Consider the following 135,859-nt stretch of genomic DNA (forward strand, 5'->3'; position numbering starts at 1 on the left):
TCTGAATTCTTTTTAAGTTTTTTTCTTTTCCTATGTGTTTTTTTGTGACAAACTTAGGATAACGCTGGACTTCAGTTTACAGTGCAAGTTCTAGAATTGGCCAGAGGCAGAGCTGAGCCACTTCTCTCAGCCACTCATTCCCAGCTATTCTGTTCAAATACATTCCTTTTTCAAGATTTATTTTACTAGTTTTTCTTTTCCTTAAGATTTATATATTTTATGTATGTGAGTACACTGTTGCTGTCTTCAGACACACCAGAAGAGGACATCAGATCACATTACATATGGTTGTGAGCCACCATGTGGTTGCTGGGAATTGAACTCAGGACTTCTGGGAGAGCAGTCAGTGCTCTTAACCACTGAGCCATCTCTCCAGCCCAACACTTTCCTTTTTATTCTTTTACTTGTTTAATTTCTGGTGTATGGATATGTGCCTGTATTTAGTGGTGTGTGTGTGTGTGTGTGTGTGTGTGAGAGAGAGAGAGAGAGAGAGAGAGAGAGAGAGAGAATGTATTCCTGTTTATGTGCATGCCTGAGCATGTGTATGTATGTGCGTGTGTCAAAAGACAATTTATTTGTGGGACAACTTGTTAGTTCTCCCTTCCCATCACTCGGGTCCCAGGGATTGAACTCACATCTTTGGGCTCAGCAGCAAACACCCTTACCCACTGAAACACCTCACCAGCGGTCTTCTGACAAATTTAGGGTCCATTTAATTACCTCGTTAGAGTCAGAGTGTAACCAATTCTAATGAAGCCAAGTAAGAGATACTGACCACCCACGTGGGTTCCTTGTTCGGACAGGTTATCCTGCTCAGAGAGCCAGGTACCAGTGGGTCCGCTGCAAACCGGATGGCACCTTTGCAAACTGCGTTGAGGAGAAGGGACCACGGTTCGACCTAATAGCAGATGAATCCAACAACGTCGGCCCTCCGATGACCGATCCTGTTTGGTAAGTGGACTTTTGTTTGATCTCACAGGAGCTCTGAGTGTTTGGTTTCTGGTTCTTGCTGAGGTAAGTTCTTTTCTACTTCACAGAAAGCAAAAGTGGTCCACGTGTGCTGAAGCATGAGAAGTGCCAGCATACGTGGGCTCATCCATGTTTTGATAAGGGTTTCTTGTGGGTGGCAGTGATAAACATTGGGAGCTATGTTTTTCCAACATATGTTGGAAAGGATTGAATAGAATTTTATTTAGGCAAATACGGTGTTTATATATTAAAATTGAGCTGAGTTAGATTTTTGTTTTTTGTTTTTTTTTTTTTTTTTGAGAAAAGATTTTTACTATGCTTTCCTGGCTAGCCTAGATCTTGCTATGTAGACCAGGCTTGACTTGAACCCACAAAGCTCATCCTCGCTCTGCCTCTGAGTACTGGGATTAAAGTTGTACACCACACCACCACAGCTGTTTCTGTTTTGGTTATTTTTTTGTCGTTATTTTGTGTGTGTGTGTGTGTGTGTGTGTGTGTGTGTGTGTGTGTTCGTGCTTAATTGGAACAGCTAGGCATGGTGACACACTACTCTAAATGGATAAACCAAGGTGGTTGTGAGTTCAAGTCTGGGCTACATATCTTGTCCCAAGTCATCCTCTCCTACACAGAAGCATACTTTGGTTTTTCACTTGGGTGCATGTCGTCAGTGTATGTGTGGAGGAGGACAGCTTACAGGAGTGAGTTGTTGTCTGGGGAATTGTCAGGCTTGGCAGCAGGTACATTTGTGTCATGAGCCATCTTGCTGGCTAGTGTGAGAAGATGCCCATTGGTCATTGTCTTAGTTAGGGTTTTACTGATGTGATTAGACACCATGACCAAGACAAGTCTTATAAAGGACACCATTTAATTGAGACTGGCTTACAGGTTCAGAGATTCAGTCCACTATCATCAAGGCAGATGGAGAAGATGAGGGTTCTACATCTTCATCCAGAGGAAGCCAGGAACAGAATGGGTATCCTCGGGCAGCTAGGAGGAGGGTCTCCAAATTCACCCCCACAGTGACACACTTCCTCCAATGAAGTCACACCTTCTAATAGTGCCATTCTCTGGGCATATGCAAACTATCAGTTTTGCATATGCAAACCATCAGTTATCTTTGCTATCTCTTGTTGATTTCACTTCTCTATTGCGCCATGTTTAAGCAGTTTCCTTGTGTTGAATATTCAGAGTTTTCTCATACCCCTGAACCTACCAGTTGTCTCAGACTTTGGTTCTACAGGTGCCTCTCTGGATCCATCCCCTTTCATCAGTATGCAGACATATTCTAGAGCTTCCTGACATTGAACAGACTTCCTCCCTGGGCTCTGTACCTCTGTAGCTATTTTCCCACCCTTCTCTTTATTGAATCAGATTGATTTGTTTGTTTGAGACAGAGTCTCATCTCACTATATGGCCTTCCTGGCTGTCCTGGAACTTGCTATGTAGGCCAGGCTGGCCTTGAGTTCATAGAGATTGAACTGCCTATGCCTGTATTAGAGACATGTCACATACTTGTCACATCAGCACTTCATAGAAGAGATGTTTATGTTTGCTTCTGCCCCACCCCCACCCCGCCCATCAACACACACAGCTGGATCTCTGCTCCTGCCCTCAATCCTGAGTATGTCTGTCTGTCTGGTGATTGACACATCTGTTGATTACATCTCCAATGTTTAGGTTTCTTTACCTCCTCCCTGCCTTTCAAGGTGATTGACCCACCATTTCCTTTGAAACGGTTCCTTCTGTGGCTTCTACCATCCATAGCTGCTTTCCCTTTTGGTCATTTCTGGTTTTTGTTTTTAATTTTATTTACAGTGCTGTTCTGCATCCATGTATGTCTCTGTGAGGGAGTCAGATTCCTCGTGAACTGCAGTTAGAGACAGATCTAAACTGCCATTGTCGGTGCAGCGCTCTTAACCACTGAGCCATCTCTCCAGCCCCCACTCAGTCCTGCAGGCCTCCTGTTTCCTCAAGGTGATGTCTTCTGGTTTCACACCTTTCCATCCCATCTGTATGTTAATAATAACATGTCATCGGCAGCCAGTGCTCTCTGCTCTGGTGGGCTGAAGCAGCCGCCTGGGCGCACTTGATGACTTTTGTTTCCTGACTGCACTACCCACTATTTTCCTGATCGATTTTTTTTATCGCTACGTTATTAGCTTCTTGAGCAGGGACCTCAACTTTCTGACTCTGCTGGAGCTCAGGAAATGACGAAAGGGCTCAACACACGTATTTATCGACAGTAAGCACAAGTGGCTTTAACTCTGATCAGTTTTACAGTCTATGGTTTGTGATTTCTTGGCGAAAGTGACCTGCAGGCTATATAACATTCAACCCTTTTATCCCCTGTGTTTTGAGACAGGGCATTGATATGTAGACCAGGTTAGCCAGAAATCTGTGGTCTCCCCTTGCCTCTGTCTCCCATGTGTTGAGAGGATTCATTTGTGCCACCATTCTAGGCTTTACTGTCCAGATTTGCCAAGGATGGGTAGCCTGCCTCATTTCCCTGCTCTGGTTTGTGTGTGCTCTTTAGAACGAGTACTGTGTCCAACCAACTAACTCGCTTAACTCAGTCCCGGCAGCTTCACTTGTTAGCTCTTGAATACAGATTCAAGCTTTATATCGTGGGAGAGGAAATCTAATGTTCCTAGCCTGGTAAGGTTAATAACCTTTTCCGGGGTGGTGATGCGCACCTTTAATCCTGGCACTGTGAGGCAGAGGCAAGAGGGTCTCTGTGAGTTGGAGGCCAGCCTGGTCTACGTATCGAGTTTTAGGACAGCCAGGGCTACACAGAGAAACACTATCTTGAAAACAACAACAGCAAAACAAACAAAACCAAAAAAACCAACAGCAAACCCAGACAAAAAAGGAACACTGTTCACATGAATATGCCTTGGGTACGTGTGGTGTCAGCAAGTGTGAGCAGACTTGTTTTATTTTTAATATACATATTAAATTTATATATATATTAATATATATTATATATATATTAATATGATATATAAACAACATATTATTTTATGTGCTTCCCTGCATGTATATGCTTGTACCACATGCATGCCTGGAGCTGGTAGAGGCCAGAAGATGTCAGAGTCTCTGCAACTGGAGTCACAAATGACTATGAGCCTCCATGTGGATTCTGGGACTCGAACCCAGCTCCTTGGGAACAGGAGCAACTCTGCAATGGTTCTGAACCCCGGAGTTGTCTCCAGCCCTGCCTCTTTGTTTTGAAGCACTGGAGCAGAGCTGGGTGCCTGAATTTATTTCTATGTTGTCCCCCACTTCCCCTGATCCGACCCCCCCACACACCATTTTTGTTTTCTTTTTGGGGAAAGGGTGCGGGGAACCCGTGCTAGCTGCAATTTACTATGGATCGAAGGATGACTCTAAGCTCTTACCCGACCACCCCCACCCAGAAGCTGAGATACCTCATGTGTACTCCACACTAGCTTATTTCTTTATATTAAAATATTGAAGTTACGTTATAAGTGGAACTTTACTCTTTTTTTCCTTTGTATTTCAGGATAAGAGGATTCCCGAAAAATTTCTTCCCCATTTCTGATGACTATTCTGGGTCAGGTTCGAGCTCCGGTTCTGGCTCGGGCTCGGGCTCCGGTTCTGGCTCAGGCTCTGGTTCAGGCTCCGGCTCCGGCTCGGGAAGCGGCTTCCTAGCTGACATGGAATGGGAATACCAACCAACAGATGAAAACGATATCGTCTATTTCAACTATAGGCCTTTTGATAGGATGCTCACCGAGCAACACCAAGAACAACCAGAAGATTTTATTATATGAAAGTGGCCGTCTTTGTTTCCCCACCCCCACACAGAACAATGTATTCAGTATACTTTGTGTACCACGTTTAAACGATCAGTCTCAGGATAAAGAGTTTTACAGAAAATTTAAAATGCCTGGGAAAGACTCTTGAATCCTGTTACCCTTTTTCTCATTAATTCACAAGGAATTATGCTTTAATGCTATCTTAATGTTCTGGAAAATATCTGTAGTTTTGTGTATATGGAATTAACATTATGAAATTAACGTATACTCCCATTATTATACAATAACTTTAAAAGTCATACTGGTTTTGAAGTTTTTAATTTGATAGCAAGTTAATGAACAATACTTCATACCCAAAGTGTTCAGGGCCCTGACTCCTGTTGTAAATTAAAGATATGTTCTTTTATGTGATTAAAAAGAAAATAAAATGAAGCACAGTGGCTTCCTACCATGGCTATGTGACACGGTTTCCATGGTAGGGGTATATATTGTGCTGTAGTCATCGATGTGACAGGGAAGACCCAATGTTGTTTATCGGAAAATGGTGTGGGTTGTATAGTTAGGAACTTAACACCTCAAATAGCATAGAGTTGTGGTCTCAATGCCTCATAATGCTTTGCCTTTTCCTAGATGCCTGTTCAGGTTCAAATGCTACTCCATTAAAGCAAACATATAACCAAAGGGGGCAACTGTCTGGGATTTCTTGTTCTAATCCAGGGAATAATTCCTTTAAAAATATATATTCAGGGCTGGAGAGATGGCTCAGTGGTTAAGAGCACCGACTGCTCTTCCAGAGGTCCTGAGTTCAATTCCCAGTAACCACATGGTGGCTCACAACCATCTGTAATGGGATCTGATGCCCTCTTCTGGTGTGTCTGAAGACAGCTACAGTGTACTTATATATAATAAATAAATTTTTAAAATATATATATATTCATATTAATTATATATAACATATAGATATATCATACATATTAATATAGTATATAATATTGATATAGGTGATATATAATATAAACAATACTAAATAATATATAAATATAACATACAATATAAATTGATACAATATAAAAATGAATATATATGTGTGTGTGTGTGTGATGACTCAGTGGTTAAGAACACTGGCTGCTTTTGCAAGGAACGCAGGTCTATTTCTCAGAACTCATATGGCAGCTCACACAGAAGATCTGATGGCCCTTTCTAGCTTCTATGGGCACCAGATATGCACATGATGCACATATATACATATAGGCAAAGACATTTGTATACATAAAATAATAAATCTTAGAAAATCTTTGTAAAAAAGCAAATAAGAAAACACTTCCCAAACAGAATCAGTAGCCATCTATGATTTTGTGCTCTTAATAAGCAGAATGCATAGCCCAAGAATGGAGGAGCAGAAATAGACTTATTCACATCATATGTAACTTAGGGAATTTGTGTTTTCTATTTCCTGAAACTGTTTTTTTCAGATTTACTTGTTATCATAGTTAATTCCACAAAGCCTAGGGTCATCTGAGAAGAAAATCTCCACTGAGAAATTGCCCAGATCAGATTGCCTTGCGGGAGACTGTCTTGCTTGTTCACTGATATGGGATGTCTTAGCCCACTGTGGGCGGCACCATTACTAGGCAGGTTGTCCAGGACTGTAAGAGAGCTGGCCAGTGAGAGAGGCCGCAGTCAGCAATCCTTCATGGTTCCTGCTTCGGACTCCTGCCATGAGTTCCTGTCCCGACTTCTCTCCATGATAGACTGTGACCCGGAATGGAGACCACTTCCTTTCCTCCTGTTGCTTCAGTCAGAATATTTTATTACAGCAACAGAAAGGAAACTAGAGCAGATGTTATGGCTCCCTGGGGAACTACTTCCACTGAACTTTAGGCATGGCATTTAAAGCCATCTGTGCCTAGGGAGGAGAGCCAAAAATAGGACTCACATTGGGAGTAATGGAACTAATCACAAGATGGGGCTGCTGCACAGCTGAGAAAAAGGACATGTGACACTCGGGTGAGCTACGGAGGTTCCTCTTAATAGTTTTACCACGTTTAGCCAAGGATCAAACTGTCAGGAATAATATTTGTGTCCATTCACTATTCAGTGGTGAAAACACAAATAACTATAATACATTTTATTATATGTTTTTCCCAAATCCATGTCAATTATAGCAGAATGTTAAGACAGTGGAGAGAAGGGGTGAGGGATGCTTTGTGTCGCTCTTCTCTTCACACATTGTCTTAGTGTTTCCATCACAGTTCCTTAATATTGGGTCTGGACAGACAGCTCAGTGGCTAAGACCACTGATTGATCTTCCAGAGGTCCCAAGTTCAATTCCCAGTAACCACATGGCGGCTCACAACCAAGATTAATATTCTTACACAGACACACATGTTGGCAAAAACACCAATGCACATAAAATAAAGGTAAATGAATTTAAAAGATATTAATATAACTATATCTTTTGGTATTCTGCCTTCTTTCATCTAGTTGAACTAGGGCTTCCCATTGTCATTACTGACCCTTTGAGGAGAATCTGTGTTTCTCTATCTCAAGCCTACTGGTCACTATGCTATACCCCAAACCTCTGGACAGGATTTGTTATTTCTTTGTTGCAGGGGGATGCCCTGGTGTGTGTGTGTGTGTGTGTGTGTGTGTGTGTGTGTGGTGTATAATGTTTACTGTGGAATGGCCCCAATCCCTCTCCATGAGATGCCCAGTTGTTCCATTCCCCTAGCTGTCAGAGAAATACCTCCAAACATTTCTCAAACACTTCCAAAAATATTCACTGGGGAGAAAAGTCTTTTCCTCTTTAGAACTGCTGTGTGGAATTAATGATCCCTTAGAGCTTAATAGCTCATCAATAACATTGCTACCTTTAAATGTGTTACCTATTGCATGAGTCATAAATGGTTTACAGAAGCTGGGCTTGGTGGCACAGGCCTTTAACCCCAGCACTTCAGAAGCAGAGACAGGCGAGTGCAAGGCCACCTGGTCTAAATAGTGAGTTCCAGGCCAGGCAGGGATACACAATGAGACTGCGTTTCAATAATCAATCAATAAATAAATAACAAAACAATAGTCTATAGAAAAAAAGACATTGGTAATAATCATTCATCTCATGATATAAAGTTTCTTTTAAAAATATTTTTTTAATGTTTATGATGTTTTGCCTGCAAACATGTACCTAGTATCCACAGAGGCCAGGGAATATGTTAGGTCCTTTGAAACTGGAGTTACACACAGTTCTGAGCCACCATTTGGATAGTGGAACCAAAGTTGGGTCCTCTTTGAGAGCAACAAATGCTCTTAACTGTTGAGCCATTGCTGTAGCCCCTGATATAAAAAATTTTATGGGGGAAATTACCTCACTTATTGATATAAAATGCGTTCCTTTTTGTTATTTGGATAGTTGTGATTACTTCGTGTTTTGTGTTTACAAGGACAGAATACTAATTAAATAAGAATAAGAGCTCCAACATTAATTATTTTGAATATACTGTTGCTGTATTCAGACACACTAGAAGAGGGCATCTACAGATGGTTGTGAGCCACCATGTGGTTGCTGGGAATTGAACTCAGGACCTCTGGAAGAGCAGTCAGTGCTCTTAACTGCCAAGCCATCTCTCCAGCCCAAGAATAAGAGCTCTTGGGAACTGAAACTATGTTTCATGCATTTATTACTTTTTTAGGGGGTTGGGGGTGTTGGTTTTGAGACAGGGTTTGTCTGTGTTACTATCCCTGACTATCCTGGACTTGCTATGTAGACCAGGCTGGCCTGGTCAGAGGTCCACCTGCCTTCGCCTCCTGATTGCTGTGATTAAAGGTGTGTGCCACCACATCCAGCCTTATTATTTATTACTACATAATTAATCACCTTAAAACTCTGTGTCATATATATATATATATATACATATATATATATATATACACACATATATATATACATATATATATACATATATATATACATATATATATATATATACATATATATATATATATATATATATATATATATATCTTTAATACCAGGATTTGGCAGATGAATATGTGAATTCAAGATTAATAAATTCCAGGTCAGCCAGGGCTACATAGTGAGACCCTCCAAAAACAACAACAACAACAACAAAAAAACAGAATAAAACAAAAATGCTGAGCAAAACCAAAACCTTGGTGGCTTAAAGCAATAACATTTAAACATTTTACAGTTTATGCTGGTCAGAAATTGAGTACATTATGGAGTACACAATGGAAATTCTATTCAGAAGGTCTTTGTAGAGAGATGGCTCAGTGGTTAAGAGCACTCACTGCTCTTCCAGAGGTCCTGAGTTCAAATCCCAGCAACCATGTGGTGGCTCACAACTCTCTGTAACTCCAGTTCTAGTGGATATGGCATCCTCAGCCAGACATACATACAGGCAAAACACCAATGCACATAAAAATAAAAAATTTAAAAATACAGTTAGGATGTTCACCATACCTAGAGTCATCTGAAGACTTGACCAGGGATGAAAAAGAGTTTTCACATTGGTATTCTCAAGGTACTAGCATCTGTTTTTAGAAGAGACAGATGACCTCTCTGTGGGGTTTTGTGGCATGGGAGCTGATGTCTATAGAAGGAAGTAATCCAGGAGAAACCAAGTCAGGAGCAGCTTGTGACATCCACACCACATTATTCTGTTGGTCACACAAACCAATTTTGATACAATTAGAGGATAGATTACACCTGGGTTTGAATACCAAAAGAGAAGGTTCATTGAGAGCTATGTCAGATATTGGCTACCACTGCACAGTCATACACACACACACACACACACACACACACACACACACACACACACTATCATCATCATGAGAATTGGAACATAAGCAAACATGGTGACTCATGATGTAATCTTTGCATTCAGGGACTGAGGCAGGAGGATCACGAGTCTAAGGTCAGCCTGAATTATGTACTAAGACCATTTCTGGGACAAAAGGAAAAACAAGGACTGTTGAGATGGCTCATCAGATAAAGGTGTTTGTGGACAAGCCTGAGGACCTGGGCTCAGTTCCCAGAAGTGACATCTACAAAATCTGTTCTCCATGCACACAGTGTAGCACACACCTCCCAGAATGAAGAAACAGGAAAAGGAAAATAGACAGATAATTGGAACACAGGAAGGAAAGTAAAAATCCATTTAGAATGCTCAATCTGGGATTTCAAGAAATTCCAGGAAGAGGGCTGAGAATGTGGCTTAGTGGTAGGCTGATTGATTGAGATCCATGAGGCTCTGGTCTGATCCTCAGCTCCACAAGGGGAAAAAGAAACCCAGGTAAAGAGAGGATGAAGTGGGCTGGAGAGACAGCTCAGCGGTTAGGAGCACTGACTGCTCTTCCAGAGGTCCTGAGTTCAATTCCAAGCAAGCACATGATGGCTCACAACCATCTGTAATGGAATCTGATGCCCTCTTCTGGTGTGTCTGAAGACTGATACAGTGTACTCATATAAATAAAAAGAAAAAAGAAAAAGAAAGGCGAGAGAAAAACTCCTGGAGCAAAAATCAAAGAAATTTAGAAAGATTTCAAGGTTCACAGTAAATACAGGAAAGTTACACACATTATGGATACATGAAAATTGAAAAATGTAAAGTTCCACTCATTCTCTTACCCTCTTCCTCTCTCTGCTCCTTCTCTCCCCATTCCCCTTCCCCCTCTCGGCTGGCCTCTCATTTCTCTGCCTTCTCTCTCTCTGACCACTTCCTCAATTCCCCTCCCCATGCCCTAAATAAACTCTATAATTATATATATATGTGTGTATATGTATGCATATATATATAATTTAAAGTTCCATTTACAATAATGTAAAATACATGCACTTAGAAATAAGTTAAATAAAAACGTGTGCCACTAGAAACTATAAACATTGGTGAAGAACATTAAAACAATCTAAAAATTAGGAAAACACACAATGTGTTCATGAATGGAAGACCCAATATTGTTTTTATTCTACCTCCTTGAATCAACACTTACTGTAATTTTTTAGAAGTCAAGACAGTGTGATAGTGTGTGTAGATACAGAAGTCTAGAAAGGAATCAATCATTATACAGATAGTTGATTTAAAAAAAAAAAAAAGAATCGGGGGCTGGAGAGACGACTCAGCGGTTAAGATCACAGACTGCTTTTTCAGAGGTCCTGAGTTCAATTCCCAGCAAACCCATGTTGGCTCACAATAATCTGTAATGGGATCTTGTGGTCTGTCTGAAAATAGCCACGATAGACTCACATAAAATAAATACATAAATCTTTTTTAAAAAGGGAATCTTCTATGTGTATGAATGTTTTGCAGAATGTCTGTGTCCATGTTGTGCCCATGGAGATCAGAAGAGGGCATCACATCCCCCAGTAGAGAGCCACTATTTGCTGGAAATCAAATCTCATTCCTCTCTAAGTGTAGCCAGCAAGTGCTCTTGACTTAGCTCAGCCATCTCTCCAACCCCAATCGATAGATTTTTGACAAGCATACCACAGCAGTTTAGAGGAGAAAGTATTTTGACCAAATGATGTTAGAACCAACGAGCACAGTTAAGCTTTCAGATCCTAGACTGTGTGTAATTGTTTCTCTCTTTTGTTTCTTTGTAACAGGATCTCACACTGGAGTGCAGGCCAACCAGCGGACTATGTAATCTCCCAGGTTTTTAAATTAATGACAATTTTTCTACTTTTGTTTTCAGAGTGCTGGGATTACAGCTATGAACTTGTCCAAGCCATCTGCATCACAGATTTTTAACCAATAGCATTTTGAGCTCTAAACTCCGGCTCTGTCCCAATACTATTTCACCCTTTTCTAAATTTGGCAGGTAATCCCCAGTGCTGGGAGGGCTGAAGGTAGGACAGATGTGTTTCTTGACAGCCAGGGCTACATCGCATATTCCAGATAAGCCTGAGACACCTAGTGGACCCTCTCTCAACGTTAAATATATACACAAACATCCATCTGTTCCAAAGCTCCCTGGCAGAGCAATCTTTAAGCTTTGTTTTCAAATTATACCACTTTAGGCTAGAGATTTCCCCTTTATGCACGCAGGAAGTGCATTGTTCCAACAGCAGCAACGCATAAAACCAGAAGTGACTCCTGTAATTTCAGCATTGGGAAGGCACTTTGGAGATACTCTCCACTTGAGGCTAGCCTAGTTTACCAGAGACCCTGTTTTACAAACAAAAGACCCATTTTCAGTGCTTGAATTCTGTTGCAATTAGAGACTACAGCTTCCTTTTAACCTTTAAATATTTTAGACTTACAGACTTGACACCCTGCTTCCCAAGTTGTTTTGTTATGATGGGGCTGATGACCGCACCCCTTCCGCCCCCCCCCCCAAGAATCTGAATGAACGGTTCAGCTCCGAAGCCTTCCTACGTAGTATTTCATCCATCCTCAGGTCTTCTAGGCCTCCACTACAATGACTGGGTCAGAGTTGTTGTAGAGACGCGTTTTGCACGTTGCGAAACTTTTAGGAAGGGCTGTTACCAGAGAAGAAGGGAGGAACAGATTTGCTAGTCCTGCCTCTCCGGTTTGGAGGGATGGGTCACGAGCTATCCCTGGACTGCGAAGGATGTGCTCTAGAGATTATTTTTCTCCCTATTGGTCTCTTGGAGGCCAATAATTCTCAGGGCTGAGGCGGGAAAGCGCTTCAGGTGAGATCAGGTGTGAATGTCGGAAATGCAGCAAGCTGGCAAAGACACAGGTCCGGCACAAACCCTTGCTTTCTCCCCGGAGTGTCTCGAACTTCCCTAGGGAAGAGGAGATGGGCGGGCCGGGGGAGGAGTTCCATAGATTTAGTGTTGAAGGACTGGGTAGAGAGATTTCTGACTCCTCCCACCTGATGTCACCCACACAGACCACGCCCTCAACCAAAGGGCGGGGCAGAGAGGCACCGCCTCCAAACGGCCTTCCTGTCGGGCGGGGCCTCTAGTGGGGCGGGGCTGGAGGGGGGGGAGAATAGGAAAAGGAGTGGTCACGTGCGGCTGGTGGCCTACGGTCACGTGACGGGCGGCGGGGCGCAGGCACCCAGGCTGGGAGTTCTCCTGAGGGAAAGCCGAGTGAAGTGGGGAACCCAGCGGCGGTGACAATGGTGAGTGCGCGGCGGCCTGCGAAGTCGGTTCCCGCGGGGACGCGGGGCGCGCGGCGGGACTCCCAACGGCGGGCGCGGCGCCCAGCCTGCCGGGAAGGGGCTCGGAGCGGTGAGGCCTGACGGCTGCCGGGTCCGGGCCAGGCCTGAGCACCTGCGGCCGGTGGCACTGTCCTGGCCATGTCGGAGCCTCTGCCCGCCTTCTTCGACCGGCTGTGGGGACCCTGGCTGGGCACCCGCAGCCCGCCCAGCCGGAGGCCCGCGGCCTCGCCTTCCAAGGTAGCCGAGGACAGTCAGTGCCCTGTCAGTGCCCTGTCAGTTCCGGACTCTGGCGAGACCTGCTCACCTTCCTCGTCCGGAGCTCGATAGAGTCCGCTTATTTTCTTTAAGCTAGATGTGGAGACATTCTGCGATTTCGTGACCCGAGTGGAGGCTTTTGGCACTTGTAGAATAAGTGGGGTGGGGAGAGAAAAGGGTGTCGGAACCGAGACCCTCATTTATCTCCAGGACACCGATTTAAGCACTTGGTTTCACTTCCTTCCCTAAGCGGTTTCTACAACTTAGCGCTTTGGGATGTTGCAGTGTCTTGGGAGTCCTGGGAGGGATGAAAATCAGAGCACTTAACCACACTTAATGGAAAGCACCGTTGGGCACGCTAGTGTTTAACTACGTGCCCGCAGTCTTCAGAGTGGAGCTCATTTAGCTCGTGTTATATAGCATATACTCCTTGAGAGCCTACCTGCCCTTCCCAAGCTCACCACTTTTGATAAACTGCTTGAGACTTTTTGGCTCAAGCCAGCCAGCCAGCTGGTCTATTTTTAAAACGTTGCTTTGATTAAATAACTTTTAAGTCAGAAATCGTGTTGCTTTCTCCAGAGTTTGGGGGATGGGAGAAGTTCCTTCTGGGAGCGTTTACTTAAACACCTATTTTGGGTGAGTTCAGGGACATATAAACAAGGCAAGCTGCTTGTTCCCTTGCAGCTTACAGACTCAGGAGAGTTAAGCATTTGTTTAGATAAATTAATTTAAGGTAGAAATAACTAAGAAGGAATTATTTGGCTATCAGGGAGCCCTCCCTTCATTGTTTATAATTTGAAAAGAAAACTTAAACCGTTTTCTTACTCTTTGGTTACATTTGTAATTTATCCTTGGTTACATTTGTAATTAGTCCTTCTAGTTACGTTCAAGAGCAACTTTTTTATTTTTAAGGTATTTACCAAACGAAATAGTAAAGCTTTAAACCCTTTGTATGGGCACACATGTATGTATGAGAATTTGCTGTTTCATTGTGTGTGGGCTCAGTGAATACATTGTGGAAGTCTTGCTTCCTTGGGGCTCGTCTCTCTCTCTCTCTTTTTTTTAAACTGTAAAAAAATTTTCATATATATTTTGCTTGTTTTTCCTTTTCCTTAAGTTCTGTTTCTTTACATCAAGCAGTCTTAATACATTTTCTTAAGTGGAGGTCAAAAATTTTGTTACATTTTTATGTATCCATGTGTAATTTTGCTAGATGGTAATGCTAAACAGTGTGTGTCTTGGCACCATGCGCTTGTTGGGTCCCTGAGAGGGCTTCAAGAAGGCCTCAGATCTCCTGGAACTGTAGTTAAAGTCAGTTATGAGCTGCCATGTGGATGAGGGGAATTGGAACCTGGGTCCTCTGGAAGAGCAGCCAGTGCTTTTAACCATTGAGCCATCTCTCTTGCCCTATTATTGAAACGTATTGCAGAACTGTGTTTTGTGTGTTTTGGCAGCTTAAGTGGCAATTTAATTTTGCTTAAATAGTACTTAATTTGAGTCCTTAAACGTCAAATTTCAAATAAGAAAAGACTGTTCTGTGTGTTACATAGAGAATATATGTAGAAAAAAGTTGCCACATATAATTTTATGTGTAAAACATCTGTCATAGTTTCCAAGTCTAAGTGCTTTGGGAAGTATCCAATTAGGGGAGAAAATTAATTTAATTTTCTTGCCTTTGGTTTGTAACTCAAATGAACTAATGCTGACATTATGGGATGGGGAGTCTGCCAGTTGCCTTTGTTGAATGTATCTGACTTAATTTCCCTGTTTAAAATAGGCATCTACTTGAGTACATTGTCTTCCTCCTCTTGCCAGTTTTTCTTCCTTCCTTCCTCCCTTGCTGCCTCAGTGAGTTGCACATAGTGGAAATTACTAAATATCAAGTAATCAATTTTGAGCTGCACATACAATTTTTGGGTGAAATACACTATTTCACAATTTACTGCTTTTAGGAGTTTCAACTTTTAAGACTTGGGGACACAGGGCATAGTGTTGAATGTTGCTGGGAGTTTAGATAAGAGAGATCTCAAATTTAAGGCTCAAGCTGCAGGGAAGGGGGCAGAGAGAGTATTAATAGCTCAGTAGTAGAATACAGGCTCAGGCCCTGGGCTCAGTCCTCACTGCCTCCCAAAAGCAGACCCACAGCTGAGAGCGGATTCAAAAAAGATAGAAAATATTTTTGCAGAAAGAAAATTGTTGTAGTTGTCTTTGGAGCATGTTAAACGTACTAGTTTCTAGTTATTTGAAATTGTCCCTTTTATGGTGGCTGGAGAGGTGGCTCAGCAGTTAAGAGCACTGGCTGCTTTCTTAGAGAGGACCTGGGATTCAATTCCCAGCACTGTCGCAGTGGCTCACAGCCACCTGTGACTTCTGTTGCCAAGGATCTGCTACCCTTTTTTTGACCCCTGCAAGGACCTAGCACACACATGGTAAACAAATATACACTTAGGCAAAACATTCATACAATAAAGACATACATAAACTTAAAAGGGGGATTTATGTGGGCTGATGATATAGGGGCTCAGCAGGTAAGAATACTAGCTGCTCTTCCCAGTGTCCCGAATTCAATTCTCAGCACCCACATATCACAACCATCTATAAAGGGATCTGATACCCTCTTCTGGCATGTAGGTGTATATGCAGACAGAGAACATGTACATTAAAAAGAAATGCATAAATAGATTTTAAAATATTTTTTAAAAAGAAATTGTCTCTTTTGTTAATATATAAATAGTGAAAACAATTTGGTCATTGTGTCACATGTGACCTACATAACCTTAGGAGGTTCCTTGGCTTGTTTACTGTCGTTATCTGTCCTCCCTAGGACTGGACTGATGCTTAATGAGTTCCAGACTTAGACTTTGCCCCAACTCATTCTGGTTTTCTGAGGAAGGGCTTGTTTCACCAACAGTTATGGATTTCAGTCCGTTTTCTGGTGTGTAGTCACTTATTTTCTGTTATTAGAGTGGCATGTGTCTACTGAAAAGTAGCACTCCACAGGTATTTGAGAGCCTATATAAACTGTAAAATAGTTCAGGCTCTTGTTTCCAGTGATGAGCAAAGATGAAATGTCTGTCCTTAGAGTGTACAGCTCGGAGGGAAAGTCATATTCTTCCTCAGTCTGTGAGAACAAAGTGGGGAGAATTTAGTTTGCATTAGGCTATCAGGTCAATCCCTTACAGAGGTGAGTCAGTCATCAAGGGGTGAGTGAGTCAGGTGACTCTAAGACAAGGGAGGACAGCCATATCTGATGAACTTCTGCACAAATTACTTTCATTATTAAGGTTATTATATCTGGGGAGCTGGTAGGTCTATCTGTAAGCCACATTAAATAATACATTGTACATGTATTTAAAATAGCATGTTTGAAGTCAGCGTACCCAAGATTTTACATATTGGGGCTGGAGCAGTGGCTCAGTGTTTAAAAGCACTGACTACTTTCCCAGAAAACACAGGTTCAATTCTCAGCACTCACATGACGGCTAGCAACTGCTTATATAACTATAGTCCCGAGGGATCTGATGTCTTCTGTGGGCTCTGCAGACATGAGGCATGCCACATGGTGCACAGACTTACATGTAGGCCAAAACACTCATTTATACACAACTAAATAAGTGAAAAAATGTGTATATTAATGAGCTCTACAAAATGAATGTCAAGCACTCATATAAAGTGTTATTATTATATTAACACATGGATTGGACATAATGGTGCTTGCCTTTAACCCCAGCACTCATGAAGCAGTGGTAGGCTAGGTCCCTGTGATTTTGAGGCCAGTCTGGATTATATGGTGAGACCCTGTCTCAAAAGACCAGTCTATATATCCCATGTAATAGTACCTCAACCTCATAAGTTCTTTGTTGTGTGCTTGCTTCTGTTTTTAGACATGGTCTTATTCTGTAGCCTAGGCTGTCTTGAAACTCACTGAATAGCCTAGGCTGCCTTGAGCTTTTGGTGAGCCTCATGCCTCGGCTTCCTAAGTGCTGAAATTATAGTCATTTACCACCATTTATTGTGTGTGGGTGCTTGCCACACTGTATGTGTGGAGGTCAAAGGACAAATTGTGGGTGTTGGTTTTCTTCTTCTGTCATATGGATTCTAGGGATTGATCTCAGGCTAGGAAGTCTTGGTTCTAGGCATATAACTTAATGGGGCCTTTATTCTGGTCCCAAACTACTCTAAAGTAGTCCAGTTTACAAGCTTTCAAACCAGTTGGAATATTTAAAAGTAGTCTGATCAGGTAGGTGTGTGTGTACATGCACATGTGTGTATGTTTTCTATGTGTAGTTAAGTATAGATTCTATAAGAATTGTGGTATTTATCTTTTGAGATTATTTTATTTAACGTGATGATCAGATGTGTGCTTTTAAGCTGTCACTTTGTTTTTTGTGCAGAACAGATTAGGAAGAGGGATGGTATAGGCGCTGGCATGGAGGGGTGTGGCTGTGGGGCTAGCTGCTTGGAAGGTTGGTGTTAGAGGACTGCTCGAGCTCTCTTAGTAGAGACTAAATGGAGCAGCAGAAGGACCCCCATCTAAAAGCACAGACACCAGAAAGGATAAAGGTCAGTGTGATGAGAAGTTACCATCTTTACAGTTTAAAGAATAGAATATCTTCATTAGTGCTCATAGCACATCTTAGCTGTGTCTAAATGTCAGAACCATGACTGGGATCTGCTCACTGTTGCTACACTGCCAACTAAGTGTGCTTTGCCATTGGGAGGTTCTTATCTGAAATTACAGTGTGCATCTATTTTCTTTGGAAATATTAATGGGAATTTTATTAGCTTCTAATGTGAGTACCAGGTTTACTTAAAAGTCTTACGTGGTGAGACACATTCTGTCCAGACCTGATAGAGCAGAGTAATTAGTTCACTGTGATAACACTGAGCTTGAAGGGAGTAGTTTGGACTGTGAAAGTTTTTCTCTGATGGAAGAGCCTCAAAGGGATGTAATAAGATGCAGCTTTTCAAACTTGGATGCAAGGAATTGAGTTCCTACATTTTGGATGTTAATGTTAGATTCTGATTATCATGTAGGTTACTTGTAGAAATGGTTGAAGTTAGAGCATGTTCAAGTTTTTGGTTTTGGTAGTAAAAATTGTAACATGAAATCTATTCTCTGGATTGTGTGGGCCTCAGAGTTAACTCGGTGTGTGCTGTGCTCATTGGGATTGTTGCTTTGGTTTGAGTCATGCTGATTGAATGCATGTGTGTGTGAGGCACATGCCTCCATTCAGTTTGGATGTAGAATTTGATAACTTTTTTTATTTCTTGCAAACTCAAATTAGTAATCTGGTTGGCTTTATGTTAAAAGTAATTGAGTTTGAATTTCAAAGTGTAGTGACTGTCTAAATATGATAATCATGAGCATTTTTATTTTATTGCAGAGTTTTCTTGGAGGCTTTTTTGGTCCCATCTGTGAGATTGACGTTGCCCTTAATGATGGAGAGACCAGGAAGTTGGCAGAAATGAAAACGGAAGATGGCAAAGTAGAGAAACATTATCTCTTCTATGATGGAGAATCTGTCTCAGGAAAGGTAAGCTTTTATTTGAGAGTTGGTTTGACAGTTACCTAATTTTAGGATATTAGAATTAGTTATCAAAATAGTCTGTGCTGTCTCTAAATTTGAATGGTTGTATTAGAAACAGAATTTTTTTCTGAAGCTCAACTAAAATCCTTGATGATTTAAAAACAACAGTAATGGAAGATTCTGTGGAACAATGTTAGGAGCAGAGTCTTTGAATTTCACTACATTTTTTGCTAGTAACTGTATCTTAAACTTTGGAGAGTTTCTTCTTTAACAGAGTTGGAGAACTGTGGAGTGGCTGTCTGGTGTGGCCTAGGAAGGGTTCTTTCTGACTCTTGGGATATGGCTTTCTCTTCTGTGCTATCATTACATGTCATTTGCTCTCTTCTCTTCATCCTGGGGCCTCAGCTCTTCTGGAATGTGTGTGTATGGCTAGATACATTTAAGATACCTTATTCTGTAATATTCATATCTCTTGCTCTTTCTTTACTCAATAATGCGTAAAATTCTTCTGCTTTCTTCTTGTATCACATAGCCCAGGTTGGTCTCAAACTCCTGTGTTAAATTTGTGGTCCCTCTGCCTTCCACCTCTGAAATACCAGGTAACAGGGGTGCACTACCTTACCTGGCTAACCCTTAATTGTTTTAGAGCAGTTTCAGATTTTTAGAAAAAAATATGGGTAAAATACAAAGTTCTTTATGTTGCCTCTTCTTCACCATGCCCTCATATAAAACATAACAATATAACATTTGCTTATTATTATTATTATATATTGAGTTAGGGTCTTGTAACACAGGCTGACCTTAGACTACAGTGATTTAGTCTTCCTGTGTCAGCCTCTCAAGTTCTGGAATTGAAAGCATGAACCACTATGTCCAGTTTAATTTGGTAGATTATAAAAAATTAATGAATTAAAGTCAGCCATGGTGGTATGTGTCTGTAATCCTAGCGCTTGGGCAGTAGAGGCAGTAGATGAGGAGTTTAGGGTCACCTTTAGCTACATAGGGAGCTCAAGGCCAACCTGGGTTACTGAAGACCCTTTCTTTAAAAAGGAAGAAGCAAAGAATTGATGAACCAGTATTGGTAGATTGGTTCATAGCTTTAGATCAGGTTCACTCTCATTGATATATGTTGTATGGATTTTGACAAACATATACTGTTGTTATGTACCCATCATTTGAACATCATGCAGAAAGGCTAAATCATCCTGCAAAGTGCCCTCTGCTTCAACTGTTCATGCCTCCCTGCATCTGTGCCCATACCTATCTCCAGAGCCTGTGGCCACTGCTGATCATTTTACTCTCTATGATTTACCTTTTCTAGAATGTCATGTAGTTGGAATCATGCATTATGTAGGCTTTTTAGGTTAATTTCTGTTACCAGTATCTTTTAGTGACTTGGTAGCTCATTTGTTTTTAACATTAAATAATATTTTTTTTGTGCGAGGCCATGGCTCATTTCTATACTTTTCAGCATTGAGAACACTGAAGAGGCTGGTGAGTTGATTCAAGTTTGAGGATACCCTAGGCTACATACATAGTGATTTTCAGGCTATCCTGAGCTACAGAGCAAGGTATCTCAAAACGTGTGTATGTGTCTTTTGTATGGATACCAACATATTTATTTCTTCCATTCGCTTACTGAAGACTGTCTTGCCTGTTTCCAAGTTTTGCTCAGTTTACAAAATTGACTTAATTTGACTTTCTTATTGGTGTGTAGGACTTTTTATGTATTTTAAGATTTATTTGGTTTGTGTGTGAAATATGGGAGTCTGGGCATGCAGAGAGCATGTGGAGGGCAGAGGACAACGTTTCTGTATTTTGTTTGCTCCTCCACCTTGTTTTAGAGTCAGGGGCTCTTTCTTACTGTCATTGTTCCTGGTTGCACATACATAGTCTGGCTGGTTTTCCAGTTCCCACCTTCTATCCTACTGTTGCAGTGTGGGGACTGGGACTACAGATATGAGCCACATCTGGTCTTTTTACATGGTTCTGGAGCTTGCATAGCAAGCACTTTTACCTGCTGAGCCATCTCACTTTGTGTGTTTGATGAGTGTCTTTTATAAAGACTTGGTGTGGTGATACCCTGGGGTTTCAAGTTTGAACCAGTCTGGGCTACATGAGAACCTGTCTAAAGAGAAAAAAGGTCTTATTAACTTAATTGTAGAGTTGTCTTTTTTTTTTCCTTCCTTTCATTAGTGTGTGTGTGTGTGTGTGTGTGTGTGTGTGTGTGTGTTTTAAAGACAAGGGTTTCACTGTGTGGCCTTTGTTGGACTGGAACTCAGTTTGTAAACCAGGCTGTCCTACTCATAGAGGTCTGCCTATCTCTGCCTCTACTTCCAGAGTGTTCAGATTAAAGCTGTTCAACACCATACCTGGTTGGTTGGTTGGTTTGGTTGGTTTGGTTGGTTTTTATTCCTTCTATTTTTTTTTTTATTCGACTTGACTTTCCACTCAGTTTTTTCTTTCTTTCTCCTCATTAGTAGATGTTTGATATTTCCTTTTTGTTCATTAAGATCTGGTTTAGACATTTTCCAGCTACAGCCATGACACAAAGTTATCCTGTTTTCTTTCACCAGAGTTTTTACATCATGTCTCCTGTCTGGTCCTTAGTTCGTTTAGAATTGATTTTGATTGTATTGTATTGTAGAAGTCAAATGTGTTCCCACACTTTGATCTGTAATTAACCCTGGCATATATTGAACAAGCCATCCCTTCCTCTCACCATGCTATAATGTCACCTTTGTCATAAAGCAAAGGTCATGTGGTCTATTGTTGCTTCCTTGTTCTGTTCTGGCGGCTTATTTGTGGCATGTACATCTTTCTTCATTCCTTTGGAATATTCTAATTAAGTTGTAATTCAAACACCATAAAATTGGCCCTAATCAGGTCATTGCTGCCTACTGTATTTGCAGAGTTGTGTAACCTTTACTGACTTCAGAACACTTATCCCTTTGATCAGAATCCACTACCTGCAAATCCCTCATCTACAAATCTATCTTGTTTCCTGTTCTGGACATTGCATATAAATGGAATCACACTGTGGCCTTTGAATGTGGTTCCTTTCACTGGGCTAACATTATCTTTTCAAGGCTTGGGTAGCAAGTGTACTACCTCATTCTCTTAAACTGTATTTTAAATTTTAAGATATTTTAGCTCCATTCAAGAAAGCTCTCTTGTCCTCTTTTATAAAAGGCATTTGTTTTGCTTATCAGACATATTATTCCTAGATATTCTGTAGTGCTCTGTGGTCTTTCAGATTAGTAAACCATTGTATGTTATTAAGAATGATTATTACATGTTTGTTATTCTGACTTACAACAGGAAAATTTTCACCTATTTTAATTTTTGTTGTTGATGTTTTGTTGAATATATAGATAATAAGGATTTATAGGCATTTTTCATGTTAAAAATTTTAAAAACATTTATTTTGTGTGGGGGTAGGGAAAGTGTATGCCACAGCATGTGTATAGAGGTCATAGGACAATTTGTGAAAGTTGGTTTTCTTTCCATCATGGTGAGTTGTAGGGATCAAACTCAGGCCAGCAGTATTGGTGCCAAATGCTTTGACTTAATGAACAGTCTTGCCAACCCTATTTTGTCATTTTAACCACACAGCCTAATGGTATTACTTTTTTTTTTTTTAATCTTAGCACACCATATCTTGAAAGTTTTTGCATGACAAAACCTTCTTGTCCTATTAGTAGTCACTGCTTTTTCCCTGGTGACCTCTATCTGCTTCCTATGGCTTTACCTGCTCTAGCTATTTAGCATGAGTAGTTACATAGTTACATACTGTTGTCCTTTAATGACTGTATCACTTAGCATGTTGTTAGGACCCTCCTCCCCATGTAATTGCAGGTTAAAAATCTATTTTATTTTGAATAATATTCTTGATATATCATGTCTAAATGGTAAAGGATTTGCCAAATTAGTTGTAGCTTACATCTGTAATCCTAGCATTTGAAAAATTGAGGCAGGAGAATTGCTGCAAGCTCAGGACTAACCTGAATGTAACATAGTATCAGGAGTGATATACTATGAGATACTACAGTGTGAGTTAGAGTGAGACCCTGTCTTATCCTCTCCTTGTGGCTGTGTACTCAGGAACAGAGCTGCTGGTGTGCTCCAACTCTGCTTCCCCTTGGAGGGGGCAGTCACCTTTGTAGGGCAGCTGCACCACTGTCTCTTCCAGTGCTGATGAGAACGCTAGTTTCCCCATATTTTTGATGATACTTTATTCCTCTTTTTATTATTATTGAGACAGTCTCTTATAGCCCTGGCTGTCCTCAAACTCATTTTCATCCTCCTGCTTCCGCCACTCTAGTGCTGGGGTTGCATACAGGTGTGTGCAGCCACATCCAGATCTTGTCTTTCGTATTGTGCCTGCCTTAGTGTGAGGTGTTATCTCATGGTTTTTTTTTTTTTTTTTTTTTGAGGTGTGGTCTCTATAGCAGAGACTGACCTTGAACTGCTGGGCTTTTTGACTCCATAAGTGTGTTCATTGGTGGTCACTACTGTGTCACTTTCTACTTCTTGGTGGCATCTCTGCAGCACAAAAAATTTAAATTTTAATGGAGTCCAGCTTATCTATTACGTTATTACTTGCACTTCTGAGAAGCCACAGCCTGAGTGAAGGTCGTGAAACTGTACTTGTGTCTTCTACTCAGGATTCTGTGGTGCACTCACTTAGATCATTATACATTTTGAGTAAATCTCTGTTTTGTGTGGGGTAGTTTTGATGTTGTTAATAACCTTTGCCCCAGAACTACTTACAGAAAAGAGAATTGCTTCTCAGTTGCATTGTCTTAGTGAGCTTGTGCATTTATAGCTTTAAAGTAAAACACTTTAAAATTAAAAGTTGGAGAGTTTTTAAGTAATGCTAAAATTCTTTTGTCTACAGCTTAATGAAGTAAAAACTCATTTTGAACCAAGAAGCTTGTTCTCCTTTAATTATGATTTTTAAATATCAGCCTTTAAGGGCTTTTTTTTAAGGTCTTTTCTTTTTATAGTAGTTTTATATGTAAGCACTGTTATTTTTTTAACACAGTCTCTTTGTAAACCTGCCTGCCCTAGAACCCAATATGTAGATGAGGCTGACCTTGAGTTTGTTAAGAGATCAGCCTGTCTTTGTTTCAGAGTTGTCGGGATTGAGGATGTGTAATACCACACCCAATTTGAAGGCAGTTCTTGTCAAAATAATTACGTGTGGCTGTCAAAACTGTCATTCTATAAAAATGAGTTCTGTTACAGAAGGGGAAATTTGAGACCTTGTTTGATTTAATCAAGATAAAGCATCTATAATTACTATCATTGGCAATTGTTTTTCAAAAGTGACATTATTATAACTTTTTGTTGTTTCTAGTTTGCTTTATTAGGACATCTTTACTATCTTGTCCTTAGACCAGGACTTGATACTTGGTGATAGTGAATTACTTTGACCTGATGGTTCTGGGTTGCCCACACTAACCAATGCGTTTTCCTGTTGCATTAGTGAATCAGGTGTCTGTTTAGTCTGAAATTACAGTTTATAGCTGAGTACTTAGGTGAGGGGAGTCTATATAGTACCTGTCAGCAGTGTGGGTATGGACTACATCCTTCAGACAGAACTTAGAACCTGGTCTTAGATCAGCACAATGTTTAGTAACAATAATGGACAAATGTTTTGCTGTTTCCTGTGACACTATAAATGGTATATGGTTCATTGACACATATAAGTTATGAAGATAGCACTATTTACTTGTATAGAATATCACATGCTAACATGTGAGCTTTGAGACTGCTTTATTGTTTGGAAATGTGTAAATAGACCTGTTTTCCCAGCTTTCAGTTTTCATCACTTTTTAAACATACAGCCTCATCTATTTCTACACAAAATCCTTATTTGTAATAAAAGGAAAATACCAACTTTAAATTGGAGAGTAGTGGTGCACATCTTTAATCCAGCATGTGAGAGACAGAAGCAGGTGGATCTCTGTGAGTTCAAGGCCAGCCTGTTCTATGTAGTAAATTCCAGGACACTCAGAACTACATAATAGACCCCTCCCACCCACCCCCAATAGAGAACCTGGACAAATGCCCTTAACTGAGTGATTGGAAATAGCAGCACTAATGTTGAAACAAACTGATATGGTGTAGCTAGGAGGAGCAACACTTGTGATGCCAGCATCTGAGAGTTAGGGGAGTGTAAGATCATCCTTGGATTTATGCTTCCTAATATGGACACACTGAGAAAAATACAGCTTTATCTTTGTAGTATTCTTGCTAAAAATATGAGAGCAGAGCAGAATCCTAGTACAATATCAGACAAAATAAAATTAAGGGGCATTATTGACCACTGTTCTTAGAAACTCTGGTTGTTTAAACCTATCCCACTCCCCAAACATACTTTTTTTTTTTCTTTTTGGTAATTCATTTACTTTTGAGACAGAGTATGTGTTTGTAGTGTAGGGTGGCCTAGGACTTGTTATGCAGTCTAGGATAGACCTGAATTCTTGATTCTTGTGTCTCAGCCTCTCAGGTTCTGGAATTGAAGATGAGTGATACCATACCTGAAAGCTTGGTTATATGTGAACCTTATTTAAGTACTCGTCTTTTATAAATATTTTTATACTCTTTTTTTCCAGAGTAAATATAGGTTATTAAGGAAAAGTGAGAAATTAGGTTTTCTGATTTTTGGCAGGATTAGTTGCTTATTATAAAAACCCAAACAGACCTTGAAAACTACAAAGGAGTGTCTGCTTTTGGCTTACACTTGGAATCCATAGGCTGAAGCAGGAGAATTCAGAGTTTGAAGTCAGCATGGGCTTGCTGGAGCATCTAGTCTCTACACTGCAGTGAGGTAACTGTATGGGCAGAGCAGCCGGGGGCTGTGATGGTGGCCAGCTAAGGCAACTGCCTTCACATCTCTTCCACACATTTATTCAAGCGCAGGTTGTACCGCTGCTAAGAGACTCTTTCCAGAATCTCCTGCTGCCTCAAATCCAGTTAATGCTACTACCAGGGTAGGTGACAGTGCCCTATCATCAACAGCCTCTCTTCTGCATCTCTCTCTCTCCTGTTAGACTTGGGTCAAGAAGTATGTGTTTACCCATCTTCTAAATCCTATTTAGATGGCTACCAGAAGTTTAGTGTTAGAAGAAGGAAACAGCTCTGCACCACTCACTTAATCCCATAGCACATTTTTTTTCCTTTTACTTTGTTTTTTATAAACAGGGTTTTCTATGTAATAGCCCTGGCTGTCCTGAAACTTACTCTGTAGACCAGGTTGGCTTCCTGCCTCTTCCTCTCCACTGCTGTGACTAGATGCGTGCACCACCCCTGCCTGCTAGCTGTTGAGAAGATGGAAAAAGTTGTACAGTTGATAGGTTGCATATACTTTTTGTTTTCAGATTAAATATCTAAGTTTAAGGGGCTGAGGATATTTGTAGCTCAGTTGGTAGAGCGCTCACATATGCAAAGCCTTGGGTACTTCAATCCACAGCACCACATAAATAGGGCAAGGTAGCACATGCCTGGAATCTCAGCACTTGGCAATGGAGGCAGGAGAATCAGAGATTGACAGTCACCCTCAACTATATAGAAAGCTTGAGGGCAGCCTGGGTTAGAGACCCTGTCTTAAAAATAAACAGAAATTTAGAAGTTCAGGATTTCCACTTGGCAGGCACATTGATCTAAGAATTTTGAGATAGTGCAATTCAAAAGTAAGACAGGAATGGAGAGCTAGCTCAGTGAAGCACAAGGTTAGTGTGAACCCTGGGTTCAGTTCTTAGTACTGATGAGTAAGTGGGGTCATAAAAGATAATCATACCTGAAATTAATGTAAATTTAAGACATACTGGTTTTTAACATGAATTATGTAAATGTAATATGTGTTTCATTAACTTTTATTTATTTATTTATTTTTGTTTGGTTTTTGAGGCTGTGCCTTTTACTGACCTCATACTCAATATGTAGCCCTGGCTGGCTTCAAACTCATGATCATCCTGTCTCAGCCTTCCAGCTGCTGGTACAGATATGAGCCACTGGAGTTGGTTTAATGAGCATTGTTTTTAAGTAGAGGTTATAGCAAGCATATTGTTCTTGGTTATAACATAAAACCTGAAAATATTTTTTTAGGCTAATTCTTGGAATTAGTGATTATTTCACATTCACATATTAGTCCGGGAATCATTTCATTATCTGGCCAGGAAACACATATGGGGAGTTGGAGGTTTCCTCTGCCTATGAGGGATTTCACGATAATAAAGCAGATGCATTCTTTGTTTGTGCAGTATTGAGTTCCTTAGTGAGTTGCCCTCCCTGGTGCTGGGAGGTGTGGCTTTTAACACCTCATGAACAAATGCCTCTTGTACTCACAGATTACACTCATCTGGAGGGAATCTGATAGGCGCACTTGAAGGACTGTTAACATTTCTTACAATTTCATGTTTTGGCAGGTAAACCTAGCCTTTAAGCAGCCTGGAAAGAGGCTAGAGCATCAAGGAATTAGAATTGAATTTGTAGGTCAAATTGGTGAGTTTTAAAATAGTATTACTTTTTTCCTTTGACTGAAGAGGGTTGGATTTGGCAGTTAAGTAATTAAATTAGAGCTTAGCTTTATGAAAAGAAGAAACTGGTTATATGTAATAAAAGAGGACCTAGTATAGTAAACCATGCATCTCAGCTGTATTTAATGATATGTGACTGATTCTGCCTTTGTTCTTAGACTCTGCTAGTAAAAATTAAAGACGCTATGTAAACTACCAGCCTTGAAAAATAATCATGCTGTCTCCCATCTGCCTCCGTTTTTCATCAGCCTTACTCACAGCCACCACCTTCACCTCCATCTCATCTCTGAATACTCATGGCATTTGTCTCCTGAGCTAGTGTCTACCTGTAGCCAGACCCACTCCTGAACAGAAAATTCCATGTAAAGAGAAAAGAAGTAATTTCTTCTTGGCTTATATCAGATCGTATACATTTCCATGTGGGAGTTTCAGAGACACTCTTGAGTTAGCAGAAAGCAAAACTACATATACATCTTTTGATGTTGAAGAGTCAGGAAAGGAAGTATGTCTTATTAAGACACTCTCTGTAACTAGGTTAAAAAATCCAGCTAATTTTTATTGTACTTTTTTTAAAGAACCAAAGCTGGAATGGTGGATATTTAGATGTCAATTATGGATGAGATTGTACTCAAGAGCAAGTCACAGCAGCTAACTAGTGGTTAGTTTATTCTTTCGTGCATTATAGTTTTATGGAAGTAATATACACTTCACTTGAAGGACAGCTACAGGAAAGGGATGAGGACCTTTCTGTCACAAGTTGTCACTGTGCCACACTGGAGTTTATTAGTGCCCAAGTAGGTGTAATGAGAGAATAAAATTGAGATCTTAGCCCTAGATTATTAAAGTAGAAGCATATTTAATTCTTTTGGTAAAAATTATTTGTTTAGGTGATAGAAGCTTGGGTTTCATTGAATTGGATATTAAATATAATTGGTCTTTCTGCTGTTTTAAATTTCTTAGAGCTTTTCAATGACAAGAGTAATACTCATGAATTTGTAAACCTAGTGAAAGAACTAGCCTTGCCTGGAGAATTGACTCAGAGCAGAAGCTATGACTTTGAATTTATGCAAGTTGAAAAGCCATATGAGTCTTACATCGGTGCCAATGTCCGCCTGAGGTATGAATGTGTATGAAACTATACAGAATCGAACCAGAAAACCATGCTACTGCTGATGCCTTATACAAAGTTGTAATCACAGTTCTGGAATGGAAGGCTTAAAATCTAAAATATCCTGTTACATACTTTGTTTCACTTTACTGAGAATGATTTGAAATAATCATGGCTGTTAACATTATGAATTCAAAGATGTTTCAGTTTTACAATTCTGTTATATGAATTTTATTATTATTAGTTACTTCAGATCTTTAGTTTCTAATGAGTTCCATTTAGCATATGGTTAAGAGATGATAACCCAGAGGCTGAGTGGTCAGGATTATACAGCAAAGGGCAGAACTGAAGCAGGACTCCAGTTTCCTTTTTATTTATTAAAGATTTATTTATTTAATGTATATGAGTACACTGTAGGTGTCTTCAGACACACAGAAGAGGGCACCAGATCCCATTACAGATGGTTGTGAGCCCTCATCTGATTGCTGGGAATTGAACTCAGAACCTTTAGAAGAGCAGTCTGCACTCTTAACCATTGAGCCATCTCTCCAGCCTGGACTTCAGTTTTCTTTAACCTTTGTGTCTCTTTTTATTTCGTGTGTGGGCACCTGCATGCCACTGTGCACATCTGAAGGTCACAGGACAACTTCAGTTGCTTCTACCTTCCCACCATGTGGGTTCCAGTAGTTGAGCTAAGGTTGCCAGGCTGGCAGCAAAAGCTAGTCCCTGCTGAGACACCTTACTGACCTGCATCTCATTTTCCAAATCCTCACTCTAGTTCTTTTCCTTAACTCTTTATGCAGGAGGCCTAGCTGCCTCCAAGACCAGGCTAGTTAAATATTTGAATCTTAATGTAGCAAACCCAAGAGCCTTGTTTTTCTGTTTAATGTGGTGCTACTCATTTGGGATTGTGTTTGGTAGCACAAAAGCGAAATACTGGTGCCTTGACAAGATTTGAAAAACTCTTGACATGGAGAGGCTTCCTAAGCAGGCGGATGGTAGTCCTCCAAGGTTGTTTTAAAAGTATTTACTTGTAAAAATGAATTTTATATTTTTTCATGTTGGAGGCATTAAAATCAGAAACAGAAACAAACCAAAACAAATATACCAAACAACGAGAAAAACATGGGGAGCCAGAAGTGAGCATAGGTGGAGCACATGCTTAGACCGCAAAGGCCTTGAATTCACTCTCTAGTATACAACACCCCAAATTTAGACTTCTTTATGAGAAAACGAATGGAGTCAGGTGACACCTGAAATTCCAGCAAGGGGAAAACTGAATTTGCTGTTAAAGCACCTGAATTTAACACTGGAGGCTCACTTCTTCTCCTTGACTTTGTAGGTATTTTCTTAAGGTGACAATTGTGAGAAGATTGACAGACTTAGTGAAAGAGTACGATCTCATTGTTCACCAGCTCGCCACCTATCCTGAGGTCAACAACTCCATTAAAATGGAGGTGGGCATTGAAGACTGTCTGCACATAGAGTTTGAATATAATAAATCCAAGTAAGTACCTGATAGTCACTTCTACATCCCTGTGACCAGAACACCTGACAGACAGCTTAGAGCAGTAAAATCTGCACACTTGTTTTCTGATTACTTAAGCAAAACATGTGCATTGTTGAAAAGTTAAGGTATATAAGAGTGAAAGGGGAAAATGTGATATAATTCTCATCTTTACCAACCGCTGAGCCACTATTACTGTCTCCTTGTGTATCTTCCCAGAGGTAAGAAAAAAAGCATATGTGTCAGACATGCTTTTATATCTTGTATTTTTAGAAAATGGTCTTGCTTTGTTTATTGTATAATGCCTGTTGATGTTGTTATTATTGTTAGGGTTTTTTTTTTTTTTTTGAGACAGTGTCTTTCTGTGTAACCATATCTGTCCTGGAACTCACTATGTAGACCAGTCTGGCCTTGAACTCATAGAAATCCACCCTGCCTCTTTTTTGGAGTGCTAGAATTAAGGGTATACACCACTACTTCTGGTCTTATATAATGCCTTTTAAAATTGTATTATGGAGGGCTGGAGAGATGGCTCAGTGGTAACTGCTTTTCCAGAGGCTGTGAGTTCAGTTCCCAGAAACCACATGGTAGCTTACAATCAGATCTGAGGGATCTGATACCCTCTTCTGGTGTGTCTGAAGAGAACAATAGTGTACTCATATACATAAAATAAATAAGTAAATCTTAAAAAAAATAAAATTCTCTTATGGAGATGTGAAAGACCTGAGAATGCTAGGGTCCATGGATACTGTGGTGAGCAACAGAAGAGGTCTTCACGGACATACTTATTGCCCCTCCAGTAGTTTGTTGTTTTGACTTTTTTTTTGTCTGTTTGTTTTTATTTTTAATGTAGAAGTGCTCTGTCTGTATGTACACTAGTATGCCAGAAGAGGACATAAGATCCCATTAGAGATAGTTATGAGCCACCATGTGGTTATTGGGAATTGAACTCTGGATCTCTGAAAGAGCTGCCAGTGCTCTTAACCACTGAGCCAGCTCTCCAGCCCTAAATTTGTATTTTTGAGACAAAAGTTGTATAGGCCAGGCTAGCCTCAAACTCATGGTGATCCTGTCTCAACTGGGATTTTAGGCCTGGATCCACTATAGTCAGTGTCATAGTAGTTGCTGACATGGTCTGATGTGCTTTATCAATAATACAGAGTTCTGCAGTTCCCATAGATTTATAGTTCCATCATAGCTAAAATATTAACTCCTTAGTATCAGTATGTCATCATGGTCAGCATTTGCATACTCCTAGCTGTCACCCATCATCATCATTTTCTTCCTCCTCTTTTTTTTTTTTTTTTTTTTTTTTTGAGACAGTTTCTTTACATAGCTCTGACTGTCCTGAAACTAACTTTGTAGGCAAAGCTGGCCTCAAACTCAAAGAAATGTACCTGTCTCTGCCTCCCAAGTGCTAGGATTTAAGGTGTGTGCCATCATGACCAACTCACATGGTTTGTTCAAGTCAGCATCCAAACAAGAATACAGAATGTTATATTTGGTCTGTGTTTCTTTTTGAGACAGTCTCTGTGTGTAACCCTGGCTGATCTGGAACTCACTCTGTAGACCTGGCTGGCCTTGAACACAAGAGGTCCACCTAAAGGCGTGTGTGTGCCACCACACACCACACCCATCATTTTCTTTTAACGTTTGTTAAAGAAGCAGTTGTGCTGTTTATCCTCCTTTTAGCAGCTGTTACTCCCAAGTTTGCATCACTGAAACTGTCATACATGCCTATGAAACTATCATACATTCTTATGAAATTGTCCATAAAAATCACAGGTAGTTCGGAACCTAAGAAACTGTCAAGGAAGCCTCCCTTGACATTTTGTGTTATTCAATGCATGGGTCGTTGTGTTAATAACTAGTTCTGGGAGGAAGCAAAAAAAATACTTCTGCATAATTGTAGGTATTCTCAAGTTTATTACTTTATGATTTCATGGTTTACTTACTGTTGGAGTCTGGGAATTGCCACACAAATTTATGTACACCAATCTTGTTTAAGCAAGAATAGTTTATTGAACACATAATACACACTATAATACTGGATGTCCAAGACCACAAGAAGGAAAAACCTAACTGTGACGTTGGTCTGCTCTCAGAGTAGACTTTTTATAGGAAAAACCAGTTCTAATATTTAAAGGGCAAGGAGGGGAGCAGTTGGCTCACTAAGCAAAGTATTCTTAGCTAACCTTTAGGCTGATTGGTCCTGAGTAAGGTAGTTGGGGTGGGGGTATCTGGGTGGTGAACAGGGGAATTTCAGAACATTGAGGTAACAGAAAAAGATTATTATGATCATAACCTTTTGTCTTATTAGCATTCTTCAAAGTCAGCTACAAAAACCACAGTGAGCTCATACATAGGTTCACGAAGGGCTTCCTGGTGGTCAGCTCTGACTCAATGATATCTTAGACATAACAGTTCATATTGACCTTCGATTTGATGGGTCCTACATAAAGCTTTGTGAAATTTCTTAAGAGTAGCAAACCTCATACAGCACATTCAGAACATACAGAACAAAACAGGGAATGTGGTCAGCATGTCCTCGAGCCAAGTCATTTCTCTATGTCAATGACATAGGCGTGTTAAAGTGAGACGGTTAACTGGGATAATTAGTCCCTTAGGTATATTTGATAGTCAAGTGAAAGTTCGATTTCATACTTGCATAATACACTGATTAATACTGTTTTGAGAAAGGATGTTAAGGAATGTGAATAGTTTCAATGCTATTTTGAGACAGTTATGTTCTGTTGAGCTAATCTATTACCCTTGTTGACTTGTCTCACTTTCTGTTGTTGTTGTTTGAAATTGATAAATAGTATGTGACACATATTCCTTCCAAATAGGTATCATTTAAAGGATGTGATTGTTGGAAAAATTTACTTCTTATTAGTAAGAATAAAAATACAACACATGGAGTTACAGCTGATCAAGAAAGAGATCACAGGAATTGGTAAGTTGAAGACACATTTTTAGTTAACATTAAAATTTCTTGTTAGTTGAAAATTTAGAAATCTTAGAATGTTAACATAAATTTGGAATTGACATTGGATATTAGCCTTACTATTTAATGTTTTGTTGTAATTTAGTTCTTGAGCTGAATGTACTGGCAAGCCCCTGTAGGCTGATGCCAGAGCACCACCTGAACCCAGGTGTTGAGACCAACTTGATTCTTAAAGTAATTTTGTAATGGGTACTTAAAATATTTGATTTTTTTCTTTTAAAGACAAGGTATTGCTAGCTCTAACTTCTCTTGTCTCAGTTTCCAAATGCTGAGACTCTAAGAAGGCTGAAAAAGAGGATCATAGCCAGACCCTGTCTCAGCAAAGCGGACAAACAGCAGCAGCATGCAAGGCAAATGCTCTACTGCTAAGCCACAGACTTAGAGTTGATCTCATGTTTTAGATTTGAGTTAAAATGTCCTTGGGAACTTAATCCAGAGTTTGGTGTGCATGCCATTTAAGTGTCATTCAGCTTGGTGTTGTCTTTATGTTAAAATTGTCTATGGGAAGGTTCTTGGGAGATTTCCAAGAAAACCGTAATGCAGTGCTGAGTGGAGATGTGAGTCACTGCCCCTCTTTCAGCACAGAGTAGAACTGATGGCAGGAAGGGTGTGAAGTTGCCTCTGAATTGCTTTAGCTGTGGGGAGACTGATAAGTTCAGGAGTAGAGCAAAGATTAGAAGGGATGGCTAACTAACGCAGCACGGAAGTAGTGTAGCTGAGAACAGGGCAGGCTTTACCTTTGGGAATAGTCGAGTGAACGTCATTTCCATTGTTATCCTAGGACCCAGCACCACAACAGAGACAGAAACAATAGCTAAGTATGAAATAATGGATGGAGCGCCAGTAAAAGGTAAATCAATCTCATTCATCTTATTCCTACTGATGCAAGTCTTACCATACATCTCTGCTTGCCCTGGAACTTTCTCTTTTGACCAGACTGGTCTTGAACTAGTGGTGACCCTCCTAGCTCTGCCTCCTGAGTGCCAAGATTATAGGTGTGCACCACTGTGCCTGGCTTCATTTACCTAAACATTTTATTTAATTTATTTTATTTTTATGTATATGGATGTTTTGCTTGTATATATGTGTATAACATGTGCATACCTGGTACCTGTGGATGCCAGAAAAGGACATCAGAGTCCCTGGAGTTGATGTTGCAGATGGTTGTGGATGCTGGGGATCAAAGCTGGATCCTCTGAAAGAGCAGCTAGCCTTCCAGCCCTTAAAAATCTTCCATACATTATTTAGTTGTATGTGAGAAGGGGTGTGTGTTTGCATGATACACATGTGCCATAGGACAATCTGTAGGAGATGGTTTTCTGCTTCTACTGTGTCCTCAGGCTTGGTGGCAAGGGACTTTACCTGCTTAGCCTTCTTGAAGCCTTCCAGTCACAACTTGTATGTGTGCATGGCAGTGTGCATGGCAGTTGAACTTCACTGTTACTTAGTGTGAAAGTATAAATTTTTACAATTTTTAGTGGCCAGGCATAGTGGCACACACCTTTCATCCCAGTGGTCAGGAGCCAGCAGCAGGTGGATTTTGGTGAAATCAAGGCTAGCCTAGTCTACATAGAGAATTCCAGAATACTCAGGCCCATGTAGAAAGACCCTGTCTCAAACAAACGAAAAAGAAAATACAAAAAAAAAAAAAAAAAGCTAAAAAAAACCCCAAAAACCTGACAATGTTTTTTTTTTCCTTCATTCAGTGCTGTAGTTTAAACCCAAGATGCTCACTGTATGATAGGCAAGCATTGTATGACTGGGCTGCTATCCAACTATCTTTTAACTTTTAACTTATCTTCATTATTATTATTATGTGTGTTAGTGCAGACACTTGTGCCGTGTCTACATGAAGAGGTCAGAGGAAGCTTTCAGGATTTAAAAGTTGCCCAGGGAGTCATTGGTTGTTATTTTAGACAATGTCAAATGGCCAAACTTAACTGTGTAGCCATGAATGACTTTGAACTTCTGATCCTCCTCCTTCCACCTCTGAGTGTGGGGATTACAGGCAGGCACCACCATGGCCTGCTTACATCATTTTATAATCTTTGGAGTGAGGCCAATGAGGCCAGTGCTCAGGCTGGCTTTTGTCAGGTTGATACAGACCTCGATATATTTGGGAAGAGAAAATCCTAATTGCAAAAGTGCCTTTGTAAGTTTGGCTTGTCAGAAAGTCTTTTCTTGATGATTGGTGTGGGAAGGGCTAGCTCTTGGCAGGTGGTCCTGGGTTTTATAAGAAAGCAAAGTGGAGCAAGCCACGGAGAGCAAGGTATAGTTAGCAGGATTCCTTTATGGTCTCTGCTTCAGTGCGGCCTCTAGGTTTCTGCCTTGAGTTCCTCCTTTGGGTTCCATCAGTGGTCTGTGACATATAAGCCAAGTAAACCCGTCCTCCCTTGTAGTGGTAAATATTATAAAGACTGATGATCAGTTCCATCGCACCATGCCTCACTACTTCCTGCTACTCTCTGCCCCCAGCAGTGACCGGCAGCAGCTCTCTTAGTCTCTGTCCACAGTGGTCTCCCAGCTCACATTCCCAGCAACTGCCCCCTGTGGTTATTGTCACAATTCCCAGCAGCCTGACAAAATCACAACTCTAGAAGTTTGTAATTTATCAATTAATTTATATCAATAAATTCCCACTCCACAAAACATCCACACAATAAACTCATAGCCAATTGATATTGGTATAAACTTCCCACCTAGATAAGACAAATTGTCCTGTAGTAATCCATCCCTTATAAGATATTCATAGCTACCTGTGGCTATTTAAAACCACACGGGGGTGGTTCATCCTCTTCCATCTTGGCTTCTTCTCCTCTCTTCAATTCTCAGCCTTTCTAAAACTCTGACCCTGCTTATCTTTTTCACTGCCCAATCACAGGTCTTGCTTTATCTTGTGCCTCCCCTTACCTGCATATTAACCATCCTTAAGTTGCTTTTGGCCCTGGTCTTTAGGGTGATGATAGAAAGCAACTTAAGACATAATATTCTTAGATTTTCTTACTCTGCTATGAATTACTTCAAAAATGTGTTAACATTTGTTGAGTGCCAACTATGAATAAGACATAGTAGTTTTTAGGTGTCATGAAGTTCCGTACTATTCTCTGAACTGTTTATACTTCATTTTTGAGATGAAGCTAAGTGCAAAGAAAGAACTTAAAACATTTGTTACAGCTTATAAGAGTGAGTTACTGTAGAGTGGGCTTTTGGCCCAGGCCCACACATGTGCACTTTTGTGCTGTGCAATATGAGTTTATAAAATTCCAGAAGCTCAAATTTTTATGTACAGATTTTATATAAATGAAATCCCAACCCTTAGGATGGTGAAGCAGGATGATTGCTGTGAATTCAAAGCCAACTTGGGCTATAGTACAAGACTGCCTCAAAAAACCCTTTCAACAAAGTCAGACAACTGGGGCCAGACAGATGGCTCATCAGGTAGAGGTGCCTTAGAGAGGGGCTCATGAAGGCATGCTCTTTCATCAGATGTATAAGCAGCTAATGACTGCTGGGGAGGGAGAAACACTTTCTTTAGTGGTAGAGCCACTGGTAAGGTGTCCATGCTCAGTGTAAACAGTGCTTGCTTATGCTCCTGTAAGTAACCCTAATTGAGCTCCCTGTTGTTCTCTCTCTTTCTCTCTACCTCCCTCTCTCTCCCTCCCTCCATCTGTGTCTCTTTGTCTCTTTATCTCTCTCTCTCATTGGTGTGTTCTTTCCCTTTTATTGGTGTTTTCTCTCTCACACACACACACACATGCACACACACACACATATGCACACACACACGCACGCACGCACACCCACGGTGAACATAGAAGGGTGACTCACTGGGAAGAGGAAGTAGATCAGCAGAGGTTGGAGGAGCAATAAGAGAGTGTGCTAGAGACCAGACATGATACCGATCAAAGCACATTATATACATGTATGAAAGTGTCGAAATGGAACCCATCATAATTTATGTATGCCAATTAAGATATTTAAATGATATACATACATAAATAAATACACATAAATGGCTGGGTATGGTGTTTTTTATGAATTTTAACTCCAACATTTGGAAGGCAGAGACAGAAAGACTAACAGTTGAAGGCTAGTCTGTGCTATTTATAGAGACCCTAGATCAAGAAGGGGCCAGGAGAGAGAAAAAGAGGGAAAAAGGGAAGATAGGGAAAATAAAAGACATGACATTACAAAATCAAAATAACATTTTTTTTTCCTGGAATTGAAGGTTGAATCTGGGGTCCTGAGGTTCTGAGCATGCTAGGCAAGTGTTCTACCACTGAGCTGTCTCTCCAGTCTATAATCTACACTCTTTTTATAGTCCCATCCCCCCACTGCCCTGGTTTTTTGAGACAGGTTTCTTTGTGTAGTCTTGATTGTCCTAGAACTCAATGTGTGGACCAGGCTAGCCTTGAACTCTCAGTGATCCATCAGCCTCTGCTTCCCAAGTGCTGGGATGAAAGGCACATGCCACCAATGCCTGGCTCCAGTCTATAATCTTTTTAAATGCAGAGCTGATGAGATGGCTCAGAGGTTGAAAGCACTGGTCCTGAGTTCAATCCTCAGCAACCACATCGTGGCTCATAAAGAGATCTGATGCCCTCTTCTGGCACTCAGGTGTACATGGAGCTGAGCAGTCATGCATTTAAAAAAAAAAAAAAAAAAAAAAAAAAAAAAAGAATATATAAATATAATCTTTGAAGATGAAGGCATGTCATTCGTTTTCTGTATGTTCATGTGTGTGTGTGTGTGTGTGTGTGTGTATGTGTGTGCATGCATGTAAGTAAGCCAGAGTCAGCCATGGATATCATCCTTAAGGAGTACTGTCCACCTTGGTTTATGAGACAGGGTCTCTTATTGGAACCTGAGGCTTGCTGCAAATTAGTTAGGGAGCCCTGGGATCCACCTGCCTCTGGCTTCCCAGTGCTGGGATTAAAAGTGCATGCCAGCAGACCTGGCCTTTTACATGGGTACTAGGAGTTGAGCTCAAATCCTTGTGCTTGTTCAGTGAGCGCTTTACCAATTGAGCTGTTTCCCAGACATTATTTTGCTTTGGATGAATTTGTAATATACTTTCTAGGCATTATGTACACTGATGGAATTATGGTAATATTTTAAAGCAGAAATGCATCTACTTCTAAACAGTACTTACAGACTGAAACTGTTCTAGTTTCTTTATGTGTTTTAACCTCCCAACATAGTCCTTCCAGTTTCGCTACAAACTGAGTGCTGTTGTCACTGCCAGTTTCATAGTGGACAAACCCTACCAGCCAAGGATTCCTGGCCAGACCCAGGTTGCTCTAGGGCAGTGCTTCTCAAGTAGGGTCAGCTCTCTGAGAGACTTCTGACATTGTTCTGAGAAATTTTATACTGTCTGCTGTTGGCACCTGGTGGTGTTGCAAGTGTGTAAAATTGTCCAACAAGGAGCTATCTGTCCCCAGATATCAGTAGTGACAGACTAGACACGGATTATTCAGGTGCTGTCCATGACTTCTTTCTTAGTCCTAAGTTTTATGTGAATATATTTAATTGATTGAGAATTAAATGTTAATTACTTTTCTTTCAGGAGAATCTATTCCGATAAGATTGTTCTTAGCAGGGTATGACCCAACCCCGACAATGAGAGATGTGAACAAGAAGTTTTCAGTAAGGTACTTTTTGAACCTCGTGCTTGTTGATGAGGAGGACAGAAGGTACTTCAAGCAGCAGGTAGGGCTTCCTTTCTGGGCAGACTTGACAATGCCTTCTCTAACGCTTCTGGTGCTGAGCAAGTGGGGCTCTAGTATGAGTGGGAACATAGTTTGCCTCAGAAGTAGGCATTGTAAGAGATCCCTCCACAGAACTAGAGATGAGTTATACATTGTCAGCCTTTTCATTTTTCTCCTGAACAAGGTTTTACCCCCAAAGAAAAACATCTGCTATTTATAGTATCAAACAACAAAAATTTTACCCCCATGATGATTAGTTTTAGGTGTGTTTTATACCATCTCTTTCTTTGTTTTGGTGGGCTGGAATCTAGGGCCCTGGGTAAGATCTCCCTTGCACCTCTTCTGTCCTGCTGCTGTTGAGGGAGGTTTTACTCAGTTGCTCAGGCAGGCCTTAGATCTTCAGTTCTTCTGCCATAGCACGAATTACCAGCCCTAGCATTTAAGAGTGTCTTGAATGTGTTTTTAGTATCAGAAAAATCACTTCCTAACACCTGTTTCTTTATTATGTCCCAGACCACCCCAGTTCATTGAACCCGGGGCTTTTCTAGGCTAGTACTCAATGGCTGAGCTACATTCTCAGTCCTTGGTTGTTTTTCTAGTTTTTTGGGACAGTCTTGCAGTGTAGTTCAGGCTTACCTCAAATTCTCAATCCTCTTGCCTTGCTTCTTGCTGAGATTATAGGCATGAAGTATGTATGTCCCATGCCCAACTATCAATTTTTCTAATGTCTTTAGTTGATTTTTGAGGTTGTCATTTTACCCTTAATAAGTAGTTATGTCTTTTAGAATACTCAGTCCTGAAACCTTTTGTTAAGTGTAATATAAGACTTTTTATCATTTGAGAATTACACAGCCTTTGATGCATCTTGAGTAGGATTAATTAGAATGGTCGCCTACAATGTGAAGTGGATTAATAAGAGAATTGATTGTGTTCCATGGCCAAGTTAGAAATTAATTTGTGCTAGCTAGGCATGAGCAACCACAAGGCATGAGGATCACAGAGATTGAGACTAGTCTCATAAGGATTAATAAGGGGCTGGAGAAGTGGCTCATCAGTTAAGAGCACTTGTTGGGCTTGCAGAGAGCCCAGGTTTGGTTCCTAGTACCCAGATTGTGTGTATATGGCTTCTCTTTGTATCAAATACGGACACAGTACACATGCATATATTCAAGCTACACACACACACACACACACACAAATACATTTAAACAAGCAAAAGTCCCAGTCAGTTATGGCTTAAAGCAGGAATTTAGAAGAGGAAAGATTTGGGATTGATAGACAGCTCCATGGCAGTTGGGAAGTGGTGTAGGGGAAGAGGTAGGCAGTTTATTTGGCTTCTATCAGAGCAGAGAATAACTCAGTTGGGAGAGGCATTTAGGGAAGGAAGGGAGGTAGTATCTATAAATTAATGTAAGGAATGGTGGGCAAGGTATGGCTGGCCTCATATGTTTGGAAATTCATCTTGCAGGTACTGGGAACTCTCAAAGAGCAATACAAGCAGTGTTTATAAAACAAGCAATGTGGGTCCAGTGAGATGGCACACTGGGCAAAGGTGCTTCCTGCCAACCCAGACCTGAGTTCATTCCCCAGAGCGTTAAGGGTGACTCAGAAATGGGTTTTACAACAAAATCTGTGTCCCAGGAAACAGGCTCAGTGCTCTAAGGCCTTGACATGTGCTTGACCTCAGACGAAAGCAGTGGAGCCACAGCTGATTGGGGAATTTTCTAAAGCCACAACAGCTAGGCTGAGCACCGAGAGAGGGAAAGGGCACACTCAGGAAAGTTGGAGGCTTTGGAATTGGGATTGTTTTACAGCTTGAAATTGATGTTGCCAGTATTTCCATAGTGAACATCTAGGACATACCGGAGAACTCCATTTCTATCTTGCATTTCCCCTAGGAGATCATCCTGTGGAGAAAAGCACCTGAGAAACTGAGAAAACAGAGGACAAACTTTCACCAGAGATTTGAATCCCCAGAATCGCAGGCGTCTGCAGAACAGCCTGAGATGTAAGCAAGTGGGACAGAGCAACGAGTGTGAGAACCAGGCCAAGAAGAGAAGCTCAGCTGGTTAAAGATGGCGCAGCGTGGGGATGTCGGAACTCCATGTCTGCTAGTCTTCCTTACCCTAGAGTGCTGCGTTTATTTTACAATATGATTAAAGGTTCTTTGTGTATATACATTTTAAAAAGTGCTTCTTGGAAACACTGGAGAATTCCTAAGCTGCCTTTTTTTGTTTTCTTTTTTACTGTACACTGATAAGCACTCAGAAGCATAAACATTGAGGACTCTCTTGTGAGTAGACTGGTGTTTGTAATTTTGCTTTTTTTATGCATAATGTTGAAATTCCTTTACTCTGTTTTCATGCTAATGATTACCTCTTATTCTCTATGTGCAAAAAAAAAAATTAAATATTTTTGTTCAAGTAAAATGGAAAACCTGAGCAGCCCTTATATCCTACAAAGTTTTAAGGCACGGCTCCTCAGTATTTTTGAGAATTGTGTTTATTTTTACATGCGTATCAGAAACCAACCTGGTGTTACGTGGTAGGTGCATCTGGATCTACCATTTCACAGCCTCCTGAATTTTAATCTCTGGGGTCTTTGAGGTATATGAAAATTTTTACCCCAGAGATTCCATGGTGTCATCGTGACCCTTGCCCATTACTAACCATTTTTGCTGTTACTTTCTGTGTCATCATGAATGTTCTGCAGTGTGGAGCTGACACATTGGCATTTTAGACCTTGTTAAACCTGTATCATTTCTTTTCATAAAGACTTTGAAACATGTACATATTAATTTAAGGACTCTTTCCCATGTATATGCAAATAGTCCCCTAGGGATGAGTGAGCTCGGGAGAACCAGCCAAAATATACACAGTGTCCATAGCTGGACAACTTCTTGTTAACTGGAATATTGGCTAGTTCAAACTTAACTTTGCTTAGTCCATTTAAACAAAACAAAACAAAAACACTAAATTCATTGTTCAATTTCTCTGAAGAATGCTGCAGTTAGCTGAGCAGACACACTAGTGAGGCACATGGGGCAGGAGGAAGCCTGCGCTATGGTGTGGGGGCCGCTTTCATTTAGGGCTTGTTGGTTTCTGTACCAGTATTCCCTGATACACCTCAGTACAGGTTTGTAAGTTACTTTCTGAGGAAGCTGAACAGCCCATCTTATGTTTGCTTAAACCTATTTTTTACTATGATGGCACTTTGATAAAATGGCCAGCAACCAGCCCTGGCCAAAGTTTCCATGTACCATGTCCTGGAGCAGCTATTGCAAATGTGGATTTCTAAGAATGGTCATGTTTTCCTTCATGTAAGTGCCTGTTCAGAGTTTCAAAGTTTCAAAATGCCAAATATTTTCATGGTCACTTGCATGTATAATCTAGGAAATATTCAGAGATTTTGAAAAACAATTGTATTTAACCAGCCTCAAGTTGTGCAACTATGATATATATAATAAATAATTTGAAACAGAAACAAAGCTTGTAGTTTAAATAAAATGACTTTATTCTCAAATCTTGTCATTGTTAGTAAACAGGTTGAGCACAGGATTGTCAAATGGTTAGGAAGACACAGTCCTAACAGTGAGTTTTTATAAATAGTACTAGCTTCATGTTTGTTAAGTTTGGTTTTTAGGTTTTATTTATTTTATGTGTATTACTGTTTTCCCTGCAAGTATGTCTGTGTAGACATACAAGCAGTGCCAAGGAGGGCAGAAGAGGACATTAGATGTCCTGGAGCTGAAATTGCAGATGGTTATGAGCAGCCATGTGGTGCTGGGAACTGCACCACGGTCCACTGGAAGAGTAGCTAGTACTGTTCACCATTGAACCATCTTGCCAAGTTCACCAGCTTCAATTTTAAAGCAGTTATATGATGCTCTTAATTAATTTGCTTAAAACTCATATAAAATCCTTAGTCACTCCATTTAAGACTTTTCTGGTACATAACCAACTTAAAATTTGGAGATTTTCCTCAAAACTTGGTAAATAAAAAATAGCTAACTGTAGGCTGAATCTGTCTACCCACTGCATTATATGGTGTCGAAGATGTTCTCAATCTTAGTCACATATCAGGATCACTTCAGCAGCTTTAGAAAAATGTTCACATCTTGATCTCACCTAGACAGTTAAATCAGACTCTCAGGGTTGTGCTGCATACTTATTGTGATACAGAGGCAGGAGGTCTACCACAAGTTCAAGGGCAGCCTGGTCTACACAGTAAGTTCTAGGTTAGCTAGAGCTCTGTAAACAGACCGCATCTAAAAAAAGATTGCAAGATTATCCGGGGTTGAAGAGACACTGATCACACTTCTTGTTTTGTTTTGAGATGGTCTCTACATACAGCCAGGGCTGGTCTCAAATTCACTATATGGTTGAGGATCACCTTGAAATACATTTCAAAAAATTAAAAAGGGTTTTGTAGTTAAGACTAGCTTTGAACTTCTTACACACCAGGGTAATCTTTAACTTGTGATCCTTCTGTCTCTCCCGCCCAAGGGTTGTTGTTATAAGCATGCAACACCATGCCTGATTTATGTGGTGCTTAGATTTCATGACCCATGGCTTTGAGCATGTTAAGTAATCATTGTCAATGGAGGTTATCTCTAATCTGCCCCTCTGCCTCCTGGTTTATGTTGGTTGGCTGCTGATTGTATATGAAAGCATCCTTCAGTGGCTTATACCTCTGCAGGAACTTTACAGATTTAAAATTTTCAGCTGTATACAAAAGCATAGTGAGGAAAACGTGCTTTTGTGTGTTTGTTTTAAAGACTTGGATGTTCTGAAATTCTTACTACTTGGCTTCTTATCATGTCCAGATTCCACATTGCAGAACACATCTTCAGCCCTAGTTATGTCCAACTCCATACACTTTCTGTTTCCCACTCTTGCTCCACTCAAATTCTGGTAAGGCTGTCCTGGGAAACTTGGTTTTGTTTGTTTGTTTTTGAGACAGGGTCTCAGTATTTAAGTATTTAGACTCAGCTTGCCTAGCACTCTTTGTAGACCAGGTTGGCCTCAAACTCAGACATACTCCTGCCTCTAATGTGTGCACCACCATTGTTTTTGTTTGTTTGTTTGTTTGTTTGTTTGTTTTTTTAGCATTGGATGAGGAAACAGAAAGGTAGAAGAGGAGGGATGTGGAGTTAGTTGAGGAGTAATAAGGGAGCCTGGGAGTAGAATGAGAATTGTAAGGCAGAGGGAGAGAATCTTGTTTCTAAAGGGAGTGAACTGGTCATGGTAAGCTAACAAAGTTTTCAAAGGGGGTATTCCAGACTAGGAGAGTGAGATAAGTGTTGGAGGGCACAGATTTTGAACCAAGCATAGGGATTTTGTACAACGGTCAATATAAGGAAATGGATTGAGGTGTTCTAGGGTCCCTGTGACCTTAGCCACATGGCTTGGGTGGTGGTGGGGTCCAGGGAGCCTGCTGCTTGCCAGCTTACTTTATATGAAGGCCAACTGACTTCACTAAAACAATTTTTCCTTTGTGAGGGTAACACTGTAATTGTCCCTAAAACTGTGGGGAAATTTAATATTGCATTGTAGGGGAGATTTGGCTGGAAGTATTGATCCCCGTTGTGGAGAAAAGCTTACATAACTCCGGGAAGCAAAGGGTCAAGGAGTGGGATGGGCTGGAGAGATGGCTCAGTGGTTAAGAACACCGACTGCTCTTCCAGAGGTCCTGAGTTCAAATCCCAGCAACCACATGGTGGCTCACAACCATTTGTAATAAGATCTGATGCCCTCTTCTGGTGTGTCTGAAGACAGCTACAGTGTACTCATAAATAAATCTTTTTTTAAAAAATAAAAGGGTAAAAGGGACTAGATTGGAGAAGGCAACATTGAAAACAAGGTGACCTCAAGGGAGATCCTGGAGTTGAGGACAGGAAAGATAGGCCCAAGAGTGTACTTGCTCACATGGTTCTAGAACTCTTGTCCTAGGAAAAAAGGAGGGAGGGTATATTTGCAGACAAAAGACAAAAGAGGACAGAACTTACTGGAACTGTATTATCCCAGGGAAGGGATTAACACTGCTCATTTAATAGGTGAAGAGAGTAATGGGTTGCTCCCTGAAAGGATATACTCCAGGTTAGCTTCTGGTTGTCACTAAGTCAAAGACTGGACCAGCTCTCCTATCCTTGAGACAGAAAACAAAAGGACTACTGTCTACTTCTCCCCTTCCCTCTCTGTCTGAAAGCCCTTTCTGTGTTCCTTCAATGGTGACTTCCCTGGCCTTAGTCCTTGGGGCCAGTGAAATCACGTGAGAGAAGCTTTCCAATAAACCTGCCTTTGCTATAATCTACTCTGGCTTGATGTAGCTCATTTCACTGGCAGAGAAATAACATCAGAACTAAGGTGATTTATCAGACTCTTCAGAAAATGGGGGTTCAGCAAGATGTGATGATGAATGCCTTTAATCCTAGCATTTGGGAGGCAGAGGTAGACAGGATCTCTTGAGTTCATGAGTTCGAAGCTAGCCTGATCTTACAAAGTGAGTTACAGGACAAGTGAAACCCTGTCTCAAAAACCAGACAACAAAAAGCTAAATCTAAACAAAAGAAAAGAAAAAGAAAAAGGTTTTGAGTTTTTCAGTTGTCAAGATTGATGGTTGAGAATAGAAATAACAAAGACTAGCACAGTTTACTGTGGTCTCTGCTCCTCTCCCTTGCACATTCAACTCTTATCTGCAAAGAAGTAACTACTTTGTGTAGGGGTAAGGAGGAAAAAGTTTGAGGAGGATTCTTCTCTGTAGTAAGTACGGGAGTTGGTTCAAGTTGTGCTAATCAGAGAAGCAGAGGGTTCAGATGGATGGGCTGTCCTAGCTGGAGGCCTGGATGATAAATTTGAGGGTAGAATCTGAGTATTGGAATATGAGTGTGGTTCTGTTTCATCAAGGTTCTGGTGGCTGAGGTAGAGCCTGGTTACAAAAACAGGTAGTAGAGACTGAGGAGTTACATGTCTGTGTGAGGTTGTACAGGAGCTACAGACAGTTGTGAGCCCAAGTACTCTGCAAAAGCTGCTAGTGCTCTTAACCGCTGAACTATCTCTCCTGTCCAAGGACAAATTCTTAACCCATGTGTTAGGTGGGGACCCACGCCCCAGCTGGCTCCAGCCCCACTCACATTGTAAAGAACCCCACCTCACACAGATGGTGCCAAAACCGAGTTTAGGGTGGCCACAGCCTCTCTCCTGAACGACCACCAGGCACTGGAGCCATGACCTTATATGGGGAAAAAAAAACCAGCTCGTCTGACACAACCTTTACTCTTGCCCAGGACTATAAGAACCATCCATCATGGGCCCCCTGCCCAAGAGCTGCACCAATAAACTGAGCTTATTTCTTGCCAATTCAGTCAGATCTGGTCACTTACTGTTGCCCATGAGCATCTCATCAAGGACGGTTCTCAAGGCGATCTACCCATGTAACAATATTATTGCTGCAGCTGAGGGATCCTAAGGACTTTTACAATCCCACTCTCCTTGCAGCTCCCCTCTCCCACTGAGAGCTTTCTCGATCCCACACCTTCCAGGAAGGAGTGCTTCAACCTTATTTGACAGCAGCCCCTAGAATGTAAGACAAAGGCCTTGATACACAGCCCAGGCGCCAAGCAGCACTTCTTCCAGGGGGAAGAAGTGTCTTGTTCTTATCTAGGCAGCTCCTAGAATGTGGGGCAAAGGTCCTAAGATGCAAACCACGTTGGCAGCAGCCAATGGATTTAACTAAACCCACCAATGCTTACATGCCTAATCACCATACCTGTGGCCCACCTATTACAAAGTGTATAGAAACAGTACTAATGTATAGCTCGGACAGCTTGGGGTTGCTTCTTCTCTGGATGTAGACCACCCCAATGCACTGGACCTCTTGCTTTTGCATCCATCCGGATCTCTCCTCTCTTTAAGGGAATCCCCAGGTACCTAGGGCTATATTTGAGTCTTATACAGACCCTGCAGATAGAATAAGTGCAGTTATGATTGAAGGACCCTCTGGAGGGTCAATTTGAGAGAAGGAAAGCCATTCAAGTTCAGAGTCCAAACTTTGGGGGCTTTAACTCAGAACCAGATGGCCTTGGTTTTGGAGCTTTGACTCAGAAGTCAAAACCCCGTCGCTCATTTTCTGAAATCAGAAAACTTGCAGAGAAGGAATAGATTCGTAGAGGTTTGACCAATGCCACTGGCTGGAATGGGGGCCACGCTAAGAACAAACCAGATACAGACAGGAAAAAACGAAGTTGTTATCGAGTCCAATTTTTAAAAAATCGAACCTCAGAAACCAGGTGGCTTTGGGGAATGTCGCCGTGTACAGCTTCCCTCAGTGTTTGGCTGGTCCAGAACAGAACGGGCAGAAACACCTATTGCAACTTGGGTGAGACCGAGCGCTGTAGCAGTTAGGAACAAACGAGATTAACCGGGTACACAGAGCATATTTTTGCCTTGTGGTTATGACTTTCGAGTTGCAAGGAATACAAACTGCACACACTAACCGAGTCCTGCAGCTCATGGTGGAGCACATGGCGGACATTAACCCTAGTACTGAGGAGAAAAGCACGTGTGTTTACACGTGTCATATAAGGATCTAGTATCGTACAACTAGATTTCTCTGTAACCCGTTTTGATCTGTAACAGGTCAAGTTGTGTTCTCCACGTTATCCTATCAGGAAACTAAGGGTACTAGTGCAGCAGTCTTCTTGGAAACGCACTTTAGCGTCTGAAGCCACAAGATGCAGGATACTGGCTCAGTAAATTGGACTGTTTTGTCACGTGACGACGCCTGCAAGGTTCCCTCGGCGCATCTGTAACATCCCTAAAGATGCCTGATTATTTTTCCTTCTTTCAAGAAGGATGCTGCCAATTGTCACAGAAAGGGTGAGAGGATGGGAATTCACTTCTGCCCCTGTAATCTACCGAAGTCAGTCTCCCTTGAAGAGACCACGCTTCCACCCTTCCATCTCCTTTTCATTCAGGCGCTCACCTGGATAGCCCTGTGCTCGCTCTGGGTCCTTTTGCTCTACGGGCGCCGGCGCTTACGTCACCGAGCGGCGCCCAGTCGCCGGGCTTTCTTCCCGGCTCGTTTCGAGCCGCGGCCTCAATGTCCTTGCCTCGGTGTGTCCTGCTGTGGGCTCGGCTCCCGGCGGGGCGCGGGGCTGGGCCCCGGGCGACTCCTTGCTCCTCCCTTCGCGCTCTCGTAGGGTCGTTTCCTGGGGCTTCAGGATGCGTTCCCTGCCTGGCCGCCTCCTCCTCTGCCTCTGGTGGCTCCAAAGCCCCGAACACGTCCTTGTTCGTGCCGCTGACAGTGAAGCCTCAGGGTCCCAGCGCCGATGGCGACGTAGGCGCCGAGCTCACTCGGCCTTTGAACAAGAGTGAGTGCTGGAGCCTCCCGGCAAAGCGGCAGAGTCTGCGGCCGGAGCCTGCAGAGTGCAATTTGTGTCTGTTCCTTTCTGGAGTCCTCAGCACCCGAGCATAATTCATATTTAACCCCTTCCGTTAATGACATTGATCCTTTTCTTGCATCTAGGTGGTTAAGAGTTTGTCCTTAAGTGGTGCGCTGCTTGTGTTCCTAGAGTCCTCAGAGGGCGTTGGAGGGATTAAACAGTGGGGACTTTGCCATTGACTAGATGTGGATGTCAAACAATGTTAAGATTCTGTCTGGTTGCCAAGACAACGGGTCTCAGATCCTGATTTCTCAATAAATTTACTCTCCCACGAGGTAGACCTGAATTCAGATACAAGATAAAAGTTGATAAAACTGTCCTTGCCAAAAATATAGTATCATCCCGGGTTCGAGAGACGAATAAAAAGACCTTAGCATTACTGGATTGAAGTTGGTTTTGTTTGCCTAGATTTTGGTGAATTTGACAAACCTGTAAATGTTTTCAAGGGAGGGTGAAAGGTTTCTTCCAACCAAATTACATTCTTAGAGACAAAACCACAGTTGTTCTAGGCACAAGCCATCCAGGAAGGACCTTCCTAAATCTTCAGCAAGCAAAACTGATGCTTCCTGTTGTGACTTTAAAATATAGGTCTCATGTTGGATGTCTGAGGCAGAGGACTGCAAGTTCATTGCCAGCCTGGGCTACAAAATTAGGAACAAACTAGGGTAACTTGAAATATGCCCCCCCCACCCCTTTAAAGACGTATTTATGTTATGTATATGAATGTTTTCAGACACACCAGAAGAGGGGCATCAGATCCCTATTACAGATGGTTGTGAGTCACCATGTGGTTGCTGAGATTTGAACTCAGGACCTCTGGAAGGGCAGCCAGTGCTCTTAACCGCTGAGCCATCTCTCCAGCTCGGTCCTATTTCAAAATAAAAAATTAGACAAGGTTTCTCTGAGGGGCTTTGGCTGTCCTGGAATGTGCTCTGCAGACCAGGCTGGCCTCAGACATAGAGATAGGTCTCCCTCTGCCTCCCGAGTCCTGGGATCAAAGGCATGTGCTACCACCTCCAGGCTGCAAAATGTTTTTTTTTTTTTTTTTATTGTGCTTGAGGCCGTAGCCCTGAGATATAGCCTTGCCAAGCATGTGCAGTGCCATGGGTTTATTTCTCAGTCCTATATAATTGGCTAATTAACAAACTAGTACTCTCGTCTTTCCCCTTCCTCTCCCTCTACCTTTTCCCTCCTCAAAATAAGCCCAAGCTGTTCTCAGACTGAGGATTGTCATTAATTACTGCACGGGCTACCATAGCTAACACTGCTCTCATAGTGCCCCTGATGGGGGGACTCACCTGTTCTTGGAAGTGATGGTTCCTCTGGGAGCTTTGCAAGGCACAAGTAGAGGTTGTTCCTCTGTGGAGCTGGTTCTCTCCTGTGCGTTTGTGGTCTGCCAGAGATGGTGCACTGCTATACGCTGTCACTTTTCTTATTCCATCACAGAGTAGTTCAAAGTTTTAGAAGCATTCCTGAGGCTGCGGCCTTTAGTGTTAAGACTTTGAATTCCTTTTGTTGTAGTCTAAATTGGTAAACAAAAGTTAAACTTTTATATGTCTCTTTTAGATGAAGTGAAGAAGATCTTAGACAGATTTTATAAGAGGCAAGAGATTCAGAAGCTGAGTGCTGACTATGGGCTTGATGGTAAGGCTGACAACTTCTTTGAAATTTATTTTACATGTGTGAGTGTTTTTCCTGCATGTATGTCTATAGCTACTTTTGTGCAGTGCCCATGGAGGGTATCAGATCCCCTGGAAATGGAGTTAGAGATGGTTGTGAGCCACCATGTAGATGCTGAGAATGGAGCTTGGTTTCTGTGGCAAAGCAGCCGGTGTTCTTAACCACCGTTATAGTTACAATACATAGTCACCACTTCTTTTCGCCTTCTGGGGACCAAAATCCCAGTTTGCAAGCTGTACAGGAACTGCCTGTTCAGCCTGCCCTGGTGTCTGTCCTATGTCATTTCAGTTTTAGCTCAGCTTGCAAAAGATCAAAACGTTGATAGGGGCTGGGGTTTGCTGTGGCCTTTGTTCTCACAGTGAGAGCAGAAGTGAAGACTGAGCCTTGTGTGCTTTGATTTCTGTTTCCCACAGCTCGTCTCTTCCACCAGGCTTTCATAAGCTTCAGAAATTACATCATGCAATCTCATTCTCTGGATGTGGACATTCACATAGTCTTGAATGATATCTGCTTCAGTGCAGGCAAGTGCTCAGAGGATTTTTTATTTTATTATTGGATATTCTCTGTATTTACATTTCAGATGTTAACCCCTTTTCCTCCACCCCTATCTCCCCTTCCCCTACACTTGCTTTCATGAAGGTGCTCCCTCTCCCAACCACCCTCTCCACCTCAGTGCCTTGGCATTCCCCTACACTGGGAAAATGTGCCTTCACTGAACCAAAGTCCTCTTCTCCCATTGATGGCAGATAGTGCTGTCCTCTGCAAGAGGATTTTTTAAAATGTTTATTTTTTGTGTGTGTGAGAGAAGGAGGGAGGATGATAGAGTGGGGTGGGGGGGGCAGCATGTGTGTGTGCCATGACAGTCATTTGGAGGTCAGAGGACAACAATTGGGAGTCTGTTCCTCTGAGGTGATTGTGCTCATGTGAGTACATGTATGTATGTTTTGTATTTGTGCCTTTGTGTTCCTTTGGGTGCACATGTAGAAATAGGAAGACTGCAGAGTCCTTCTCTGTCACTGGCTCTCACTAACCCTGGAGCTAGGCTGATAGTCAGCAAATCTCCAAATTCTCCTGTCTCCCTGTCCCTTCCCCTTCCAATGCTGGTGTTAAAGATGTGCTGGCAGCCTCACCGAGCTTTTTAGGTATGTGCTGGGATCAAGTACACTGTAGCTGTCTTCAGACACACCAGAAGAGGGCATCAGATCCCATTATAGGTGGTTGTGAGCCATCATGTGGTTGCTGGGAATTGAACTCAGGACCTCTGGAAGAGCACTCAGTGCTCCTAACCACTGAGCCATCTCTCCAGTCCGAATTTTGGGAATACTAATGGATGTGCTTTCTGTTACTTCACATTTATTTCTCTAGCTAGTAGGGCTTCCTTGTTTTAGGATTGGTCCTGGCAGTGTACTCCATATAAAGTCAGTCACAGTGCCTTTCCATCGAATCCCTCCATCAGTCAGTAAGTCACACACAGACTCCGACCTGTCCTCGACTGCTGTTAGCATAGTGAGCAGCAGGAACGGAGTAGAACTAGTGCATGGCTCCTTCCTTCTGTTTCTACCACTCGCTTCTCTCTCCTTCATAGAGTGTTTGTCTGAAGGAAAACAAAGCAGTAGGCATGGTGGCTCTTAGTCCTATCCCTATGAGGCAAGATTTCTTTGGGTACCAAACCAGCCTGGCTATAGTGTGGCCCTGTCTCAAAACAGAAACAAAGTAGGAACATTATTGGTTCATTTCCATGGGTATCCTGGGACCTTAGTTACACTGTTACAGGTGTTTGCTACTTGGACCTTTAGCTTGTGCCGGGCACTGAAGGAGAACCTGAGACATAGTCAAATGAGACATGCCACTTTTCTCTCAGAGCTACTTCAGGTGTGGAGGAAACTTAGTTGCTTTTCTGTGGTCTTTGAAATTAAAAAAAAAAAAAAAGTCACAGAGTTGGGGTGGGGTAGCTCAGGGTTTGATCGTGGGCTTAGTCTGTACAAATTCCTGGGTTCAAGTCACAACAGCAACAGTAGCCAAAACATTTCACAAAAGAAGTTCAGCTGTCTCTAATGCATGTGCAGGCTATTTTTGTTTTCTTCCTGCTAAGCAGTGTTAACCTTCCTGTGTGTGTGTGTGTGTGTGTGTGTGTGTGTGTGTGTGTGTGTTTACACTGAAGAGCTTAGAGCCTGATGGTTGGCAGCTAGTGTTTTGTTTTACCAGAAATGGGAGCTTTGGAGAAGGAAGGCATATAAAGTGGGGTCCTGGGGAAAATGGGGCCTCTTGCTCCAGGACTTGCTCTATAGTCCTGGCAGTGCCCAGCTTCCCTCACTCAGAAGAAATAGGGGATCTGAACTGGGAGGATTGCGAGTTTGTTTAGTTATGAGTAACTCTCGGAGTGAGCTTGCTAATGTACTGTGCTGTCTTACAGCTCATGTGGACGATTTATTTCCGTTTTTCTTGAGACATGCCAAACAGATATTTCCTGTATTGGAATGCAAGGATGATCTACGTAAAATCAGTGACCTGAGGATACCGCCCAACTGGTTAGTTCTTGTATTTTTGATGCTGAGTTTCCTAATTCGGGGAAACTAATGTTAATGCTTTCATTTTGTACTGGATAACAAATTATAGAGTAGAAATTTTGTTTTGCCCAAAGACAAAACAAAACAAAATAACCAAGGAATTAATTTTGTCAGACATTTTACTGCTGTATTCCTTCCATCCTGAGGAATATAGGTTGAGGTTTCTTGGGATTGTTTTCAAGGTTGTCCTAAGTTGTAGATCTGATACCTTAGCTGCCTGTCTGGATGTCAGCTGTTCTTTCCCCATGGTTGGTGCTGCGTCTCGTAGCACTGTGGTACCTTTGAGCTACTCTGCCCAAATCCTGTAGGCTGTTCTTTAGGCCCTGCCAGTTCTAGTCTTACATAAGTCTGGCCCAGCCTTTGGCCAAAACTCCACAGAACCACCAGCCCTGACCCCACCACCTGTGGCAACTTGGAGACTCCACTTTCCTCACCTTTTCTGCCCTTTCATGTTTGGCCATTAAATTCTAGCTGCTCAGTTCAGTTCAGATTGGAGTTTTTTTTTTCTCAGTTGTAGAGCATTGTCTAGCAGGGACTCGATCCATCCCAGTACAGCATGAGACCAGGCACGGTGGTAAGGGCCTATAATCTCAGCATTTGGGAGGTAGAGTCAGATGGTTAAGAATTCAAAGTTGCTGTTTGTGGAGGCACATACCTTTAGGCCTAGCACTCAGGAGACAAAGGAAGGAAGATTTCTATGAGTTCAAGGCCAGCCTGATTACATAGAGAGTTCCAGGACAGCCAGGACTACAAAGAGAGACCCTGTCTCAAAAAACAAAACAACAACAGCAACAAACTAAAGAAAAAAAAATATCAATCATTCTTGGTATATAGCGAGTTGGTGATCAACCTAGGGCATATGAAATTCTGTCTTTAAAAAAAATTAAATTCAGCTACTTCAGAAGCTGTAAGTCTGATCTTCTTCTTCAGGGCAACTGTTGCTCTTGGCTCCGGTATGACCTCCCTGTGTCCATTTCCAGTGCTTCCTTCCTTCAGGAGTTAGTCTTCATTGCCTGTTGTCTCTGTCCCAAACAGTTGCTGCAATATTTTGCCCAGTTTTGAGTTTGCATATGGTGGTAGGGTATGTCTCCTCACCAGTCAGCCCATGTAGCCAGAAGCAGAGGCTCGGTTGCTATATTTATTGATATTGAAATGACAAAGCTTGGGGTATTTGCTTTGGGGTCTTTGGGTTCAGAGTGGTGTAAACATGGCTGTGGGACCATGGCAGTTTAAGTCCACAACACTTGAGGTACCCGAAACATTTACTTGCACTTGAGGTTCCTGTCCTCCAGGAAATGCTGCTCTTGGAAATCTTGTTATTTTCCTGTGGGTTACACAGCCCTTCATCAAGATTTTCAAGGACTGTCTGCTAGCGTGGGTTTTGGGGCTAATAAAATTAAGCTCTTTACCTACCGTATTTCAGGTACCCAGAAGCCAGAGCCATACAGCGGAAGATAATATTCCACTCAGGCCCCACCAACAGTGGGAAGACTTACCATGCAATCCAGAGATACTTGTCAGCGGCCTCCGGCGTGTACTGTGGCCCCCTGAAACTGCTGGCGCACGAGATCTTTGAGAAGAGCAATGCTGCTGTCAGTACACTGCAGAGTATCTGCTCATTTCCCCACTAACTTCTCTCTCTCTACGGGTGAAGGCGCAGACTTTCTGTGGGGAAGGAATGCACGGTCCGTCACTGTTAGAAATGCGTCAGGTGTGAGAGTTGATGGGAGGAAGAGAAGTGAGGGCTGACATGCCTGCTGGATCCTTTGTTCAGAGCAAATGTGACAAAAGCTCTGGGATCCCAACACTTGGAGCGTGGAGGCAGGCCTGGGCTACTGTCTCAGAAAACAAAACAAGATTATCAGAAGTGAAAACAAGACCTAGTTCAGAGAAGGAGCTATTACTGAGTATTTTCTGTAGAGAGAATTGTAGAAAAGCACATGGTGCCTGCTTTCCAACTCTTGTGCTTCATTTCTGTCTTTTTTTTTTTTAAGATTTATTTATTTCATGTATATGAGTACACTGTAGCTGTCTTCAGACACACCAGATCCCATTACAGATGGTTGTGAGCCACCATGTGGTTGCTGGGAATTGAACTCAGGACCTCTGGAAGAGCAGTCAGTGCTCTTAAACACTGAGCCATCTCTCCAGCCCCGTCTTTTTTAAAATCACATTCGTTTGCTTTTTCAAGTTAGAAAGCATGATTAGTTGGAAGGGCCTCTGAACTGCTCCTTGGGTTGCATGGTGCTCTGCCAGGATGCATATTTACCAGTCTCTTCGGTCGGACTTGGGTGTGAGGAGCTAGGACTACATCAGGGCAAGAGCCACAATTCGAAGCTGCACTGAAGGCCTTTGGTCTGGGGCACTGTGTCCGTAAACGGGCTGCTGGTCATTGTGTAGCACAGCGCAGTGGGATGTTATCCAGTTCCGTTGTCTCTAATACATAATTCTTTATGCATGCATTGTGGATGTTTTTCTTCAAAACAAAGACCTGGGGTTTTTTTGTTGTTGCATTTGTTAACATAACTATAGCATATTTATCTGAAAGGGTATTTAATCGGCAACTATTATTTACTACTTAGTTCATATTCAAACTTAGGTTTTGTTGGGCCAAAGGAACAACTTCACTGGTTAAGAGTACTTGCTACTCTTTGAAGATCCATGTAGGGCAACTCACAAAGTACCTCTGACTCCCAACTCCAGGGGTCTAGCACCCTCTTTCAGCCTTTCCGGGTACCATACATAAACATTCATTAAGTATAAAATACCTTAGTGTGTCACTTGTTGAGTAACAACTCCTTGCTTCCTCCTAGGATCCCATCTAAGTTCCCACATGCTGTCACCATTTTACTAATTTACACTAATCTCAGAATTCCTCAGTCTGTCTTTGTCTCCGATAACCTTTTTATTTTTTAAATACTGTAAGTTAGTTGTGGGCTAGACTTTCTCAGATTGAGCATAAAATATCCTTCATTCTGTTCTTTTTTTTTTTTTTTAAAAAAGGTATATTATTTACTTTATGTATGTGAGTACACTGTAGCTCTCTCCAGACACACCAGAAGGGGGCAGCAGATCCCATTACATATGGTTGTGAGCCAACATGTGGTTGCTGGGAATTGAACTCAGGACCTCTGGAAGAGCAGTCAGTGCTCTTAACCACTGAGCCATCTCTCCAGCCCCAACATTCTTCATTCTGGAAAGCCCTGCATATCCAGGTACCAGGATACCCCAGTGTGCCATACCATCAATGCTGCTGCTTCTGGGGGAGTTCACTGAGGTCTCTGTAGTCTTTAGCTTCACTCTAGTGTTCTTCAGTATGGGAACAGTTTACATCCACTGGATTAACTCCATTGGTGCTGATGTGTCCAGAGAGAAATTGAAAGATGGTAGAGCAGAGAGAAAAAGTTCAATGGTGGAGCACCTGCCTGACTTGAGCAAAGCCCTGGGTTCACTACCCACCACTGCAAAGACAATGAACCAAATCCAATGAACCAAAGACAATGAACCAATGAACTATTAGCTGGGCGACATGGTGCATGTCTGTAATCCCAGAACTTCAGAATTGAAGGATCAGGAGTTCAAATCATCGTTGGTTATATAGTTAGTTTGAGGCCAGCCTGGGCTACATGAGTCTCTGCTCAGGAAACAGGAACCACTACAGTTTCTCTGCTGAGGGTTCTGATTGGATGTTTCTCCAGATTTCTCTAATGTGTACAAGAAGTAGCTGTGTGAGTGTGTGAGTAAAAGCATTGGTGATAATTGATTCTGTCCCTGGAAGAAGTTCCATAGAAATGGGATGAATCCTTTTCAGTCCTTGGCTTTTTTTTTTGTTGTTTGCATTTTCAAGTCAGAGATAAGTCTGGGTTTCTTTTTGTCATTCTAGGGTGTGCCTTGTGACTTGGTGACGGGTGAAGAGCGGCTGACAGTTGAGCCTGAGGGGAAACAAGCCACCCACGTCTCTTGTACCGTGGAGATGTGCAGTGTTTCGACTCCTTGTATGTATATCCTGTTCAGAAACTAGGATTTGGAGGGTTTCCGTATAGTTAAATTTAATTATAGGACTTTATGGTGAAAAGGTGAGAAGTCTAGAAGAAAACAGTACACTAAATACTCAGCGCTTTACATCAAACTTTTCTGGGTGTGTTGTCCTTTGTCTTGGATGACATTGAATTCCAGCGCTTTAACCCTAGCACTTGAGCAGGGGCAGACGGGTATCTTTGAATGCCAGGGCCACATAGTGAGACTTTGTCTTCAAAATATAAAAGTCACACATAGTCTACATATGAACTGTTACATAATATTCTCTTTTATGACAGGAATTCTTCATTCCCTATTAAATGTTTGGGTTGTTTAAATCCTGTGTGGGTAGGGAGTGTAGCTCAGTGGTAGAGCACTGGCCCTGTGAGTGCAAAACCCTGGCTTCAGTCCTCAGTGCTGGAAACGAAAGTCCATATTATATACGGTGCATTAGTGAGCTTCTGGCTTCATTTTTGAAAATACTGAAGTGTAAGTAAACAAAGCAAATATATGTAATTTTTCAGTCCCACCTGTTCCCAAACAATAACTTTTAATTAATCCCGTGGTGTATATTTTCTTTCTGTGCTAGTATTCAGATTCTGTTATTTATATGTAAAGTATGCGTTCAGGTGCATATGTTAAATATAGTAAAGATCATATGGTTTTTACTAACAGCTTGCTTTTTTAAAATAAACTTTTCAAATAGTTTTAAATTTTTCAGTGTATTGTAAAAGTCATATATTGTTACAGTGCAGATAGAACACCGAAGTCAAAATGTTCTGTTTCCTGCTTTTTAGCCTATTTGTCTTGATGTGATAAGTAATTTTTAATCTGGTTTGCAGTATAAATTAGCTTTCTTTGATGTTCTCAGTTTCTTGGTTTTGAAGCCTCAGTTTATTTTCTTGTCAATAACCTCGGCCCCAATACTTGTAATCATGTTACACTATAGTTACTACTTAGAGCAAGCCTGTTAGAAAAGACACACCTAGTCAGCCTTGGAAAGTCCCTGGTAACAGGAAGTTGGTGTTGGAGTTTAAATGACTTTACTGCTCATAGATATTTTTTTGTTCTAAGATGAAGTGGCTGTGATAGATGAAATCCAGATGATTCGAGACCCAGCCAGAGGATGGGCTTGGACCAGAGCTCTGCTAGGTGAGTGGTCTGCTGCTTTAGTCAGCTGCTGCCTCTCTCCTCCAGGAAAGTTCACCTGAACGTTAGTGTTTTAATAACGAAAAGTTCTGCTTTTGTTTGTTATAAAGTTAACATAACCAAATGACTAAAGTAGAAAGAAGTGTTTGAATTTCTGAGGATGCCCAGTGGTAGGTCACTCTCCTAGCATGGGATGACCCTGGGCTTAATCCTTAGCACAAAAATAAATGAATGAATGAATGAAAGTAAGTAAGTAAGTAATTTTGGGGCTGGGGACATAGCTCATTTATAGAGTCCTTTCCAGCAGTCCATGCATGAAGCTCTGGGTCTGATTCCCAGAATCGTATAAACAGGTATGGTAAAGTGAATATTCCAAGTGTTGTCCCAGCAGGAGGAACATCTTCCTTGGGAGGAGGAAGCAGGACCATCAGGAATTGGGAGGATTATCGTGGACTCCACAGCTAGTCAAAGCCAAACCAGGCTACCTTAAAATTCTGCCTCAAAAGGAAAACAGAAAGATGTCTGATGGTCCGTGTCAGCCATAGTTACAGTCACTGCTGATGTCTGATGGTCCGTGTCAGCCACAGTTACAGTCACTGCTGATGTCTGATGGTCCGTGTCAGCCACAGTTACAGTCACTGCTGATGTCTGGTGGTCCGTGTCAGCCACAGTTACAGTCACTGCTGATGTCTGATGGTCCGTGTCAGCCACAGTTACAGTCACTGCTGATGTCTGATGGTCCGTGTCAGCCACAGTTACAGTCACTGCTGATGTCTGATGGTCCGTGTCAGCCACAGTTACAGTCACTGCTGATGTCTGATGGTCCGTGTCAGCCACAGTTTTACAGTCACTGCTGATGTCTGATGGTCCGTGTCAGCCACAGTTACAGTCACTGCTGATGTCTGATGGTCCGTGTCAGCCACAGTTACAGTCACTGCTGATGTCTGATGGTCCGTGTCAGCCACAGTTACAGTCACTGCTGATGTCTGATGGTCCGTGTCAGCCACAGTTACAGTCACTGCTGATGTCTGATGGTCCGTGTCAGCCACAGTTACAGTCACTGCTGATGTCTGATGGTCCGTGTCAGCCACAGTTACAGTCACTGCTGATGTCTGATGGTCCATGTCAGCTTTTTTATGTATGTGGTGCTTGAAGGACTTAGAACTTTGTGTTTTGCTTCTTTCCAGTTCTGTTGTTTCATAGGTATTTCACCAAATCCTTGTGGGTATTATCCACTGAAAAGCACTACAGCAGTTTGTTTTATGGGCTGAAACATTCTTCCCATTACTAACAGTGTTGTAGAAGAATTATTGATGGATGTAGCCTTTTACTTTTGGTTTATTTTTTAATTGTTTTATAGGATGAGGTCCTAGAATAGGAATTCTTGACATTCACAAGCATGAATGAATATGTATTGCCTGCTTTTTGAAGTGATTATTTTTCTTCTTTCCTTCCTCCGACCCCGACTCCTTTTTTCTTGCTTTTTCCCCGCTTTTTCCCCCTACCCCGCAACAGGGATTCACTATGTAACCCAGGCTGACTTTGACGTCTGCGTTCTCATGCCCCAGCCTCTAAAGTGTTAGGGTTATAGGCTAGTCCCACCACACCTGGCTTGGAATGAGTTTTGATTCAGCATGCTGTAGTAGGGCAGGAGTTTTCAGATAAAAAACAAAAGGCTGAGCCCAGAATATGCCCATCAGACAGCATGTGAAAGTGGATCTTCTGGGGCTAAGGAGTTTGGAGCCTCATGCTAGCCCCATGCCACCGCTTGAAGCACCTCAGCTTCTGATTTGAAGAACACAGGCCTATGATTGACACCCATCACCAAGCATCATAGTGCCAGCATCCAGCCCTGCTTGGCCTCACCCTACACTGGCTCAGAGCAAGTTAAGGCCTGTGAATTTGTAAAGTTGGGCTCTGTCTTTACCCATTCAAAGAGTGCTTGAGTCAGAGAGCCTGAAATACTGGACAGAGTTACAGTGCTGAGGAAGGGACCAGAGAAATGTAAACCCCTCTGTGCATCTACAGGACTCTGTGCTGAGGAAGTCCATTTGTGCGGAGAGTCTGCTGCTATTGACCTAGTCACTGAGCTCCTGTACACCACTGGGGAGGAGGTAGAGGTAAGAGATGTCCCTTTGTCCTCTGGGGCTGTGGCACAAAGCTGATGGTACCTGTGCACCGACTTGTAAGCTCTAGACTGGCACAGTCAGATCTTAGCTCTGGAGGGAGCACCTGATGAACAAAGTATTGCATGTGTATGGAGCTGGCATGAGGCCCCTGTTCGCATACTGTCTAAAAGAGTCGTTTTAGTTAAGACTTTAAAGACAGAGCTTAGCAAAAAGGACATCTTTATTTCCTTGTAGCTGACTGGCTCATATATATAGTTGAGCTTCTTGTGGGAGATAGTTCATTTTCACAAGATTCCTTGTTTGTTTGTTTTGGGGTCTGAGCTGTTTGATTGGTTTTTGTTTTTGAGATGTATTCTCACTGTGTCCTCAAATTCATGGCAGTGTCCTGCCATAACCTCCTGGGTGTTGGGATTATGGGCATGCACTGTTGGACTCAGCTTTCAACCTTCCATTTTCTCAAAAATCTTATGTCTACTTCCTTATTTGTGGTACTGGGAATCAAACCAAGGACCTTAAGCATGCTCTATCTACCACTGAGCTACATCTGTAGCTCATGAATAAGTGTCATTAGAACTAAGTAAGTCAGACTGTTGAGTTTAAGCTCAGCCTGAGTTTGTAGTGTGCTCAGTATTGTATATTGCATGTTGGAGTCTTTGGTATTTATCTAATTGTCAGATCTAGTTTGCATCCCTTTTGCAGATATGAAGTTACAGTTAAGAAACTGGTTTCTTCTAAAAAACTGTCCTTATTTTGCCTTACCAGAATTCCTTAATAATAGAGTAAAATTGCCTTTCTCAACATATCAATTGCTATAAGGTAGATGAAGTAGTTGTGGAGGGAAGGAAGGAAGGCAGGAAAGGAAGGAACCACGGGCTTCTTTGGCTCACAGTTTGGGGTTTAGAAACAGAACAGTTAATGCCGGTGCTTGTCTAGCTTTGTTTTTCATTGTCTCTGAACCCCAGCCATAGGATGGTGTGACCCACATTTAAGGTGGGTCTCTCCTGCTGTTAAATCCTGTAGAAAGATTCTCATAAGGCACAGCCAGAGATATGTTTCCATGGTGATTCTAAATCCTGTTTGCCTGACGCAAAGATTAGTTTGCTTTTGCAGAAATGAAGACATGTCTTAAGTTGATGTATTGCAAGCTCATTCTCTACATTGAGGAAGATTCTGGATTCAAATCTTGGACTTTGCTGCTTTGGGTCCTGTCTGCGGCAAACCACAGAAGGCTGAAAAAACGAGCCTCCAGCCTCATATTTTATTGGACTATTTTACTCTGTCATAAAATGAAAATATCAGTCAATAGTCTCTTTTGAAGCTGTCACTTTGTCCTGAAAATCAGTGTATGTTAAAGTTCTTTAAGGATGTCACACAGTAATATTAATTCAGGTGTGCACAGCATCTGAATGAAGGTTTCTAGGTGCTGCTCCTGGAAGTTGCTGCTTAACCTGCCTTTGGTCCAGCAGACTGACTGCCTTGCCTGCTTTTCTCTGAGCTGTCCCCTGGGTGACTTGAGTGTGCTACTTTTCTACGTATGTCTTTATTGCAGGTTCAAAAGTATGAGAGGCTTACCCCCATTTCTGTGCTGGATCATGCACTGGAGTCTTTAGACAACCTTCAGCCTGGGGACTGCATTGTCTGCTTTAGCAAGAATGACATTTATGCTGTGAGCCGACAGATTGAAATCCGGGGACTGGAATCTGCGGTGATATATGGCAGCCTGCCACCTGGTAATAACTGACTGACATCTCACCTTTGCCCTTTAGGTTGAGATATGTATAGAAAGCACAGTAAGAAAAAGATGGAATTAATGTGAACTATTCCTTCCAGGGACCAAACTTGCTCAAGCAAGAAAGTTTAATGACCCCAATGATCCATGCAAAATCCTGGTAGCTACAGATGCAATTGGCATGGGACTTAATTTGTAAGTAATTTGTTTGTGATGAACAGTGTGTTGGATGGCAGGGGTGTTGTTGTTTTCAGTTTTCTAGTTGGTTAGGATGGAAATAATGTAGATTTGAGCTTTATATTATACATCTTGGGAAATAAAAGCGAATATCACAGCACTGGGGTTTGGAGTGCCACCCCCCACCAGGGCAGGCCAGGTACCTTTGCTTTGTTTTGGGTTTCATCAGGTGTGCAAGCACTTCCTGCTGCCGCACTCGCCGTCCCTAGGTAGTAAGAGCAGGCTCACCCTGCCTTAACTCAGTATGGAGCCTATACTGACTTAGCTCTAGACCATCACTCTGTTTCTTTTTTAGTTTGTTTGATTTTTTTAAAGGATTAATTTTTTTTAAAATTCTATGTGAGTATTTTGCCTACGTGTTATGTATATGCACCACATGTGTACAGTACTGAGGGGGCCAGACCTCTGACACTGGAGTAACAGGTCACTGTAAGCCACTGTGTGGGTGCTGGAAACTGGACTCAAGTCCTCTGTAAGAGCAGCCAGTTCTACACTGAGCCATTGCTCCAGTTGGTATCACTACATTTCCCCAACTGGCTGCAAACCACTGGGTTCAGAGTGTCTTTCTGCCTCAGCTTCTTAAGAGCCTGGGACTCAGGTATGCCTCCGTGCTCAGCACTGCTAACCTGTAACACAGTAAGGGAGAACTGTGTTTGGTATGATTTTCTTTAGCTTAATAATTCCAATATCCTACAATTCGCCTTCTCAAAGGATGACTTTTAATAAATATACACAGTTGTTCAGCCATCTTGCTTATGAGCTGAGCATGGTAGCACATGCCTGTAATTCTAGCACCCATTAGGCCTAGGTAGGAAGATTACAAGCTCAAGAGGTCTGCATACTGAGCTGTAAGCCAGCCAGGGCTGCTGATGAAACTTAGTCTTTAAAAAGCAAAACAAAACGTAAGGAAAACCAAGCCTCTTATTTAATTTAATTATTTTTAATTGTATTAGCTAGGCTGGCCTGGAAGTCATACTGTAGCCCAGTTTACCTTCAGACACACAACAATCCCCATCTCAGCTTCCTGGGTTCAAGGATTATAGGTGTGAGCCATAATGCCTGGCTTTTCCTCATTAAGAAAAAACGTTAGCCAAAAATAGTGGCACACCTTTTACTAATAGCACTTGGGAGGCAGAGGCAGGTGGGTCTCTGAATTTGAGGCCACTGTGGTCTACACTGTGGTCTACAATATGAGTTCCTGGAAAGCCAGAGCTATGTAGAGAGGAGACTCTGTCTCAAAAAAAAAAAAAAAAAAAAAAAAAAGAGACAGATAGGGATATATAGTATCTGCCTAATGTATTTCTATAAAACACTTGTGTGCCTGGTGCCATTGGAGGTATTATATCCCCCAGGACTTGAGTCACAAGTGGTCCTGAGCCACCATGTGGGTGCTGAGAATAGAACTTGGGTCTTCTGGAGGAATAGCCCGTGCGCCTGACTGCTGAGCCATCTCTCCAGCCCCTTTTCCTTCCTTTTTTTGAATAGTTGCAAGGTTAGATGACAGCCTAAATGAGAGTTGGACAGAGCACGTCTGTGGTGACACAGCCAAGTGACAGGGGCTGTGTATAGTCTGTGGGGTCACTTTTATTTCTGTTTCAGGAGCATAAGGAGAATTATTTTTTACTCCCTTATAAAGCCCAGCATCAATGAAAAGGGAGAGAAGGAGCTGGAGCCGATCACCACCTCCCAAGCTCTGCAGATTGCGGGCAGAGCCGGCAGATTCAGCTCACACTTTAAAGAGGGGGAGGTGACCACAATGCACCGAGATGACTTGGCTTTGTTGAAGGAGATTTTGAATAGACCTGTGGATCCTATACAGGTAAGGTTTAGCATATGACCGCTGCTATGAGACAGTCATCCCTTCCCTCGTCACTTACCTCAGATGCATGCAAACAGAAGGTCTGCTTGAGCTGGGGAAGCCATGACAAAGCTCTCCTGGAGGCCAGAGAGATGCCTCTGGAGTTGAGAGCGCCTGAGATTGCTTCCCAGCACCCATGTAACTCCAGCCTCAGGGAGCCTCTGCTCCCTGCTCAACCCCCCATCCACCTACATAAATTAAAAGTGATAAAATAGGGTTTTCTCTGTTGTTTTAGAGAGACTTCAATCCTCATAGAGAATTGTATACAAGTGAAAGCTCCAGATTCCACGGGTTTAGTTGATCTGATGTTCCTTGCTGTGGGTGCATAGAGTCGTGCAGTAAAGTGGAGAACTTACTGAATCCTGACTAGGGAAGAAACTTAGCACTGGCTTAGACAGTCACAACAAGCAAGGGCTGACTTAAATAGGTACTTATTGAATCATTCTACGCAAGCTAGCAATCATTTTAAGTTTCTAGACATCTACTTTAGTGGCTTATCTTATTTGTCAGAGATAAAGGAAAGTGTATGTGAGGTAATGAGTGTGGGGCTAAGTTCCTTGGTAGCTCCTGTGTAGTTTGTCAGCCCCTCTTCTCTCCTGTGTACCTCTGTTCTAGCCTTCACACGACCTGTAGGGTTTACATCTTTTGATTCCTCCTCCCCCACCTTTCTCTCTTCTTCTCATACTTAGCTGTGGGCACTGCTTAATACTGCAGTATAGGACGAGCCAGCTGAGCTCCAGAGAAGATAGATGCCTTCTCATGGTCTGTCTCCACGCAGAAGTAACTGAGGTGTCCTTGTCTGTTTTTATTCAGTGGAGAGAATTTCAATTTGGAAAATTGTTTCAATTTTGCTATTCTCTTGGATCAGAATATACTCTAGAAATCTGACTAAAAAATATCAAAGAGCTATTCTATCAGCTTTTCTAATTGCAGCAAGTGGTTAAAATGGTCATGTATTTTTCTCTATATTACTGAAATTCTTGGTATGGAATTTGTTTGGTGAGAACTTAGCCTACCATAGGATGTGTTTGAAAAGAAGGAAATTTCCTTTGGAAAAAGAGGAAAACTGAGCTCATGATTGCGTTGTCCTTTCCTTCCACAGGCCGCTGGACTTCACCCGACCGCCGAGCAGATCGAGATGTTTGCCTACCATCTCCCCGAGACAACGCTGTCCAATCTCATTGTAAGCGGAAGCTCTTTCCATTTTTGTCTTGTTGACATGACATGCAGTACTGCCCCACTGCGTGGACAGGAGTCTGCCTCAAGGCTGGTGAAAGCTTCAACATCTGGGATGATGAGGCTAGAGGCCCTAGAGTTGGAAGCTAGCCCAGGGATCATAGTGAGCCTCTGTCTCAAAAAGAAATTCAGGATAGGAAAAAGGTGGGGGAAATGCCTTAGCTTTAGAGAGCAGTAAGTGAAGCGCACCTCTCCTGAGGTCCACTAGGGATTAAAGGTTGTCCTTTGTGGACGTGAGTTCTGTTTTCCTACCCGGTAGGATATTTACTCCAAGCCATCCAGTGATTTCATGTATATTTCCCCCCAGGATATTTTTGTAGACTTTGCACAAGTTGATGGGCAGTACTTTGTCTGCAATATGGATGATTTTAAGTTCTCTGCAGAGCTGATCCAGCATATTCCACTAAGTCTCCGGGTGAGGTATGTGTTCTGCACAGCCCCCATCAATAAGAAACAGCCTTTTGTCTGCTCGTCGTTGTTACAGGTATGTCTTTAGCTCCATGCTATTCTGAGTTCTTCCAGATTGATTACTTTCCTCCAGACAGCCTTCTGTCCATCAAAAGACAATGCTTGGAAGAGTTCCCTAAATATGAGAAACTTTGTGAAAGCTTAAACATACACTGGCTTGGTTATTTTTGAAGGATAACCTCGCCTTGTATTTGGGCCTGGATGGTGTCGCCATTTTAAGCTGAGATGTGCAGTTAAATAAGTGCTTGGAGGAAGCCATAGTACTGTTGCCTTAGCTGTAAGGGCTGCACCTCTTCTCCTTCCCAGCCATTTACACTTGGCTGTGGTGTGGCTTGTGGAAAGCACGGGATTCTAGGAGAAAGGGCAGCAGAGTGGAGCTATATGGGGCCCTTATAGCCTGGAGCTTCATGTGGGCTGCGTGCCTCATGCCACTCAGACTTCTCTGGCCTTCCTGCCATGTACATCGTAGGTCTTAGCATTCTTTGTATCAGCTCTATTTGAATTAAATTCACTATTGGATTTACCTTTTAAGTTACTATAAAATTATATAAATAATACACAAATACTTGTAATGCCTAATTAATACATTACAGATAGATTGATTATAGTCTGCCATCCCCAACTGTTTGTTTTTTTCACATGGTGTCTACCTGCATTCATATATTGGTAGGAATTCCAGTTTTGTTTTGTGGATTTTTTTTCTATGAATGTTAAATGAATTGTTCTGCAACTCTCTTCCTTTTCCCTATTTTCCTGCAAGTATGTTATTAGTGGGAACCAAGATAAGGGTAGAGGTTGTGGGCAGTCTTCAGATACTGCATGCTCACATGATTGCAGCTGGTTCCTGTGGCCTTGGTTCTGGTTATACCATTCCTCAGGCAAAAATGAAGCCGGAGCCTCTGCCAGGAGGAAGAGCCTGGGAGAAGTGCAAGTCAGCCGTTGCTTAGGTCTTATATCTCATCTGTCCTGAACTGTAAGGAGCTCAGTCTTGCCGATGGCCTCCCGTACCACTGGGACAGTGGTTCTGAGAAATTAATTGGATCCTGGGGACCAAACTCGGGTCATCAGACTTATCGGCAAATACCTTTACCCGAGGACTCAGTCTTGATGCTCCCAGTTTAATTTTAAAGAAACATTTCAAGTTCAACATGGTGATATACTCACAGAAGCCTAGCACTCAGAAGGCAGAAGCAAGAGAGTCAGGAATTCAAGGCCTCTCTTGGTTAGACAGTAATTTTGAGGCTGGCTTAGCCTATCTATATAAGACTGTCTCAACTAATAAAATTCTTATAAAGTATTAACATTTTTAAAGGAATTATTTTATTTGTTTTATGTATATGAGCACACTGTCGCTGTCTTCAGACACACCAGAAGAGGGCATCAGATCTCATTATAGATGGTTGTGAGCCACCATGTGGTTGCTGGGACTTGAACTTAGAACCTCTGGAAAAGTAGTCAGTGCTCTTAACCACTGAGCCATCTCTCCAGCCTCCTATTAAATGTTTTTTAGATGTAGTAGGAAAGCAATGAAACCAGCCTGCCCTTTGAAACAAGCACACTTTACAAATAACACTTCTTTTTTCTTTCTAATTACAGACCTAAGAGGATTCTGGATACTTTACCAAACTTTCTTCTTTCCTCTTAGTTTGCCAGGCAGTACAGTAGGAATGAGCCCCTGACTTTCGCATGGCTACGGCGGTACATCAAATGGCCTCTGCTTCCGCCTAAGAATATTAAAGACCTCATGGATCTTGAAGCTGTCCATGACGTCTTTGATCTTTACCTGTGGCTAAGGTACCAACCCTTTTCCTTTCTGTGCTGGAAGTGGCCTGGCTCAGGCCAAATTAAAGGTTGTGTGAGTGGCTTTCTGCTCTTTCATGGTAGAGAGATACTTAGTGGATACTCTGTATTATATTTTCCATAAACATGCTTTATAGTTTGTTTATACTCTTTCCTGAAAAGATTTCAGGAGTCTCTAAGATAGCCTAATGAGGGTTTTAACCCTTGCTGATTTTCCTCAATTCAAAGGCTTTGATAGCCAAGAGAGCCAGCTGTTTAGAAGAACTTCAGCCACACTTAGATTTAATTCTACATTAAACAAAATTATCTCTCTCTCTGTGTGTGTGTGTGTGTGTGTGTGTGTGTGTGTGTACATTTGTATGTGTGTACATATTTGTATGATGTGGGTGGATGGGACTGCACATGCCAGATTGTTGGAATTGTTTCTTCCATATTTTTTGTGGACCCTATGGCTGTAACTCAGGTCAGCAGATCTGTGAAGCAATCACCTTTATCTTCTGAGTCATCTCAACCAGCTCAGATTCCGAATTTTCACAGGGTTTCTAGCTTGTTACCCTTTGCATTAATGTTTGAGAAACAGTCCCTGCAGTGGAATATATTAGAATCCCCTCAAGTGGGCTTCGGACACTGCCTCAGGCATGTGAGTAGAAAGAAAGGCACTGTGTTAATAGGAAAGGCATGTGAAAACGCCTGTCATCAGAATGTGGGTAGGTTGTTACAGATAGCTCAGCTGTGGCTCTAATGCTGTTTTTTTTTTTTTCCCCCCCAGCTACCGATTTATTGATATGTTTCCAGACTCTAGTCTTGTTCGAAGTCTCCAGAAAGAACTGGATGCCATTATCCAAGAAGGCGTACATAATATCACCAAACTGATTAAAATCTCTGAGTCACACAAGCTTTTGAATCTGGAGAGCGTACCATCAGGGAGCCAGTCACGTTTATTAGGAGCCTCCAAGAGCCCAGTGAGAAGGACACGTGGCACTAAAAGTGCAGGGAATAAGGTTGCAGAGCCACCCAGCCCCAGTGACAAGGAGCTGCCCCTTGCCTCTAGGCTGGTACAGCAAGGACTCCTCACTGCAGACATGCTGAAGCAGCTCCAGAAGGAGTGGCTGACACAACGACCAGAATATGGCAAAGAGAAATTGGGGACACGAAAAAAGAAGAAGGACCCCAACTCCAATTAGGTTTTATAATTTTGCAAATAAAAATCAATTAAAAATTTTAAATCCTTATGCACACAGCATTCGCTGTCTGTGGCAGGATTGCAGCCATCTTGCACTATCTTTTTTTTATTGCACAAAGTAAATTCCTAAAGCTACTTAAATTACTTATTACGACCTTTAAAAAAGTGTCTTCGAGGTTTTACTGGTTTTTGTAGTGGCCTTTTGTAGAGTAGCTCAAGACACTGCTGTTTGGAATTCCACACAGCCTGGCATCAGTTAGGAATTGTTAGGCCTGTTAAGGATGTCACAGATGGAATTCTGTGGCACACACTGCTGTCTGTTATATCCACTATCAGAGATTGTTCTAGAAGCTGGAAATACACACTAAACAAGTTGGAGTACAGCTCGCCAGAGCAAGGACACTTGTGTCTAGTGCACCACTGTAGCCACGGTGGGAGCTAGAGTGGAAACTTCTGTGTAGAAATAGGTGATGGCAAAGCCAGCTCCAGGAGGGGGTACTAAGGGGCGCTGTAGTCACCCACATCTAAAGGCCAGTCTGTTGCACAGTGGTCTCCATCTGCCCTCATTAAAAATGTAGTTAAAAGAAATGTAAACATCAGCTTAGGAGTTGGACAGACATGGTTCGGCCTATTTCAGCCTATGCTTGTGAAGGTGTGGGCAGTCTCACTCAAAGTTGTCAGAGGCTAAGTATTGATAGGCTATTGAGTCCCAACCTGCCCACCCCCAAGTATTTCCTAAGCAAGCCTACAGGTTTGGACCATTCTGGCTGATACTGGAACTCTCAGATCATTCTCAGAATTAAGCCAGTTTTCTGAGCATGTGCTGGATTGAATCTGACCCTAGAGTAGAGGTTTAGGGAACAGCCAGATGTGCTGTAGTAGTCCTGTCACTCAGCTTTCTTTAGGAGACTCTTGTGTTGAGTGGCATTTCATTTACCCAAGATGGCCAGTATTCATTTCAGACTTTGTCCTCATGGGGACAAAGGCTAAAGAGTGGGCCTGTTCTCCCTGCCTGTGGGTAAAGGAATGAAAAACCTAGGAGATGTGTCTCTGGACACCTCTAGTTTCTAGGATTAGCTTTCCTCTGTGACTTATGAGCAGTCATTCTTGTCCATGTGGTCTCATAAAGTTCCCATGAGCTGAGGCAGATGGTTTTCACAAACAAGTCTCACAGCTCTGCTGGGCAGAGGGAGTCGGGCTGCCAGGGAGGTGCTGCTTGAGTGCTTAAGTGAGGAAAGTTCTTTGCCCTTTTGCCTTAGGGACAGGAAGCCTGTAGTTTAGCAGAAGACACTAGAGGTGTTGGATACCAAGGCACACAAATGGAAACTGGAGTGGCTCTAGGTCCATCCCAGCTTAAATTGTCACCATGAGAGCAGCTTGGCCTTGTTAAAGTGTGGAGTGTCGCTTTTGTGGGCTTGTGATGATTCCCATATGGACATCTCCTATTAATCATTATTGTGTCCTTTGCCTGATTTCACTTCTGTGGCCAGGGGGCCCTTCCTTATGGCCTTGGAATTCAGGCCTGGAGTTTCTTCTGCTCCTCTTGGTTGGTTGGTTGGGGGGTTCTGTTTGTTTTTTTTGTTTGGTTTTTTTGTTTTAGTTGGTTGGTTGGTTTGGTTTGGTTTGGTTTTGAGGTTGGTTTTAGTTTTGACTGTAGATCAGGCTGGCCTCTTAACTCTGCCTGCCTGCCTCTGTGTCCTGGGTATTTGGATTAAAGCCTTGGCTTCTGCTCCTCTTTTTCTTCCTGTTTGAAAGCCTTCTCTTCTTCCACCTGCTTTCTGAGCTGTTTCAAGGCTTTCTTGCCAACTTCATTGAGGAACGTGGTATATGGAGGCCCTTTCTAACTGTGACCCTACACCATCTGTCAGTCTGTCTTATCAGTCTGCCTGTCTCTATATAGCCCTGACTGTCCTGGAACTTCTTATGGAGGCCTCCTGAGTGTTGGGATTAGAGGTGTGCACCACCATGCGCCACACTTTTGCTAAGGTCTTTTTTCCATCGTGATTGGTTTCTATCCTCATGAGGTATTGCAAGCTGCCATGTGGATGCTGGGAATTGAACCCAGGTCCTGTGGAAGAGCACAGTGCTCGTCAACCTCGAGTCACTTCTCCAGCCCATTGGGTTTCTACCATGTCTAAGCAGAAGTCTCGTTTGTTTTTATGATTAGTTGTCTTCTGCCCCACGAATCGCATTTGCTCGTGTGGCTTGTCATCTGTTCTGCAGGTGTTCAGCTGTGATTTGAAAAGAGTTGTGCGTTAACTTCTAAGTATTCCTTGCCTTTTAGGTGATCTACAAACCTGTAGACCATGGCAGGCTGCATTCCTTAGAAAGCTGCTGGACATTGGACACTTGTGCTCTCCCTCCGAGGACACAGGAGTCACTGTCCTGGTGGCAGTTTGGAAGTTTCTCATTGGCTTCCCTTGTATGGACATTCTCTCACACATTCTTGTGCAAATATAGTAATAACCCTGGCTAGCTGGAACTGGCTGTGTAGACCTGTCTGGCCTCAACTCATAGATACCCACCTGCCTCTGCCTTTAGAGTGCTGGAACTAAAGTCATGTACCACCCTACTCAGCCAGTGGCAACATTTTGACAACATTTCTAATTGTGCCTATAATCCTGTAAATGGAACAAGGCACCTGTATTATTTGTCAGGGCTCTCTAGAGTCACAGAACTTATGGGTAGTCTCTATAAAGTAAGGTATTTGTTGGTGACTCACAGTCTGTAGTCCAACTCCCCAACAATGGTCAGCAGCAGCTGTGAATGGAAGTCCAAGGATGTAGCAGTTGCTCAGTTCCACAAGGCAAGCAGGCAAAAAGAGAGAACTTCCCTTCTTCCAATGTCCTTATGTAGGTATCCAACAGAAATTTGTCCCGGATTAAAGGTGTGCACCACCATGCCTGAATCTGGGACTTGTTTTGTCCCAGGCTGACCTTGAACTCAGAGATCTCCTTGCCTTAGTGTCATGGAATTCATAGCCACTATGCCTCAAGATCTCCATATCAAGATCCAGGTCAGAAACTTGTATCTCCCAGCCTCAAGATCAGGATCACAGGTGAACCTTCCAATTCTGGATTGTAGTTCATTCTGGATATAGTCAAGTTGACATCCAGGAATAACCACTACAGTACCTTCTCATGGTTTGTGGTTATGTTTTACTGAATGGATAGAAAAGACTCATTTTCTTTTCCTTGGGGACCAAATGGGAGGAGATTAAGAATTTTAGGTGTCCCTAGCTTTAGGAAGAACTCTAGGTGATGATTTTAGTGTGCCCAGTGAAGTCCACTGTTTGTATGTGCTCTAATTTTTATTGTCAGGGTGCCAAGCAGGGTGGTCATGAATATGTGATCTTGGCCTTTCACCTTGTGGGAAGGGAAAGCCAAAGGGAGAACCTGGGGCCTGTGCACTTTCCACTGCACTCTGGGGATGGGACTGCATTTCTAGACAAATCCCATATCTCCCTGTGCTCTGGTACCAGACTAACTGTGTTGGAATTTCTGTTCCACCAAATACCAGTGGGGCTCTGCCCCTCCATCTGTAAAGTGAAGAGTGTGGTTGTTGCTGTGGGGATTAATCCTGCAAAGCATCTTGTAAACTTCACATGCTTTCTGAATAAATAGGAAGGTTTTATTGGGTTGTCTGGACCTCCTGCCAGGCTCCTTGCTCCCTGCCAGGCTCAGTACCTAAAGGTGAGCACATGTTGCTTTGGGCTTAGATGAGGCCATAATGGATTAAAGCAGAGCTCTATGGGAGGGAGAGGGAGAGGAGAGAGAGAGAGAGAGAGAGAGAGAGAGAGAGAGAGAGAGAGAGAGAGAGAGAGAGAGAGAAAGAGAGAGAGAGGGAGAGAGAGAGAGAGTGTTTGTATAGAGAGCTTCTCTTCCTGTGTTGGTTGAGGTCCTAGGTCAAGTGGGCGATCCATATTAGCTATTAAAACAGTGACAATACTCACGTGTCCTTAAGCAAAGTCCATGACTTCACACCCAGGCATTCTGGGCTAGCCACACAGCTTTAATAATGGTGAAACATACCAAGGGATAGTCCGTGAGAAAATGGCAAGCCAGTTGTTTTGTCTTGCTACTATAAAATGGCCTGTCCAGATGCCTCCGGATGCACATGACCTTTAATAGCCATTGAGCCTTGGGTTATTTAGCTAACTCACACCTGAGGGTAAACACGCATGTGCTTAGATACTACACACTATACCCTATAACGTGAACAACCTTTGCTGTCCTTTGCCTCAGTGAAATCCCATAGGCCGCCTACCTGACTCACTCACTCCCAGGCTATTGGAGACTGTAGAGAACTTTGATTATGGTTGCTTTCCTCTGCCCACTCCTTGTCATAATCTCATATCCCAGCCTGGAGTGGATGACCTCAGGTGGCACACAGGCACTTGAGAGGGAATTAAGGTAGCAGTATGGCTCTTGGACAGGCAGGCTGCTCAGGATCTTGTCTGAGACCATTTCTGAGTATCTGCATTTTTGGAACTGAGCTGACACTGAAGGTTAACCTTTTGTTTGCTTGTTCGATAAGCAAAGGAGATAAAAGTCATAGTGTGGGGGTAAACAGACGGAAAGGGTCGAGGTTTCTCCATCGGGAGGCTGTTATGTCAGTCTGTGCAAAGTATGTAATCGTTTCATTAAGACTGGCCTAAGGCGGACTTCTGGTGCTTTCTGAAGAGGCTGCTGTGACCAGGCAGTGGTCAGTCATTGCTTTCTTAGTGTTTGGAAAAGTATGTCAGGAGTTTGTTTTTCAAGAAACCCCTCTCCCTTTTGGGGAGGGTCTATTGAAGTGCTGCCTGTGCTTAGCTTTCCAGCTAGCCGAAACTTCAACCTAACAAGAGTCTTGGTAGTCAGCAGATGAGCACTGGGTGGAAGAAAACACGTTTGAGAGTTGGTGTTGAGTACTGTCATGAACTGGGCTCTGCAGTCACATTTCTGGGGTTGCTTCCTGGCTGAAGAATTCGCAACTGTGATTTTGAGGCAATCACTAAGCCTTTCAGGGCCAGCTTTCTGATCTATAAGATGGGACAAACTAAGTCCACATCCATGGCAGCGGCTCACTGAGTTCACTAAGCAGCCTGTGGCTGGGAGGACTGCAAAGGGTTTTGTTCCCACGTCAGAATCTTCTCGTATCTCTCATGATGAGGGCAGCGGGCAAGAAAACCAGGTGTCTCAATGGCAGCACACCCTTCTGGCCCAGCACCTCCCCCCCAGCCCCAAGCTACTCTGAAATAAAGGCTGCCTGGCTTACCACTGTGGAGTATTGATTGCTTTTCATTAGTTTATCTGCCACAGTAGAGGATTAATTGTCTCTCTCTTTTTTTTTTTTTTTTTTTTTGATTCTTCAAGACCAAGACACTGCTCAACCTTAGTTAAGATGGTGCCTCAGAAGCCTGGCAGCGCTGGAGCACACTTTAAATCCCAGCAGTCACGAGGCAGAGGCAGGCAGATCTCTGAGTTTGAGGCCAGCCTGGTCTATATAAAACAGTTCCAGGGCAGCTGGGGCTACACAGAGAAACCCTATTCCTAGAAACAAACAAAACAAAAGGTGATGCCTGGGGGACCAGGAGTTCTGTTGCTTTGCTGAGAAGAGAGGAATCCTGGAACTGAGATTTAGTTAAGTTGGCTTTGTTTTGTCCCCCAACTTCTCACAAGATTTTCCTTGGCTGGGTGGTCTTGGAGCACAGGCCTGAGCATGTCACTTAGCAACAAAATAGTCAGGTAACCTCAATCGCCAGCCTCCCCTTCCACTTGCCTGCAGCTCCCACCAGAGCCTCCTGTTAGACAATTGAGTGTGGCAGAGGGAGGGACCAAAGACAGGAGAAGTTTAATCATTGAACCGAGCAGCTGGAAGTATTTAGTCCAAGCACCCACCTCCCTGCCCAAACTAGAGGCGTGCGGCACTCCGCTCAGGGAGAGCAGCGACTATACAGAAGGCTCAGCCTTTCTTGGGAACAACCAAACTCCAGGAACATGTTTGCAGTACACTTGGTGTCGTTTTACTTCACCAAGCTGAAGGAGGACCAGATCAAGAAGGTAAGGACTCTGAACCTCTCAACAGCAAAAGGGATTAAGGCACTGGAGGGGTGGGGGTGGGGTAGCTCTAGAATGTTTGCCTAGCTTCTGTGAAGTCTTGGGTTCAAGCCCCAGGATGGAAAGGAAAATGTATTTAAGAGACTTTATTGGAAAAGATACCAGGAGCCTGTACCAATGAAAGTCTCAGTGAGGAAGAGGTAGCGAGTGTCCCACATTCCTTACTGCTCCGCATCCTGGCTTTCAGTCAGAGCCTCCTGACAAATATGGGGTATTGGAAGTCTTCAGAAAGTTCCAGGAACTTTGTGCCCAATTCAGGGTCATCTAGGGGCGAGGCCACAATGAAAGTGAGTTGTTTATAAAGAATCAGAACTTATAAAAGTGCATCTGATTATTCACGTGTTTGAAATCACATAAAAGCACCAAGAGATGGGTTTATTTTATTATTTTGAGACAGGGTCTTATTATATGGACCACACTGGTCTGAAACTCCGTCTCCCAAGTGCCTAGAGTTACAATCCATTAGGCATGGCTGGCATGTAAATTTTAACACAGTTGTAATTTTTAGCATGTCCTGTTGTCCTGTTAATGGTGAGGATTTTTGACTACTTTGCCCCAGCTACAAAAATCTAGATGGGCCATTGTTGGCTGATGAGACCAGGATTCTCTCTTGGCAACTAAGATGAGCCCAGCCTGTGTCCCTGGCCACGCTCACTGGCTGCTGACAGCTGCAAGGACAAGGCATGTAGCATCTATTGACAATAGGAGTCCTCCGGGCACCTAGATTCTGCCAAAGTCACCAGGGCACTAAAAGTAAACTGAAACTGGCAGATGCCTCCTCTGACCTTCAAAATGCTTTTCAAAATTTGAAAGAGGACGTGTGGCCCCCTTGTAGCCTCCTGTGCTAGTGGGTAAACTCCCCCCCCCCCGACTGCATTCCATGAGAGGGTAGAAACTCATCCGCTTTAGCAACTGTTTCATTCTGTCATTTGTTCAACTAGATTCCCAGAACCTCCTCTGCTGACTGCTTGAGGAGTAAAGTCCTCTGTTTCAGAACTCATTGCTGTTTCTACCTGCTGGGCAGAGAGGCCAGCCCTAAAGGGAGTCTTTGAGACTGACACCTTTAATTTGCAGTCACTTTGTTTCCCTGACTCCATATAGTGGCTGGTCTTTTGTTCCAGCCTGGGATAAAGCTGAAGCATGTTTGTCCACCAGCCCAGAAACAGGCTCAAATGATGTATTCCAGAGCAGCCTTGGTCCTGGGTTGAGTTCCTCCCCTCACTGTGAAAAGCAAAAAAGTCAGATATTCCCAGAAGCCACCCTAATCAAGGGCCCAGCAGGTCCCTTGGGCTTGTGAGTCTGAGTCACATCTTGGAGGATATTCCTCCAAAGGTTGAAAACTGCTTGTCAAAAGGCAAAGCGTGTTATCTGAGTGGTAATTCAGTGGTTCCTGTCTAACAGTTTGCATACTTCTTGCTGCTGAAGTTGTCAAGGACCTTTGCTTGCCTTCAAAGATTCACTCATTAGACCCTTGCACCGGGTTTGGAAATCTCAGAATGACAAGAAGACAAAAAAGAAGGCCACTGTCGGACATTCGTTTCCAGTTCAATATATTGATGTATTTGACCTGTTGATAATATTGGGTTGAACCTGGTCATTGACTCACAGATGGTTCATTCATAAGAAAGAACAGGGTAGATGGGGCTTTCAGTGTGTGTGTGTGTGTGTGTGTGTGTGTGTGTGTGTGTTCACAGTTTAGTATAGCAACATTGCAAAAATATGGAGATGTTAACTTGAACTCACCTTTAATTTCCCCTAAGTCCCTAGCCCTCTTGTGTGCTCCGTGGGCAGCCTTGAGCTCTGCTCCTGGTGTGCTTTTATGGTTAGGTTGGCACACCTTCTGCATCAGCTCTGATATCCTATGTGTGTTTGTCTCTGTTGTCTCCATGATCAACTTCCAGTGTCTTCCTTAGGGCACATCAAGTACATGTGCCCTACGGTGTGTCACTTTCCCTCTTGTTGGTTATTAGGAAACGTTTAGAACACTCTTTCCAATGACTAAAATATTACTATATTAAAACCATGATGTCAGATTCTCTCCTGAAATTGTTTCCTGATTTAACCTAGCATACAAACCAAATCCCCTCAATGGGGGAAAAATTGCTTCAACAAACAGTGGCATGTATTTATTATTCTCCCTTCTTGGGATAGTTTTCAGAAGTGAAATCAGTAGGTCAAAGTGTGGCACCTGTTTTATCACTCAGTTTGTAGTATGAGACCTTTGGACCAAGTCCTTCGGGCCCCTTCAGGCTCCTTCCTTCTATAACTGAGCAGCCTTGAGCTTCAATGCTTGTCATCTGTCTCTCTGAAGCTTGGCAGGTCTTCTGTTGCCTTTTGGTTGAAAGACTCTAAGGAAGTGGGTTTGGGCTCTGGCCACTCACATCCTTGTGCCTGGTACATGTGTCCTGTTTACATGCCCCAAATAACCTGTCTGGACTGAAAATGGTGCTTTTTCTTCTTTTGTCCCAGCATATGTCTCAGGTTCCTCCTAACTACTTTGTATCTTTAGGAAGATACAAAGAATAACACACACACACACACACACACACACACACACACACACACACACAAGTTGACATTCTTCCATGACTAGTGCTCACTGAAAGACAAGGTGTTAGTTGATGGTTAGTTGACAGCTTACCTGTAGCCCCTGAGAAGTTCTTTGTGCTCAGGCTGAGCAGTGGGTTAGGGCTCCGTCTGGGGTCTTTGGCAGGACAGTAAAGGATCAAGCAGAGTTCCCACATAGGATGTTCCATTCTTTCTCTGCCCCAATTACTTGGGTCATGTCCTTTCTACCCAGTTTTCCCTGTATGTGCAAGTTTGTGCCAACCAATTAGTCATCAGCTGCCAAGCAGGAAGGCCTAATGAAGCGTGGCCTGTTACATCCACTGTTTTCAATTGTCCTCTTTGATGGTGGATCTCTGGTAGTTCTCTGGCCTCTCTCTGCCTCCCTCCACAGGCCTCAGAGTCAGGGGACCATTTTGCCATCTTGGGCCTCTTTACTGAGTCTTTCTGTCCTCTGAGGTCCAGCTGAAGCTTGTGCCCAGAGCAAAGGCGATGTAAGGTCTGTGCTTTGGGTACAGGAGCTTGTGGCTGTGCCTATGGAGTGAGTGTAGTAGTTTTATCCTGTTAGGCTATCAAGGCATTGATCCTTACCTGCCTCATCTTCAGCCACAGATTTGGCATTATCTGGCCACCTTAAAGGGTCATGGAGGTTGATGGGGTGATGTCCACAAAAGACTTTGAGGAATGCAACATATGTTCTCCAGGAATGTGCCTGTGGGACCCCAATAGGACAAGATGGTCTCAAGTAAATGTAGTAGGCTATTTCCTCCTGCCTATCTATAATCCATTCTCATGAGCTTGAGAATCCATACTGCCATTAGTGACTGACTGAGACACTTTACTGCCATTCCTAATGTATAATGTTACCATCAAGGGGGTGACATTCTTCACAGTGATGATTTTTATAACTTCCCATATTTTGGAGGAGTGGTCCTCTGCCTCATTCCTGGTTATTTAAATGACATCTCATGTCCATTGACAATTTGACATGATTGGTTTTTCTGTTTTGAGGACTCCATAGCCCAGGCTGACCTTGACCTCCCTGTAGAGTCAAGGATGAGCCTCCTGATCTTCCAACCCCTACCACCTATGTGCTAGAATCACAGACATGGGTCACCCACCACACTAGGCTTTGATGTGGCTTTAAAAAGTAGACTTAGTGAACCTCTGTCTTCAAAACCAAACAAAACAACCGAATTAGGATAACAGCACTACCTCACTCAGACTGTTATAGAGATTTAGAAAAATATAGCAGTTGGAAATCAAATTTTCTTCTAAGCTTCCTAGCAGCCAAAAAGCAATGTGTTTGGATACATTGGTTGGATGGGAAAAGGCCTCCGTGGTAACCCAGGCATGGCAACACATATCTGCAATCCCACTCAGGAGACAGAAGCAGGGGTATCACTAGTTTAAGATCCACCTGGACAACTTAGCAAGTCGTAGGCTACCGTGGTTTACATAGTTCTGTCGTTTGACTCTGTCTCAAACAACATAAATAACACAAAACAAAACCAGACAAAGGGAGAAGGGTAAGCACCTGACATTTGAGGTATGGCTAATCTTCACGGTGAAGAGGGAGCGTGGTACATGGTGAGGGCTAGGAATTGGAGATGAGACACTCAAGTACCCTCCCTTCCCCCTACCTGCTCCCCAACTGAAACAGAGAAAGTTTGCCCTACAGAGAAATCGACCTGCCCCATCTCCGTCTGTCATTCTGTTCTCCTGCCTCCCTGCTGGTGATGTGCAGGAACTTCAGGAGCACATAGAACAAAGCTGTCCCCAGAGTCAGGTGTGCAACTTCTCGGTAGAACTGGGAATTCACAGCCTCAGCTGGGAGAGGAAGCACCCGAGGCAGCCAAGCCTAGCCAAGCCTAGCCAAGCCTAGCCAAGCCTAGCCAAGCCTAGCCAAGCCTAGCCAAGCCTACATCTGTTCCAGGTGGACAGGTTCCTGTATCATATGCGGCTCTCAGATGAGACCCTTGTGGACATCATGGACCGGTTCCAGGCCGAGATGGAGAAAGGGCTGGGGAAGGACACCAACCCCACTGCCTCAGTGAAGATGCTGCCCACGTTCGTCAGGGCCATTCCAGATGGCTCAGGTAAGCAGGGCTTAGGCTGACTAAGACCCCCTCCCCTCCCTCCCCTCCCTTCCCATATCAGCTCCTTAGCTAATGAGTCCCCATTGCTTGCTTCTGTCCCTTTTCAACCTCTCACCTCCCTCTGCCTGAGTCCCACTAACTGACCACTTTTGGGGTCCATATCAGCGGCCCTCGGATTTCCTTCTGCCACAGCATCCTCACTCATTCTGTTTCCTCCCCTGCTGTGAGTGCCCCTTCCCCCGTTCTTGCTTCTGTGAGCACCACTTTGCTTTTCCAGGCGCAGCCCAGAGTGTCCCCATTCTAGGGTAGGGACTTGTTAGAACCCTCATCACAGTTGTGGGTGACAGTCTCCAGAAGACAGGGATTAGTTAGCACACTGTTCTGAGCACTTACCAAATATTAGCCCCTGACACCAGTGTTGAATGAATTGGTATGTGGCCTTTTTTGCTGGGCCTTTGGACCCCAGGCTAGAAACAGTGAGAACAGAAAGGACCTGAGTAAGGGCCTGAGTAGCCATCCACGGAATCTGGGCTCCAGGCCCAGCTCCAGCACACCTTAGAGACTCCAGGCAGCCATTAGACTTGCTCCTTCATCTGTCAAATGGGAGAAGGTAGCCCATCCATGTGCTGGGTATCTAACCCAGGGCCTTGGCGATGTTGGACGAGTCCCTGTCGCTAAACCCCATTCTCAACTATGTATTGGGTTATTGTTATTGTCCTGCTCTGGGGGTGAGCCCAGGAACTCTGAAGTAGTCCACCCAGGCCCAGATGATGGCCCCAACAAGTCTCCACTAGGTCCTGGGTTCTGTGTTTGCCTGAGCATAGGATCTGCCCATCTGTGGTAGCTCCTAAACATGGCCCCTAGAGACTCTGGTAACATTTTCATAGATATCATGGGTTGACACAGTGCACATTCTGCCGTGGTTCACAAAGTCATAAGTTTGAAATGGTTCTCACTTGGCTAAACTTAAGTTGTCAGCAGAGATGCATTCCTTCTGGAGACTTTGGAGGCAATTAAGGGAAGACTTGCCCTGTTCCCTTTTCATCCTCAAGCCAACAGTGAGTCTTCAGATCTTTCTCCAACTCTGGCCCCTTCCCTCACTCTTCCAAATCTGAAGGCCCCGTGATTATATCAGGCCCACTGAGATAATCTAGGCTAATCTCCCAACATAAAGGTCAACTGATTCTGATTCTGCCTGCAACCTACAACCTTGATTCACCTTTGCCATGTACCCTAATAGAGACATATGACCCAGAGATCAGGCTGTGAGCCTCTGGGGAAGGGGAGGGGCATTATTTGGCCTACCACAGTAGCTCTCTTGGAGGATCCATGAGTTCCCACCCTGCATGCCAACTTCAGTTCTGGCAAAGCCATAAGATAAAAAGGAAGTGCTGTTTTTTCTTGAGCACACAGGGCCACGGTGGAATGCTAAGGTCTCTCTGGCATGTGGTCCTCCCAGAATATTATGGGGTGATGGCTGTTGCTGGGTCTGACTGGAAGCAAGAGGCTTCCCCAGTTTCTGGGTGTCAGTGCTCAAAGCCTTAGAGCTATTGAAGGAACAAAGACTGAAGTTTGGGGTGTACTTTTGGGACCTCCAATTGGATTAACAGGAATCTGGGGACTAGTGCTTGGGTCAAAGTAGCTGGGGGAGGCATTGCATCCCTCTTCGCAGGTGGGTGCTTGTGGGTAATGTACTATCTAGAGGAACATGTGATTCAAAGAGGTGTAACCCTACCCTAAAATCTGGGCGCTGCCTCTGACACTAGAAGAAAGTGCTTCTGCGACTATGATCCTTGACAGGTTGCCCAGGGCCATCTGACACCTGAGTCATGGGGTGTGTGTGGGGTGGTGAGGAGTACCAGGTCTAAGTCCTCTAACCCATGTTGGGTGTGGCTCCAAAGCAAGGGAAAGTAACCTTGGGTAGCCTGGTGGCTGTGGGGCTGCTACAGTGAGTTAGAGATGAGACTCCTTCCCAAATTCTACAGCTTCATTCTCTTCGACCCAGGACACACCCCTCACACCACTGTCCTCTGATAACCTCTCATTCTATGATACAATGCCTTGTTATTCTGTGGCACCTAGGTTCTGGGGCCCAGGGTCTCTAATAGTCAGGTGCCCTTGGCAACCTCTAGGACCACCGTTCATGCTTCCCCATGAAGACGGGGTCTTCAAGGCCTAAGAGTGAGGGCTTTGTAGCATCTGCCTCCTTTCCGGCCACCAAGCAGTGCAAGGGTGACACCCATCTCAGATTGTAATGGTTTGATTCTTTGTTCCTACAAAGCGGGCTATCTCCTTGACCTCTGTCTCTACCCTTTGGTGGGGGTCAGGGTTGACAGACCCCAGGGCTACAGGACCTGGGTTTCATACTTGCCATGATAGAAGATTCAAATGCACCAGGGCAATTCCTAGACATGGTTCCCATGGATCTCCAGAAATTTATGTATTTGGCCTTCAGGTGCCTGCAGGAGACACTGTACTAGGAAATAGGAAAGAAGCTGAGGCCCAGGACCCAGCACTGTCTTAGGGAATGTTAGGTTTCAAATCTGGGACAAATGGCTGAGGTGCCATATTAAATGGGCTAGCCACCAAGTTTTCCAGATATCCCTTGGTCTCTACCTGTTTCAGGGCCCTCCTGGCTGACATATCCAGCCCCCTACCCTGAATTCTCCATCCCAAGGGGCTGGGGTACTCTTTCCTATATAATCCAACCATTTCGGTTATCTGCTTTCTTTGTGCCTTTGGGCCTCCAGGCTGCTGAACCTGGTTCTCCTCTCTTCCCCTCCCCCTCCCCTGTCCCTCTCCCACACTGCCCAGCTCAGAGTCAGGTTCACGCTGGACTTTCCCATTATCTACAATAAACCTTCTCTTCCTCCATCTGTAAGAGCAGCCATAGCCTTTCCTTTTCTTTTTTCATTTAGGGAAGGGAACCCTTGCTCCCCCACTTGGAAGGTTGTTTTCTTTTGTACATGTTTGTATGCATGTCACTGCACAAGTACATGAGTGTAGGTGTATTCGTACATGAATGTGGAGGTCAGAGGTCACTATCAGGGATTTCCTCATTAGCTTCTTCTTACGGAGCCTAGTGTTCACTGATTGGCTGCCAAACCTCAGGGTTTCCTCTCTGCCTCCCCAGTGATGGGACATGCACCACCATGACTGGCTTTTTATGTAGGTGCTGGGGATCAAACTCAGGTCCCTAGGATTGTGGGGCAATCCCTCACTTTACCTATAGCCCTCCCAGTAGCCTCACAGAGGAAGGCTATTGTCTTAATAATTGCTGTGAAAAGCTCTCCTTACCATGTTCTCTTGTCCTGCCTAGGCAGGGCCTCCCTCCCCCAGGGTCCAGGAAGTCATTTGTTAGAGTCTCAGCACGTGGAAGGTGGAAGGGATCATACCACATGGTTTCCGTGAAATGACATCTTGAGTCAGTCACACCAGTGAGCTGAGCAAAGTGTTATGTTTGCACAGTGATAAGGATGTGCTGAGGGATAGAGGGAGGAACTAACACTAACCAGTTTTCAGCTTTTCAGCTTGCTACCTTGCATCCCGCTGATGGGAGGCCTTCTTCAAAACTCTCAATCAGATTTGCCCTTGCCTTTCTTCCTTCAACTCTCTGAGGCTTCTGCTCACCTTCTGTGACTCAATCCTACACACACACACACACACACACACACACACTCAGGCACTCTCTCCTCTCTCTGCCTGGCTGCCTACTCCCTCTGTGGGAAACTGGAGGGCTCTCTCACCTTTCATGTGGAACCCGACTCTCATTCCCCACCCCTACCTCCTAAGCTTCCCAAGTGGAGCGTTTGTCTGATTTTTGCATTGTACTTCTGATAAACTCCTCAGGGTGCTCACACCTCCTCAGGGGGCTTACACCTCCTCAGGGTGCTCACACCTCCTCAGGGTGCTCACACTTCCTCAGGGGGCTCACATCTCCTCAGGGGCTCACATCTCCTCAGGGGCTCACACCTCCTCAGGGGGCTCACACCTCCTCAGGGTGCTCACACCTCCTGGGGGCTCACACCTCCTCAGGGGGCTCATACCTCCTCAGGGGCTCACACCTCCTCAGGGGGCTCACATCTCCTCAGGGGCTCACATCTCCTCAGGGGCTCACACCTCCTCAGGGTGCTCACACCTCCTGGGGGCTCACACCTCCTCAGGGGGCTCACACCTCCTCAGGGGGCTCACATCTCCTCAGGGGGCTCATACCTCCTCAGGGGGGCTCACACCTCCTCAGGGTGCTCACACCTCCTCAGGGGGCTCACACCTCCTCAGGGGGCTCACACCTCCTCAGGGGGCTCACACCCTGTCACCCTGGCCTCCCCAGCACCTGGCAGTGATTATGGAGTAGGTGCTTCGTGATTGTTTGCATGACTTCCTCTCCAGAATAACCAGAGTGAACACCCATTGCTGAGGGTGATAAGTGTATAGGATTTTGTGCCTGGATTCCTTGGCCCAGGAACAAACCTTAAGCCACTCCCTCGGAATCTAGGGAGATAATCTTTGCTTGCTTCCGCTGAAGTAAAACTCCTGCTAGCTGGGTCTATAAATGATTGACATCTCAGCTAGCCCAGGGCATGTTCAGGAATGCAGAGTTCCAGGCCCTTCCACCGACTCAGTTTGCTAGTTTGCACAGCACGCATCAGCTTCTAACTCTCGAATTGCCAGTCTAGAGAAGCCTCTGGAGCATTGTCCCGGCATGTTTGTTGTGTGGGAATGGAGGCACACCAGATCTCATGGAAATCCTAAAGAAGGGGACCTCTGTGCACTCAGCTTTGGGAGAGCCGGGCCCTGGGACTCCTCCCCGTGTCTTTTGCTTTTGCTGTCTGCTGGAGATGTCCTCGGGCATCTTGCATGGTTCACTAGCAGCAATAGACTGTCCAGCTGACCCCCGTATACTGCAGGCTGAGGTTGCCATGCTGTGACATCAGTCCCTGCTATCTGAGTTGGAAGGCATGGGATTTCTTTTCTGTGTGCACACCAGGCTGATGAAACAACCCTACAGGCACAGACAGTTCTTTATAAACAGGCCTAGTGTTAGGAGGTGAACTCATACATGTGACTGACATCACAGGCACTGGCGAGGGTCCTGTATAGGTGTCATTGGCATGTGGTACCTCCTCCGTTATATGCACCATTCTGTGTCTCCTTTTGTAGCATCCTTCTTGGGCTACTGAGCAGGACCATCTGCTCCTGTTAGAGAGACTGTGTACCCCTACCCCTAAATTAAGCATCCTGTGTCCTTGGCATCCTAACATCAACCATGTGGTCCCTGCTGCCCTCCCCTCTGGGACTGTTTCCCTCCGTTCCCTTCGAGGACTGGGGCTTGTGGGAGGTTGGGTTCTCTTTGCTGCACCCCTCTCTGGCTCATGCCTTTATCTGAGTTTTTCTAGTGGTTGGTATAACAGCTTTCTTCTTAGATACAGCATCCATCTTGAGGCTCATTCTCAGACCCCACCTCCTGCTCACAAAGAAGGATCACATGTGCCTTGTTCCAGTGAGCTTGCTCATTCTCTCCAGCATGACCAAGTAGAGCAGAATCAGGCAGACTCAGGCTCACATTCCAATTCCGCCCACTATTGTATGAAGCTGCCTGAAGACTGTACCCCCCAACCCTCAGGCTAGTGGGATGAAGACACGAGTCCATAGGGAGCTGTGGTGTTGGACAGCGCTTGCTGTATATCTGGCTTTTTACCACAGGAGAATCTTCACAGGATGACTGTTTTCCTTTCTTGTAGAAAAAGGGGAATTCCTTTCCCTAGATCTCGGAGGATCCAAGTTTCGGGTCTTGAAGGTGCAAGTCTCAGAAGAGGGCAAGCAAAATGTTCAGATGGACAGCCAGTTCTACCCGATGCCCAATGAAATCACCCGTGGGAATGGCACGGAGGTACTGGCAGGAGGGATAGGCCTGGGTACTAGCCAGGAGAGGCGGCACCTAAACTGTGCCCGTGTTCTCTCTGGCAGCTCTTTGACTACGTCGCTGACTGTCTGGCAGATTTCATGAAGACCAAAGATCTGACGCATAAGAAGCTGCCTCTAGGTTTCACCTTTTCATTTCCCTGCAGACAGAATAAGCTGGAGGAGGTAAGATGGGAGGGGAGAACATGGGGAACGCTTGCTGAAAGCAGCACGAAATTCCAGTCTGTTGGTCGTTCTGCTAATGTGAGACAGAACGGGGTGACGCAGGCCCATGATTTCTGTGCCTAACATACACAGCCCGAAGGGGTGGGATGCTTTAGGTTGTTTTCAGGAGGCTTTCTGGGCCCTAAGTGAACATCTCAAGGCTGCAGGAGATGCAGTGCTGGCCTCAGAGTCACACATATCTCCCTGCCTCTGCCTCCTGGTACCTAAAGGGGGAAGACATTTTGGGTTTCCTGTCTGCTGAAGCCTATGAAGGCAGAAGTGGCCTGTGGTGGCCTCACGGTGGCAGTGTGGCACAAAAAAACCAACTGTGGGTCTGACCATGGGTTCAGTGGTGGGTCTGATTGGAGCTCCTGGAGTATTTTCCTATCTATTTCTTCATTCATAACTTAGAGGGCTAGAAGAGGGGTATCTGAGGAGTTTGTGGGCTTGGGCTTAGCTGCTCCCACTGGGTGGATGGACCTGGGCAATTCTGTTAATCTCCAACTTCTCATCTGGAAAAAATAAAAATAAAATAAAAGCTTGTAATTCCTTGTGAATTCACATGAGAAATGCCATTTGTAAGCGACAAATGCTCATTCAACTTGAGAGTTATTTTTCCAAGTTGAAATTAAGTTCTTCAGGAAGTCCCTATAAGGTAGCACCACGCTAGTTCTGGGAGACCCACAACTTGTGCATTCTATGCACACAGTAGTATACACACAGGGTAGGAGAGGAGGGGTTATTCTCTTATCAGCTCTCTGTGCAGCTGGAGGTGGGGAGGGGAGGTGTGCAAGTGTGTTTGTGTGGGTTCTATTATATGAATAAAAAACTCTCTGCTCCTGTGTGTTGTGAGTCAGAATTCCAGCTCTTTAGCATTTGTGCTTTTGGTGACTGAAATACAGTGTAAAGAAAGGTGCTTCTGTTACTAAAATGTTCCCCCAAGACAACATTTAAAAAACAAAACCTTGTAAAAGATGGAATCAACCCAAATGTCTCTTAGCTGATGAGAAGATTAAGAAAGGGCACCTCTGTCCAGTGGAATACTATTCAGCCATCAAAAGGAAGACATTCTGTCATGTGTGGGACTGTTCAGGATTACTAAATCCAGTGAAATAAGTCAGGCACAGAGGACAAATTACACACATCTCACTTTGTTCTTGTTGTTTTTGTTTTATTTTCTTGAGACAGGGTTTCTCTGTGTTGTAGCCCCGGCTGTCCTGAAACTCACTCTGTAGACCAGGCTAGCTTACAGACATCTACCTGCCTCTGCCTCCCGAGTCTTACATCTTTTTGAAATCTAGATGAGTATCATTACAAAAAAAGCCCATAGCTGTTTGTGAAGGTTGCCCCGATTGGATCATGCACTGAACTCGCCTTCCATGTCCCTTAAATCTGTGCAATCGTCATGTATCAATTAGAAACAAAATTAAACCCTGAAGAATCAGAGAGATTGAACAGAGAGAGGAGAGCTTATCCCCACCCCATCCCTACCCCCACCCCCATGGGGCTCAGAGCCAGGGCTGTCTGCCTGTTGTGGCATAGCCTGAACCTCTGTCTGTATGCTGACCAGAAGCATCCTCACAGGGCTTCTTGCTTTCGTGGACCAAGAAGTTCAAGGCCCGGGGAGTTCAGGACACAGATGTGGTAAGCCGCTTGGCCACCGCCATGAAAAAGCACAAGGTAAGAGGTTTACCTTGGTGTGAAGCCTCTCAGTCCTTGACCCTTGGGCTTGGAGGTACAGAACCTGGAGGGGGTCCCCTTTGTAGTGAAGATGAGCACAGGCCTTCTGGAGATCCACAAAAGGTGATCCACAACCCTTTGTGCCTGGGTCCCCAGACATTATAACCTGCCTTGGTTGGAAGGTTGACTTGAGCTATGGCTGTGTTTAAGCCCCACCTTGCCTCCTCTTTAGACTGGGGTTTAGTGGTGGAAATCAGATGCATGTGCTTTGGGGGCAACTCATCCTTAACCAACCAACCAACCAACCAACCAACCAACCAACCAACCAACCAACCAACCAACACACAGATACCAAAGAACCTGAAGAACACTGTTCATAGCTCTCTAGCTTTCTATGATTGCTTTTTTGAACAATACTTTACAATCATTTCTATAGCAACAAAAGTAAAAGAGAGAAAATCCCAAACACTGAAAAGCTACACTGTGTATTACCTGAAGGGAACAGGAGCTGTTCCTTCCATTCTTGGCTGAGCTGGTGAATGCACCTCTAGAATGGGGGCTGGGCTACCAATTGGAGCTCTGATCCCCTAACCCCAAAGGAAGACTTTGCTGTGTCACCTTCCAATCCTTTCTTCTCACTTAAAACAGTCCTCCAGGACTGAGGAAACCTTAATATAATGACTAGACAGAATAGGAAACCTATGTCAGAGAGATGGGTTTTGGTGGAAGCCATGCTTGCTGCTTGGCAGGGCCCCATGGACCAGGACTGACATATTTTCTCTTATAAATAACCATTATTCCCAGGACAGACATGTTTTCTATTATCTCCCTCAGAGGTAGATCCAGGGGCTGCCCATATAGCTCCTTTCACAGCAGTCATTCCCTCAATGGAGAAGCACAAACAGCCCCCTCCTCCCCTAGACTCTGAACCTTAACAAAAATCTGTGTCTTGCAGGCAGTGTCTAGTGCTATTCACTATTTGGGGGTGGTGGGAGATCCCATCACTGATACCCCTGAGGTCTTCTGTTCACCAGGACCTGGACGTGGACATCCTGGCCTTGGTTAATGACACTGTGGGGACCATGATGACTTGTGCTTATGATGATCCCAACTGCGAAGTCGGTGTTATCATTGGTAACTCAGTGGACTTGGAGGCGGGAGGGGGCGAGGTTGAGGCTGAGTCTGAGTAAAATTTAAATAAATATGAAGGGTGCTGCCACTTTTCTAAAGAGCAACACAGGGAGATGAGAAATCTGAATCTACATCTTCCTCCCATCCTCCCCTCCCTCCCTTCATCCATCCATTCTCCTCTCCCTTTATCCTCATTCATCTTCTTTTCTCTTTCCTCTCTTCTCTCTCCCTCTCTCCCTCCCTCCCTCTCCCCCCCCCCCCCCCTCTCTCTCTCTCTCTCTCTCTCTCTCTCTCTCTCTCTCTCTCTCCCCCTGGCCCCTCCATCCCTCTCTTGTCTTTCATGCTGTGGTGTGCTGACTCTGTGCTCAGTGCTAACTCACAGTGAACCTCCCTGGACCCTCCTGTGTATGTTGAGAAGTGCCACAGAAGCTGGACAGAGTAGCTCCCGTCTGTAATCTCAGCCCTCATGGACTGAGGCAGGAAAATTGCTCCAGTCTGCTCTATTTAGTGAGTTTCAGGCTAGCCTGGGTTTAAGACTGAGCTCCTGTCTCAGTTGGGCTGTGACTGTGAGACTGATTCCCAGGACAAGGGAAGAAGTAGACAACTTGTCCAGAGGCCACTGAACTGTCCGCAGAGGTTCAAAGGGGCCTGAGACATGAAAGCTAGATGCCGAAGGTGTCTAACAGTTGGGGGAGCCTGTGAGAAGGCAGCTGGTAGCATAATACACTCAAGTAATATTTTGAGACAGGGTTTTATCTGTAGACCAGACTGGCCTTGAACTCATTATCCTCCTGTCTGGATTACAGGTGTGTGTGTGTGTGTGTGTGTGTGTGTGTGTGTGTGTGTGTGTGTGTTGGCAGAGTGGAGGTTCATGCCAGTGTGTACCACCATTCCTGGCTCCTAGGCTGCTCTCAGCCACTTCTCTGCCTCCTATTCCTCTGCCAGGGCTGGGGGACAGTTTCTGATTTTCTAGAAGGTTCCTTGGCCTGGCTTTCCTAAGGGGTCTGACTACTTGAGCAGCTTTAAGTACCTAACGTTTCCAGCACCCCCACTTCCTACCGGGACAGGCACGTGCCAATCATGGTATCACCTGCGGCTGTCCCACCTGTCTCTGGTCCGCTCTCCAGGAACAGGCACCAACGCATGTTACATGGAGGACATGAGTAACATCGACCTTGTGGAAGGGGACGAGGGAAGGATGTGTATCAACACGGAGTGGGGAGCCTTCGGGGACGATGGGGCTTTGGAGGACATCCGCACTGAGTTTGACAGAGAGCTGGACCTGGGCTCACTCAATCCCGGGAAGCAGCTGTGAGTACCAGCACCTGGCAGTCCCTGCTCACTCAGGCTCTCTCTGTACCCTGGAAGGTCAGTCCCCGCAGGGAGTCTGTCCCCCTAGATCCTAGCCACATTTCTCATGCAGTCCTAAGTTCTGGGGTATACGTGCACATCCAAAGCTCTGCCCATAAGGCTGTGAACCAAATGCTTCTGCTGTCTTGGAGTAGGTGGGTGAGTGGGCACAGAGGAGAGCCAGGCACAGAAAGCACAGGACTCTGCCCAGGCCTTTCTGTGTGTGCTTCCTTGGGGCACCCCAGCCACCCGACATCCTCAGGGGCTGCATCTCACAACAGCCACTGTGTCTGCTGTTCGGCCATGCCTCTTTAGAGCTTCAGCCTTGGCCTCAGAGCAGCTGCTGTGGTGCCAACAGGCTCACGACACAGCTGACTTTGTTATGCTCCGTACATCGTACCCTTTGCATCTCATGGTTGCCCTGACTGGGCCTGATCCCTGCCCATACTTCCTGTAACTAAGAGCTGTTACAAGCCAAAGCAGTGATACTCGTTGGACTATGGTTTTCACTTAAGTTGAACCTGAATTTCATTTGTTTGCCTTCTGTGTTTAAGATGATTGTTTTTGAAAAACTTAGTTTTTATTTGTGTGTATATATGTACACACAAATATATACACATGCACATGTGCAGGTATAAATGCAGTTGCCCACAGAGGACAGAAGATGGCATTGGATTCTCCCTTTCCCCAGAGCTGGAGTTACAGGTTGTTGTGAGCTATGTGATGTGGGGGCTGGGCACCAAGTTCAGGTCCTTTGGAAGAGCAACAAAGAGCAACCTCTCCATCCCCAGTGGTCGAAGAGGTTTTATATTGCAATGTGTAAGTCTGGTTATAACAAATAGTTCTGGACATTGTATCTTCCTTTATTTGAAGACTAAAAATTATATTATTGTTCAGCCTAGGAAACAATTAGTCTGGCCTCCTCCTGAGGTCTTCTATCCATGTCATGGTGGGCCTTCTCTGGGTTCTCTAAGTGTCATATCAGCCTTCCTGTAACAAATGCCTAAGCTAGTCAGCTTGTGAAGGTTCACCTGGCTCACAGTTTGGGAAGTTCTTCCCCTACATACTTCAAAGGCAGAAGGGTCACAGCCTTATGACCAGCTGGCTTCACTGTTTTGGGGCCTGTGGCCAGGCAACATGTTATGGTGGGTATGTGGTGGAGAAAACCATTTACCTCATGGTTGAGTGTGACACCGAGAGAGGACTGGGGTCCCACTTTCCTCTTCAAGAATATGTCCCTAATGGCAGGTAAACATTTATGGGGCCCACCTTGTAAAGGTGCTGCCACCTCCAGAATATAGGCTAAGGAGCAGGCCTTTGACAAATTGGCCTTCAGTGGACATTCCAGACTGAAAGCTTAGCACCAGGTTCTATGAGACAGAAGCTCAGTGTGGGGTTAAGAAGCACTTGACCAAGTGTTTGCTCTAGTGTCACGTGATGGTCAAGTGAGCTTAGGAAAATAGAAATCCGAAATACTGTGGTTCCTCACGGCCGAACTAGGAATGGCTCCCCAGTACAATGGCTTTGGGGAGCTCATGCGGTTTAGTCTGAGGTGTCACGTACACTGACCCCTTCATCCCATCACAGGTTTGAGAAGATGATCAGCGGCCTGTACATGGGGGAGCTGGTCAGGCTCATCTTGCTGAAGATGGCCAAAGTTGGGCTCCTGTTTGGGGGTGCAAAGTCCTCCGCTCTACATACAAAGGGCAAGATTGAAACACAGCATGTGGCTGCCATGGAGATGTAAGCTTCTGGGGTGTCGCCCTCCTTCTTGCCTCTGTGGAGGGCTGGGGCATCCCCTGCTGCCCTGACTCTGTGGAGGGCTGAGGTTGGTGGCCACAGTGTACTGAGGTGATGGAGCAGTAGTGACCAGACCTTCCTCCCTCACAAGGAGTTTCAGTCCTGGGCTTGACTTCAGACAAGCTAGAAGTCTGTGCTGTGGCTCAGTGTCACACCCTTGTGGGTCACTAGCCAGGGACTGCACTGTCAGAAAGCCACCTTCTTGCCATGATTTCCTGCCTTCTTCCTCCCTTGAATGGTGACAGTAATAATTTGGGAGTCACAAATCTCTTGGGGAATTGGAGTCAAATCCCAGATACTTATCCCGAATTGCACATTTGTGTATATTATGATGTGATAAGTATAGTATGCACATTTGTATGATATGGTTGCACCCTTGTACTCTGTGGGGTGCAGAGTTTCCGAGCCCTGCTGTAGAACCCGAGTCTTTTTCATGGGCTCCTGGCATGGCTGCCTTCAGATCTGCTGACTTGAGTCTTTACACCCAAAGCCCCACAATGGTGTGACGAAGGAACTTAGCTCAATCAGGCCAGAAACCTGCTTCCCTGCAATCAGTCTAACATGCAGAGTCCGCGTCTGCACAGAGCTTGGCAGAAGTGAACCCTGCATGGCAGTAGAACATGGGGTGCTTAGAAGTGTGGGCTCTGAAATTTAACTGCCGGAGTTCAAGCCACAGCTCCAGGTTGTAGGAGCTTTGAGCGGAGACACCCTCTGCCCCAGCTCTCTCACCCACACCTTCTTCTAAGTCCTTCCCTCAGGGTTCCTGTGAGGATCAAATGAGTTGACTTGCATGCCAGAGCCTTAGCAGGTAACTGGCATGTGGTGTGGTAGCTGCTCTATTCAGTGCTGACGCTGTCATTGGCTATACTGTGTTCTTATTAGATAGAGCACACAATCCCGAGAGCACACATCCCAGGAGATACCCACAGCATGAAGGAGTGTGGGCCTCTCACTCTTGTCCCCTGGCTAGGAGTAAAGAAGGCCTGGCCAACACAAGAGAGATCCTGATAGATTTGGGCCTGGACCCCTCTGAGTCAGACTGCGTCGCCGTCCAGCATGTGTGCACCATCGTCTCTTTCCGCTCGGCCAATCTCTGCGCGGCGGCGCTGGCAGCTATCCTGACTCGCCTCCGAGAGAACAAAAAGCTGGCCCGGCTCCGCACCACAGTGGGCATGGATGGAACCCTCTACAAAACACACCCTCAGTAAGTGCCACCGGCCAACCTGTATCCCAGTGCTGAGTCGCCCCTGGATCTGAATCCTTGTGTTCCCTCAGGTCTGTATTACATATCAGTGCAGCTGGAATTAGCTCTCTCTTACTAGGTCTAAGATTTCAAGGGAATACTGAGCAAAGTCTGCATTTACACAGCTGGCCAGGTGCTTTGGGGAATCACTCCTAGAGAGATGGACTGTCAGCGGGATGTGGTGGAGCAGACTAGTAATTACAGAACTCAGAGGGGCTGACCAGCAGCAGGTTGTGTACAGAGGGCAGAGCGATGGAGGGTTCCATCCACGGTAAGAGGCAGGAAGAAAGCAAGCTTGAGGTCAGTCTGAGCTATGCAGCGAGACCTGTCTCAAAAAAAAAAAAAAAAATCTGTTAAAGCTATTGCCTAATTAGAAAGGCCCCATACTTATATGCCTGTCTGTCCATCTGTCCATCATTCCATCCATCATTCCATCCATCCATGTGTGCATTGGTGTGTTCATTCATTCATCTCTCACGAGTCCATATGCCTATCTGCCTGCCTATCTGTGTATCTATTTATATGTCTTCCTACCTTTCTGTCTGTCATCTTTCTCTCCACTATCTAGGTATTACCCACGGCAGAGTAATTCTGAAAAGTCTGAGATACCCTGTCACTGATGGGGAAAAAAATCAGTGATGGCCGAGGTCACCAGATCCTGCTAGGAAGACATAGGGAGATGAAAATTCCTCAGGAGGATTCAGAGTGAAAGAAAGACTCGTTAGCTAACAGAGGCTGCACTGGAAGCCAGGAGAGTTCACCCTAGAGAGAGCAAATCCTTCCCAACAGCCAGAGGCTGCCTTCACATTGTTTGTTAATGCTCTCTGGGCTGAAACATCAGTACTTCCCTTAGCTTCCAAAGTGTCCTTTTGACAGTCCTAGTCCATCCGCGCACAAGCAAGGACCTCCGGGACCTGCTGCCCACTAACCCTGTGTCCCTTCCCACTGGCTAGACCCAGATGAAAAGACTGCTCGATATTTGACTGCTGCCTCTACCTTCAGGTACCCCAAACGCCTGCACAAGGTGGTGAGGAGACTGGTCCCAAACTGTGATGTCCGCTTCCTCCTGTCAGAGAGTGGAAGCAGCAAGGGGGCTGCCATGGTGACCGCAGTGGCCTCTCGGGTGCAGGCCCAGAGGAAGCAGATTGATAAGGTGCTGGCTTTGTTCCAGTTGACCCCAGAGCAACTCCTGGGTGTGCGGGACAAGATGCGGACTGAACTAGAATATGGACTGAAGAAAACAACTCACGCTTCGGCTACCGTAAAGATGCTTCCCACCTATGTCTATGGGATGCCTGATGGCACAGGTAGGTTGGTGGGTTGGTACAGGCACCTGCTCTATCAGGGTGTGCAGGGCTCCTGTCTACACTCTGCAAATGCAGTGACTGTTAGAGCCTTGAGTGAGGAGAGGCAGTTGGAAGATTCCACATGACTTGGTTAAACTGTGTGTGGGTGTCTGTATCAGTGTGTGTGTGTGTGTGTGTGTGTGTGGATGTGTGTATCTGCGTGTCTGTCTCTGTATGTGTCTGTGTGTCTCTATGTGCATATGATTGAATGTGTGTGTCTGTTTGTGTATGAGTGTATATGTGTTTGTGTGTCAGTGGGTGTATATGTCTGTATATATGTGTGTATATGAGTGTATGTGCAACTGTGTGTATGAGTGTGTATGTGTTTGTGTGTCAGTGTGTATATTTCTGTATATATGTGTGTATATGAGTGTGTCTGTGTGTCTCTGTGTATATGTGTGTTTGTGTATGTGTGTATATATATATATGCTGTGTGTATACATGTGTCTCTGTGTATTGTATATGTGTGTCTGTGAGTATATGTGCTGTGTCTATATGTGTGTATATATGTGTATATGTGTCTGTGTATGTGTGTGTGTGTCTGTGTGTGTATGTCTGTGTCTGTGTGCTGTGTGTGTGAGTGAGATAACAGGAACAGATCTCCTGCTGTGGTCATCAGAAGTCCCCATGCTGCCCACACCCTCCCTCTGGATACTTGGCTTCAGGGCCTTCAGGGCTCTGGCTGTCACTCTTCTGGGTTTGGGTACAGCCTTGCTCCTTGCTGTTTCAGCCCTGACTTTTCCAGCTCTCGGTCCTGCTGCTCTCTCTGCTCAGCTGAGGGGAGCCACTCAGCAGCAGAGTTAGTTCTCAGAGCTGTGCTACCTCTGTTGACCCTCAGGAGCTTCTGCATGCCACGCCATTCTTGGAGGTTAGAGGACAGCTTGTGGGAACTGGCTCACTCCTTCTGCTTTGTTGGTGGAATCTGAGGCTCAAACTCCGGTTGTTAGGCTCGGATGCAACGACCTTCGCCCACTTCGCCATCTTGCTGGCCTGTGCTCAGGCCTTACAGCTTGCTTTGGGTTCTGTCGTTTCATCCTACAAACCACTACCTGTTACCTAAACATGGAATATTCCTATTTCATGGATGTCATGGGCTCATAAACTTCTGAGGGTCACACACTTTGAATCTCTTAACATCAATGACCTTTTTCTGGAGCCAAAGTCCTTTGAGTTTTCAGAACAATTGTGAACAGTAAAATGAACCAGCCACTTCTTTCTCTTTTCATCTTCTGCTTCTCCCCATGTTTCTCAGATCTTCCTGAAGCAGCGGCTGCATGCTAGGCTCATTCTAGGCCCATCAATAGCGGCGAGTCCCTTTGCTTATGAATGGTGCTTAGACAGGCAGGCAAGTGGTAATGTAAATGGGAAGAAAAACAGAGATGGCTGGAATGATGTCTTCGGCAAATCTGAGAAACAGAAAGAGCAGTATGTTTGGTCAGAAGCACGTGGGTGAATGGACAGCAACGAGAAGTGTTGTGTAGACAACCAGGCTCTGATGCCGAGGGGCAGGGGTGGCGAGGGAGGTCCTGCAGTTAGGGACCTGCATAGTTTCTTGATGCAGGGCTGGAGATGCTTTTCCAGCCAGAGAACATGGCGACCAGGGAAGAGGGGACAGGAAGTGCTTATACCTGGCCAATGAGATGGCTCAAAGTGTAAAGCTGTTTCCTGTGTAAGCCTGGCAACCTGAGTTCCACCCCAGGATCACATGTGGAGGTGGAAGGAGAGAACCAACTCCACAGACTTGTCCTCTGACCTCCAAACATGTGCCATGGTATATGGGCCTCAAAGCCATATCACACACATGTGCACACAATAAAGGAAGAGCAGGCTTATGCTTATGGTGAAAGATTCCTATGGACTGTTTCAACAGGATGGAAATGCTTTCCAGAGTCCCTTGCATTCAGGTTAGCTGGCCAGGATTCCCCACTTAAGGTCCAGGTTCTGCACATTATGTTTTATACCAGAAGCTTATGCCATTGGTCAGTAAGGTCTAGAGCTGGAAGAACCTTGAAGACTCAACTTCTTCCCTCTGTAGACGTGAAAGAGGCCCAGGATGGAAGCTGCTCCTCAGAAGCAATGGGCTGTGCTTGGGTCTTGGGGAATGAGGGCTAAGAAAAGTGCTCTGGCCTAAGACAGGTTCAAGGTACCTGCTGGGACCCAAAGCTTCTTCCGTCTAGGGGGCCAGGAGCAGAGGCTCCCCTTCTTCTGGGCTTGGCCCTCTGTTCTTCCTCCAAGTGCCCAACTGGGGTCCCTGCTCAGCCTGTGTGGGTGGAATGCAGCCTCCACTCTCTCTCCCACAGAGAAAGGAAAGTTTCTTGCCCTGGATTTGGGGGGAACCAACTTCCGCGTCCTCCTGGTGAAGATCAGACGGAGGTCGGTGCGAATGTACAACAAGATCTTTGCCATCCCTCTAGAGATCATGCAGGGCACTGGTGAGGAGGTGAGTGTTAGGACCAGGGGTGGGGGTGGGGGGATGAGAGGTGGGGGGATGGGGGAAGGCTAGCCTCTGCTCCCATCAGTGTACGCCTTGCACGAGCACTGCTCTCTCCCTGCAGCTCTTTGATCACATTGTACAGTGCATCGCTGACTTTCTGGACTATATGGGCCTCAAGGGTGCCCAGCTGCCTCTAGGCTTCACATTCTCCTTCCCCTGCAGACAAACGTGCATCGACAAGGTAAGCCAGCCCTGCCAGGCACACGGCCGGCCGGAGGCTGTCCCCCCTTCCACCCCCCCGCCGGGGGTGGGGAGCATTTCAAGGTTCCTCTGGTCCGTGCTCACATTGGCTTTTGTTTTTGAGACAGGCTTCCCTGTGTTCCAGGCAGGCCTCAAATTCCATATGTAGCTAATGATCACCATGATTTTCTCATCTTCCTGCCTCCACTTTCTGTGTTCTGGGGTAGTGGGCACGCACCACGTCGTGCTGAGGATTGGACCCATGTGTACACTAGGCAAGCACTTTACTGACTGAGCCACAACACCATGCCACTGTCTGCATATCTGGGAACACGTGGTGGACTTAACCATTTAAAGGATTTTCTATTTACTGCATTTCGTTTCTCCTTATTTTGAAACCCACTAAAAGAGTTAGTTAATTCCTTGGTATCTTCAGGAGACTGGGTGCAGGGCTCCTCACAGGTATCAAAGTCCACGTTGTTCAGGTCTGTTCTACAGAACAGCATAGTGTCTGCACAGACCCTGTGTGTGTCCTCCTGAATCCAGGAAGCCATCTCCAGATCACTTCCCACAGGATAATTGGCAAGCCGGTGTCAGGAAAGGATGATAAGGGTCTGGGTACATCCGGACAGCTGCAATCATCTTATGGAGGGGTGTGAGAAGGTAATGACCAGCGAAGGCCAAACTGGGCAATATATATATATATATGCTCTGAACAGCACATGTGATCAGGGAGATGCCAAAGTTATAGGGTTTTTATTGATGAAAGAAAGCCATTGGGCTGGAGAGATGGCTCAGCAGTTAAGAGCACTGACTGTTCTTCCAGAGGTCCTAAGTTCAAATCCCAGCAACCACATGGTGGCTCACAACCATCTGTAATAAGATCCGATGCCCTATTCCGGTGTGTCCGAAGACAGCGACAGTGTACTCATAGATAATAAATGAATGAATCTTTAAAAAAAGCCATCCATGTAACCTAAGAAATGCATTTCTCAACCTGTTCTAGTGGCACATGCTTGTGACACAACAGTGTATGAGAGACGGAGGCAGGAGAATCAAAAGTTGAGGGCCGTCTTTGGCTGTGTAGGGAGTTCATCGTCAGCCTGGGTTACGTGATATCTTGCCCTTCACCAGTAATGGTGGTGATGATGATGATGATGAGGAGGAGGAGGCTGGATACACCCACAGCATCCCCAGAGCTACTTTTGTGCCAGACACTGCTTTGTGCTCTTCATGAGCTTTACCCAGCTTGGGGTTGGGGGAAGAACCAGACAACCACAGACCGTGAGGCAACTTGTCAGGCTTCTCATTTATTGGTTGTGTGACCTTGGGTACGTTCTTTACCCTCTCTGTAGTTGGGTTTCCTCGTTTTTATAAATGAGGCTGGGGCTGGAGAGATGAGCCCACAGTTCATAGCATTTACTGTTCTCACAAAGGAATCAGGTTCAGTTCCCAGCATGGTGGCTCAAGATCATCTGGAATTCCAGTCCCAGGGCATGTGATACCCTCTTCTGAAATTGACACCTGCACACACGGTGCACATAAACTCACACGGGTGCATGTAGTGAGTGTATATATGTGTGTATATGCATGCACATACATATAGGCTTAAAAGCAAATACTTCTTTATAAATTTCTGCTTGCTTTGTAGGTGTGTCTGTGGGTTTCTAAATTTCTGTGGAACTATATGTGACTGTTCTGCTCAGTGACAGGATGTGGCAGATCCACATTACCAGTCTAGGAGGCTCTCCATCATGTGTCACTAAGCAAGGAAAACAACTGGTGGTAATTTACACAAAACATAAATGTGCTCATTTCAAAATACAAGCAGGCAGAGAAGAAGGGTTTAGAGGGGTTTTCCTTGGACTCAAAGTAGCCATTGCTTTTCAGGGGATGAAGAGTTATGGGGGTGGGATTATTTTTGTCAGTAACATTTTAATTTGCTTCTTTGTTTTTGTTTTTTAAACTAATGCACTCACACTACTGCTGCCATTAAGAATAACCAGACTAAGCCTGGCAGTGGCAGCGCTCGCCTTTAATCCCTCTGGGGGTGGAGGGAGGCAGACCTCTGAGTCCAAAGCTAGCCTGCTCTACAGAGTGAATTCCAGGACAGCCAAAGCTACACAGAGAAACCATGTCTCAAAAAACAAAACAGACCAAAACAAAAGAATAAATAGACTAGTGGACATGGTGGTGGATGCCTTTAGTCCCAGCACTTGACAGAAGCAGGCAGATCTCTGTGAGTTCGAGGACAGCCTGGGCTACATAGAGAGAGAGCTCCAGGACAGCCAGGGCTACATAGAGAAACTGCCTCAAAAAAAAAAAAAAAAACAAAACAAAATGAAACAAAAAACTAGACCGTGTGGACTAGATCCCTGCACTGCTGTTGTGGGTCCAAATGATGGATGGGTGCAAACACATAACACCTCCGATCCAAGCCAGTGACATTCCAGGACTGTCCTGATTCTAGGCAGAGGAGGCTGGCGAAGAGGGCAAGAAACTGGGAGCAAAGCTACTAATGATCAGTCACAGGGGAAAAGAAAGGAAAACATTATGTCTGTGTAACTACAGTATGTATATGCATATAATATATAATGTATATGCAATGTATATGTGTATGTATGTATATGTATGTACATGTATGTACATATACACATCTACAGATACATATACATACATACATATGTTCCAGCTGGGAGTGTGTGTTGAGGAGTGTGGATGCCTAGTGGCTGAGAGCCTCAGGGCTAGGCAGTGTCTAGCCAAGGATTCTATGGGCATCTTTCCTGGCCCAGCATCCTAACTCTGCCAATTGCTCCCACTTCCAACTTTCTAGGCTGGAGCACTGGCTAGAATCAACCCATGACCAAGCTAATAGCTTCTAAACATTAAAATACTACCATGAGCATTAAGTGTATTGATTTTAGAAAATATAGAAAAATGAAAGTGTACTTCTTGGGCAGACATTGTTATAGGACCTTTTCTAGGCTGAGTAATTTTTAAAAAATATTTATTTTATTTATATGAGTACACTATATTGTCTTCAGACACACCAGAAGAGAGATCAGATCCCATTACATATGGTTGTGAGCCACCACCTGGTTGCTGGGAATTGAACTCAGACCTCTGGAAAAAGAATCGGTGCTCTTAACCAGCAAGCCATTTCTACAGTCCTGTATCTACGTCATGTTAAAAATAAAGTGGACCTGCACTGGACACTGGTATCACACGTCTTTAATCCCAGTATTTGGGAGGCAGAAGCAGGTGACTCTCTCTGAGTTCCAGGCCATGCTAGTCTATAGAGTGAGTTCCAGGATATCCAAGGCTATACAGAGAAAGCCTGTCTTGAAAAAAACAAATGAACCAAAACCAAAACAACACAAAACATAAAAAGAAGTGGGCTTTACTGTGTGTTAATGGCTTTCATTTAAAAAATGTGACGAACACAGTTTTCCAATGCTTCCTGTTTCTTGACAGTGTGGTGGTTCTGGTTTGTAACTGCATTACTGATCATGCATAAGACAGCACATCTTCTTGATACTGCTACTGGGGGAGAGGGTAGCTCATTGTATGTATACACATATACATTCTCTATGTAATGGTGCTGAGTCTGATATTTTCTAATTCTACCCTTTGAGAATACCTCTGCCTGTCATGGACTGCATTAGCAATGGGATGCTCTGACCCCAGACTTTGATCCTGTGTAGCGTGACAGGAACACACCTGAGTCTTGAAAAACATGCAGAGCTGTGGAGAGCCCTTTTGGCAGGAGCCATGTTGGAATGGTGAAGGTAGAAGCAGCCCAAGAACATACATGTTCTACCAGTGACCAGATTCGATACCTTGTGCCTATCGGAACTGAGGTGCTCTGTCATTCCGAGAATGGCTGCCCAAGTGATGTCCTCCCCGCTTTGTTTCAGGGAACTCTAGTAGGATGGACCAAAGGCTTCAAGGCCACTGACTGTGAAGGGGAGGATGTGGTGGACATGCTCAGAGAAGCCATCAAGAGGAGAAACGTAGGTTATGGTGGGAAGGCTCATGTTGGACCTGTCCTCTTCCCCTTTCCTGCCATGATTTGCCCAGGATATGGGACACGTCCTCAGTTTGCCTTGGGCCTCGGTGCCCCGGCACATTCTGCTTCAGGATAGCTGCTTGCTTCCTTTGCAGGAGTTTGACCTGGACATAGTTGCAATCGTGAATGACACCGTGGGGACCATGATGACCTGTGGCTATGAGGACCCCAGGTGTGAGATTGGCTTGATTGCAGGTACGTGGTCAGGCATAGTGCCCCAGACAGTGGCCTGGTCCTCTCGGACTCTCCTGGGCTCGATGCCCTATTGCCAGGATTCAATTCAGTCTGAAGGCCTAGGTTGGCTTGTTCCCAAGCTCTTTCTCACCAAGGCTGTTAGCCAAGGCCCTTCTTTCCATTGAGGAAGGAGAGGGTACACTAAGAAGGAGTTTTTCTTTTCTTCATTTTTTCCCATCATGGTTTAGACATTTCCACAGATGTATATTGTGGTTCCCGTTCTCTGCTTCTTCCTAGTGGTATCCAGGCACTGAACAGGGCAGGCTCGAGTGGAGCTGAGTTCTGAGGTCCACAGGTTCTTTTGGTGTGTCTGGGCTCTGGTACACACTAGGCAGTAAAGGAGGAAGCCAAGTCAGAAACACGTGGGTCAGCAGGACCTGGGTCTGGCAGGGAATGCTGGGGAGAGAGGAGGTTTCCTCTGGAGATCTCAGTGTCACATACGTTCGACCCTCTCAAATGGTATTCAAAGAAACAGCTTGTGCACATACTTTATCCAGGGTGAGCCAAGGGTTATATAGTTTGGGGAAGGGGGTGAGAATCTCCACGGAGGGTAAAGGTCATTGTCTGAAGGCTAAGGTGCTGAGATGCCTCACTAGCACAGAGAAGCATCCCAGGAGTCTCAGGTACAGGACTGCATGGCGTTCCTCAGGTAATCTGTGTGGACTCAGGGATTCCCCCAGAGAAGAGGAAGCCCTGCTAACAAAAGGAGTCTGCCATTTTGTACTGAGCTCAGGGCTGTGCAGTAATGTCAGACCTCAACCTCAGTAGCAGGAGTTCCCGAGAATATATGATGTGTTGTAATTATGGTCACCTCCCGTTACTGTGTCTCCCCTTGCTCACACTCCCGTCTTTCAACTTATGGTTCAGGGACTAGGTGTTGTGGAAGGAAGGCGGCCACTGTTGGACGTGGTGGATTGGGGCTGAGGGGCTGGGTTCAGACTCTGGCCCTGCTGCTGCTGCTGGGGATGATGATGATAGCGGGGTACTGATGATGATAGGCAAGATGGGCATGATAATAATGGTAACGAGGATGATGAGGCTACTGCTTGGAGGATGCTGAGGCTGGGGGTGATGATGATAGGAGGGATGGAGATGCTGCTGCTGATTGTAGTGATGGCGACTCTGACGACTCTGGATATGATTGATGGGGTGATAGGGAAGATGATGATGAGGATAGATATGCTGCTGCTGCTGAGGATGGCAAGAACCATTCACTGGCTACTTAAACAGGTAGAGAGAATCCACAAATGTTGCCTTATTTTTTTTCTTTTTAACAATTCCATAGGGCGCATAGAAAGCTGGAATCCCGCCCAGCTCTGTCTTGGATCTCTGCCTCTCTGAGACCTAGTGTCATCTTTGAGGACTGAAGTCCCTTCGTGATTCCTTTCAGGGACAGGAAGCAATGTGTGCTACATGGAGGAAATGAGGAACATTGAGCTGGTGGACGGGGACGAAGGCCGGATGTGCATCAACACGGAGTGGGGTGGGTTTGGCGACAACGGCTGCATAGATGACATCCGCACCCAGTACGACAAGGAGGTGGATGAGGGCTCCCTGAATGCCGGCAAGCAGAGGTGAGCAGGCCAGGTGGGGTGTGTGTGCGATGTGTGTGTCACGTGTGAAGGGAATGCATGTAGATGTGATCCCGTGGGCTTTTCTTCAACCCCCTTCCTTCCAAGTAATGACGGGGCGGCTCTCTGCCTGCTCTGTTTCCCTTTAGCTCCCAAATAAATGACACAGAGGGAGACCTAATCAATTTATTAACAAGCTGTATGCTGGGAAGAGGTTACTTATCCTAACCTCATTGGCTGCTTACTTCTCAGCATTATGGTCCTTTACCTGCACCGAGTCTTCCCTGTCCGGCTCTGTTCCTGTTCTCATGACGACTCACTTGGTGATCTCATGGTGGTCCTCCTGGTCCATTGCTTTCTCCTCCTCCTCCTCACCGTTACTCTTTCATCAGGACCTCATGACGAATCTCCCTGCTCTGTTTTCTCCTCTTCCTCCTTCTCTCCTCTCGTTTTGCTTGGAACCCCTGACCGGCGTCAGAGGTCCCGCCCTACGCTCTCCTGCCCAGCTATAGACTGAATAAGCTCTTTATTAACCAAGCAGAGGTGGAAAAGAATTTTTACACATCACTGGAACAGAAGATGCTCTAAATAAGAGGCCAGTGCTAATGTCAGGACTGCCATGAGCTCTCTGGGCACAGCAATCAGCAACTGAATACACAGTGCACAGCACCATGCCCTAGCAGAAGCCGTTTGCCAAACCCAGGGAGCAGGTCTGTTCTGAAGTGCCAACCTGGCGGCTTTGTCATTACGCCTCGATACCTGGTGCCAGAACAGGGAATAAGAGAAAGACACCTTGATGTTTCTGACAGGAGAGGGAGGGGTTCCTTTTCTAATTACCGGAAGGTACTTTGAGGGCTCCTGGAAGCCAGCCAGAAGCTGTCGGAGTGTCTGCTTGCAGAGCAGGGGTGTGGTGACCTAGTGGGCTGTAACATGGGTTTTACTAGGTTCCCTTTAACAGGTCCTTGGCCTGTTAACGTCATTGAATTTTAAGGGGGTGGGAAATCGGCCCCCAGGACAGATGGGAAGGCTGACCTCAACATGGTATCACTTCTTGTCATGGCCCTTGTGAGGTGTACTGCAATTACTCACGACTGAAAAGACAGAAAACAATGAACGGCTTCTAGATGCTTCATAGGAGGTTTCCACCTGCGTACTGGTGCACACCGGAAGAGGGCTAGACTGAGGTGAAGCTGGTGTATGAGGCCTCAGCAGTGAGTCTGGGCCCTTCCCCTGAAACAGGGTTAGGGAAGTTTTCTGCAAATGGCCAGAGAGTGGCTTAGATCTCATGAGACATGTCCCAGTTAAGCTTGGGTTTATAATATATAAACCGAGGGGAAGCAGAGATTTATCACAATGGCAGACAAGCAAGTAGAGGTTGAACTGTCGGAAATGTGCTAAGACCGAGTTCAAGAACACGTTGGGGACTGCTGAGCTGAGAACATTGTCTAGGCAGAGGCTTGAACAAGGACCTGATGGGCATTGCCGGTCCTTCACCCTCTTTGACTGGCAGGGGAGCTGCTGAGGCCGTGGCTCAGTCTAGAGTTCTGGGGCTGCATGCACAAAGCCTGGGCTCCGTTCTCATTCCTGCATTAGAAAGGGCTTGAGGACCTTATCTCTGAATGCTTCAGACTCTTCTCACAGGAAATTTCTGGGACTTAGTTCTGCGTCTACCTGCCGTGGCTCATATTTCCAGACTGAGAGTTTAATGGATCAGACCTGGACTTTTGGTTGAATTGAGAACGTGATGGATCCAGGGGTGAGGGGTATGGGGAGGTTTTTATTGTAGATATGAGGGGAGAACAACCAGAGACATCTAGAAGAGTCCAAAGCAGGGAGAGAAAGTAATGGAGAGTGAACTAGGCCATGAGAGGAGAGGAAAGAGAGGAGAGTGAGAGGGGACGAAAAGAGAGAGCAAAGACCAAAACAGAGGGCCAAGAGAGGGGACCCAGAGCTAGGAGCAGAGGACCAAAAAAGTGTGTAGACAAAAATGGCTGGATTATGTAGGAATGAGAAGCTGGGAAAGGGAAATCACGTGCTGGAGAGGTCTATGGGAAGGGGGCTGGTGAGCAGAGCTGTGACAGGCCAGGAGGCCAGCACATGCTTTGGTATAGGAGTAGGCATCGCGGTTAGCCTTCTGTAATGCTGTTTTGCAGTGTTTTCCTGCTGGATCCTAGGACAGCTGTGGGTGTGAGGCCAGCATTGAGATGACAGTGGCCTTGTGTTTCCATTCACCTCAGACTGGCAGGAGTCCAGCTCCTACCCAGACCCCCAGCACAGCACAGAGGCAGGGGGATTGCACTCCTGTGCACTGAGCCTTCCCAGTGCTGGCTGCTTCCTAAGCCCCTTCCACTCTCGCTGCATATCTTTATGGAGCGTGGTGGGAAGGGAAAAATTATAATATTTCTAAAGTTTAATCTCGTTCTTTTTTTTTTTTAACTTTTATTTATATATATAAGTACATTGTCACTGTCTTCGGACACACCAGAAGAGGGGAGGGTACCAGATCTCATTACAGATGGTTGTGAGCCACCATGTGGTTTCTGGGAATTGAACTCAGGACCTCTGGAAGAACAGCCAGTGCTCTTAACCACTGAGCCATCTCTCCAGCCTGAAATATGATAATTTACTTTTGAATATTAGTAGCTTGTTGTAATTACTGGTGGTCAGATGTCTTCAAAGGCAAAGCTGATGTCCTGCTGTTAAGGTAAAACCAAAACCCAGGTGGAGGAGATCTTTAGCATCTCCTAAGGTAGCACAGGGCCGGGAGAGAGTTGGCTCTGGAGCCAGGCAAGAGTGACTCCTGCCTTTTGCCTCCTTAGACTCCTGCTTTGCTCTCAGTTTACAGACTTACAGTAGGGGCTCATGCCACGTGATGGGATGTGGGAAGCTGGGCTTGGCTCCCAGGCGGCTCTGAGGCCTACCTCTCTCATTCCACCCTGTTCTCTGTCTTATATTTGTTTGACAACTGCAGGGAGAGCCTCCCAGGCCACTGTGAACCATGAACTTCGACTGCCAGTGGCTTGCTTTTTTGCTCTCACTGATGTTTTATCCCTCTTCCCCAAACAGATACGAGAAAATGACCAGTGGGATGTACCTGGGAGAGATAGTGAGGCGGATCCTGATCGACCTCACCCGGCAGGGGCTCCTCTTCCGAGGGCAGATTTCAGAGCGACTCCGGACCAGGGGTATCTTTGAAACCAAATTCCTGTCCCAGATCGAAAGGTGATGTATGACCAAACTTACTTGCTTTGTGCAAGATCCTGGGGAAGGTGGATGGCTGTCGTTCCTCACAAGGGGTGGGAGGATTTGAGATTGGAAAATGAAAGCAAGACTGGGGCTGGGCTCAGTTGGTCGGGTGCTTGCCTAGCATGTGTGAAGCCCTGAGTTCGATCCCTGGCATCTTCATAAAGCAGCTAGCTACCTTAGTACTCAGGAAGTGGAGGCAGGAGGGCCAAGATCAGTGCTGGTTCCATGGGGGAATCTGAAGCTATCCTGGATGTGAAACCCTGGAGAGAGAAACGGAGAGAGTGGGTAGGAAGACTCCAGTAGCCGTGGAGTTTGCCCACGGCCACTCCACTGTCCGTTGCCTGCATCCGATTCCAGCCCAGAGGACAGCATCGGGCCTGGGGATAGATTAGCCCAGGTCATTAACTGAAAGGACTGGGCTCCCTAAACCAGAAGGATAGATAGCACAGAAGTTAATTTAGGCTAAAAGTTATCCCTCCTCTATTTTGAAAAGTTGGTATATCTATAATAAAGAAATATCTGGAAAAGAAAAATCCCCCACATGTTTATTGCCAAATGCAGCTGCTTTGACTTTGTGTATTTTGTCCCCTCTTGAGTTCTTCAATGTATGCAAGCTGATTTGATACACACCATCATATTACATGTATTTTACATATTATTCATTCAGTGTTTAGTCATAGAATTTTTCACTTACCATGCTAGGTTGTTTGTTTGTTTTTAGACAGGGTCTGATATAGCCCAGGTGGCCTCAAAGTTGCATTTTGGCTGAGGCCTGCCTCTGCCTCCCGAGTGCTGGGGTTCCAGTGTTTGCACGGTGCCTGGCTTCTGTTTCTTGTTTTACTTTTATTATGGAAGATTTTAAACCTCTTCGAAAGTAAGACAATGCTGAAACAGACCCAGTGTTCCAAGGGCTGTTCCTCACAAAGGTCAGCTCCTCACCAAACCGTTTGTCCCACTGGCTCGGCCTCTGGCCAGGTTAATTTGGAATGCAGCCTGCACCTGATGTCAGCTCATTTATAAATATTTCAAGATGCAGCTCTAAAATAGAAGCTCTCTTAAAAACTCATAACCAACCATTATCACACCCAAACAGCTCATGTCAACGCTGATGTCAGATACACCTTCTTTGAGTTGTCTCTTGAAACACAGCAGTTCTGTTGATTGGAACACGTCAGTAGGCAAACAGGGCCCTTACTCGATAGGCGTGCTCTCTCTTCCCTGTTTCCCCTAACTGCACAGTTGTTGAGAAAACCGTATTTCATCCTTCGACCTTCCTGTATCCCAGACTTGGATGATTATTAGAGCATCCAGTTCTCTCGGATCTCCTGGAAATCTTACATTCACCCTGGGTCCCTGATCAGATTCATGTTGAATTTCCATCTGTCTGTCCTTTTTCTACATTGTCACTTCTCATCAATGTGTATGGCGACAACCTCACGCTGCCGGCATTGATTAGTTAGAATATTTCTTGAAAGCAGACTTTCCTTTATCAGCTCACTTGCATAATGATGATAATAGTATAATGAAATACAGCATAAAACTTTCGTGTTACTATACTATAATTTACTAAACTTCCCCTTAGTATGCGATGCCAAGGTTATAATTTATGAGTTTCTGTTATTCTGAGAAACACCATAATAGTTACTCCTTTTTACACACAATTGTTTGCATCTTCTGAATTATTTACTTAGGAGTAGAAGCATCTGACAAGTAGAGTACTTCTCTGGGGGCGCACTGCTTTTTTTTGGAAAATGGCTTCTAAGGCTGGAGATGTGGCTCAGTGGATATGCTTCCCTGGCATGCACAAAGCCCATGGTTCAAATTCCCAGCACAGCACCAACCTGGTCGGGTGGTAGATGTGTGTAACCTTAATACAAGGAGACAAAGAGAAGTTTAAAGTCATCTTTGGTCATATAATAAGTTCTAGGCCAGCCTGGGATATATGAGACCATGTCCAAAAATAAATAAATAAATAATAAATTAATTAATATGTTTTACATTTCCACTACCACCAGTTATGTAGATATGCTGGTTCATCCCAATCTGTGCTCAATCACTGAACTTTATTAGTCTTTCTGATTAGATGGTTTTGAGTGAAAAAGCTATCCTGGGGTCAGTAATGGGTGTAAAGAAAGACATAGCTCTTACCTAAGCCTCTGGGAGGCAGAAACAGGAGGATTTCTTTGGGTTACACAGGGAGTACCAAGTAATCCAGGACTTCATAACAAGACTTTATTTTAAAAATACAACAACAGAAAACAAATACATCAGTGCGCTCACTTTACCAGTGAAGTCAGAGCGCTCACAAAGGAGCTCCTGTAGCATTCTCCCTGTCTGTAGAGCTGGCTATAGAAGGTAGAGTCACTGTAAAATCAGGGCCTAGAAAGACAGGGTTCAGGAGTTAAGAGCAGTGTCTGTTCTTACGGAGTAATTGGGTTTGATTCCCAGCATCTTAGTGGCCTCTCACAACTGCCTGTAACCCCAGTTCCAGGGGATCTGGTGCCCTCTGCTGGTCTCTGCAGGTGAAAGTCACTCACACAGTGCAAGCAAGGCACTCATACGCATTCAACAAAAATAACTCTTTTAAAAGAAGAGGAGGGAGGGGGAGGAGGAAGGGAGGAAGAGGGTGGAAGGAGGGGGAGGAGGAGGAATCCCCAGCGGGGTGGCATGCTAAGGGTCAGGTGTACCGGGTGAGATCTCTGAGAACAGCTCCTCCTTCAGTCAGCCTGACTTGCCTGTGCCTGTGTTCTGTGTCCTCTCAGCTCAAAGAAATCATTTCTAGAGGCCAAGTATGGTGGGCACTTGTATCTCAGCACTCAGCTGAGGCAGGAGACTCAGAGTTTGAGGGAAGTCTGGGCTTCAAAGGAAGATCCTGGACAGAGGGACAGAGGGGAGACAGGTGGGGTCAGAGTTTGCTTTCTCTGTTGGTACAGTGCTGGCCCAGCCCTCAGCAATCTCTATTCTCTCTGTGTCTTGACCACTTGTGTGTCCCTGGGTTAATGGTTCCCATCCTTCAAGGTCTCATCATGTGCCATATATTTTCTTGTTGTTGTTGTTTAAAGATTTATTTATTTTACGTATGTGAGTACACTGCTAGTGTCTTCAGACAGAAGAGGGCATCAGATCCTATGATATATGGCCATGAGCCACCATGTGGTTTCCAGGAATTGAACCCAGGACCTCTGGAAGAACTCCTAACCTCAGAGCCATCTCCTCAGCCCACCCCTTGTGCATTTCTTTAGTCACTTGGTCATTGAAGATCCCAGCCCTATGCAGCTTACTGCTAAGAAGATGGTTTTGTCTTCAAAGAGCATGTATCTTGCTGGGTTGACAGCACATACCTCTAACCCCAGCACTGGGGAAGTAGAGGCAGGAAGATTATCGTGACTCTGAGACTTGCCTGCAGAGTGAAAGCTCAGCCAAAATACATAGCAAGAAACAAAACCCAAAACAATAGAAATAGAAGGAAATTGGCTTCCAGGACGTGGAGAGAGTACCATGGGAGGAGTGCTAAGTTGCTGTGAGACTTTTGTTTAAAAGGCTATCCCTTGTACCTTGACCCTCAGACTCCTGAGAAATGAGCATCTGCTATGTTGGCCACTGACCCGGATCTTAGCTCCTAGTAATGTAGGCAAGAGTGTGCTCTTAAATCTTGCTGTTTAAGGGCAATAGGACTTCCTAGGGTGGGGGACTTTTCCTATGTCTCTGACATTCTGTACCCCCAGGCATCGACAGGGCTCTTCAGGATTAGGCACAGCCAGTCAAAAATACTCCGGCTCACAGGAAACAGGTCCAGGTTTTGGAAGCAGCCGCTAATGGTCTGGCCTGCTTGTCCACAGTGACCGGCTGGCCCTCCTGCAGGTCAGGAGGATCCTGCAGCAGCTGGGCCTGGACAGCACATGTGAGGACAGCATCGTGGTGAAGGAGGTGTGCGGGGCTGTGTCTCGGAGGGCTGCCCAGATGTGTGGTGCCGGTATGGCTGCCATCGTGGAGAAGAGGAGAGAAGACCAGGGCCTCCAGCACTTCAAGGTCACCGTAGGAGTAGACGGCACATTGTATAAGCTGCACCCACAGTGAGTCCCTGAGACGGGCAAGGGAACGGGGACAAAGGGCAGGCAGGTGGGTGGCCCCAGCTGGACCCACACAAACTCTTCATCCATCTTCACAATGGGAAGATGTTACTCCACGGGGATGGTAACTGTGTGTAGTACAGCTCACTGCTGCTGAGGCTGATGCAAGGGCTGGTACTCCTGCTTCCTGCTTGTCCATGTGAGGCTAGGAGTCAGCCTTTAAACTCTAGCTAGGTCAACAGCAGTAAGCTCTGCCCCTCAGGGTATGATGCATGGAGATTAAATGGGCACCACCCAGCAGAAGCCAGGGGGCATGGGACCAGTTTTTGCCAGCTTTGAGTTTCAGCTCTTTTTCTATAGAATGGCAACCAACCAAACAACAACAAATTCATAGCCCTCATAGGGAGTTATGAGGCTTAGATTTAATCTTAAGTAATGAAAGCTATTGTTTTTTGGGGGTGGGAGGGAGGGTGGAGACAGACTTTCTCTGTGTAGCATTGGCTGTCCTGGAGATCACTTTGTAGACTACTAGGCTGGCCTCAAACTCACAGAGATCTACCTGCCCCTGCCTCCTGAGTGCTGGGATTAATGTACCACCACACCCAGCAGAAGCTATTACTTTGTTCAATATTTCCCATCTTCCTTTGGTGACAAGGAGATGTGGAAGAAGATTTTAAAATTCCTGTAGTGCTGACCTCTGCCTTATAGCTTTTCTTTGTTCCTTGGGTGACACACATTTTGGGGTTTGGTTTCTATAAATATAGCCTTTTAAATATCTTTACATTTATTTTGTATAAACATACATATGTATATATGTGAATCTGTGTATAATATGTGGATACATAGGCATTAGCTCTCTTCTATCAGCTCATGGGACCTGCTCGGGAATCGAACTCAGGTCATCAGGCCTGGTGGCAAGCACCTCTGAGCCGTCTCCCCAGCTCCAAATCTCTTTATTGAGCTAAGAATCGAACAAAGGCTAGAGAGAAACCATAGGTGCAGTGGTGGCACATGCCTATGATCCCAGCACTTGAGAGGCAGGGGCAGAGGCAGGCAGATCTCTTAAGTTCGAGGCCAGCCTGGTCTACAGCGTGAGCTCCAGGACAGCCAGAGCTACACAGAGAAACCATGTCTAGTAAAATGAAGACAAAACAAAAGGTGCTGACAACCAGTTTGATGGAGCCCTCCCACCCCCCCAAAAAAGCCCTAAAACTAGGAATGGAGTCTCCTTAGATTGGTCCTGTGGAAAATCCACAGGACTTGATCACCATGATAGAGTCTATCTACTACAAGGGCTGATGTCCCATCTTTGTCCCAGCTTCTCCCGGATACTGCAGGAGACGGTGAAAGAACTGGCCCCTCAGTGCGATGTGACGTTCATGTTATCAGAAGATGGCAGCGGGAAGGGAGCGGCTCTGATCACGGCTGTAGCCAAGAGGTTACAGCAACCGCAGAAGGACAACTAGGTGGCCCACCCCTGATGACCAGGGACCACCAGACAACCTCCTGGCCGACCTTCCTCTCTCAGGACTCACAGCATCCTGGTGCTGCCTCGCCAGTGTCACTCGGCAACACCTCCATTTGTCATATTTTGACCAAAGATGGACTGACTTTCAAAATCAAAGGATCTGGCCCAAAAGATGTCCTTTTGGCAAATCTTTCACTATGAGCGTTGAATATTATCAGGTTTTGGGGTTGCTGGAACGTCCCTTTCTAGGCATTAAGCTACCTCTGGTGGGAGATTGGGCCTGAACCCTTGAGAGGGAGAAAGGCTTAGTAAACTGGGAGATCTAGTTTAACATGACCTCAGTTGTCACGTTGGCTTTATAGGCACTGGGATGGGGTGGGGGTGGGGGAACAAGGCTTTGGCACCTGCATCTCCCAGTGTGGAGGAGCCCACTGCCCTGGAGCCAGGAGGAATTTCACCTACTCAGGGCACTCTGTGAGCACCTGGGGTGTCGTTTCCCATGTGTATATTGGGGGTGGGACACCATTCAAGGCACTGTGTTTCATTCCTGTGATGCAGAAGGTGTCGCTGCTGCCTGTATTTGTTTCAAGGACTGTTAGGAATATGAACACGGTCCATGAATAAAAGAAACTTGGGTTTCCAGGAACCTTGGTGCTAGGTATTGAGCTTTCTCCTGAGAGGCTTGCTGGCATCTCCAAGTACCGTCAAGGGAGAATAAGGCATCTGTACAGTCCAGTCCTGACTTCCTGCCAACAGAAGATCTATGGAACCTGGAACTCATTATTCAAATTTCAATTGCTTGACGTGAGGTACTTTGGAAGACTGAGCAGTGACCATGTGACTGTGCCCAAGTTCTTGCTCTTGAACTGGTGTCTGTTGGAAGTTATAATGTGTTCGTATGCATGCATTCGCATGTGTTCACGTGTATATTTGTGTGTGTGCACATGTATATGTGTATTCATGTATACGTGTGTGTGTGTGCATACATGTAGGTATGTGCTCATGTGTAGAGGTGTATGTGTTTACATGTGGATATGTGTTCATATGTATATTTGTATATATACATGTAAATGTATATTCACGTGTATATATTGTGTGTATTTGTGTGTATGTATGTGTGTGTTATGCACATATGCATGGGGGCCAGAGGACAGCCTCTATGGCACCCATAGAAATGCCATCTATTTCCTCTGGGACAGGGCTCTTCAGTATGATCTGGAGCCCATGGGTTAGGCTAGGCTGGCTGTCCAGCAAGTCCCAGGCATCCTCCTGTCTCCTTATCCAACCATTAGAGTTGTAGGCACACCAACCACACCAGGCAGGATCCTTATCTGTGGCTGCGACTCAGCACTGATGTTTGGAGACAAGTACTTCCCTATCTCCCTAGCCTCAGAGTCCTTTCTCCTCCTCTGCCATTCTCTTTCTCCCTGAAGCAGGGTCCTCCCGTCCACAGGTATTCCCTAACCCCAGCTACCAGAACTATCTGGAGCCGATGTGTCCCTTTCCCTTTGCTCCCAGCTCTTCTCTGAAATGCCTGCACTTTCTGTCTTGTCCCCTGACTCTGTGGACTCATCTGGTTTGGAAGATTGTAAGCTTGTTGCCAGATGTATTTTTTTTTATTATTATGCTTTTTTTTTTTTGAGATGGGTTTTCTGTGTAGTCCTGACTGTTCTGGAACTCACTCTGTAGACCAAGCTGACCTCAAACTCACAGAAATCCATCTGCCTCTGCCTCCAAAGCCCTAAGAGTATGAATATTTTGCACACATGTGTGTCTGTGCACTGTGTACATATCTGGTACCCACAAAGCCAGAAGAAAGCATCTGATTCCCTGAATCTGGACCTCCAGATGATTATGAGCTGCCATGTGGGTACTGGGCATGAAATTTGTGTTCTATGCAGGAACAGCCACTGCTCCGAGCCAGAGCTATTTTTCCAGCCCTTTCCATTGGTTTTTAAGTCTTCACATTTTTATTTGTTTGTGTATGCACATGTATGCGTATGCGTGTGCATGTGTGTATGTGTGTGTGTGTGTGTGTGTGTGTGTGTGTGTGTGTGTGTGTGTAGGTTGGAGGGCATCTTTATGGAATTAGTTCTCTCTTCCACCATGTAGGTTTTGGGACTGAACTGGGGTTCAGCTTGGTAGTAAGCACTCATACTTGCTGAGCTACCTCATGGGTATAGTCTTCTGAGACAGTTAAGGTTGCCCTGGAACTGTGTCAGTTCTCCCGTTTGCCTCCTGACAGTTTGCCCCCCACTTTACTGGACCCTGAAGGATCTCACTAGGTTTTCTCTCTTTCTTTTTCTAATGTGTTCATTGATTTTCTTTTACATACGTCGGTGTTTTTTGCCTGCATGTGTGACAGAGTAGGACCCCCTGGAACAGGAGTTACAGACGGCTGTGAGCCACCGCATGGCTGCTGGGAATTGATCTTCGTCCTCTGGAAGAGCAGCCAGTGCTCTATCTGTCTTAATTAGCCGGGAACCTGGCTGTCCTTGTAACCTCTCCCCCGTCCTCCTTCCTAGGTACCACACCTCCCTCTGAATCTGAAGCATCCTTTCCGGATAATCTGGCCCACAGGTTTAGCCTGCTGTACCACCATGGTCTCTCAGCACAAGGAAGCAGGTTTGAGGAGGCTATCCAGCCTTCTTTCCTCTTAGAAGGAAAAGGCGTCCCAAGGTTTCTAGGTACCCTTAGCCACTGTAACCAGTTGATGACATCATAGAGTTTGAAACAGAACAAGAACTCCAGAGAGGGCAAACATCCATTCCATGACTGCAGGAGTCCCTAAAACACCTGGGACCATGGAGGGTCCCCCTCTTCTCAAGGCTTGCTAGGTTAGACCAGTAACTACATCAAGGTAAACTGTCCTTGGGAGGATCTCACAATCCTTTTTCTTTAGAAGAGAAGCCGGGGATGTAGCTCCATTGGTAGAAAACCTGCCTAGCATGAGTAAAGTCATGGGTTTGGTCCCTAGCACTGCATAAACTCAGAATGGTAGTTCTTGTCCTCATTCCAGCCCTCAGGAGGAGAAATTCAAGGTCATCCTTGACTATAGCTGAACGAATAACCAGCCATGATACATACCTCATCCCATCTAAAATAAAAACAGCCTTGGCATTGTGGAGGCAGAAGTGGGTAGATCCCTGGGAATTTGAGGCTCGGTCTCAGCCATCAAAGAAAAGAGCCTTCTTTTCTGTGTTTTAGAGCCCTGTGCTTCCTCTCTCTTGGTGCCCTTTATAGAACAAGCTGGCAGGTTAAGATGTGAGTAGGTTTCTCCATCTCCTGCTTTTCCAGGACAAGCGGCCCGAGTCATTATCCCATTCAGAAACAGTTCTCTTCTGTCCACGGGGAAGAAAGGATCTCACTGGGAATGAGAACTGGGTTCTTATTCGCTATGCTCCTGGTGGTCCCAGAGCTGGCCGGGGCAGTGGGCAGTGTGCAGCCTCGTTCTGTGAAAAAAACTGACAAGTGGAGGGAGCCTGGCAAATGAGTGAATTCACTGCTTCTGTCTGACTGTCCATTCATCTGTCTCACCAGTGGGATTCAAGCTTTACATACACAGTAGGTCTTCTATAGGTGATGGCTCAGTGGGTGCTGAGTCCTATTCTAGGCACTGAAGACCCAAGGAAATATGATGCCATTGTACAGTGTTAGAGTTCATAAGAAAGGCAAGTTCATATCCATAAGACAACATAGGAAATAAGGACCAGATGGAGGTAGACTGTAGCCTCCTTTCTTTAGATCCCTGGAGTGTGTGCTCCCGTGCACATGTGCACCGTGGGCCATTGGGGTAAGGGCCTGAAATGTATCTTTTCTGAGACAAGTGTTAAGTGTACAGTCTTAGAATGCATAGAATTGCTGAGGGTGTTATATAACATGGCTCTTAGGCAGTAACACTAGGGCTGGGGAGGCATGTCTGTAATTTTCACGCTTAGGAGGCTAAGGCAAGGGTCACAAGTTCAAGATTAGTCTGGGACATATAGAGAATCTAGCCAAAACTACACAGTAAGGCTAGCCTAGACTACATAGTGAGTGTCTGTCTCAAACCCCTACTATACCTGCCCAAAAAGAGAAAGTGGTAATAGTCATACATATAATAATTAATTCATTATATAATGAGCACCAACAGAACCGAACAGCAATCATAATTTTGAAGCTCTCATGAGTGTAGCCCTCATTTTGAGACATTTACAACAATATCAATAAAAATATTTGTAGTTTCAGGACCAGTGTGATGGCTCAGTGGGTTAAGGCACCTGTGGCTAAGCTTGGCAACCTGAACTTGATCCCCAGGATCCACGTGGTGGAAGAAGAGAAATGACTCCCAAAAGTTGTCCTCTGACCTCCACGTGAATGAGGGGACATGTGCTACCCACCCCATACACCTAAAAATAAAATTTAAAAATCTGTGGTTTCTGTTGACAATGAAGGCACAGGTGCTAGTGACCCTACTGTGGTTCTCACCTCTAGGAACATTTAGAAATTTCTCTTTGTCCATGATAGTTCATAATGTAAGATCAATTTCCCCTATATTTCTTGCTAGTGACCAAGGCTGTGAAAAATGTACGCGATTTATTCAAACAGCTTCAACCTCCATCTTCTTGTCTTTCTGGTACTCTTACCACACTGGCTCTTGTGCTTCTGGGCTTCCCTGCTGTCTAACTTTAAATTCTTGTATTTATTTTGCCTTCTTGTCTACTTGCTGGGGCCAGTGGAATCTTCTGGTTAAGCAGCTCCTTCCCTGATCTTAATTCTAATCGGTGGTTATCTATCATGTGCTTGATCTTATGTAGTCTAAACAATAACTTTTGCAGTATCAATAATTCCTTAAAATTTCCATCCAGTACATCTTGATCCTGTTTATGAGCTCATTGGCCCTGTAAACAGTATCTTTTAAAGAAAGAATAAGTTTCTGACACCAAGTATAGTGGTCCACATCTGTAAAAATACTTGGAAAACGGAGGCAGAGATCTCAGGTGTTCAAAGCCAGACTCAGGTAAAGTCTGACCCCTTCCTGGGCTACATGAGACTCTGTCTCAAAAAAAAAAAAAAAAAAAAAAAGATTTAAAAAGAAATCAAAATTTGAAGTCTAATTTATTATTCTGTGTTTTCATATTCTATCACAAAAAAGAAAACCCCACCAAAATATGGTTCCATGTTTTTATTATTTTTCAGCGAGTGATATCTCATGTTTCATTATATCTCAGTGATCTATTTGCTGTATTTCATACGCGGTATTTCTTTCTCTGACTTCAGCTCTTACTTTGCATATATACTTTCCTCCTCTCTTTGTCAAGTGTCTCTGCTGTCCCTCTTTGACACCCTTGGTCCCCTTGGTCGGCCTGTGCTGATTTCTGCTGTAGGTCACGTTTCCCAGTTTGTTGACATTCTTTTCTGGTAGCTTTCTTCCTCCGATGTCTGGTGACTTTTGTCCTGTGAGCTTTTCACCCACGGGTCGCCCACTGAGCTGTCCTGGAATGTTCTGACTCACTTCAGTCTGAGTCATTCTGGTGAAATGAGAAAGGAGACGTAACCTTGAAAGCAAAGCCCTGGGTACCCCAAGTCCTCAGGGAAGGCCTTCCTGCCAACCCTGCTAGCCTTGTCTTGTCTACTTGATGGGAGTTAGAGCCATGCAGGAGGAAGAAACTTCAGCTGAGGGACTGCCTCTATCAGGTGGGCCAGTACACAGGTCTGTAGGAAGGTGTTGTCTTGATTAATGATGGGCGTGAGGGACCTAGCTTATTGTGGGCAGGGCCACTCCTGGGCTGGTGCTCTTTGGTTGTATAAGAATGTCAGCTGAGCTAGCCCTGAGGAGCAAGCCAGGATTCAGCATCCTTCAGTTCCTGCCATGACTTCCCATGATGGAACAAACAGTGATGAATCATGTCCTGAATGTAGACAAGATAAGCTCTTGCCTCCTCACTCCAAGTCACTTTAGATCATGGTGTCTATCACAGAGATACAAAGCCAGCTGGGACACATTTCAGGACCCCTGGGCAAGCTTTTTGGAGTTGGCTTTCAGTGTGTTTAGAATCAGTTGCTATGGGAGGGCTATCATTATCAAAGCTGCCCACTTCGAGGGCTGGTGAGTAAGTGAACTAGCCTCTGCGAGCCTACTACTTTTCTCAGCTCTTTGCTTACCAGAACCTTGCTGTTCTCAGAAGCCACCCACTGACACCTATGCTGGCCTTGAAGCCTGAAGGTTCTTTCAAGAGGCAAGGGGCAGACAGTAATTGTCTCGGGTTCCAAAAGACTATTTTGTGGGGAACAATTGGTATACAAAGAGGGGACTTAAAAAAAAATACATTGTCCTTCTTGGCTTGACAATAACCTGCTCTCACCACACACACCTGCACATATGTAGCAGATGTGCAGCTTGGTCTTCATATAGGTGTCCCAACAGCTGCAGCAGGGACTGTCCCTTACCTATGGATTTCTAGCTTGCCTATGGACTTAACTGGGCTGCCTTGTCTGGCCTCAGTGGGAGAGGATGCCCCTAGTCCTGCAGTGACTTGACTGTACCAGGGTGAGATAATACCCCGGGGGGGGGGGTTCCCCTTCTCAGATGAGAAGGAGAGGAGGGATGAGGGGAGCATCTGTGTGAGGGGAGGAAGGAAGAAAGGAGGAAGGGGGCTAATACTGGAATGTAAAGTGAATTTTTTAAAAGTTTTTGAAAACTGCTTTTGTTTTGTTTTGTTTTTTAACAGAATAGCATGGCTAACCATTAGGATGTATGCTTTTTTTTTCTTTTTGAATTTTATATAATCCCTTGTAAGTAGAGATACAACCCTGTTTCCCAGGTATCTCAGTACTGATGAAAATCATCTACATTATAGTTAACTGTAGAGAGAAACAGTGAACACACTAGGGTGAGCCAGATGCCGGCTTAAAGCAGAGAACAAATGGACATCTCCTGAGGAAAACAACAGGTTCATTCACACCCCAGGTCAAACCCAGCATCTTCTTAGAGCCAACACACCACCAGTCTGACACACAGAACACCCATCGCTCACATCATGGCTGCCTTGAGTGGTTTGTCTTTAATCTGCTTTGTATGAAGCCTCTGGTGGCTGGGACCTGGAGTGCAAGCAACGCTGAGACAGATCAGAAACCCGTCTGAGACAAAAGTGACTTAGTCCGTCTCTGGCCTTGACTCTGGTCTGTCCTGGTCTCTGTGCGAGCTTGTGCCTGAGGGGAAGGCGCTGGACCGCCCTGGGATGAAAGCTTGGATCTGAACTGTTAGACAGTGTCTGGGATTGTGCACAAAAGAGAATTGAATTGTAGATCAGCTGGAGAGCTAGTGAGACAGCCCCAAAGCCTCGGCCTCCAGGGCCGGACGCCTGTGGGAGCACATAGCTGGCATTTTTTTTAAGCGTGAGATTAGGAAGTCTTTTACTTCCTCTGTGAAATAGTTGAATTCGATGACTTGAGGTAGGATGGGAGGTTTAGATTTTGCTTTGTTTTGGTGAAAGCAGAGCAGATTTGGCTTGAGTGGTCTGAGGCCCGGGAAGAGGAGGCTCTGAGAGTGCTAGAGGAAGTAGGTTTGAGAGCAGGCAGTTACTGCTTGGCACCAGCAAGAGCGTGGAAGAAGCTGTGACTGCAGTTTTGGAAGAGGGGGTTCCTACTAGACTCTCCAGACACCATCTTGATTTGAGAAGCCTCCAAGCACTATTTCATAGTAAGTTCTAAGGTCGGCCTCTGGCTGGTGCCATATTAGGAACACTTAAGGCAGGGGTTCTCAACCAGTGGGTCTCAAGGCCTTTTTGGGGGGAGTGAAAGACCCTTCACAGGGGTCACATGTCAGATATCCTGCAGATATTTACATAATGATTCTTAACGGAAGCAAAATGATGGTTATAAAGTAGTAATGAAAATGGTTTTATGGTTGAGGTGACCATGACACGAAGAACTGTGTTAAGGTGTGGCAGCATTAGGAAGGTTGAGAACCTCTGCTTTAGGGGCTGGTATCTCCTCCAGAGGCTGGCACCCAGAGAGTCCCCACAAGGGAAACTGGCTGCTGAGCTGGTGACACTGAGGGGGAGGCCTGCCCTGGGAATCTTAAGGAGCTTCAGGCAGGCTCTCTCTGACAATGAGATTTTTCTCTCCACCTCTAGCTCATGTCTCAGATGGCACCCAGGCAGGTCCAGTGGGATGGCCGTGTGGGTAAGCATGCTTGCAGCCAATCCTGACCACTTGAGTTTGATCCCTGAAGCCCACGAGGTAGAAGGAGAGAGCCAACTCTGACAAGTTGTCTTTTGACTTTCATGTGTATACTATGTGCAAGTGTGTTCACATGTACATACATGTACATGTGTGTTTACATATATTTATACATGTTCATGTACACACACACACACACACACACATATAAATGTCAAAATTAAATTTAAAAACTCTCCTTGAGGCCAGGTTCTGGTGGCCCTTCTTTGAGTCTAGTACTTGGGAATCAGAGGCAAACTCTGTGAGTTTGAGGCCAGCCTGGTCTACATACTGAGTCCCAGGATAGCCAGGGCTAAACAGAGAAACTCTGTCTTTGTCTTGAAAAAAAAAAAAATCTCTGTGACTTGTACTTGCATGCTGTCCTGACATCGTTTTATTATCCTATTGTCTACGTGCTGTGTGTATGCTGCAGACGTAGGGACCAGAAGACAGTGTGGATATATCCTCTCCTTCCACTGTGTGAGTTCTGGGGATAGATCTTAAACTATCAGTTCCTCGTCTGCTGAGCCATCTTGCCATCCCTAGAGAGAATTTTTATTTTTAAGATTTCTTTTTTTAAAAATTTTATATGTTTGGGTGTTTTGCCTTCATATAATATGTCTATGTATTGTACACGTGCAGTGTCTGTGCAGGTCAGAAGGGAGTGTATTTTGTTGCTGTTATTTTGGGATTTTTTTAAAGTCAAGGTTCACCTGTCCCCTGCCTCAGAGGCCTCCAAGGAAAGCTCTGGCCCAGTTCGTTGCCTCCTCCAGGAAGTCTTGCAGGATTAGCTTGGGGCTCCCTAGTCTCTTCATGATAGTTGCCACTTGTAGCTGGTCCCTGTGATTTACAGGATTTCTTAGCATCTCTCCTGCAGGCTGTAAGGTCTATGAAAACATGCCTTTAGAAAAGCAGAGAAGTGGGGTGGCTGGGGGGAAACAGAGTCATCCCCAGACCAGTGTAGAGCAGAATAGATAACAGCATCTAGTTCACCTGACTCCCTGAGCTCACTCTTGCTGACTATGGCTTCTCAGGCTCCATTACGTTCATTAACCTAGGCTCTTAAAAAAATATCTTCGTGTGAGCAGTGGGCATGAGGACACACATGTCAGAGGACAGTCTCAAGCCTTCATCTTCCCTCTCATTTGTCACTGTGTACTGCAGACCAGGTGTCCCAGGGACTTCTGAGTCTTCCCGTCCCTTGGTTTCCATCCCACCGTGGGAACACTGTGATTAGAGACAGTCTGTCTTGTGTGGGTCCTTCACATAGGCTGGGGATCCCAGCCTGGTCCTAAGGCTTACATGATAACTGCTCTACCCACTTAGCCACCTCCCCAGCTCAAACCTCAACATTCCTTTACACACTCTGGGGGCTAGGGATGTAGCTCAGTTGCTATACTGTTTGTCCAGCACACAGGCGGTAGAGGTGGAAGGAACCTAAGTTCAAGGTCATCTTTGATGGCATAGTGAGTTCTTGGGGTCTCCAAGTCAATCCAGGCTTCATCTTTATACCTTCCCACAATGGCCTCTCTGGGTCTCCAATGTAGGGACACCTCTGATACTAGCCTGACCTCAGGGATTTTCCTTCTCTTGGAGGGAGATTCCATAACACTTTCTCTTTGACTCTAAAGCCAGAACCACATGGATGAAGCTGCCAAGTTCTGCTGCTTGCCAGGCCTGGAACCTGGACCCCTTGTTCAATTACATCTTCACCAGCATTCCACTCTTGATGGTTTCCTTCAATGCCTGAGTTTTCAAATTTTCTTTCACAGGTTGGGGGGGGGGTCTTGCCTGAGGTCACCACACCCTTTATTTTATTTACACCCACTGAGCTTCTTATTAAACTTAATTTCCTTGCACACTGAACTTAGCCCCAGTACATTTTCTGGTGGTCCTTTTCTCCTCAAACTACATTCCATATTCTCTTTTGTCTGGCTTGCTCCTTTCCATGATAGATCTGCATAGTGACCAGTAATAACCACACAACAGAGTCAACACTAGGCTGTATTAAAATCTCTTCTGCCAATACCATTCATTCCCCCCACCTTCAATTTAGCATCAGGCATATTTTTAGGACAAGGGCAAAAAGCATCTTCATTCTTAGCCAAAATATCACAAGGCCTCTATTCTTCCCCTCTGAAGGCTCTTGAACTGGGCCCACAATGTTCTACTGCCTTTGTTTCTATTAGGATGGCCCATCAAGCCCCCCCCCCACCCCAGCTACTTTTCTAGTCCATATTCCTCCAATAAACAGCATGGTCAGGCCTGTCGCAGGAATACCCCACACCCTGGTACCAACTTCTGTCTTGGTCACCATTCTATTGCTATAAAGAGACAAGAAGACCAGGACAACCCTTATAAAATAAAGCATTTAATTGGGGGCTTGTTTACAGTTTGAGGCTTAGCCCATTATCATTGAAAGAAAAAAGAAATAAAAAGGGAAAGATGTGACTCCTCCTAGATATGGTGGAGCAGAAAAAGCTTACTACTATAGATCAAAGGGAAAGTGTGGTCAGAGGCAGGGACATCTGGGCGGGTCCAGAGTGGGCATGTTCAGACTAAGCTGGACCATGTGTGGAGAAGAGGAGGAAAAAGGAGGGGAAGAACCAGGTGCAGCAGCTGAAAGGAGCCAAAACACCAAAGGAGCTGGTAACCAAAATGGCTGGATTATACAAAGAGCCATTGGGGGGAGGGGAAGGAAAGGGCAGACCAGCTCCTGGCTGGAGAGTTTGAGGGTGGGTAGGGGATGGGGTATGCCAGCCATACCTTGTAACGGTTAGGGATTGAGGGCTGCTAGGAGAATATGGCACCTCAGCCATTTGTCCCAGGGTTTGAGACTTATCAGCGGGGATCATGGATGGCAACACCAGGCAGCAATGGTGCTGGAGAAGTAGCTGAGAGCAGCAACCTGAATCATAAGCACAGAGAAAGGTGAGGAGGGGGAGAGAGAGAGAGCCTGGGCCTGTCCTGGGCTTTTAAAACCTCAAAGCCCACCCCCATACACTTTCTCCACCAAGGCCACACTTCCTAATCCTTCTAATCCTTCCAAATGGTGCCATTCCCAGTGATTAAGCATTTAAATACATGAGCCTATCAGGGACATTCTTATCCAAAGAGCCACACTGGTCTAGTGAGATTTCCCATCTCAAAAGGCAAATGCAACTGATACCCCAGTGAGTCTTTATTTGCTCTGAGCTTCGCACCAGCTCTGAGCCTCAGCTTCTGCAGCTCTAGAAGAAAGAATTGGGGTGGAAGGGACTGAGTTTTTTCATGAACAGCTTATCCATGGTAGAATTATCCTCAGGTCTCTGTAGTATTGGGAAACTTCGAGGCAGCCATGCATGGAGATCCTTAGTGCAGTCCCCGGCATCCCTTAGTGACCCTCATGGTTAATATCATTGTCACCATTGTCCCTACTCTCTTACCTAAGATTTCTTTGAGACTCCAGTAGAACAGGCTACCTGGTGACCATCTGGGCATAGTGGATATGTTATATGGCTTAAGCTCTGAATGTAAGAACATTGAGCTCTAGAGGGAACAAAGGGCAAGGCCCACATGATATCTAGGACCGATGCTCTCCTTTTCATAGGAGGCTGAGTGCCTCAACCTGACTCTTCTGTCTCTCTCTGTTCTCAGGGCTCCAACCCACCAGCTAAAGACTGGTCCTCAGACACCTGGGAAGGTAGACCTCATCCCGGTCCCACATACTTCTCCATCAAGAACCCTGTCACTCAGCAAGGATGGCAAGTGCTGTCCTTTGGGAAAAATGAGAGTGAACTGCAGTGAGGATTGTCAGAGGTGACTCAGGTTCTCCCAAGGCAAGTGTGTGGGGACCTGGGCTTGGGCCATACCCTGCTCCTGTGACCTGCCTCAAGCAGCTTCCTGGGTTCAGTAAGATGAATTGAGAGAGACCCAAACCTCAGCAATTTAACCCATATATTCACTGAGGCTGCCTGGAGAGGGATGCTTTTCCAGGGTGACAGAGTAATTTGAAAGGGACTTATCCTCACTATGGTTAAGTATCTGGCATGTTGAGGCTAATGCCATTTCTATATGAACTTTGAAGGGTGAATATGGTACTGACATTGATCACAAGTAAACACCCTGGGAAAATTCCCCATGTCTTAGGGGGTTTCATAGCTGTGAACAGACACCATGGCCAAAGCAACTCTTATAAGGACAACATTTAATTGGGGCTGGCTTACAGGTTCAGAGGTTCAGTCCATTATCACCATGGTAGGAAGCATGGCTGTGTCCAGGTAGATATGGTGCTAGAGAAGGAGCTGAGAGTTCTACATCCTGACAAACATGCCACGTTGGGCTGAGTTTGAGCATAGGAGACCTCAAAGCCTGCCCTCACAATGACATACCTCCTCCCATAAGGTCATAGGTGTAGGGTTAGTGGGGGGGGGGTCCTGTGTTCACCCTATCACAGAGCATGGCCACTGGGGAGGCAAGATGTGGGGAAGTTTGACCACATTTACCCGCTTACCCCACACCGTTGCCAGGTGGAAGTCAGCTGTAGGGAAGTTCTCGGATACCGCTCCTGGGTGGAGAAGTGCAGTCTGAGGCGTGGAACAGCCTGGTCCTCAGGCTCCCAGACATCCAGGCGCTGCTTGATGCTGCAGAAGAGCTGAGGATGGAGTCGGGGCCCACAGGCTGGATCTCCCTTGGGCCAAGGGGAAAGAGGGGGTTCCAGCTGGTCCCTAGGGGATAGAGTCGCTGGTTTGATGGCTTGATGCTTGGGCTTGGTGGCAGCTGTGGCTGGGAGCACAGAGAGCCCTTCTACTGGAGATTAGAAGGCGGTTCTGTAGGCTAAGGCCTTCTCCTTGGCTCCCCATGGCACATCCTGATGAGAAGAGGCAGTCCATGGTTTTAAGGCATTTATTGTCATTGCAGAAAGTAGATGAGTAAAACCGTAACCCACTTTTCAGGGTGGACCTGAGATTAAATACCTTTTGCAGGGAGGGGTGTCTTGGAAAGTTCATTGGCTAAGCCTCAGGCCATTAGGTACGTCATTAAAATGGAGATCTGTCTTGAGCCTCTGTGACCCTTGGTCACATCCTCTACCCGTGGAGGGGTTAAGGGCGTTCGTTGCCCTTATGTAAGTGACTGATGGTCACAAATCTATGGCAGGCTGTGACTAGTGACTGGGGCATGGTTTTCCCGGGAGTAGTCAGGTGAAACGCCCACCGTTCTCTCAAGGTCACTGGGGTTTCTAGCCTTAGCTCAATCAGGAACCAGGCTGCCTTGCACAATCTCACACATAGCTACTCCAACACAGCCACACCTCCTAATAGTGCCACTTTCTATGGGCCAAGCACTCAAACACAAGTCTATGGGGGCCATGCCTATTCAAACCACCACACCTTGGTACCCATTTGCTCCTTTTTGTATGTGTTGTATATGTATGTTTCTGTGTGTGCAGGTACACATGTGTGTCTGTGTGTATGTGTGTATGTGCATGCGTGTATGTCCATGTATATGTAGGCCAAAAGACAACCTCAGGTATTATTCCTTAGGAGCCATCTACCTTATGTTCTAAGAGTTTCTCAGGCTGGAGAGATTGCTCAGTGGTTAGAGCACTGACTACTCTTCCAGAGGTCCTGAGTTCAATTCCCAGCAACCACATGGTGGCTCACCACCATATGTCATGGGATCTGATGTCCCCTTCTGGTGTGTCTACAGCTGCAGTATACTCATATACATAAAATAAATACATCTTAAAAAAAAAAAGTTTCTCCCAGGGATCTGAGCTCACCAATCGGGCAAACCCGGCTAGTCAGCAAGCCCCAGGAATCTCCCTGCTTCTGCCTCCCCAGCTCTGACCTTGCAAGTGTGTGCTATCTACCTGGCTGTTTTTTCCTGATTCCTGGAGGTCAAACTGATGTCATCTGCTTGCAAGACAAATGTTTTACCAGCTGCTGTCTCCTAGCTGTCTTCAGAGAGAGTGTCTCACTACGTAGTCTGGACTGTTCTCAGATCCACCATCCTCGCGCCTCTGCCTCCTTGCTGGTGTGCACAACCACCGCATCGGGTTTGTCTTCCCCTCTCGGGTCATTATCATTCTTTTTCTCTACTGTGATAGACGACACTGACAAAAGCAACTTAAAGGGAAAGTGGCTCATTCTGGCTCACGGTTCAGACGAGGGCATCACATCGCAGTAGCAGGAGCCTGCAGCAGCTGGTCACATCCCATGCACCATCAGGACGCAGCAGGCAATAAATGCATGCTGCGCTTAGCTTGATCTCTCCTTTTTATACAGTCCAGGATCCACACTAGGTCCTGCCCACAGTTCAGATGAGTCTTCCCGCATCAATGGATTTATGATCGCCCTCCACAGGCATGCCCAGAAGCCCATTCCTCAGGTGCTTCTAGATCCTTCCAACTTGACAATTAACATCCAGTGTCTGCATTGACACAGTGCTATTGAGGGACAAAATGACAAAAACTCTGACAGTGAACGGCAAGTTGGGGTGGCACAGACCTATAACCCAGACACCCGCAAAGCTGAGGTAGGAAGACTGCGCTGGGATACAGACCAAGTGCAAGGCCAATTTAGGGAGACCCTTGTCTTAAGCATTTAAATGAATAAACAAACAAACAAATGGTAAAATTAGATTTGGGGATATAGCTCAGTTGTGCATAACTTTTCTAGCTGGTTGGGGACCTGGGTTCAATCCTTAGTACCTGATAGGGTTGGAGAGTTGGGGTGAAAAGCAGATCAGGGCATGGTGGGGTGTAGCAAGCCAGAGACAGGTCTCCAGCCCCCTTCCAAGTCTCAGTCTTGCTATGCGACATCTGTCTGAGCTTGCAAAACTGATCTCGGGGAAGACTGCACAAGTATTGCCGTGAAGGGATGCTGGGCTCTCTACGTTAATTGCTGAGAAAATGTCCCCAACAGCAGGGAAGCCAGAGCTGGCCAGGAATGGACTGTGGGCTTTGGTGTAACTGGCACCATGAGAAATCAGAAGCCTCAGATTCAGATCCTGATCCAAGGAAACGAAACTTCTCATCTGAAGCTCATAAATGGTGCCTGGGTCAGAGTTTTTGGGAAGACACACACTTAGCTTAGACAGTTGTTTTCGATTCAGTTGGAAGGAAGGAAGACAGGTCTAGATACCCTCACTCTCCCAGAGAGCACCCTGGACTTGCCGGGCACTTGAAGTGATGGAGATTGTGCACACCCAGCAGGACCTGCCCACACAGATGGAACCACACAGCACAGCTCAGCCCAAGCTGCCAGCATGGTAGGCCACAGACACACCACTTGTTTCTGCCTAATCTCTGAACTAACCAGTCTCCTGTGGGAGACTAACCATCACGGAGCCTCCAACAGATGCCCAGAGCTCCTGCCCCTCCCCCGCTCATCTCCTGGGTAACAGTTGGTGGTTAGCAGAGGATGAGAGAGGACCAAGCATCATCTAGCTTCTCCATCAGCTGCACCAATGGGATTGGGAACACCACTTCTCTGTAGGATGCTGCATGGTCCAGGACAGGCTGGGGAAGCTGCCCCTGTGCCAGGAAGGCAGTCAGGTGTGTGGGTGTGGGTGTCTCCGTTTATAAGCCTGTCTAGTTGAGAGAGGAAGGCATTTTCTCATAATGACAAAGCTAAACCAGACACGAGGCTGGAGGTGGTGGCTCGTAATCCCAGCACTTTGCAGGCTGAGGCAGGAGAATTGTCCTGACTTTGACACTATTATGATTTACATATTAAGCTCCAGGCCAGTCTGAACTACAGAGTAAAATACTCAAAAACAAAAACAATGAATGACAAAAACTCATAAATTATGCCCAGTGTGGTGGTGGTCTTGGCACTAGGAGGCTAAGGCACAAGAATTACCATGAGATCTGGGCCAACACATGCTCATGGGTTTGGCTCAGTCTCTGCTCTGGGCCAGATCAGCTACTGGGTCTCATCAGCACAAGGTGGCGGAGCCTTTGAGGTCAGAGCTTTACCTCTGTGCAGAAAGCTGAAGTGAGGACCGGTCAAAGCCTTTGCTGCGAGCCTGTCTGTAAAAATATTCATGTGCTCTCAGCCCCTAGCTCATGCATTTTAATTATTTTGAGGTTATATGCATTAAAGTCCAGAACAGACCAGATGAGTGTTTTGGGGCTGGGGAATGTACTGATGATGGCTGTAAGTTTCTCCAGGGGATGAGGGGCATTTCCTTTTATGTTTGTGTGTTGCACTTGTGCATGTGTGTGTACCCTGTGTGTGTGTGTGTGTGTGTGTGTGTGTGTGTAGGCTAGAGGATGGTGGGTGACCTGTTCTATCACCCTCTGCCTTATTCCCATGAGATGCATCTCTTATGCAAGGCTGAGAGCCAGCAAGGGACAGGGCTCTGCCTAATCCTCTCCAAGAAAGCTGGGGCCACAGGCATGTGGCTACATCTGGCTTTTGTGTGGGTGCTGGGATTCGATCTTGCATGCTCATACTTGTGGCTAAATATTAAGGGGGCATTTTCTAGAACTGGATAGTGGTGATGCTCATATGCTGTCAACAACCAAAGTCTTTAAATCTTCCAGGGATGAGCTGTTGGCTTAGGAGTTGCATTTCAAGTTTTACAATGTATAAACATTTAACTTTGATGATTAAATAAATCGATATTGTCGTTATATGGAGCAGCTCCTAAAAGTTACAGTTGAGAGTTATTCATCCATTTGGCAGTGCTGAGGATCGAACCTAGAGCCTTTGGTGCCTGAAAGGCGAGTTCTATCACTGAGCTGCACTCTTGAGTCCTCTTGGGTAAAATATAGAAACTCATAAAGGGGCTGGAGAGATGGCTCAGCAGTTAAAAGCACTGGCCACTCTTCCAGAGGGACCCAGGTTCTATCCCTTGCACAACTGTTTGAAACTTCAGTCTCAGGGACCCCAACACCCTCTTACAGTCTTCTCTGGCATTTGTTACGTGTGTGGCACAGACATACATGCAGGCAAAACATCCATACAGATGAAAACAGAACAAAGCCCAGAGGGACAGCGTGGAGACAGAGAAGGAAACAGCCAGCGCGGACCAACACAGTGGGCACCATGTCTGCATTCAGTGAATGCCTGCCACACTGGAACGAAAGACAGGAGACACTGAGGGGTTAAAGATTGCTACAGAAACACTGCGCAGTTGGCTGCTAAGCCAGCTCCCCCAAAGCCAGAATGGAGCCTGAAAAGGAAGGAGGAGATACTGAGAGGAAGCCATATAGGTAAGATGGGAGTATCTCTACAGACAATGAAGATGCTAAAACAGACCAGGGATAGAGAGATGAAGGTACCAGGAAACTGGGTGTGTGTGTGTGTGTGTGTGTGTGTGTGTGTGTGTGTATGTGTGTGTGTGTGTGTGTGTGTGTGTATGTGTGTGTGTGTATGTGTGTGTGTGTGTGTGTGTGTGAGCACGCTCGCACACACAGTCTGATGTGCAGTCTGGTAATGTGTACATCTGACTATCAAGTTTTATTTAAAAATGTAGAATTTTATTTAAAATGATAAATAAAATATCACATATAAAAATCCCTGCCAGGCTGTGGTGGCACACGCCTTTAATCCCAGCACTCGTGAGGCAGAGGCAGGCAGATCTCAAGGCCAGCCTGCCCTACTGAGCTAGTTCCAGGACAGCCAAGGCTACACAGAGAAAACCTGTCTCCCAAAACAAAACACTCAGAGTTTCTCCACTGACTTGAAGCTTACCTGAGTAGGCTGTACCTCCACCTTAGCTCCTCACGGTCACAAATAACAGAAATCACTCACTAGGCATGAACCAGACACCAGTGCCATTTATGAACAAACCTTCGGCTCCTCGATCACATCTGTGTCCCGGCTGAGGGAACTGTGTGGCAGGGTGTGGCATGCACCTTCTGTCCCAGCACTCAGGAGGCAGAGGCAAGTGGATCTCTGGTCTATAGAGTGACCAGCCAGGATAGCCAGGGCTGCATAGTGAGACCCTTAAGATGACATCTTCCAGGTCAAAGCTAGTAAAAGACCAAGTAGGGATGCAGGGGTACAGCCTTCTCATCCCCATTAAACTGGGGTGTCAGTACACAAGCAATCCAGTTACTGCTACTCCTCAGCACCCTAGAGAATACAAATGGCAATCCCATCTCCTCCTTACAGAAACCTTCACGTGGAGGGATTAGGCAGAAACATTTAATCCAAATCTGATGCCATAACAAATACCAAGAGTGAAAAGCAACCAGTTTTGTCTGTGCCTGGGTGCGACACTCCAGCAGCACTCTCCACGGCCAACCCCTGTGACGCAGGCCAGCTGCCTGGCATTGGACACATATTTGAAAGCCTGGGTTCTTGGCTTCCCCAGTCAGAGTAGGAAAGGCCTCCAGCAAAGGGGACTCTTTTGAGGTAGCTTCAGCGTTCCAATCGTCAGGCAAAGCACAGAACAGTCAGGAGCTGTTCTGTCTCTTAGAGATTGGACAAAGGGGCCATCAGTCTTGACTAATTGGATAGGATTTACCTCTTAGCTTTACTGGTGTCAAACTGACAAAGTGCATGCATTTAAGGTATTACATGCACACAGAGACACACAGGCACACACATACCACACACTATGCACACATACACACACGTACACAGATACACAGAGACATGCACACATCACACACACAGACACACACATAGACACCACAGCACACACACATACACACACACACACAGTCAAATTATTACCCCAGTCAGCTAAGTAATACAGGCATTGTCTCAGCCATTTTCTTTCTCCCCAGTAAGTACCATCTTAGCAAATTTTAATTACTCAGTATATTTTACCCTCACTATGCTCTACAGCCAACCCCCAAAGAAGATATATTCAGTATTCCATGGAAAAAAGGGTAGATTTAAAAATATTTTAGGGCCAGTGAGATGGCTTAGCAGGCGATGGCGCTTGCTCCCAAGCCTGAATCCCTGAGTTCAACCCCCAGAACCCACAGGGTGGAAGTGGACACTCAAGTACTGCAGGCTGTCCTCTGACCTCCCATGCTCCAGGTGGCGCACATGCACACGTGCACACAAACAGAACCAATATAAAACAAAGAATACTGTAGCGTGTCTTCCTTCTTGTGTTGTTGATATGTAGGTATCAGTCGAGAAACACAAAGAAGGAAACATACCTAAAGTGATGGATGCTATTTCTGCAGGAATGTAATTCCCATTTAAAAAAAACAAAACAAAACAAAAACCACTTACTTGTATCCTTAGACTTTAAAATGAGCACCATGTGTTATTTTTAGCAAATAGAACCCGAAGATAAAGATCACATTTCTGAAAAGGCGGCCTTTGGAAGATACCTTGCTTCCTTCCCAGGTCTGCCGACCACCTCCCAGAAGCACATGGCTTCTACTTCCAGTCCGGGAAGTGCTTCCAGAATAGTTAATGCTCTGCTAGAAGCTTTGTTTGGGCTTATGGCTTTATCTGGGCTCATGGATCCTTCTAGAAACAGGAGCCTATATTCTATCTGGGGTCAGTCCTCAGTGTCAGGGTATTGAGCTCCTCAATGGTGAGGAGAGAGTGAGATTTCAGAGACTCTGACTGGCCTCTTCTGAACTTTAACCTTTCTCTAGGTTCAAGAGACCCAGCTTCTGAGGACAAAAGACCCCCAGGCAAACAGCATAGCCAGTCCTCTACACTATGGGACAGAACTGCCAGCGAGGACAGGTAACCGCCCCTCCCCTTCCTCCTCTTCCTCCCCCAGGACCTCACACATCCCAGGATGACTTCAACTCCCACGTCACCAGGGGGGATGTAGAATTCTTGCTGCTCCTCTGTCCACCTTGAAAGTGTTGGGATGACAGGTACACACTACCATATCCGGTCTACGTGGTCCTCTTGCATACTAGGCAAGCATTCTGCCAACTGAGTCATAAGCCCAGCTCTCCCCAGCCTTTGAGAGGGTCCTATATACCATGTCTTACTCAGCCGACTCCCTCAGGGTGTTGCCTTGGGGCCCAGCTCAGACCCAAGCCATAGCAAGGCCATCATAAGGTAGGCAAGAGCTTCAGTCTGGCCTCTGGCTCTCGGTTCTCATTAATTTCTCCATCAGACCTCTGGCTAGTCGCTTCTTGTAAAGTCATACTGCACAGTCCTGCACATGAACTATAAGCAAGAACCTGGCTTTGCTCTCTAAGGGAAGCCCCCTTAGGTTGATTTCCCCCCAATGCTTTGCCCATGCTGTCATTGTACAATGTCTTCCTGAGGACTGAGCAAGCCTCAGAACGTGTGCCTAGCACAGATTATATATTCCCGTGAGAAGCTGGCTTTTTTGAAACCCATCTTGCTGCACACGGGCCCCAGGAAGGAGGGCCACAGTTATTTCTTTGAAGGGGTGTAAACCCAAGGACAGATGCAGGCCTGGTACTAGTTACATGCTGCGAGGACCAGGACGCCCTCAGGGCTATAGGAGTAAGGGATGGGCTCGTCAGCCCTTGGGGGACATGTTTATCCTAACCAGCCTTAAGAATCAGCTTAGGGAAGAGAGCAAACTTAGGGTGCTGATCTGGACCAGAGATGAGGGATTTAGACATGGAAGGGCCCAAAAAGTCCCTTCACCCTGGGAGGAATAGTGTAAGTGCCACCTTTTGTCCACTCTGAGAGAGCCTTTGAAAAGTCTGGCCCAGATATGTTTTCCTTCCTTTGGAGGCTTCCAGAACATTGAATTTGTGTCTTCTTCTCTCCCTGAATTTATTCCCTCTTTGAGACTCACTATAATAGTTTAGGCTGACCTTGAACCCTCAATCTCCTGTCTCCACCTCCCGAGCAGTAGAATTACCACAGTAAGTTTATGGGATGCTGGCGATCAAACCCAGAGCTTCAGAAATGCTGAGCAAGCACCCTATCAACCGAGCCACACCGCAGGTCCTCCTTCCTCTTTCTAACTCCTGAGTAGAAGCTCTCCACCTCGTTTTCAATTGTCAAGCCTAAAGCACCTGTGTGGGTTACAGTGGAACATAGTAGTCACAAAAGACATCAATATGAAGAGCCCCTGTGGCATCCGGACCTCTGAAACCACCCCACCCCCACCTCCATCCTGCCTTCTCTGTTCCTCAGCCAATGTAGAAAATAGTGTCTCCTGCTCTGGGAAAGCATGAGGGTTTCCAAACCACGAGGTTTATTTGAGATGTCACTGCCCCCTCCCCTGTCCCCTTCCTGTGCCCTGTCTGGCTTTGCCAGCCCCAGGCAGAATGCCACCAAGGGTTTATAAAGCAGTCCAGGCCTGCCCTGGTGAGGTGGCACAAAGCAGCCAGTGTCACAAGCACTGTGTGGTAGTCAGGAGGCTTGGACACTTGTCTGGAATACAGGGTCTAGCCTTGGTCTCTGTGGTACTTGGGAGTCCAGAGAGACATATGGGCTCTGGGGTCTCAGATTCAAGATTGAGGACCAGGCATTAGAAGTTCCTCAGGCAGCCCAAGAAGAGCTTCAGTTTTTATGAGCCTCTGTTAGTTAATGAGCTATTCTGAGGCTGTTCCCATTGCAACTGGCCTCTGCATTTCTGGTTCCTGTATCCATGGATTCATCCAGTAATGGGTTGAATTTTCAAGAAAAAAGAATTACATCTGCCTCAAATGTTACAGACTTCTCATCTTGCCAAGCATTAAAACAGCATCTAGTGAGCTGGAGAGATGGCTCAGTGGTTAAGAGCACTGACTGCTCTTCCAGAGGTCCTGATTCAAATCCCAGCAACCACATGGTGGCTCACAACCATCTGTAATGGGATCCAATGCCCTCTTCTGGTGTGTCTGAAGACAGCGACAGTGTACTCACGTACATAAAATAAATAAAAGTTTAAAAAAGAAGAAAGAAAAGAACATCTCCTAGCACTGTGACACATATCTTAAGCACCAAAGGTGGCTGAAAGTCTACGGGAGGGGCTGGGGACATGGCTCAGTCGCAAAAAGCACTTGCTTCGCAAGCTTGAGGGCCTGGATTCTGGTCCCCAACACCCACAGCAAATCTGAGCATGTAATGTGTATAAACCCCAGTGAGAGAGAGCAGGACATCTGGCTAAGAGTCTGAACGGTTGTGGTGTGGACCAGCCTGGAGCGAACTTAAAATAGGTGATGTTGAGAAAGGCAAGAAGATTTTTGTTCAGAAGTATGTCCAGTGCCACACTATGGAAAAGGGAGGCAAGTGTAAGACTGGACCAAATCTCCATGGCCTGTTTGGGAGGAAGACAGGTCAGGCTGCTGGATTCTCTTACTCAGAAGCCAACAAGATCAAAGGCATCACCTGGGGAGAGGATACCCTGACGGAGTATTTGGAGAATCCCAAAAAGTACATCTCTAGAACAAAGATGATCTTTGCTGGAATAAAGAAGAAGGGAGAAATGGCAGACCTCATAGCTTATCTTAAAGAGCTACTAATGAGTAATTCCACTGCCTTATTTATTACAAAACTAATATCTCATGGCTTTTAACGTGTACTATAATTTAATTTATACAGCAAATTCAAATCATGAATGGCTAACAATGTTTTTTGTTTAACAGTCCTGATTTAAGTAAAACTGACTTACCATTAAAAGAGAGAGAGAGAGAGAGAGAGAGAGAGAGAGAGAGAGAGAGAGAGAGAGAGAAAGAAAGAAAGAAAGAAAGAAAGAAAGAAAGAAAGAAACCCCTGTGCGGGGATGGGGTAGGGGCTGGGTAGAGACAGATCCCAAAGGCTAACCAGATAGCCGAGCAGAAGTCATCAGTGACAAGTTCAACTGGGGTCCAATCTTCAAGGCCTAAATAATGGTGGATGGAAGGGGGCTTGACCTTATAAAGTGATCCTCTCATATCCATGTGAGAACTATGGACTCCTCCCCCGCCCCCAGTAATCAAAACAAATGAAGAGTGAGAAAAAGTCACTCAGTGTGGACCTCTGGTCTCCATTACACGTATGCATGGATGTACACAGACACAGCCATGCAGTTCTAAGGGGTGTGGGCGGGCGCGTACCGGTCACTGCACATACTATACCATTCTGCAAAGGGGACTTGAGTGACTCTGGATTTTGGTCTCCGAGGTGAGACCATTTCCTCTACAGACATAATAAGGAAAAACTATATGCCCCATGTTGGTTTCTTACATGGTTTTTCGTGTCTCAAAAGGCCCAGTGAAGTAGCAGCACTCCCATTTCACTGATGGGAAAACTGAGGTTTGGGGAAATTCAGTTACTTGCCCAAGCTTGTAAAGCTGGCCAGCTGCAGATCCCAGATGGTCCACTGGGGTCTCTGTCACCCTAGTCACTCTGTCCATCCTGCATCCCTGTCAAACCCAAGGCTGCAGGTACAGTTTGCTACTCCATTCCTGTCTCCCTGATGCCACACACACAGTGGGTCATCCCAGCTGAGACACACTGTACTCTGGATAGTAAGTTTCCACTTGTGACCTCAGGGAGGACCAAACTGTGTACCCCCATCAGTAGCTTTCCCCATGCCTGCTGCCTAGACAGTCTTTCCCAGTTACCTTAGTCGTAATTCTCACGCGGCCACTTAAGTATCTGTAAGGCTTCCTTGGAGCCCCTTGGATATGGAGTTTGCTCTGATGGGGTATCAGCCTCAGACCAGCTCAGACAGCCTGGGCCTTGGGTATGTGCGGAGCTTGTATGGATACTTCTGATGGTCTGTGATGTGGCTCCCGACTACAACGTCTATGGGATTTCTTTAACCTGGAACCCTCTTGGGAGTGCCTAGCACGCACTGATAAAGAACACACATTTACTTGTTGAACACTTAGTGTGTAATGAATCACTCAGAGAGGTGATAGCCCCTGCCCTCCAGGGGTAACAAATACACCGTTACCCCTGAGTTTTACAGAGCTGGCTGTGTAGCTGTGGGGTGCTACAGCCTTCCAGGAGCCTTGGTGTCCTTCTTTATAAAGGGAGGCCATCCCTTCTCATCCATCGTGAATGGCTTGGTGAATGAATTGGCATCGTGAATAACGGCATCCATGACCAAGCCTAGGGATCTGAGTTTGACTCCTGGCACCACATGGTAGAAGGGAGTAACTGACTCCTGCAACTTGTCCTCTGGCCTCTGCATGCCTGCTGTGGCCTCCGTGCTCCCCTCCCCCTCCAAACGCAGTACTGTAAATAAATGTAATTCTTTTTAAAGGGTTGGGGGTAAGAATAGAAACCGTGCTAATGATCTTCCATTACTGTGACCCATTAGCCGACAGGCAGCAGCTTGAGGGAAGAAAGGTTAATCTGCCTCACAGTTGAGGGGAGTTGATCCACGGCACAGGAGCACGCAGGCAGCCGAGAGTCCTTGCTTCCTCAGGAAGTAGAGAGTGGACAGGAAGTGGGGTCAGGCTAGAACTCCTCAGTTCTGGCCCTAGTGACCATTTCCTCCTGTGAGGCTCACTTCCTAAAGGTTCTACAACTTTCCAAAATACAGCCGTGGTGTGTTTGTGTGGCGGGTGGGGAGCACCAGATGAACCTCTAGTGACAGTTCACATTCAAGACTCATCAGGAACTAATCATGGAGCAAGGTCAGGAGGCCCAGGCACAGGAGGCCCTTTCATCATGGGCTGCTCTGAGAGGCCAGTGGCTACATCTCCAGTCTCTTAGAGCTACGGTTCTGTACCAGTCAGCACACTTGTCTGAGTGACCAGTCCCTAGTGAACTACTAGCTCCCTGATGACAGGGGCTGACCCTCTGTTGTTTTCCATTTGCCATCTTAAAAAAAAAAAAAGGCTTATTTTGGGTACAAATGCTTTGCCTGCACGCATGCTTGAGCACCATGCTCATGACTAGGTCTCTCAGAGTCCAGGAGAGGTTGTCAGAAACCCCGGAAGCAAAATGAGAGACAGTTGTGATCCACCTCGTGGATGCTGGGAACTGAACCCACGCCATGTGCTCTC

At 45.0% G+C, this 135,859-nt stretch overlaps 4 protein-coding genes across 5 annotated transcripts in view; all 4 read left to right on the forward strand.

Moving 5' to 3' along the window:
* The window catches only part of SRGN (serglycin), a 16,257-nt gene extending 11,056 nt beyond the window's left edge, over positions 1 to 5,201 (forward strand). The window contains exons 2-3 of the mRNA XM_080938284.1: positions 804 to 951; positions 4,493 to 5,201. Coding sequence (XP_080794410.1) covers positions 804 to 951; positions 4,493 to 4,763 — 419 coding nt within the window. The 3' untranslated portion in view covers positions 4,764 to 5,201. The remainder of the gene's footprint in view (positions 1 to 803; positions 952 to 4,492) is intronic.
* A 7,548-nt stretch (positions 5,202 to 12,749) lies between these two features.
* Positions 12,750 to 42,054, forward strand: VPS26A (VPS26 retromer complex component A). Of its 2 annotated transcripts, XM_080937535.1 has the most exons (9): positions 12,750 to 12,857; positions 18,539 to 18,688; positions 27,118 to 27,193; positions 28,189 to 28,345; positions 29,679 to 29,843; positions 32,693 to 32,799; positions 33,632 to 33,700; positions 38,417 to 38,559; positions 40,457 to 42,054. In XM_080937535.1, the coding sequence occupies exons 1-9, from the start codon at positions 12,855 to 12,857 to the stop codon at positions 40,568 to 40,570; spliced, it is 984 nt and encodes a 327-aa protein (XP_080793661.1). In that variant the 5' UTR covers positions 12,750 to 12,854; the 3' UTR covers positions 40,571 to 42,054. The 2 variants fall into 2 exon arrangements, with proteins under 2 accessions (XP_080793661.1, XP_080793662.1); XM_080937536.1 differs by lacking the exons at positions 12,750 to 12,857; positions 27,118 to 27,193 and having other exon boundaries at positions 18,571 to 18,688.
* A 5,587-nt stretch (positions 42,055 to 47,641) lies between these two features.
* Positions 47,642 to 68,451, forward strand: SUPV3L1 (Suv3 like RNA helicase). Its single transcript, XM_080938121.1, has 15 exons — positions 47,642 to 47,928; positions 49,567 to 49,644; positions 50,094 to 50,201; positions 52,094 to 52,208; positions 53,671 to 53,839; positions 56,131 to 56,242; positions 57,339 to 57,416; positions 59,442 to 59,533; positions 61,092 to 61,272; positions 61,373 to 61,466; positions 63,108 to 63,327; positions 64,469 to 64,549; positions 64,910 to 65,086; positions 66,716 to 66,864; positions 67,640 to 68,451. Exons 1-15 carry the CDS (start codon positions 47,658 to 47,660, stop codon positions 68,052 to 68,054), a joined length of 2,340 nt encoding a protein of 779 aa, XP_080794247.1. The 5' UTR covers positions 47,642 to 47,657; the 3' UTR covers positions 68,055 to 68,451.
* A 5,580-nt stretch (positions 68,452 to 74,031) lies between these two features.
* Positions 74,032 to 111,059, forward strand: HKDC1 (hexokinase domain containing 1; the record flags this gene model as incomplete). Its single annotated transcript, XM_080938196.1, has 18 exons — positions 74,032 to 74,094; positions 78,653 to 78,815; positions 84,557 to 84,705; positions 84,783 to 84,902; positions 86,526 to 86,621; positions 87,656 to 87,755; positions 88,880 to 89,063; positions 90,690 to 90,845; positions 91,873 to 92,106; positions 93,148 to 93,452; positions 95,792 to 95,931; positions 96,047 to 96,166; positions 100,083 to 100,178; positions 100,330 to 100,429; positions 101,859 to 102,042; positions 105,106 to 105,261; positions 109,125 to 109,358; positions 110,674 to 111,059. 18 exons carry the CDS (start codon positions 74,032 to 74,034, stop codon positions 110,819 to 110,821), a joined length of 2,748 nt encoding a protein of 915 aa, XP_080794322.1. The 3' UTR covers positions 110,822 to 111,059.
* Between the last annotated feature and the right edge of the window lie 24,800 nt (positions 111,060 to 135,859).

The sequence above is a fragment of the Micromys minutus genome, assembly GCF_963924665.1.
Source record: "Micromys minutus genome assembly, chromosome: 25".
Lineage (NCBI taxonomy): Eukaryota > Metazoa > Chordata > Mammalia > Rodentia > Muridae > Micromys > Micromys minutus.

Bases quoted from the DNA above. Each gene is read 5' to 3' on its own strand.
- VPS26A (XM_080937535.1), top strand. The intron at 18,689-27,117 runs GTAAGCTTTTAT...ATGTTTTGGCAG, and splicing joins GAGAATCTGTCTCAGGAAAG to GTAAACCTAGCCTTTAAGCA. The intron at 32,800-33,631 runs GTAAGTTGAAGA...TTGTTATCCTAG, and splicing joins GAAAGAGATCACAGGAATTG to GACCCAGCACCACAACAGAG.
- SUPV3L1 (XM_080938121.1), top strand. From the start codon at position 47,658: ATGTCCTTGCCTCGGTGTGTCCTGCTGTGGGCTCGGCTCCCGGCGGGG. The intron at 59,534-61,091 runs GTAAGAGATGTC...TCTTTATTGCAG, and splicing joins CCACTGGGGAGGAGGTAGAG to GTTCAAAAGTATGAGAGGCT. The intron at 61,273-61,372 runs GTAATAACTGAC...TATTCCTTCCAG, and splicing joins ATATGGCAGCCTGCCACCTG to GGACCAAACTTGCTCAAGCA.